At 36.3% G+C, this 144,179-nt stretch overlaps 5 protein-coding genes and 1 long non-coding RNA gene across 7 annotated transcripts; 5 read left to right on the top strand and 1 right to left on the bottom strand.

Annotated features, from left to right (window-relative positions):
- Window positions 1–11,888: 11,888 nt before the first annotated feature.
- On the top strand, window positions 11,889–28,425 carry LOC129272368 (myosin regulatory light chain 12A-like). The gene is made up of 6 exons (XM_064107999.1): window positions 11,889–12,358; window positions 21,028–21,132; window positions 22,126–22,201; window positions 23,999–24,100; window positions 25,252–25,330; window positions 25,829–28,425. The coding sequence occupies exons 1-6, from the start codon at window positions 12,356–12,358 to the stop codon at window positions 26,004–26,006; spliced, it is 543 nt and encodes a 180-aa protein (XP_063964069.1). The 5' UTR covers window positions 11,889–12,355; the 3' UTR covers window positions 26,007–28,425.
- Window positions 28,426–33,544: 5,119 nt separating this feature from the next.
- On the top strand, window positions 33,545–41,706 carry LOC135156229 (uncharacterized). Its single transcript, XR_010295368.1, has 3 exons — window positions 33,545–34,586; window positions 37,768–37,856; window positions 40,430–41,706. It is a non-coding gene; the product is annotated as an uncharacterized LOC135156229 (long non-coding RNA).
- Window positions 41,707–67,126: 25,420 nt separating this feature from the next.
- On the top strand, window positions 67,127–91,822 carry LOC129272369 (vesicular integral-membrane protein VIP36-like). 2 transcript variants are annotated; one of them, XR_010295282.1, is made up of 9 exons: window positions 67,369–67,601; window positions 71,876–71,991; window positions 74,925–75,039; window positions 75,596–75,678; window positions 77,527–77,688; window positions 81,224–81,338; window positions 85,424–85,537; window positions 86,420–86,821; window positions 87,139–91,822. XR_010295282.1 is itself a non-coding variant. In XM_064107591.1 (8 exons), the coding sequence occupies exons 1-8, from the start codon at window positions 67,382–67,384 to the stop codon at window positions 86,581–86,583; spliced, it is 1,089 nt and encodes a 362-aa protein (XP_063963661.1). In that variant the 5' UTR covers window positions 67,127–67,381; the 3' UTR covers window positions 86,584–91,822. The 2 variants fall into 2 exon arrangements, 1 of the variants encoding a protein (XP_063963661.1); XM_064107591.1 differs by having other exon boundaries at window positions 67,127–67,601; window positions 86,420–91,822.
- A 388-nt stretch (window positions 91,823–92,210) lies between these two features.
- Window positions 92,211–97,256, bottom strand: LOC129272373 (BLOC-1-related complex subunit 7-like). The gene is made up of 5 exons (XM_064107593.1): window positions 96,976–97,256; window positions 96,527–96,589; window positions 96,099–96,142; window positions 94,003–94,023; window positions 92,211–93,248 (listed from the first exon to the last, which is right to left on the bottom strand). Exons 1-5 carry the CDS (start codon window positions 97,087–97,089, stop codon window positions 93,197–93,199), a joined length of 294 nt encoding a protein of 97 aa, XP_063963663.1. The 5' UTR covers window positions 97,090–97,256; the 3' UTR covers window positions 92,211–93,196.
- Window positions 97,257–100,563: 3,307 nt separating this feature from the next.
- Window positions 100,564–117,343, top strand: LOC129272374 (coiled-coil domain-containing protein 149-like). Its single transcript, XM_064107447.1, has 9 exons — window positions 100,564–100,721; window positions 102,977–103,141; window positions 103,922–103,975; window positions 107,720–107,824; window positions 109,143–109,259; window positions 110,739–110,911; window positions 114,847–114,919; window positions 115,504–115,582; window positions 116,485–117,343. The coding sequence occupies exons 1-9, from the start codon at window positions 100,623–100,625 to the stop codon at window positions 116,631–116,633; spliced, it is 1,014 nt and encodes a 337-aa protein (XP_063963517.1). The 5' UTR covers window positions 100,564–100,622; the 3' UTR covers window positions 116,634–117,343.
- A 10,754-nt stretch (window positions 117,344–128,097) lies between these two features.
- LOC135156090 (uncharacterized) lies at window positions 128,098–139,335 on the top strand. The gene is made up of 4 exons (XM_064107223.1): window positions 128,098–128,126; window positions 129,343–129,437; window positions 131,034–136,295; window positions 138,562–139,335. The coding sequence occupies exons 1-3, from the start codon at window positions 128,098–128,100 to the stop codon at window positions 132,083–132,085; spliced, it is 1,176 nt and encodes a 391-aa protein (XP_063963293.1). The 3' UTR covers window positions 132,086–136,295; window positions 138,562–139,335.
- Window positions 139,336–144,179: the final 4,844 nt, after the last annotated feature.

Consider the following 144,179-nt stretch of genomic DNA (forward strand, 5'->3'; position numbering starts at 1 on the left):
TCGGTCTTCTTGTAGTGTACGCTGGTGGTAATGCCAGTGCCCTCAATACGAAGGTTGATATCCAAGAAAGGGACAGTCTGATCTCATATATTATGCGTGAATCGAAGGGATGGATGGTAGTTATTGAAATACTCAATGAAGGAAGTCAAATCTTCCATAGAGCATGTTGCAACACCAACGAAGTCATCAATGTATCTCTTCAGCAGGAGTGGCTTAGGACCTTGGTAGTTGTTGAGAAGTTCCTCTTCTACGAAGCCCACAAAGAGACATGCATAAGAAGGACCCATTTTTGTGCCCATAGCCACACCTTACATATATATATACCAAAAAAAATAATAAAAAATTAAAAATAAAAATATATATATAAATATATATATATATATATATATATATACAGTATATATGCCCAGATGTAACATACATTGGAGAAACCAGTTCTAAATTTAGGACAAGATTCAATAATCACAGGTCTACTATCCGACAACACCGCGATGGTTTCCCGGTAGCTGAGCACTTCAAAGGGGAATCCAACCCAAATAAAAACTTGTTTTTATAAGGAAAAGAAAAATCAGACAAGTTGATAGGTGAAAGTTTGAACAATATTGGACAAACAACAAGAAAGTTATGAATTTTTAAAAGTTGTAAATATAATATTGGTAATCACTATACCCATGGATACTTCAAATTGGCCGCATATGGGATGTCATAGTGATCAGTGGCGTACCTAGGATTTTCCACAGGGGGGGCAAAACCGTCCGCCCAAAAATTTGACAAGCAAAAAAAAAAAAAAAAAAAAGGTCTTCGATCACAAATAAAGGATTTCGTACCAGAAAAAAATTGACAAGCAAAAAAAAAAAAAAAAAAAAAAAAGGTCTTCGATCACAAATAAAGGATTTCGTACCAGAAAAAAATTGACAAGCAAAAAAAAAAAAAAAAAAAAAAAAGGTCTTCGATCACAAATAAAGGATTTCGTACCAGAAAAAAATTGACAAGCAAAAAAAAAAAAAAAAAGGTCTTCAAGCTCGTCAGGGGGGCATTGAAGGTCTTAAAGCTCGTCAGGGGGGGCAAAAAAGGTTTTTCAAGTCCGTCAGGGGGGGCAAAGATACGTTTTTGCATGGGTTGTGACTCGTCAGGGGGGGGCAGAGTGCCCCCCCTGCCCCCCCGTAGGTACGCTAGTGATAGTGATGTAAGGCAAGGACTACTCTTCCATGTACTCCAATACATATTATGGCTAAAATGTCATTTTCCCCCACAGTTTTATTTTAAATTATATTTTTCTTTCATGAGGACATACAACAATATACTACCTCGGTTATATTTAGATTACTGCCCTAGGGGAATGGGTACTTAAGAGAAAACCACAAATCCCTGATAATAAAGTACATGGCCTATGGGAAAGTTGTCCTTGCCCCTTGTCATAATTTACTAACCCAGTTGCCAATTTGAAATCTACATAGTATTAGTGATCTCAATTTTAAAGCAGCTATAACTTTCTTGTTGATTGTCCAATTTCTTTCAAACTTTCACCATTCTGTTTATTTTGTTTTTCTTCTTCCCAACACAACATTTTATGGCCAAGGCTGGATTCCCCTTTCAACAGAGAAAATCACTCTATCAGTGATCTCAAAATAGTTCTCTTCGGAGGACGTTATAAATCCGCGGAAGAGAGGAAACTCGCTGAACTTCGAGCCATTATTCATAGCCGAAGATTTCAGTATGGCCAAAACAAGGATCTGTCTTGGCTGGACAAATACAATTTTTATAAATAATTTCAGGAATTTCTCATAGGTTTATTATCATTATTATTGCTCTACTCTCCTCCATACATTACATTAACAGTTGATTTCAAGATAGAGTGATTTGGGAAGCCATTGTCACCTCCTTTTATCGTAATTTATTTTCTTGATATACTGTATAAGCCTTTATCCTTTCTATTCTTGCATTTTCATGATTGTGGTGGCGTCATAATAAGTGATTGTTACGTAACAATGATATCCTCACGCGATAACTGTTACAGCCTGCGCCTCCAAAATGCTTTTTTTTAATTATTATTATGATGGTGATGCTGTTTTGTGCGCGGTTCCATGACTACCACAATCATGAATGTTATTATTTCAGTTCTTGTCTCTGTGAGCTTTATTGTATCCCTGAGGAAGACGTTTGTTTAACGTCGAAAATTTGGAATTCAAAATAAACTGATGGAACTAAGTACAATGCATTACCACTTTGCCTCATTAATATATATAGATATATATATATATATATATATATATATATATATATATATACATGTATATATTATATACATGTATATATGTATAACTCGTATTTGCGTTTTATATATATGCTATTCGTGTTTCTATGGAATCATGATTGACGATATTTTGTTTTCGTCTATTTTCTTAATAATATCAATCTCTTCAATCTCCTTCGCCATTCTCCCCCCCCCCTCTCTCCCTCTCCCCCTTCTCTCTCTCTCTCTCTCTCTCTCTCTCCCCCTCTCTCTCTCTCTCTCTCTCAGTGTCCTTCATTTGCACACTCTCTTTTTATCTCCGTCTCTTTCTCCCCTGCATGCTCATCCCTCTTTTTCTAATATTTATACCATAAGATATTTACTGAAAGTAGACTTAATTTTTGATGAAATACTGTCATTATGTTTGTTATATTGCTAACGTTCCACACACAAATTGTATATTTGTTTTTGTACCACTTTGTATTTCTGTTCGAGCAAGAATATTGGCAGATGCCAATGATGTTCTGATAAATTCATTCATTCATAATAGATTTGACAAGGCTACAAAGCGTGCCAGACTCCAGAAGTGTTCCATTTTTGTTAACCTTTATTTCTTGATTGAGAGCAGAATTCCTGATTTATTCTTATATCCGATTCAAATACCCGACTAAATATCAAACAGTTTACAGTAAGGTTATCAACTTAAAATTTAGGGGGGCTCGTCCCCCCACCTCAAATTTAGGGGGGCTCGTCCCCCCACCTCAAATTTAGGGGGGACAGGAAGGCTCAGGAAGTTCTGTATGTGCTAGTCTTTGCGTGGAGACGCACTTGCTGATGAAGTTTCAATGAGGGTCTGTGCCTGCAGACTAGGTGCAGACGGCCAATCATATTGGTCTCGGCTTAAAATGTAGGTGTCATAATCTCGCTACCTCTCCCAAACCATTATCTCTCTCCCCGCTCTCTCTCTCACACACTCACACACAAAATGTATCCCCTCTCTCTCTTTATACCTCCCCTCTTTTGTTTCTTTCATATCTTCCCTTCTCTGTGCAACCCCTGCAACCTTCTAAAAAAAAAATGTATTAATAGAAAATGCAATTTTTTTCAATGTTTTGCTTGTCAGTTTTACGTATATTATTATTGTATTTTCTTTGTTAATGTGTTTATGAAAAAGTGTTGCAGAAACCAATAAATGAATGAAAAAATAATTTATCCATTAACACGATTGTCGCTTGTATAATCGAAATCTATTGTGTCCGATTTTTTTTTTCCCAAACCGTAACTGAAATTAAATCAAATTAAATTTAGGTAGAGTTTGTGATTCCAATCATTCACATATTTAAACGAGATTAGAGAGGCAAAGTTTGATAAGAACTAAATCATTGAAGTAATATCTTTAACTCGCTTAACTTTCTTTTTTTTCTTTCTTTTATTGCCATTTCCCACTTTACCTTTTTTTACATCACTCTAACATAAAACGGACTATCAACGGGGACTTGCTTTAATCTGGAAAAAATGGAAAATGCCCTTTAAAAAAATGAAATATGCCCTTTTTCAATCTAAAATGTCTTTTTTGAAGTAAAACATAATACATTTTAGGCATGAAGCTATTAATAGCTCCATGATGATTTTAGGTTAGAAAATCACAAAATTTTGGCTCGCGCTCTGCGCTCGCATTAATATTTGTTTAGTAAGGTGCTCATCCTGTTCATAGTGACAAAAATATCTAAAATGTCTACTTTTTAGGTTGTAATATTCAAATTTTCTTTTCACGCTTCGCGCTCGCATTATTCGATTGGTGAGATTCGCACCCAATGCATGAGTTGTTATATTTATGCAGTCCTTAACAGGTTCCTTTTCTGGTCATTATATTAAACATTTCAGCTCGCGCTTCGCGCTCGCATTAATCCTTTAGATCGATACACATCTGATTCATGATTATAAAAACTGCTCGGAAAGTTAATTTTTATTTCTACATGAAATGTACAAAATTTTGAGCTTGCGATTCGCGCTCGCAACATCTCGCAGGGATGTCCTTTTAACAGTGATCAGCGCCATAATTGACCAAAAATCGAGTTTACAACTTCATATTTGATTTTTTTTTCGAAACCACTCGCTACGTTCCCTCGCGGAAAAAGGCGTAAATATGTATCTTATCGATCAGAAATCACTTCAAAAAGGCATTGCTCAACTCGATTACTACAAAAACACTCAACTACTTCAAGCAGATTATAATCTCATGGTGAAAATATCCGTTTTGCACCAATATGCCCAGTTTGACAAAGTGCCCCTTTTTGCTTTGCCCCCCCCCCCCCCAAAAAAAAAAAAAAAAAACGAATATACATTCCGCCGCCCCTGAATAAAAACAAATATCTCATTCAAAATATCTTTACTTCAAAAACTATACATATACAAAAGCACAAAATAACTGTAAGACGAAAGTTATGTAGTTGATTTTAGATTACATGTAGTTTATTGAGAAGGTCCTTTAAGGAAAAGCTTAATCTTGGTATGTTTCTAAGTTAGAAACATACCAAGATTAAGTTTTCACTAATTTGTTTCTTAGCACCTTCTCTGTTCTATAAGCAAAAATTCCCCAAACCTTCAATATATGTAAATGTAATATGAGAAAATATTTTGCTCGATATGGTGAACTGAAGGTATTTTGTTATATAAAAGTGAAATTCAGATACACATAATTATCATATAAAATAATTTATGTCAGAGATTTAGGTTTCAAAGATTATATCTTAGATATTATATCTTGAGTTGCCATCTTCCATCAAAATATCTTCAAATAAACTGAATGATACATTTAGAGATCAACAGTATTTTCGTGTGTGTACACATCACGCGTAACATGTACTGCACAGTGGCGTACCTAGGATTTTTCACAGGGGGGGGGCAAAACCGTCCGCCAAAAAATTTGACAAGCAAAAAAAAAAAAAAAAGGTCTTCAATCACAAATGAAGGATTTCGTACCAGAAAAAAAATTGACAAGCAAAAAAAAAAAAAAAAGATCTTCAAGATCGTCAGGGGGGCAATAAAGGTCTTCAAGCTCGTCAGGGGGGGGGAAAGGTATTTCAAGCTCGTCAGGGGGGGGGGGCAGGGATACGTCCTTTGCATGGGTTGTGGCTCGTCAGGGGGGCAGACTGCCCCCTCTGCCCCCCCCCCCCCCCCCCGTAGATACGCTAGTGGTACTACATAGGCATTTGGCTACTAGTAATTTTATTAGTACTCCGTGATCCGATTTGGCTGATGTTTAAAAATATTGTGTGAAATTTCGAAGTATGGAAACTGCGTGCATTAGCGCCAATACAACCCGGTCTCGTGCAGGACTCGTCGCCGAGTCAGTGGCGTAACTACCGGGGGGCTCAGGAGGCACCCCCGAAGAAGATAATTAATATATATTTTATTATATTATATTACATAAGAAATATTTTTTTCATTACTTTATGAAACATAATTTGCTTACGGCCGCTAGTGGTTTAAGTGTAATAAGCTTTCACTCAATATAGATAAAACAAACTTTATATATTTCAAGTATACACACTCACATGGTAACGAATTTCCTTTCAATATAAACATAGATAATATTCCTCTCAAAAGGAAAAGAGAAACAAAGTTTTTAGGTGTCACAATAGATGAAAATTTAAATTGGAATGAACATGTACGTTGTATAACTACTAGTATTTCTAGAAACGTAGGTATACTTTACAAAATTAAAAACATAATTCCACATACAACTCTTATCATACTATACAATTCATTAATATTACCTTACATATCGTATTGCAACATAGTCTGGGCAACATGTGCAAAAACTAAAATTAATACAATATACTTATTACAGAAAAAGCAATTCGAATCTGTACTGATTCCCAATATTTATCACACACAAATCCATTATTCCATAAACTAAAGACTCTGACAGTATTTGACATAAATTCACTTCAAAGTTTACTACTTATGTTTAAGTACGTAAATAACATGCTCCCGCCTTCATTCCACAATTTTTATACTCTGAATAAATCTATTCATTCATACCCTACCCGTAACTCTTCAAATTTCCATTTAATCAACCCCATATTGCTTATTGCGCAGAGATCCATAAGACACCATGGTCCAGATTTGTGGAACTCTCTACCAGAGTCTATAAAACAATCTTCGTCTCTTCACTCATTTAAGGCAAATGTTATTATCAGAATATTTAAAGTAAAATTTCCGTGTCGTTGTATAATTTTTATCGTGAATTCATTCCTCCTTCGATTTAGTCATTACCAATATCTCCATCATGACCACCATCATCTCCATGGCCTTCATCATCATCATCATCATCATATCACCGTCACCCTCACCTTTATCATCTTCATCTTCATACTAAAAATATTGCATGAATTGATGTTTCGTATTTAAAAATATATGCCCATTCTGCTTTATAAATGTATTAATCAATTTAATTAGTTTTAGTTTGGGATTGTCATTTTTCTTCAAGCAATCTGCTTATGATGACAATCCTTCTCCTGCAAATTGTGAATATCATATAATTTGATTTGATTTGATTTGATTTATTTATTTCCACATTCCAAAAAAAGCATATACAAGTGTAATCATTTTTTTTCTTAGCATAACATAATAAGCAAATGATATAATTAATAACATATGCATAATATACAATCTAATTGAAATATACTTATACCTGATAATTTCTTCTTTTTTTATTGTTAAAAAAAAAAAACAGAAAAAATATATATATACATATATCGACAATACATTTTGAAATGTGGGAGACCTTCATCTTAAGCTTAGAGCTTGAAATTGATAAAGGCCTCAAAAGGAAAGGGGAAGGAAAATCAGACAAATAGTGCAAAAATAATTTGGTAGTTAATCATTTTTGTCTGGAATTATTTTTTTTTAGTACACTTTATTTATGATTCATGCCAAAAATGCTAACATATAATGTTTATTATGTTATGGAAAATGTATTATACGAATGTTCCATTGATGCAGAAGAAAACAATAAATCAAATCAAACTAGCATACCTAAGGGGGGGCAGACTGCCCCCCCCCCCCGACGAGTCACAACTCATGCAGGGGACGTATCCCTGTCCCCCCCCCCCTGACGAGTCACAATTGATACAAGGGAATGCAATAAAAACAGGTTTTGAACCTGAAGACTTTTTTTTTTTTTTTTTTTGCTTGTCAATTTTTTTTATGGTAAGAAATCCTTTTTTGGTTGAAGACCTTTTTTTTGCCCCCCTTCTGGATATTCCTAGGTACGCTACTGCTTACGGCCTATATGCGCTCATCACTCCTGGTGCTCGCATTGTCTGTTTAATGAGACAGATAATCCCTATCTAAAAAGGTACTGCAACGTCCTATTTTCAAATCAATATACACCAAATATATTTCCTCGCTCTTCGAGCTTTTGTTATTCATAGTGACATATGCTTCCTTTTTAAGACTACTTACAATGGTTGTCCCCTTTTCAGGTCTGAATGTGAAATATTTCCAGTCCGTGCTTACGTTCGCATTAGTGGATTGGTGAGATATGTGTAGGCCTACTCTTTATGAATTCAGGGACCTGGGAAGCGGGGGTGCTGGGGGTGCTGCGTGTATTATTTTCCATAGGCAGCACCCCCACGACATTCCCCCCTGTATTTTTTTAAATATGTTATAATGTACATATCACATCCGACAATCGCAAATCATTTACATAGTCTTTCATATATTCCGATAACATCCCTCCTGTAACGCGACTCAATCAAGCTCCAGCACTCCGATACAGACGTGGTCGCGCGCGATACGTGATAACCATAGTTTACACACTACTCGATAGCAGGGAGGGACATATGGGATATGGGTGTGGTTGGACTTATATTAAAACTTCCAGGTTTAATATGTCGAATCAAGTGTTGGCGCGCCCGACCGCCCGTGTTTTGTATAAACAATTATAAGTCAGACAATAGAAATCAGATTTCAGTCTTTTTTGCCCTGCCCCATGGCCCTGGGAAGCGGGGGAGCTGGGGGTGAAGCACCCCCAAAATTTGGGGGTGCTGCATGTGTTATTTTCCATAGACAGCACCTCCTGGAAAGCTAGTGGTAGGTATGATAAATGACAGAAATGTAATAAAAATGAACGACGTTTTGTAGAACCCCCCCCCCCCGCCCTTCAGAATTTTCCGACACAGTACTTAACATAAAATAGTGTTTAAATTCATCATTTTCAGATCGGAATATCAAATATTTTTTGCTCGCGCAACGCGCTCGCATTATTGATTTTTATAACAAAAAATGTATTGAGAATGCCCCGATACTAGGTCTAACTCTAAACATGCGCACGCATGTTTATTCAGATATGCAGCTTGTTTTGGGGGGTACTCCGGGCTGAAAATATTTATATCAAATACATTTTATCAAAATAAATAAATTTTATGAAAATCTGATAACAAATAGTTAAGTTATTTAATTCTAAAGTTTATCAATATTTTATGAAAATGATGATATGCATGTCGTCATGAATATTTAATAGGTGGATTGACATGGGCAAAAATCTGTCCCCAAAGGTAGGGGGACCAGGGCCTGAAAAATTTTACAAGCAAAAAAAAAGAAGGTTTTCACCCTAAATAAAAGGTCATTTTTAACCCTAACAAAATTTGACAAGCCCCCCCCCCCCCCCATAAAAAAGGGTTTTCACCCAAAATGTAAGGTCATTTAGTCGAAAATACATGTATTATTTCGATTGTGAAGTAATGTATTGTTCTCCATCATGAATGACCAAAATAGTAAGGGGGACATTTGATATTGTGTCCCCCTACTATTTTTGGTAGGGGTGACAGGTCCCCCTGTCCCCTCTGGGATTTCCGCCCATTTGGGTTGAAGATGTCACATTCCCACTATCCTGTTTCTTGTGTTATTACATGGAATCAAAATTGTTTCATTTTGTTCATACCAGTGTGAATGATATGTCTCCCTTATAATGAAATAAGATGCAGCAAAGAATATGATAATGGACTAAATCAGTTGTCAATTCAACTGTTTTTGGTTCTTGAAGGGAAGATTATGAATAAACCTAATTCTATATAATAAAATACCAAAGAACAAGTGGGGATATGACATCATCAGTTTGCTCATTGAATATTAATGAAGACATGCTTAAAACTGTTTCACCGGAGTAATGCTAATCTTTAAAATACAATAACTTTGATATTCCTTGTCGGATTTTTATCAAATCTTTATTCTTGCGGAGTTTCAGATAAGATTATCAAAAAAATTCTGCTCGTGCTTCGCGCTCACATTATTAATGTCAGAATATATCCAATTACCCATCATTTTCTTGATTTTCAAAGCATTAATAGAATGTCCCGTTTATCGGTCTGAAATCTCAATTTTGTTTCCGCTCAATTGCATAGTTATATACCTATCCTATTCATGATTAGAAAAGTGCTTAAGATGTCCTGTTTTTAGGACTGAAATCTCATTTTTATTATACCTATCCTCTTCATAATTAGAAAAGTGCTTAGAATGTCTCGTTTTTTGGTCTGAAATGTCAATTTTTTTTCCGCTCGCGCTTCGCGCTCGCATCAATTGTCTATTTATATACCTATCCTGTTCATGATTACAAAAAGTGCTTAGAATATCCAGTATTTAGGTCGGAATGTCAAAATTTTCAGCTCGCGCTTCGCGCTCGCATTATTTGATTGTTGATATATGTATCGTCATAATGGGTAACTGCAAACAGTCCTTATAACACGTCCCTTTCGATCAGGCCACAGCGTATATAAAAAATATCCGCTTGCGCTGATCACGTTCGCAGTTATTATTTGTTACATACGCATCTTGTTCACGACCACAAACATTGCTCAAAAAAATTTCAGGACAAAATACATGAAATTCCCCCCCCAAAAAAAAAAAAATAGCTCGCGCTTCGCGCTCGAGATATCTAATTATATATCTATGTTCTTTTATAAGAAGAAAGCTAAGAAGTGACTGTCATATATATGTGTATATATGTGTGGGTGTGTGTGTGTGTGAGGGAGGGTGTGTTAGGGTGGGTGTGTGGTGCCCCATTGTGTGTGTGTGTGTGTGTGTAATTATGGAAAACTCAACTGTGTCCAGCCCCGACCATTGAGGAGAGATTTCAGCACCCCCACTGAAAAAATCGTTCCCAGGTCCCTGTATGAATTCCTAAAAACAGTCCGAAATGCCCCCTTTTCTGGTCTGAATCTAAAGATTTTAGGCTCTCGCTTCGCGCTCGCATCATTTGGTTTGTGAAATACGTATGGTCTTGATGAATTTCTACAAACAAGCCTTAGAATGCCCCTCTTCTGGTCTGAATTTCAAAAAATTTCAGCTCGCGCGAGATCGGAGATCGGACTCGAGTCACACATCACTGGTAGAGCACCCGTTTTGATTAAAAAGAAGATAATAAACAATAGAGATTTCAATAAGTTGAAAAATATCGTGTCACAGAATCAATCGGGAGAGCTTTGTTATTCTTATGATGACAATGATGGTCATGATGATGATGAAAATAATGAAGAAGAGGACGATAATGATGACCAAATTAATGGTGACGCTGATAGTTATGATGATGATGATGAAGACGGCGATGGCCGCGATGCTATAACTGCTGATGATGAATCTGATGGTGACGATGATGGTGATGATGATGAAGCCGACGGGGATGATGATGGAGATGATTTTAATGATGACGATGGTGATGATTTTGATGAAAAAGAAGAAGATGATGATGGTGATGACGGGGATGATGGTGGTGATGATATTGATGATGATGATAATGGTGATAATGATGATGATGATGATGATATGATGATGATGATGATGATTTACAGCGTTGTGATAGGGTCACGGGTACAGGGGGCGATACTACAAGATTTATGGGCAACCGCCAAAATTATTTTCAGGTTGGTATTTCTGTAAAAATTAACTGTAAAGAAAGGAGGGAAAGAAGACAGAAGGACAGTATGAATCACCCTTTCCCCCTCCCACTCCCACCCCCCCCCCCTCCCCCTGCAACCCCATCAGAATATCCTGTGTAGGTAAAGGTTGTAGCCTGTGAAAGGGAATCGTTCTTGCGCCAAAAATCAAGCATCCCTCGTCAATTCGTGAGGGTATATAAAGAAGCTTTAAAAAGAAAATGTTTTAAATATTGGCAGGCATTGGACGGGGCTGTTGCCAATGCCAATATGCGCTTTAGGTGCAAATAATAATATTCTCAATTTCCATGACTTCTACTCGAAAGAAAATGTGGTAGAATAAGGTCACATATGGGATTTATAAACATCATCCTGGCTTGGTGTAAAAATGGCAGAGGTAAAAATGGCAGAGGTAAAAATGGCAGAGGTAATAATGGCAGAGGTAATAATGGCAGAGGTAAGAATGGCAGAGGTAAAAATTATTACCTCTGCCATTTTTACCTGGCACCCATCATCCTATTATCTGTCCGGAGTGGCATTCCTGAGCAATGTTAGTGCATTGCGGTTTTCTTCAAACAACAAGCCAAAGTCAACACACGTCAAGCCTGCTTGCACATCAGCCGTTATAATGCGGCAATGGGTTATCCAGTTACAATAATTATCCCCCTCATTATCAACATCTTCCTTTATCTTGTCCATTCACTGATCGAATGGTCATGTATAATAATGATATTGGCTAGCGAGGAGAGGGCATCCCGCAGTTCGCTAGACTCTCTTCTCTGTACGGTCTTGACTCGATTTCCCTTATAAGGTCGAACAGATGACAATGCTTCTTTGGACTCTACCACTTTTCTTTAGGAACCTTTGAGTAACTTTATTGCCAATTTAAAAAAAAATCCCCACTTTAAAAACCTCTCATTGTTTGCTAACGGATATATTTATACTATTAATTTTTTAATAAACGTTGTCATAGAAATATTGATATAGCTAAAAGATCATTTTGCTTCTGAGAAGTTTTGTGATGCTCAAACCACCCCTCGTAATTGTTTGGACGAGTCTTAGTGATAACGGTTCCAATAACAGTGGAGCGGGAGCGTATCTATCTCACTCTATCACGGCTCTCCGCTCAGTAAGGCGCCCCTCTTTCGATTGAGTCTCGCTAGGAAATAAGAAAGAAAACAAAATGGTAAGTTTTTCAAAATCTTTTTTATTATTACCCTTTTATCATTTGATTGTTCTTATAATATTTTATGCATGTCTTTCAATTCGTTGCAAATTTTGTTGATGTACTTAACCAGTTTCTGAATGTGAGCTATGTGTAACTTGTCTATATCATTAATTTTCATAGATATATGGGAATAACGTCAAATCTTTTACAAATACTTCATTTAAAAAGATATTTTCATTCGTTTAAGTTCAGATTTCGTTGCAAAGTTAGATTATATTGTTTAAAGGCATGATGTTTTATGTGGACCTATGTTTTAAGTGTATAGTCCTACCTCTTTATCATCGGACCATTATGATGGGACCTAAAAGGAAAAAATGTGAAGAAGCACAAAATACTTAATTGTGTATAGCCAAACTTATGCTTTGTACTGTTTCTCGCAATTTTATTTGAAAGAATTGCCAAGTTCTGTTGAAATGATGATTAAACATATTCGTGTCTCTGGGTAATCTTTATTCGCTAAAATAATTTCTTGCTCTGGAGATGAAATTTTGTTAAATAAATTTCATAACGAATTTATGCGATTTTTTTTTTACAGTAAGCTACTTAGTAAATTTAACAATCATTGTTACATGTATGAATTGTGAACACTTTATCATAGTAAAAGTTGAGCGCCATGTTGAAATATAACACGATGATTTGCTAATGATGAAGACGGGATCATGGCATGAAAATTAACCCTTCGATAACATTATGACGTCATGTTAGCCTTGGCTCAAAGCGCCACGGGTCTGTGTGATGTCATGTTAGACTGAGCCGTGAGAAGCTTGGCATTTCAGAAATGCAGTTGGCCATGTCATCAACTCAGGCCCAGGCCAGTACAGTATCCGAACAGTCAATTGCCCTTTTAATCAACGTTTCACTGAAAATGCCGCGTTAATTGATCTCTTGCCCCACAAATTAACTCTTATTAATTATAACTTTTGAAAAGTTTGAATTTTTACTTCGAATTTTAAATCAACACCATTACAAATTAGTTGATCCAAGAATAGGAACTTTCGAAGATAGAATGTATCATTGTTACAAAAAAATGTATTATTTTCAAACTACCCCCCCCCCCCCTCCTGAGAAAAAGATTCAATTGATAATTTTTCCCCAAAATAGCAAAATAGTAGTTTGCTTGTAAATTTTCTTTGCAATTTTATCTAAATTCTCCGCAGACAAATTCTTGAACTACGTCTTATAATTCTGCTAAACAATTCGACGAATGTGTCTTTCTTTTATCTAATCAACATATTTTCTCTTTCGTGGTCAGAATTCCATAATTTATATTTTCTTGAATCAAGATATTCACTCTACCTGGAGCAAAGGCTATATGCCGTGCGTGCGTTAGTAGTTATGACATTCCATATTTCCTTATTCAGGCACATACCAGAATGGAATGTCTGGTATGCCAGTAGCCCGCCATACACACACACACACACACACTGAGCACGGTGCTTTAGCTAGAAGTCGCCCCACTCATGTCTGTTAAGACCAGTAGTGTGAATAAATTAATGAGACTTGAATATAGTCTAATTCATTTCCCTTTAATATGATCATGCAAAAAATAAACAAACAAAACAAAAACACAACCATGTTTATGGGCCATTCAAAGTAAACATGGACATTTTCCAGAATCTTATATTGGCTCTTTTTCAAATCTAGATTAAAATTTTGGATTAAAACTCATTATGGAAGTAAAAGTATGCAAAATGGGTCAAAATCCGCCTGAAAAATTATATTACACATCTCCTAATAGAAGAGTCCGAATCATACAAAAATTATAAATGTATGATGGGACTATATTATGATTTTTTATAACTTTTTTTTATTTAACAGAAAACTATTGTTTGGTAAAAACTTTCAGTTGGATAATCTGAAGGGCATAATTTTTACATCATATTAATTATTAAATCATATATATATATGGTCCTGGACACAGTATAATGCGACTGACCAGATTTTTTTTTCTCTGCACAAAAGAAACTTGATTATTTCTTACCAAATTCAATACGCAAGTCAGTGCAGGTAGTACAAATTGGTAAACATGTTCGGGATCTTAAAGAACTATCAAAGTAATCAATCACTTTTTTCATGTCCTTTCTCCTTTTTTGTAATGCGACTCATCGATTTTTAGGGTGTGATGGCGTTAATAACATACAGCCTGTTTTAGCCTTCCGTATATTTTAAAGCCTTAGTTGTATCCGTGACGGAAAAACTCGCCCATGATATAACTGATAGCACCACACTAGAAAGACGTGTAAAGTGTAATGCGACTGACCATGGAAACGAACTTTTATACATTTTATTAGTAAATCTAAGATATATTCTATATCATTACATTTCTTATTTCTATTTTTATAGTATAGTACATGATTACCTGATATACCTATAATAATTTAATTGACAAGACATTGTTCTGTTCTATTGATATTTATATTCCGGTTATATCGTTCGATTTCATGAAAATTGCAATCAATATGCCATATCCTCCCCTTCCAGTCCTTTGAAAGAATAAATCTTTTTCTACGAGGTCTTTAAAAAAATCCCTTAATACGACTGAAATACTGTTTTAATCAATAGTTGTTGAACGTGCATGTGGGGGCGTCGTGGTCGCGGTCTAGTGGTTACCACTCACGTTTTTCAATCAGAGGGACGTGGGTTCGAATCCCAGCCATGGCGCATTTTCCTTCAGCAAGAATTTTATCCACATTGTGCTGCACTTGACCCAGGTGAGGTGAATGTGTACCCGGCAGGATTACTCCTCGAATGCACCAAGCGCCTTTAGCAGCTGCAGCTACATGTAAAGCGGGGGTAATATATAGTGCGCCATTGAATAGGCAACTAGATAATCGGCGCCTCATAAATGCAATATATTATTATTAGCACGTTCAAATTGATGCAAAGGCGGCCTGAGGTGACATGTAAAAGGGGGGGGGGGGTCATGACGACCTATTTAAATGCGACACATGTTAAAAAAAAGAATTCCAAGGACATAAATATAGTAACATGGCTTATCTTTCCATTTTTTTGAATTTTCTTATTTTTTCCTCTTTTTTCTCTCTCTTTTCCTTTTTTCCCCCTTTTACTTCATCTTTTTTTAAAGATTTTCTTTTGTCATTACTTGGAAAATCATACTGGGTTTGTCCGCCCCCTACTACTCACAGCGCTGCTTCTGGATGGTGGGGATGCAAAATTAATCATGTATATTTGTCTGTATTTATGTAGCAGGGTTTGGTAGTGTATCTCGGCACTCTAATCTTTCCTAAACTGCCTAATAATTTACACGTTTACTTTAATGTAATCAAATTGCGTGTGGATTAAATTTTTTTTTTTAAGATTTAACACTTCCCCTTTTTTGTCTTCAATATAACAACTGTCCGAATCTCCAACACGTTATGTTTCACCTCTGTCAGTCGTTTGTGTAACCAGACTAAAGACGTTAATCAAATATTGATAGAAACTGCCACGCTCATCATGTTGTGGTGTACAAATTATATAAAGAATACATCACACCCATCAAGCTTGTATATTTGTTATTTTGATTATCGAACTGGCCTTTGTTTGTTTGGATCTAGTACTAACACCATGACGATTTGTGACACGAAACTTTGTCAGATAAAGATGGAATATACAATTCTGAATCCTTCATATTTAAAAGTCCTTTTAAAAAACAATTTCGATAAACGACGACAAGCTATGTCCGGTGATGTCCGCATTCGATTAATGATCTTTGTTCCTCTGAATTTCGCTCAGAGAAACGAGAAAAGAGTGAAAGAATGAAAGAAAAACAAAAAAAAAGAAACGCAAAAAAAAAGCAAAGAGAAAAACAAAATTTGAAAGAGAAAGGAAGATATGTGTTTATGGTAATTTACAGGGTTTTTAATATGTAATTGATTTATTTGCTTCATAACATTTTTTTATTTAAAAAGAAATCTATATAATTCCTCCTTTGCTTGCAGTTGGTTTTCTTTTTAATATTGTTCTTCCAAAACAAAAACAAAATGATATATTATTAATAAAATATTACTCATAACGCTGTTAACGACTTATAGTAAGCGGCTATACAAACTCCACTTAGCAACAGGCATGCTCATATTCAGCACCCTCAAATAAAGGAAAACGAAAGAAAAATCACATTTTACATATTTTTTCGAAATTGGAGGCAAAATAAGTCGTTACGACAAAGGTCCATTTGCAACCAAGGTCTTTGCAACATTTATCATTAGCTTCTAGCGTTACCATGGGTACCAGGTAATCATCAGATTTTTATCATTCTCATTAACTATAAGCATGCATGCTCTTCCTAGTGTGTTCACAATTAAATCATTGGATCACACCTGGTACGCCGCATGTATATAAGGTCAAAATGATCGTATTTTCTTGCCGTGGGAATGGCTTAAGATGATATTTAGGCCTTTACATTTAGCAGTAAGCACTTTTAGTTAAAAGGGTACTCCAGACTGAAGTTGGTATGATTAGAACAGATAGAGAAAATTCAGACAAACAGAATACTGAAAAATTGATCAAAATCTGACAAGGAATAACGAAGTTATGACATTTTAAAATTTTGCATTTTCCGGTGAAACATTTCTAGGCATGTCTTTAAGAATATTCCATGAGAAAATTGTTGATGTCATATCCTCATTTCTTCTTTTGTATTTTATTATATGAAATTTTGTTAATTCAAAAATTTTCTTCCAAGAACTAAAAAAAATGGATTGACAACTGATTGAGTGCATTAGATATTCATTGCTGCAACTTATTTCATAATAAATTATATAAATAAATAATTATAAATTATTACATAACAATTATGATTTCATTGTAATAACATAAGACAACGGAAATATGGGATGTGACATCATCAGCCCACCAAATGAATATTCATGACGACGTGCATAAAACTGTCTTCACAAAATATTGCTAAACCTTAAAATTCAATAACTTCGTTTTTTTTAATCAGATTGTGATGAAATTTTGGCACTTTGCTTTGTGAATTTTACTCTATTTATTCAGTTTTCAACTTGAAGCACCTATTTTAAAGCACCTTAAAATTAGGGGAAATTATGATAATAACTGGATTTATTTTGCGCCTTTTCCAAAGGATACAAAGCGCTGTTAATGGCATAAGAAAAGTTAAGATTTATAGTTATACAGGTGTGTTGTAAGGTGTTTTTGAAGAGGTCGAGAGAAGAGATGTTTCGTATAGAGATGGTGGGAGTTTGTTCCAAAGAGCAAGATATTAGAAAGAAATGAAGCCGGCATGTTTTCTGGATTTAGGAATGACACAGGAAGGAGCATAATGTAGAACGAAGTATGTCACGAAATAGCGAAGAAACGTTATAAGAAGGAAGTGTAGATGACAGAGATTTACTAGTTTGAACAAGAACTCGATAATGTATCAGAAACAGGTAGCCAATGACGTTCATTTAGAAGAGGATAGCATGACACCGTTTTGGTTTTTGACAGATTAAGCGAGCACATTTATTCTGAAGGGGAAATTAAAGAGAAATCAGATGTTGCATTTTTTTAATCAAAATTTGTAGATTTCTGCATGGGGGAAATAAGTTAAATATTTGTTGATTTCATCTGCATTTAGTGGGAAGCTTGTAATTGATCAATTGGATCATTTTATATCATGTTTATTTATCATTTACAGGGGAATATATGTTATTCTTGAAAATGAATCCGTTGCTATGGCAACGACAAAAGACGGCATCTATAAATTTGGCAACAAGCAGATTCGTGTTTAGCCCCCTCAAAATAGGGGAACTATATAGCAACAACCAAAAATCAGGTTCTACGAAAATTTGGGTTAATCTTCGATAATTTTTGACAGGGAGTTATCTGTTATTATGATTATATCTTGAATATAAATATATATATACAGAAGTCTTTAGGATGTTAGTCAAGTTTGTCTTCCAGTGAAAACGACTTCGGGGTCAGGGTTGGGCTCAATTACAAAGCAAAGTAGTTTATCAATTACGTAATTACATCTTTTAAAGTGATTGTCATTGTAATTGACTTAAATAACTGTCAATCACTTTTAATTACATTATTTTATTAATTCATGTATTATTCAATTTACTCTGGATTGCTTATTTTTCTTCTCCCTTAGCTATATAGTGCTCTCTTGCATAACATTGTATCCTTTCCTATGATAGGGAGGAAAGATGAGACACTATTGCTATAAAGAAGTGCACAAATGGTGGCGCTACATACAAAATATAAATTGATCTGATTTATGACTTTTTAGAAGAAAAAAAATTGAATTGTAATTGTACTTGACAAAAGTAGTTGGTAAATGTAATTGAAAAAAAAGTTATTTAATTGAAAAGTAATTGTAATTGAACATTTCTTCAGTTACGCAATTGTAATTGTAATTGAAGAAAGTAATTGAGCCCAACCCTGTTCGGGGTTTATATCCATTCTTGTCTGTTACCTATTTTTTGTTTTTTTTCTTTTGAAAATGTCATTTACGCGAAGCAAAATATTTCATCCTCAGTTGCTATTCGATGAGTCATTAGACTACATTGTACATTAAACGATTTGGGGCTCGTTGCAAAGAGTGTTGAGTTTAAACGCAACTTAAAGGGGTACTCCGGGCTGAAAATATTCATATGCAAATAAATAGAGTAAAATTCACCGAGCAAAATGTTGAAAATTTAATCAAAATCTGATAACAAAAGAAGCTATTGAATTTTAAAGTTAAGCAATATTTTGTGAAAACAGAAATGATGTCATATCCCCACTTTCTTTTTTTATTTTTTGAATATAAAATCGTAATTATTTCATTTATTCATACAAGTGTGAATGATATACCTCGCTTATGAAAAAATAAATTACCGCAATAAATATCTAATGCATAATTCAGTTGTCAATTCAAATTTTTTAGGTCCGGGGTTGGGATGATTTTGAATAAACATATAATTTCATATTGCGTCTGCGAAGTGATAATACCCAATCTTCAACCGATTGATAATAAAAATGCAGGGAATGTTTTCTAGAACATGTTGAAATAATACCCCAAACAATACACTCTTCAACGATTTATCAAAATAAACGGTATTTTGGTAATTACGACTGTGTCCGACTAAAAAAGTCTACAAAATTTAACCAAATTGCTTGCTAGAATCTACCAATATATTTGTTGATTTCGACAATCAATTTTGGTCAGACTCATGTTTACCAACAAAATATTTATTTTGACCAATCAGCTATTAGACCGCACGCCTTTATTGCATTGGTTCGAGTCTGATCTCATCGACTTTGTTTATCTGTTTATATAAGGGAAACATAACTCCAATACGGTAAATTGCCAACTCGTCCACTTATCACATGGTCTACCTTCATTTGGTCTAATGCCATTCCGTCCATCAACAGTTCTCCTAACGACCATTTGGTCCAATAATCACTTCGACTAATCGCCAATTCGTCTCATAACCAGTTGGTCTATACCCATTTTCGTTTCAATAATTCCGCCCAATTAACACTTAGTCCAACTAGACCGAAATGGTATATGGACTAAATGGCTATTGCACCAATTAGTTATTATACGAAATGGTGAGTGGGACGAAATGGCAACCTGTGGAGAGTGGACGAACTGATGGTAGACCATCTGATATTAGACGAGTTTGTAATCGGACGAATTTGCATTGGACGAATTGAAAATAAACCGTTCAATACAACAAACATCTATTAAACCGACCGGTTATAATATAGATAATGACGTGGCCGACGAATTCGTCATTGCTCAAACAAAGAAAAGTCTTTACAAAAGACATTTACAGTCCAAACTTAAAACAACCACAGTCACCTGAGCAGTTTCTGCCTTTCAAACGCTCTTAACATCATCAATTGGCTATACAAATCATTGTTTGATTCAGATCAACTTTTTCTCTTGTTGTTTGCATAGTCATGACATAAAAGAACTTTTTACAAAATAATATAATTTCTAAAGTTTATCGAATTGGTCAGATCACTCATGATTTCCGTCACACAACGTGACACGCTCAACAGCCATTGGTTTATCTACCTTTTTATTCTTTTATTTATTTAGCACATAAAACAAGTGCAAAGTAAAATAATGAAAACAAAGTTACTGAATAAATGAATTTATTTCCAGGAATTAATATGCAAATCCGAACTTCTGTTGCAATCTTGACCGTAATTGCCTGTAGTTTGCCACCATTCTTTTCGAGCTCATTTGGCTCTCTTCAAATCAAAATTAAAAAGATATCTCTTTAGTTAAGAAAATATGCTGTGTAGACATAAGTAAAAGAGTTCTGAACAAGCGCAGCTGAATATATCCCTATAAAAGCTGCGCTATACAAATTAATATTTATTATTATTAATATTATCATTAAAATATTTAATGTTCATAATCATGTTTGTTGTAAACATATGTATATATCTATAAATATTTCGGGGGTAAAATATGCTTTAAAAATGACCTTTGTAGTCTTCACCCCCCCCCCCCCCCCCCCCCGCATACACACACACATACTCGTGATTTCTGTTTTGTGACTTTTAAAACTTTGACAAATTGACAATTGATTACTATGAATTCTTTCAACATGATCTAATTTCGATTTTTGTTTACTCTTTCTCTTTTCCACCCCCCCCCCCTTCCATTCTCCGTGCAGGCCAGCAAGAAGAAGACTGGATCCAAGACAAAGAAGCGCGCACAGCGTGCGACTTCTAACGTCTTCGCTATGTTCGACCAGTCACAAATCCAAGAATTCAAGGAGGTAAAGTTTACACATCTATCATAATTGATAGGACACATTTTTCCTCATTAAATTCCTGGTTAGGAACAGTACAAAGCTGTAGGCGACGCAGGATATCTTTCATCGGTGGATAGGCAAAACAATATTCAAGAATTATTTTGCAAGCGAGGCGACCAAGCGGACTACGAGTATTTCAATTAATTTTGCAATTAGATTTAAAGATTCTTGTGCTTTTTTTTGGAGGGGGTTGTTAAGCTTGTAAAAATAAAGTACATCTTGGTTCATTAAATGTCCAATGGTCCATTATATAATGTCTGTATACTCTCACTTTAACCATGTTAACTCAGAGTCATACGAACCACTTTCGGTCCAGAGGTGGAATACTTCCATACCATTCCGCTTTACATTTAAAAAATATTTCAAATAGTTCAAGATTGAAGAAAGCCATGTATGTATTGCTCTTTACTCGAAATAATACAACACTGACTACGTAATGATTTACTAAAAGTAGTGCACTTTTCAAGTTGGACATGCATGATCCAACACAATCGTAAGCATGATTAGACAATGTGCTATTTATCTCGCACTGTTTTTTCTTATATTCATTTTCTTTATTTCTTGGTGGTTTATATGTTATTAGCTCATATCCCAGCAGAACATTAATTTTATTACTTTTTCGTGATAGAGCTATAAGCAGTATTATGAAAGACGATATGAGAAGTTATTTCTGAAAGAAAATGAATGAATGGATGGATAATTGTATTCAGTAATACAAAATATCACAAATGAGTTCAATAATCATTCAATTGTGCTATGACGCCATTATGCTGGAGGATGTACCCATTTTCATTATAACCATTGTTTGATTTGTATACCATGTATTTGCATTTCTGTTCATCATCAGTATAAGCATAGAATTCCCTTATAGGGGACGATTGCGAAAATGATGGGGAAACAAAAATATGATGAAGTTTAGCTTTTTTAATTTTGTTTGTATTTTGTTCCTTTTGACAGGCATTCACACTGATCGACCAGAACCGTGATGGTTTCATCGATAAGGAAGATCTTCACGATATGTTGGCTTCCATGGGTAAGAATAAATTCAATGTTCATTGCCAGTAAGAATGCAGTGTCCCACAGTATGTTCCACAGTGTCTCACAGTATGTTCCACAGTGTTTTCACAGTGTGAAAACAGTGTGTTCATCGTGTGTTTCACAGTTTGTCACAAGGTGTGTTTACAATTTGAAGCACAGTGTGTTCATCGTGTGTTCCACAGTTTGTCACAAGGTGTGTTTACAATTTGAAACACAGTGTGTTCATCGTGTGTTCCACAGTTTGTCACAAGGTGTGTTTACAATTTGAAACAGTGTGTTCATCGTGTGTTCCACAGTTCGTTCATCGTGTGTTCCACAGTGTATCTCACAGTGTGAAAACAGTGTGTTCTTCGTGTGTTTAACAGTGTGTTCATCGTGTGTACCAGATTGTATCTCAGTGTTTTCACAGTGTGAAAAACATTGTTTTGATAGTGTGTTTCACAGTGTTTTTCACAGTGTGTTCACGGTGTGAAGTACAGTGTGTTCATCGTATGATCCACAGTGTGTTACACAGTGTGATCACAGTTTGAAACACAGTGTGTTAATAGTGTGAAACACAATGTATTCTCAGTGTGCTCACAGTGTTAAGTACAGTGTGTTCCTAGTGTTAAACAGGGCGTCCCATCATGTGTTCACAGTGCATCATCTCACCGTGTGTTCACATTGTGTCCCATAGTGTCTATCCGTGTGTTCACAGTGTGAAACACGGAGTGAAATCATCGCCATACCATTAACTTTGAGCATTTGAACAGTGTGAATCAGCGTCACATAGTTTAACTATATCATGTATGTGAACACACTGTTAACACTTACAATGTGACCAGGCCACGGTGTAGAATTGTCTTTCACTGACTTAAGCGTTTTAACAATGTAAATCATATTTTTACGCAGTCCACTATGTCATGTGTGACGTATAACACACTATGGACATTCACACTGTGGAATTATCTTCACATTGTTAATTCAAACATTTTAAACAGTGCAAATCACATATTCGCATAGCTCATTATGTAAACACAGTGTGAAAACCCACACTGTGACGAGACCACATTGTGGAAATGTATTCAAACTGTTTAAATGATCATTTTTACAGTGTGAACACACAGTGAATACACTGTGAACATGCTTTGTGTACACACTGTGAACATACTGTGATACAATGTGATCTTTCTTGCAGGGTTCAATCAGGTGCGTATCAAGGATTAATGAGGGGGGCAAATTAATGCGTCGATTCCTTACAAATTCTTCTCGCGAAAAGAACACAGTGCCTTAAAAATCACAGAAGAAAAGTAAATTAATGATTACGTAATGCAGGAATCACCCAAAAGGGGGAATCATTCTCGTAAAAGGGAGAGGGCGCTTGCCCCATATCGACCATCCCTTTGATCATCGCCATTATGCAACTTTTGTTATAAAATATTTTTTTAACAAAGATATTCGGGGCTCCTTATATCCTGCGCCTGTAATCCTCTCTTCAGTTCGATCGAAATGAGTCAGATTCTGAGCAATTTATGGTCAAGTTTTGAATGCTAATAGTAATGATAACCATCATGACTCTACGGACGTGGTGGCTCAGTACAGTGGCTTAGGGATCGATCCCGGCTGTATTTAATCTTCTAACTATTAGATTGGTCACTTGTCAAAATTGAGTGTATCCTTTCAGACTAGGCCCAACGGACGGGGGGGGGGGGAGATTCATGGGTTGCCTAATGACGTATTAAAACCAAGGATGTAAAACATCAAATTCGATCCCTTCTAATGCTGTTATTGTTGTTGTATTCTTTATCAACAGGTAAGAACCCATCCGATAAGGAGTTGGATGAAATGATGGGTGATGCACCAGGTCCAATCAACTTCACTATGTTCCTCACGTTATTCGGTGAAAGGTTAAATGGTAGGTCTTCATTGTTGATATGCCGCAGTCACATCAATGAAACCGATACCAGCCCGATCGGTTCCATTGCACTATGTTCAACGATATACTATCGGTCGGTTTGGTCTCGGTTTTGTTGATGTGACTGCGAGATTGGGAGCTTTCAAGACAGCGAGTTTTCACAATTGCAACGGGGACGGACTCTACAATATAGTAAATCTATTGAGATTGCCTGTCAAATCGCAATGAACAGCGGAGAGGTCTTTGTCGGAAAATGATGAACCGGGAAAGCTGATCGTCGTTGAATTCTGAGCCGACGAAAAATTGCAAATATGTCGTTTGTTCAGAGTCACGGACGACACTGCTGTTTTGATTCACTGATTTTTTACAAAGACTGCTTTGTCATGAAGGGCTTTTTGACAATAGATCCTATACGTTCCAGAATGCGTCTGCGTAGTAGTTGCGACTTTCTAAAACTCCCTCTTACCGAGGCAAGGGGGACGGAGGATCCATTTGAAGTTCATTCAGCGCTTGCCCAGTCCTTCACTTAGACTGAGCATGCGCAGATAGATTTTAATCTAGATATTTTCCTCAGCTTCTATACGATTCTTCTTTTATTACATTTGAAACGTTTCTTGCTATGTCATCATGGTCATTGTGTGAATAGTTTAAAACTGTGCTGTTGAGCAAAAAATAATAATAATTCATAAGATTCATAAATTGTTATACGAGCGTGAATCATCTTTCAAAGAGGGTAGACAAAGATAGGGGTTACTTTTGGGGCACGTCCAAATGGTGAAAAGGGTTACCACATTCAGAAATGAAAACTAGTATACCGCTAGAATCTCATAAATAAAACATACAAAAATCTTAACTAAAGATGGTGGTAAAAATGAAATTTATGCATTTCGCAAAATGATTTTAAACTGATAATTCTTCAATCTCTGTGCTTAAAATTGAAATCCTCGAATTTGGATGATAGCACCACACCTATACTACGACAACACCAATAGAGAAAGGGGGGAATGTTTTCTTTTTCATATACCTAAAAATAACAATAGCATAAATAGCATACAACAATAATGCATGATAAAAGGTTTGCATGTAGGCTTATATTTCATGTAAGTTTGATGATTAAAAGTAATATAATTGATGTATTCCCCTCATCACAGGTACGGATCCGGAGGAAACTATATCGAACGCGTTCAAATTATTCGACGAAGAAAACACGGGCAAGATTCATGAAGATTAGTAAGTATCAATATTTGGAAATGAAATCGACGGTATTAATAACACCAGTATACATGTTTCCACGTATAGGGCAATGCTCTATCCCCAAAAGAAAAAGAAACCCTAGATAAATGAACAAATTAATAAATGTCTACACAAATATACCGAATGATTAATAGAGAGATTAAAAAATCCATATAAATCGATATGAAAAGCTAAATGAATAAGATGATATGATATTAATAGTTTCTTTTTTTTTCCTTTTTGTTTGAACCTATCCTCTACCCAAATGCCCCCTTTCTCTCTCTTTCTTTTCTCATCTCTCCCTCTCTCTCTTTCTCTCCGTCTTTTCGTTCTTTCCTCATTTCTCCTTACTCCAACAATACTACGCTCTCATCTGGACTTTCTTTGGCCATCCTTGTAATGGTCCCTGCCATCGTCCTCCCTGTCATCGTCGACCTCGTCATCATCCATCCCGCCATCGTCCATACCATTATCGTCTTCATCCACGCCGTCCAGTCTCAAAGATATCCTGATGACCATGGGTGACCATTTCACCGTCGACGAGGTCGAACAATGCTACAAGGGAGCCCCCATCGACGACGAAGGCAACCTCGACTACAACGCTTTCGTCCGCCTAATCAAACACGGGTCCAAGGACGAAGAACTCGTCAAGGACGATTTGTTGGGAGAGTAGTTTCCAGATTATGTTCAAACAATCCGCCATTTTGGGAGCATTATGATGTGTGCCCTCATTTTCTATATTTGTCTATCGACGTCTCTCTCTCCAAGTCTATCTCTTTCTTTCCTACTCTCTCCCTCTCTCTGACTTATTGGTTCTGTGATACAACTTAAAAACTTGGTCATTTGTTTTCTTTCTTGTCAACCAAAAAGCGAAAAAAATGCTGCTGTCAGAAAAGAAGAACAAAAATATGTCTTCGTTCTCTGTTTAGTAAACAGCTAACAACTTGAAAAGTAAAAGATACTTAAACCGATCTTCAGACAAGTAAGACGCGTATAGGCCTAGATATGTCGATGTCAGACGAAATCCGAATTACTGCGCCGACTGAAATTTAGTTGTATCAATTTAGGCCTACTTTAGCAGAGTCGTGGAGAGAGAGAGTCTTTCGCGTTTTGCACGCAAGACATCCTGCCATTCATTCAGCTATGTCTTCATAAGCATATAATTAAGACCATTGTGTATATGCTTTTGTTACCATATAACAGTGTAAATGCAACCATTGAATTTCAGAATTCATCTTCCACCATTTTCGCACTTATTTCAGTTATTTATTCCATTAAAAGTACTTCATCATTGAAGATATGCCAGAAAGGACAGTGGATGGTTATCTCAATCAGAATTCGGAAATAATTTTTTTATTTCTTTAAAGTCGAATATTCATGAAAAGTAAATTATTTGTCGCATATGCTTCAAAATACATGAATTATTTTGTCTATATCCTTCTTATCTATTCTTTTGCTGAATGTTAACTTCTCAGTCAATTTTCAATGATTGGAACTTGTTTGATCATCGTCTAAAAAGAATCACGATTTCCGAATGTTTTGTTATTTTTTTAAACGGTGGCCTGGGTGTCACGTGACTGCAGGCTGGTGTGACGTCACCGTGTGTTTAATTATTGTCACGTGTGTGTAATTCTTGAGTGTTTTTGGATAGTTAAGGTGCGCGCGTGGGGTGCAAGAATATGTATGTCTTCTATATTTATTATACTTATTAATTTATTTCATTCTTATTTATTATCTCATATAGATGAAAGCATATTTGTAAATGTGATCTTGAGTACTAATAATGTATAGCTGTTAATGAAAGTTACTGTACATTTTATGCTTCAACGAAAGTACAAACGTTAGATCCGTCTCATATGATACATCTATTTAAATCGTATATCACAAAATGTATCACGACAAAACTAAGCCTGTCTGTCTTTGATATGGATTCAATATCAATTCAAACGTAGTTCATATCAATCAATTTCATAAAGATGACACTTGAGTTAGATGCAATGATTAATAAATACGTTGGTAGAAGTTTTTTTCATACCAATGTATATACATCGTGAACTCTTGTTCATTCTATTGCCTCATTACCCGTCTTCAAAACTGTTGTGGGATGTGTATAAGTATAACAACATTGTGGTTGTGTCACTGTGTCGTTCTTGAATTCATTCTCTATCATGTATGCTAGTGATAGTGATGGTGGTCGTTGATGTCCGATCGTCGTCGACATGGAAGCTGACATGTTATCCATCTTGGACGATTTGGGCTATGCATAAATTAAAAACCACGCTTGTTTTACATTGAACAATTATTGCTTACGAATTATGGCAATGGTTGTTTTAATACCATATTATATTCCTTTAGTCTGCTATATTCGTTCATGTTGTCATTACTTCTTCAATAGTTAAAAACATGGGCCCTATACCGAACATTGAATTGTGAGATAGTGTATCGAGAGTTATGATGTTTTGTTTGTTTGTTTTTTGCAAAAAAAAATTATTGACTGACCATTTTTTTTTCACAAAATAATATGGCGTTTAGATTTCATGTGTTATATTGAGTTTTTTCTCTCTCAACTCCTAACTTCTTTCTTGAAGTTCCTGACCAGTGCTATATCTCTTTTCTCTTTTAGAATATTGTGCAATCGGTAATAAGATACTTGTCTTTTACCCAAACTCAACAAAAAGACTGTAGAGCGGGATAATGATAGCGATAGCCCTTTCAACCTGGTTTGTTTTTTTATTCAAATTAGGTGGATGGAATGATCATTTTGAAGGGCTATCATTAGTATTATCCCGTTTTGTAGGTCTATAAAAGCATCGCGCTCAGGCCGGTAATGCAATGTGAATTTCAAAGCGTTTAGTAGATTTAGTTGATCATTAACATATTATATTATGTGTGAGTTTTAGATTTGGATTGCTGTCTCACTCATTCTCTCGTTCTCTCTCTCTCTCTCTTTCTCGTTATGTTTTATTGCCTTATATGAACAGTTATTTGGTCTTGTCATTTCACATGTGAATGAATCAACATGTGAAAAGGGAAATATTTTGGAAAAATGTACTAAAAGATAATAAAAGTGTAAAACAAATATTGAAGTGGAATTGACGTGCCCCAACGTTTATTGTGTCCAGGTTTTGATTGATTTATTGATTGTTAAAACTACCAAATTCTTTAGAATAATAACATATCAGACTTATCTGCACCTATTTTGGGGAAATCGAGATTTCGGTAAAAACAAACGGACTCTTTCCTTCCACTTGAGTATTCTATATAACTGATTGGTCAGTTGTTGCTAACGTGATAACAGATAATTTTCACAATATATTCCGGTGCAGAATTACGCATGCTCTATGAAATACTGAGCATGCGCTGTTCTGCCCCGATAAAAGAAAATTATCGGAAACTATTCAGAGCTCTCGCCGAGTATCGGGCCCATCGAACAGAGGATTGTTACTAGCGGGTAACCCTCGCGATGTAGCGGCACAGACACTGATCAGAGTGCGTTGAGCACGGTGGCTGAACGGATTTGGCCACAACGGGGATGCAAAACAATATTCAGAAGGGGTATAAAAACAAATATTTCAGGCATTTCTTTCGAACGTATTAGTGGGAATTATTCATCCTCGGTTGAACTTGGAATACTACTTTTTTCCGAGGTCATTATCCCTCGGAAAAAAGCATTCGGCTCGCGGGCCGGCTTGCTTGTCGAATCTCGGATGAATAATTCACATTACATTGAAATAGTTCAGAGGCAAAACGCTATAATAGTGGTGGTGGTGGTGGTGGTGATGATGATGATGAACTGATGATGAAGATGATGGTGGTGGTGATGATGGCGATGATGTTGGTGATGATGAATCAAAATCTATTTTCTGTGCTCATCACAAAAATCTGTCCAAGAGCTTGAGAAGATAATAAATTGAAAGAGAAAGGAGTTTCGATTAAATATGAATTTAGGCTTATACATACAAAGTTTACAGTTGAGATGAGACAGCTGCATAATTCGCAAAGACAAATGACTATTGAGAGAACAAGTGGGTTTTTAACATGGATTTAAATTTGTCTGCATGTTGAGTCTGCAGGTTTTATGAATTGAGGTAGATTGTTCCAATTTTGAAGGGGTGCTGAATAAAAAAAAATCGGAAAACGTAAGACTTGGTATTAGTGGTATAGGCCTATAGGAGCTAAGAGTGGTCTGTTGCCTGAGCGCAAATTGTGGGAGGGCGAGCTATAGTATTCCAATAGTTAGCTATAGGCATATATTTTCTGGAAGGATCAGGTATAATTTTGTCTCCATACATGCATGTTGTATTTGCCGCGATACATCAAAATATGTATGGTTTTTGCTCCCTATCGCACGACGGATCCGATAACACAGTAAGTTGAAAATGCTCGTCAAATTGCAATGAGCAGCGGGGGGAGGGGGACGTTGTCGAAAAAATTGATGTACTGGAACAGCAGTTTCGTCCTAAAGTTTCGGAGCCGACGAAAAATAGAAAATATGTCGCTTGTCCAGATCGAGTCCAGGACGAAACTACTGTTTTGATCCACCAATTTTCGACAAAGACTTCGATTTGGTTGTCCATTGTCATGAAGAGCATTTGACAATAGATTTTCTATGTTCTTGGATCCGTCGTGCATCGTGGAGTGATAACTCCATATTAACACAATTTTGGAACATAATCTTCCAAGAAATAAATTAACCTCGGGTGAAACTACGAGACACACTGTTAAAAATAAAACTGTAAAAAAAAAAAAAAAAGCAATTATTACTGGCAGCTGGGACTCACAAACAGTATGAACTGTAAAATTACGATGGGCTGTAAAAATGCAAAAAAATACTAGATAACTGTCAACTAAAAACCCCACCATTTTAACATTCACATGAAAATCGCCGTTAATTTACAAATACGAACACTATCTATACGATATATGCACTGCAATCAACACGATATTCGTTGGTACTTTTACAATGATTATTATATTTTACTTTGTTTTACATTTAACTTTTATTCTACGTTACATATCACTGCATAAATACATTTGGTTTTTTAAATCATTGTGTCAACTGTCATTAAAAGGTAAACATCCTGAAATTTTCGATTTTTCTTTTTATAATTTATAGTATTTTTAACAGTGCACCTTGATCATGTCCCAATCATCAACACGAAAACGATGTCGTGTGACACTATGGTACACTATACTGTCAATTAAAAGATAACCAAAATCTTCACGCATCATTTCCCACATTTCAACTTGTAATAAATGTAGGAGTTAAATAGTACTTCATTTGATCTCACATACGAAACAAACAAAATAACAAAGTGTTACATAAGTACACTACCTTCGATGTGCGACACTGGTGTACAGTTGTACAGTGTGGCAAAGTGATAACACATACTGAAAAGCTAAGTATCTTACAGTGTGTTCACAGTGTGGACACTTCCACCATGTCTACAGCGAGCGCGTGTTCACAGTGTGTTGACATAGTGGACTATGTGAACACCTTTTTAACGCTGTTAGCATTCTTTGACACCGTGGACACCACTATATGTGAGTTTTCAATGTGTGTGAATTCGCACAGTGGATTATGTTGACGTGATTCACAGTGTTGCAATGCGCAAATTCAACACTGTGATGATAGTAGTGTAGCTGCAGAATCAAACCCCAGAATCGACAAAGTTCAAACGCACATCAGCAACGACACCCGACGACAAAGAATAAATCCAAGCAACGCCTTGTACAGTTGAATGAACGTTTATTCTCAATATATACATGCACCTTGTGTGCGATGTATCATAAGCGGGTGTATGGGTGTGGTCAATCGTGTGAGCGTGAGAACATGTGTGTGTGTGTACGTGCGTGTTTGTGTCACAATGCGTGCATGTTTCACAATACGTGGTTTACTTTGGCTCTCTGGGATTTTGACAACTTTCCTCAGGACATAACTTGAAAATGTTTCTTAAATGTTGAGATCTTAATGGCAAGCACACCAGTACAGCATGTGTGTCTATGATCTTGACTTCTATTCAATTGAGGCTTTGTTTTACATACCCCACTCCACGCCCAAGCTTATCCCCCAAGGTGAATGGTCAAAAACAAGAAACAAAGGACTCTCTATTGACCAAAGTGATTTTCATGGACTTAGTGCGCTTGGGTTGGTCAAGCAGGTATACCACTGCACATACTAACCATAAACATTATATTACATTACAGTAATGTATACGTGGACAGGAAGTATACAGAGAGAAAGAAAGACAGAGAGAGAGATAGGGCGAGGGGTGCATTACTAATGCAAGATATATACTTAAACATATTCAAATTATACATACAAACATTGACTTCAACAGAAGTTATAACTGGTTACATGAAGTATTAACCAACAAACTAAATTTTATCATAAATTCGATAACTTTATTAAATCTGCCGCAACAAGTAGGTCAAAGGTTCCACACTGTGAACACACTGTGTGACGAACTGAGGGATGCCGTGTCATTTCCATTACGGGATACAGTGTGAAAACACTGTGGAAAGGTGTACATAGTTAAACACTGTAAAGCAGTATCGTGTTGTACAGCGTAAAATTTACATCAAGGACTACCACATTGTGTAATACTGTAATGAAACATAATAGTACTAGTAACTAAAGTTTAGAAAATTTGAACAAGCAATAAAAACAGTTTTGAGCATTTGAAAAGTTGAAATTAATAATGCCATTGAGATCCTCTCATTGGCAATTATACCCATGAATAATGCATCCCTTTCATAAACATCTTCCCCGTTTGTACGTATCTCAATAAAAATGTCCTTTTTAAAAAATCTAATGGTAAATCGTGCTCTTATTATGACATGTATATCAAGTTTCATAAAGTATATCATGGACAAATAGTATATTATGATATCAGTGGAATTAGCAAAAAGGACAGTTTTGTCGTATATTTTCAGTGTCCAAATGATAGAGTTGTTTGAAGGGGTGTCGTAACGTCCCTCTTGCTGGAAAGAATACGGTGTCACAGTGTGTGATCACAGCTGAAACAGCCGTGACAGTGTGTTCACATAGTGGACAACGGGAAGCAATTATTCACACTGTTAGACTGCTCAAATTCAACAGTGTGAAGATGTGTTCACACTGTGGTGGTGACTGTTCACCGCGTGTTCACAGAGCCGACTATGTGAATATGTGATTCACACCGTTAAATTTGAGTATTTCAACAGTGTGGAGATATTTTCACACTGTGGAGGTGACTGTCATTCACATGCGTGTTCACAGAGCCGACTATTTGAATATATGGTTCACATTGTTAAATTTGAGTATTTCAACTGTGATTTCGCATTGTGTTCCTCAATGTGAACACAGTGTGGCACACACCTTGGGACACTGGCCCGTATTCTAGCTGAAGTCGGGTTTAAAGGTAAATTCCAGTTGTGGGAACGATCTCAAAATGACCTTTTACAGAATTTGATATAATGATCACCAAAGTGTCTGTTTGTATGAATAAAAAATATGTGCCAAAGGATTCTGGAAGAAATTGTGTAATTGCTGAGAAATAAGCAAAATAAGCGCGGATTCGGTCACTATTCCGTCGGGTCTTTACTCCAGCAATAATAATACACTGTCCCACGTGTGCCTATCTGTGTTGGCGATCTTCCGTGTGATCGTTTTTTAGCTAGATATTATGATTTCACAAAGTTCAGTTTATGTAACTGTACCAGATCTAGATCCACGATGATATATCAATACTTTACCTTGGTTTTATTGACTTTCTCACGAAATCAGTGTTTTACTGCAACTACATTCATTAGCTAAAAAACTCGATCCGATCCGATCTGATCTTTTGGATAGCAAATACTTGCATAAATCCCTAACCGTAGAGATTCAGTGTTTGCAGCTCATTAGTCTTATAAACTGTTGCATGAATAAGATAAGCTAGATATAGTTGTCTTCACCATCGAAGACTTAGGAAATGCACTGTAAACATAGTAGGGCCTATATATGTCAATAGTATTACTAATGTTAAAAAAATATATATTAACATATTATTTTAGCTTCCCATAATGAAACATAGTATCACATGCAATGTAAATAAAGTATTGACATATTTTGGTTTCCCGTAATTTTAGCACGGAGTTAGACCATGGTCTAATTAAGTTAAACATATACCCTTCAAAATACGGGCAACTTTTCCAGTAGCCCCCCTCCCCCCACCCCCTCCATCAATTACCCATGGTGCCGCCGTTGATATGATAAACGCCCATTGTTACGATGGTTCTTATTATTCCATGCAATCAAATGAACTTTTGAGAAAGATGAATGTAAGGTTTTCGGAGCTAATCTCGAGCAATCACAGAAGGTTTCTATAGAATAGCGGGAGTCAACAGAGTGGGATTATCGGTTATGACGTCACGTGTAATAGTAACACTATTTACTGGGAATTCCAGTAGAGTGAATAGTGGTAAACTGTGCCAGCTGCATTTGGTTCAAGGTTCGTACAGGTTCAAATCGACAATCCCCACAGACATTCCATACTTTGCAGTGCTGTTCTTGGGCATGTGGATATGAAATTTCCGCAGCCACCACGGAGATTGTGGCCTGGGTAGTATCGGTGACTACTCTTATTTTGTCTTCAATAGAATCATCAACAAATTGAAAACACTTTTCCTCTTCAGCGAGCTGCGGTGATCGAGATTCCCTTGCCTACGATTATAGGATCCGAATGGACGAGCTAACCGAGACTAGCTGTGGCGTACACTGTCTTTATAGCTGTGTTCTTTTGCCTGAAAATAGGAAGCGTTCTTGCCTGAAAACTTCCCTTCTCTCAATCAGCTTCCTGTCGGAAATATCGCGCATGTGAATGGACCGATCAGTTAGAATGTGATTCAACTTCCAGTTGGTTTCATATATTATACCGCAAGCATAAAGTACTGATCAACCAGTGTTTTTAATAATTGAAATAAAAAACACTGTTTTGGTGTCCAAGATTACGACTTTATAAAAGTTCATCATCTTCATGACATCAGGTATCGCTGAAAATCGGATCCTCTGAAAGAGAAGTCCCATTTCGTCGTTGGGTTGCCAACATAATTAGATCGTAATCCCTTATCGTAATTGGAGTGAATTCTCATACAATAAACTTTGTGATAATGGAGTTTAACGTCAATACAGCAATGTATCGAATCTCGAAACTCTGTATCATCATAATGATTGTCGTGTTTATTGTCTTCTGTACTTCATCTGGAGGAGAGAGGATCGTTCAACAACGAGGTACGTAAGCTGTACGAGAAAGTATATAGGATTGATTTCTCTCTTCTTTTTTTATTAAAAGAAAACTGACCTTGTGACATTGATTGCCATATCGCCCTTCCCAAATCTGTTTTGAGTGTATCTGAATGTCATCCATCTTCGTCTCTTATCTATTATTCACTCATTCCTATTTATTTACCCGATCGACCGGTGATCGCAACGGAACAATAAATATTTTACAAGAAAGCCATGTTTACCGAATCTTCCTCTAAACTCATATCGTTCCTTAATTTTGCTGGGGAGCTTAATCTTGTGAAAAATAAGAGTGGTTACGAAGGCCCGTACGAAGGTAAATCGCCAATTCGTCTACTGTTAACTCGTCCACTCACCACATGGTCTACTTTCATTTAGTTTAATACCATTCCGTCCATCAACATTTCGTCCAGGGCCGTAGCCAGAAGCATTTTGTTGGGGGGGTGTACCAGCTAAATTTGCCAACTAAATTTGGCGTGACAGCGCCAATGTGAGCACAGGGGGAGTCTGATGGGGGATGTGCCCCCCTACAATAATCACATGCTAAAAGATTTTGAATTTTTAGAATTGAATTAGTGGCATTTTGTGAATATTTTAAGGTAAATTATACAAAGATATACAAAGATATTGCACTGTAAAAATAAACATTTTGGATCAAAATAGAAAGGCTAGTGTGCCGTATAGTTGCTAACTTGCAGTATAATGATATACCCTATATGCATTAATAATATCAAAATCAAAGATTTGTTAATTTTTAATTGACCTGTGCAAGATGTCTTAAATAAAATTTCAAGAGTGCTACTGCTAACAGTGGCGTACCGTGGGTCACGGCATTGGGGAGGGGGGGGGGGGCACCAGCAAAAATGTTGAGTCATTAAGTGGGCTCGCGAAGCGCGCTCAATTGCCAGGTATACTGACCTAATAGAGACATTTTAAGGACTGTGCCATTAAACGGATATGTATCTTAGTGATCAAATAATGCGAGCGCGAAGCGCGAGCTGAAAATGTTTGATATTCAGTCCTAAAAAGGGACATTATAAGCAAAGTTTTGTAATCATGATACGTACCTGTCTCACAAAACAAACAATGCGAGCGCGAAGCGCGAGCTGAAATTTTTGTATAACTTAACCCTAAAAATAAACATTTTAAGGACTATCTTTTGGAATTCATGAAGTGCGTACGTTTCTCATCATAGTCATCTAATGCGAGCGCCAATTTTTGTTAGAATTACACTGGTACATGAAGCACTTTTTGTGGTCATTGTAATCATGAACATGATACGTATTTCACTAATGAAATATTGTGGGCGAGAAGCGCGAGCTGACAATTTTTGAAATTCAGACCTGAAGATGGGCATTCTATGGCTTGTTTGTAGGAATTTACTATTTCACTAATTAAGTGATGCGAGCGCGAAGCGTGAGCTGAAAATTTGTTATAATTAGATCAGAAAAAGGGACATTTTAAGGACTGTCTTTAGGAATTCGTGCACTGCAAAAACGCCGTTGTTGATTTAACACCAGCCCGGTATCTATATCGGTCCACACCAATGCGAACGTAAGCACAGACTGGAAATGTTTTATTAAGGCCTTAAAAGGGGGCAATCACTTTAAGTATATAGTCATGAAAAAAGCATATGTCACTACATAAAACAATAATAGCTTGAAGTGCGAGGAGATAATTTGGTGCAAAATCTTTATGGACTTAGAATACAACGAGACTATATATCTCATTAGTCAGACAATGCGAGCACCAGGAATGATGCAACCCCAACCTGCCCCCACTCCCACCCATTCCCACCCCAAGCACATTCTGACACCATAAATTTAAAAAAAAATCTTCGGCGACAGAATTTAGTAAAAATATCTTAGAACATTTGTGTGTTTTGCCAACTGCAAACTTGTAGACAAGTCTACAAGTTGTAGACTTGTCTTGATGAATTTGCCAACTGCAGAGTTACCATTTTTTTAAAGTCTTGTGTTCTGTTCTTTTCAGATCTGAAACGGGGCAGTACTTCACTTTGCTGACTGGTAGAGCGTATAGTGTTCTGTCACTTTAATAGGCCCACTTTATAATTTGCCAACTATACTTTGGCTTTGATTATTCAACTTAAACCTTGGAAATTCATCCCACCCCATATTTATTTACCTAGTCTTGCCTATAATTTTACAAAACTAATGTGTTTGTTAAATCGTCAATAATTGTGGTATAATTTGTATTTTGCTGACTAGTAGGGCTCTAAGCCTGCATGGCTACATGGACTTGGATTTGCCAACTGGTTGTCTTTACTCTAAAAGTCGTAACCTTCTTCGAAGTTAGTACCCCTATTTTTCTTTCCTTTTTTTTTTCTTTACTTCTTTCTTTCTTTCTTTCTTTCTGTCTTTCTCTCTCTCCCCCCTTTTTTCTTTCTCTTTCTTTCTTTCTTTTTCTTTCTCTCCCCCTCTCTCCTTTCTTTCCCTCTTTCTTTTTCTCCCCTTTCCTCCATTTTGCCAACTGGTACATGATTTTGCCGACTGCCATGAATGTTGGGGGGGTGTCACACCCCCCCATACCCCCCCTCTAGCTACGGCCCTGATTTCGTCTAACAACCATTTGGTCCATATCCATTTAGTCCAGTCATCATTTTGTCTAATCACGATCGTCTCATTTTTGGTCTAGTCCATTTCAATTCCATTTCAATTTCATTCATTTTGCACAATTAGTCCAATTAGACTAGGGTCTCCCCTCACGTACCTGTGATCAGACCAAATGAAAATAATGGCTATTGGACCAACTGGTTATAAGACGAAATGGTGAGTGGACGAATTGGCAGTTAGACCACGTGGATATAGTAGACGAACTGGTGGTAGGCCAAAATTATATAGACGAGTTGGCAATAGGACGAATTGGCATTAGACGAATTGGAAATAAACCGTTTAAGAATAGGTAGGCCTCACCGTCAGTGGTATCACAAGGATGGAATGCCAAAATGGTGAACCACAATCCAAGATCAAGATAGGTCATCAGTAAATTCTGAAATGATGTGCCCCCCCCCCCCCCCCCCCGGTGCCACTCCACCGCCCCCATGCACAATTCTTTGGCTTCATATCCCCTCACTAGCGTGATTTTATTATAGGCCTATATATATATATAGTTCATTCGAATAATGTATCCTATCTCTTTCCGATCACAGCCGGTGAATGCGTGACGTGTAATGAGAACGAAGTCTGGATGGAAAAGATCAAATCAATGGAAAGAAGAGCAAACTTTCTTGAAAGAAGGGTAAGTCCTATCCGAGGGTCAGTTTTGTTATGTTGAAACAATATGATTTTAAGAAGAAACAGATTTTTATTTTAGCATTGCGCCTGTAATCCAAGCTAACATTGGGGCAAGAAGTTTCTATGACTGGAGTTTCAACAGGTAACAATTTTATTTTCAAGCAGCTGTTCATTTCTAAGGAAGCAAAAACAAAAAAAGGACGGCAAAGTAGGCCACCTTTTTGATGTCCGCCATTCGAAGCCGCTAGTTTCATGGGGAAATCCGACTAGGGAATTTTTACAAATATTCAATAATAATAATAATAATAATAATAATAATAATAATAGCCAATTTTTATAAAGCGCTTTTCCCAGAATGGCCCAAAGCGCGTTACAGCATATTATTACCCCGGTCATTGGATTCATTTCAATCCCGCACGAAAAGTGCACAATTTCCACTCCCTGGGGAGCATTCCTTGCATTCATCGCAGCCTCATTATGGCGCTGGCAAATTCAAACATACAATATCTTTCGCATCCTACCGGGTACCCATTTAGCACCTGGGTCGAGAGTGGCAAAGTGTGGATTAACGCCTTGCCAAAGGACGCTAGACCGCGGTGGGATTCGAACACACGACCCTCTGTTTACAAGGCGAGAGTCAAAACCACTACACCACGGCTCTTCCATTCAATATTCCATCCTTTCTATAAAAAATAAACAAACTGGAATTTGAACGCATCGCATAAAACATCAACACCTAAGCAATATAACGCCAAGAAATTTCGCCAGATTTTTTACCTTAAATTAGTGAGAAATAAGTAAAATTTGACCTTTACTGAAACCAGATTTTGACACTTTTCTCATCGTTTGCGGCGAATGAAAATTTAAAATGCGGTCGTTAGAATATTGTTGTTCATTATTGTGTTATAAATCAGATGAGTGCCCGTACATTTCAGGACATTTTGCATAATTTCTTTGCGTAATTTCTTTTCGCATGCCTCCGAATTATATTTTTTTCAATGAAATTTAATTTGATTGAAGCTGAGTAAGCCAATTGTCTCCTGAAAGATATATATATATCCAAAGTAACACAAACAACAAAGATGGATTTGAATCATATAAAAGTATATAATTCATCAAATTAGGCTGTGTTGCGAAAAATAGACGCCAAAAGAAGAAAACTTACGGCAAAGTAATTATTGAAATCTAGCAACTCGTTATTGCTTTATTTTAGTGTAAGTTGTAGGAAATCACTAAGAAACTTAAAAGGTCTGTCTTAAACTTAGCCAAATTACAATGAAATGAATCATATATTGAACTATTATTCCAATATAATTGAGTTACTCTTCATTGACTTAATGAAAATTTGCATTATTGATCAGATTTATCGCAATTTTCGTTATTATTTATTTTATAAATAAAACCTCCACGGATACTATATCGTACAATTTCCATCCCACTCTATGCTTGGGGATTTTCATACAAGAAATACGCATACAATATTTGTTGATGTTCTTGTTGCATTTTGTTTTCAAACTTTCTTTTCTATTCAGAAATAAGAAAATCGCATACATGTTTCTCGAATAACGTTTCTTTTAATTCATTTTTTTCTTTAAAATACCTTATTCAAATCTTGATTTGTTTTCGTTCTCAAAGTTGATAAAGAAATAAACATATCATTTTATTGCTTTTTACTATATGTACTATGCAAAAATTGTTGCTCCATAAATTTGTCGGGAAGGAATAATGGTTTTCATGTAGCTTCCTTCCACTGGCCGCTATAGAATTCCCTCAAGCAGTTTGCTTATGATAGCTGGTCACTGTATTTTTATTATTTTTATTGCTTATATCTATGTAGATGAGTCTACTATCTATTACTATTATAAAGTTGTCACAATTCGCTATTCTATCATTTATATTTTTTGTATATATATATATATATATATATGAAGAGTTTGGTTGCAGAAGGGGTTAGGTCCACTCCAAGATAATCATTTTTTTTATTCTCCCATATTGCAATATTCTTATGCGAAACTAAATTTTCATGATACCCTACCATGTGAACATAAATTTGGGTATAAAAGAAATCTACTTGTCTTCATATTTTTTTAAAATATTCTTTAAAAAAAAAATATTTGTGGATCTAACCCCTTTTGCAACCAAACTGAAATGGACCTAACCCCTTTAAAAAAAAGGTGATTTTTCCTTGCCATTTTTGTTCACTTTTTAATGGGAATTTCAACTTATCTTTGGTATCATCTTATAGAGCTACTAAAAATATATACATTGAGACAAAAAAAATCAAATTTGATGAAAAACGGACTTAACCCCTTTTGCAGCTGAGCTCTTCATATATTGAAATAATCAATAAATGCAGAAACACCTGCATTGATAAAAAAAATCATTTTCCGTCAACTGAAAAAAGACGTGCGTAGCTGTCGGTCACGTTTTATTCTGACAAACAAAAAAAGATCATGTCCGCGGGGCACTCTGGCACCCCACCACCGCCAAGTACGCCTGCCAGTGATGTAAATATATATAATTACCAATCTAGATGTGTGTGATTATTTCATATCGATTGTTATCTTTATTTTACAGTACACCCGAATGGACGAATCGCTGAACAGGCTTGAGGGATGTCTTAATTGCGAGAGATGATGATTATCTTTTTATCGTGACGTCATCATTTACGTATACAAACAGTATTCATGATGGTATTTGTCACCTGAGGTTTCTCGGAACTGCAGCCCGACTCTGAAAATTGTTTCTGGAAACTATACTATCATCATAATAATCATGAATTATTGTCTTCTATGTTCAGAAGAGAAAAGGGTTTTATATACAATCCAAAACCTAAATTTTACCTTTCCATTTAAAAGAACCGGCGAGGGACATTTTCCAAATGTTATATTGACAGTTTTACCGTGGTAAAAATCAGCATTAATTATTTTGCTGAAGCACTCAGTCTTGATGAATCCATCAAAGGTGCTGATGTAACTTTATCTAAAATTTCACATTTCCCTTCGTCTTTTTACATGGTGATTAAAATTCAAGCTTATAGAGTTATAACATATGTTTTGTTTTTAAGATTTTCAGAGTTATGAACAGGTCTATTTCGGTGAATTATATAAACTTGATATATTACATTAATTTGAGAAATAAAAACAGAACAAGATTTTATCATTCTATAAGGTATATTTCAATCAGGGGCGGATCCAGGATTTTCCAAAAGGGGGCACATTTTACCGAGGAAAAATTTAAGAAGCGCAAAAAAAACACAGATTTTTAACCCAAAATTAAGGAAATTTCGTCCCAGAAAAAATTTAACAAGCAAAAAAAAAGTCATCACGTTCAAAAGGGGGGGGGGGCACACTTCTGTTTCAACGGCATTTTTACATTACAAATTTTAATTTTGCTTCTCAAAGATCCGCCAGTGATTTCAATAATAAAAATATATATTTCATTTCGATTTCGAGCAATGAATTTTGAATTTTCTATTAATATGAGACTGAAATATTGAGACTAAAAATATGTGGTGTTTTCCATTTTCTAGAGTTGTCCTGGAATTAAAAAAAAATGCAGTATATTGGAAATTCCAATTCAATCAAACCTGTAATGTTTCTCTTTTCTCTTTTTAAAAGTACGCTTTTTAGGGACGTTATTACTGTAATTCATGATTAACTTGAGAATCCCCATGCATAGAAAGTACAACAAGACTTTTTAAACGTCCATAACTTGCTTATTTCATAACCGATTTTGATGAAACTTGTGTTAGATTGTTTCCTCTCATTTTACTCTTTCTAATAAGAGTGCTCTTCTTGGGTTTTCGTTTCCTCTAAGGATGCTTCGGGCTGAAAATATTTATATCTAAATAAGTAGAGTAAAATTCACAGTGCAAAATGCTTAAAATTTCATGAAAATCTGATAACAATTAGCGAAGTTATTGAATCTTACAGTTTAGCAATATATTGAGAAAACAGATATATGCACTTCGTCATGAGTATTCATTAGATAGGCTGATGATGTCACAATCCCACTTTCCTTTTTCTTATGTTATATATGAAAGCATTATTGTTTCATTTTTTTCATACATGTGTGAATGATATGTCTTTCTTATAATGAAATAAGTTACAGCAATGAATATCTAGTACACTTAACCAGTTGTTATTCCAATATTTTTTTTATTCTTGAAGGATAACATTTTATTTTGAATAAACCTTATTCAATACAAAAGAACAAGTGGGGATATGACATCATCAGTTTGCTCATTAAATATTCATGAAGACATGCCTAGTTAACTGTTTCACCGGAACAATGCAAATCTTTAAAATGCCATAACTTTGTTATTCCTTGTCCGATTTTGATCAAATTTTCAGTGTTTTGTTTGAGTATTCTTAATCTGTTCACAATCGTATTTTTTTTAGCCTAGAGTACCCCTTTAAGCTTACGGTATTAGTCCAGGATAGGCCCCATCAGTGGCGTACCTAGGATTTTCCACAGGGGGGGGGGCAAAACCGTCCGCCAAAAAAATTGACAAGCAAAAAAAAAAAAAAAAAAAAAAAAAGGGTCTTCGATCACAAATAAAGGATTCCGTACCAGAAAAAAAAAAAAAAGTCTTCAAGCTCGTCAGGGGGCAATACAGGTCTTCAAGCTCGTCAGGGGGGGCAAAAAAGGTTTTTCAAGCCCGTCAGGTGGGGCAAAGATACGTCTTTTGCATTGGTTATGACTCGTCAGGGAGGGCAGAGTGCCCCCCCCCCCCCGTAGGTACGCTAGTGGGCCCCATAGAAAACCGACCAAACCTTGCTTTTTCATATATACAATATTTTTTTATGGTTTCTTGTCAATTCGAGGGTGCTGATTACGAATCTGAATGATGCCACCCGTGTAACCTTGAGCATTTTCCGCAAATTGGCAAAATCCAATATGGCCGCCAAAATATGCAAATTACCTGTGAAAATCATAAAATTGCCCGCACATTGGTTATAAATGTATGTATTTGTGTTGCAGGAGTGATATACTCTCTGAAAAAACAATTTTTACAAAAAATTATTTTCTAGATATTCAAAATGGCCGCCATAGACCCCTGTATTCTATATTATGTACAATATGAATGGGGAAAACTAAATTTTACAAAAGTGAGCACTAAATGCAAGTAATTGTGATTTGTTGTGATATAATGGATGAAAACATGATTGCTAACGAAATGTATCATTTGTTATGTCATGTATGTAATAAATAAAGCATTTTAATATTCAAAAAGCCACCAAATACCCTGACAGTATTATGTACAATATTAATGGGGACAAAAGAAAATCAAAAGAGTACTAAAATGCATATTACTAGTATTAAGATAAGCGAGTAGAATACTGGCTAAAAACATAATTTTATCAAAATATGAATGCAATTTATGTGATAAATGCTGTATTTTGACATTCAAAATGGCCACCATATGCCCATTATACAATATGTACAATGCGAGTGGAGAAATTAATTTTCACAAGAGTAAGAACTATTAAATGCTTGTAATTTTGATCACCGAGTAAAATAATGTCTGAAAACATGTTTTCTAGCGAAACATATCATTTCTTTTGTCATGCATGAGATAAATGCTGTATTGTGAAATTCAAAATGGCCCCTATAGGCCCTAACAGTATTATCTACAATGTAAATGGGGACATGTAATTTTGTAAGAATTTAGATTTACTTGACTATGAAATCCATAAAGTCATGTTGTATGATAAAACATTATTTGAAAACATGATTTTTATGAAATATAGTATTTCTTCTGCCATGTAAGTGATAAATACTGTATTTTGACATTCAAAATAACTGAAACAAGCCCTAACTAAATTATGTTACATGCGTATAGGGAATATACTTTTTACAAGAGTGAGAATCATAAAGTGCATGTAACTGTGATGTATGAGTAAAAATATTGTCTTAAACATGATTTCTAAATGAATACATCACATATTGGTCATGGAGGTAATAAATACTGTACTTTGAAATTCAAAATGGCTGCCATAGGTCCTAAAAGTATTATGTACATTGTAATTTGGGACATATAATTTTGACAGAATTTGGCTTTGCTTGATTATAAGTATTGCATATAATTGTGATGTAAGAGTGAAATATTGCCAAAAACCATGGTTCCTAACGAGGTATATCATATCTGGTGCATTTCAGGTGATAAATGCTGCATTCTGAAATGGAAAATGGCCGCCATGGGCCCTTATTGTATCATGTACAATTTGAATGAGGACAGATAATTTTCACAAAAGGGCATATGGCGGCCATTTTGAATTTTGAAATATAACATTTATCACCTAAATTTTAGATGATATGATATATTTCGTTAGTAATCATGTTTTCAGACAATATTTCACTCATACAACACCATTTAGTCAAGCAAAGCCAAAATCTGTTAAAATCATTTGTCCCCATTCACATTGTGCATAATACTGTTGGGGCCTGTAGCGGCCATTTTGACTTTCAAAATACAGTATTTATCACCTACCTGGCAGAAGAACTGATAAATCTTGTTAGAAATTATGCTTTCAGACAATATTTTACTCATAGATCACAATTACGTGCATTTATGGTGCTCACTCGTGTGAAAATATATTTCCTAGTTCGCATTGTACATAATACAATTAATGTCTATGGCGGCCATTTTGAAAGTCAAAATACAGTATCAAACACAAACTTTAAACCCGAATGATAAATTTCGTTAAAAATTATGGCTTTTTAGACAGTATCCCATTTATTCATCCCAAATAAATGCATTTCAGTGCTCACTCTTGTGATTTCTTTGGTCCTCTTTCTCATTGTACATAATAATGTAAGGGCCTTTGGCGGTCATTTTGAATATCAAAATACAGCATTTATCACATTCATGGCATATTAAATAATATATTTCGTTAGCAATTGTGTTTTTAGTCGGTATTCCACTCGTTTCTCTTAATAATATGCATTTTAGTGCTCACTCATGCGATTTTTGTTGGCCCCTTTGCCATAGAAAATAATACTATTTGGGCCAGTGGCAGCTACTTTGAATTTTAAATACAACGATTTTCCCATACATGACATAATAAATGATATATCATGTTAGCATTGATGATTTTCATATATTACTTCGTCCATAGATCACAATTACTTGCAGTTTAGCGATCATTTTTGTGAAAAATTAATTTTCCCTATTCATATTGTACATGATAGGGTATACAGAGGTCTGTGGCGGCCATTTTGAATATCAAAAAATAAATATATTGTCAAAAAATGTTTTTTTTTCAGAGAGTATATCACTCCTGCAAAACAATTACATACATTTTATAGCCAGTTTGCTGGCAATTTTATGATTTTCATGGGTAATTTGCATATTTTGGCGGCCATATTGGATTTTGCCAATTTGCAGAAAAGCTCAGGGTTACACGAGTGGCATCATTCAGATTCGTAATCAGCACCATCGAATTGACAAGAAACCATCAAAAAATAGTGTATATATGAAAAAACAAGGTTATGCCTCTTCTATCCTGGACTATATTGTCACACCAAAGAAATCGACTTGACACCGATCGAAGCTAATATGTTGATCGGCACATGCACCGTTGGTCTCTCGATGTTGTCGATGTGACGGCGGCATTTTAATATCACTTGTATTTTGGGGGTATGTTGTAAAGTGTAAACTATTATGTGTATACATACTATACGAAAACATAAAGACAATTTTTTAAGGTCAAGTCCACCTCAGAAAAATGTTGATTTGAATCAAGAGAGAAAAATCAGACAAGCATCATGCTGAAAATTTCATCAAAATCGGATTTAAAATAAGTAAGTTATGACATCTTAAAGTTTCGCTTATTTTTCACAAAATAGTTATATGCCCAAGTTAGTCACATGCAAATGAAAGAATCGATGATGTCCCTCACTCATTTTCTTTTATGTTTTTTTTTTTTTTTTTTTATTTCTTTTTTTTTTTTTCTTTTTTTTATGTTTTACTGTTTGAATAACAATTTTTCAATTTTTACAGATTTGACAATAAGGAACAACTTGACTGTCAAACCATAAAATGTTTAGCAATGGTAATTCCACATGTTCAGGGAGGAATGAAACTTTGTTTCACAGGACAATGAGGAGAAAATTAGAATATTTCATATAATAAATACAAAAGAAATAGTGAGTGAGTGAAGTCATCAATTCCCTCATTTGCATACCGACCGGGATGTGCATAATAACTATTCTGTGAAATTGAGAGAAAATTAAAAATGTCATAAATTTCTTATTTTACATCCAATTTCGATGAAATTTTCAGTGTTGTGCTTGTTGGATTTTTCTCTCTTTATTCAAATCAACTTTGTTGGGGTGAACTTGACCTTTAAAGTTGAATTAAGAAGACGATTCCAAATATTGAGATATTTACATTAATAGCAACCTTACAACCCCCCAAACACTAATAGGTGATTCGACCCCCCATTTTCTTTTTTCAAAATAGTGAATTTGAACGATTTATCCCTACCCATTTTCCCTGAGTTCGCTCCTGCAATGCCTACCGAGACGGGTGTTCTTTGAGTGTGACGTCACCGGGGGGTATTCGGTCCCGGTGTAGTAAACAAAGCAGTGCCGTTTTGTGTACTATGCACGTACTCCTTCATATGGAATAACTGCAGTTGAAGTTGTATCTGCGAGCCATAGAACTTGCAAAGAGGAAATGATTAAAATATTTGTGGCCGTACTATTATTCCAAATATGTGAATTCCCTCAGAATGATACCATAGACCCTAAAGGAATAATTTTAAGGTGAATAATATGAAATTTGATCGAGATCTTCTCACCAGTCGATAACGTAGCAGACGTGTTATTATGACATATTTATCCGCGTGTGACGCGGCTCTTGCAAAAAAACACAGTTGGTTGCGGAATTGCTTTGTGCCGACCGGCCGCCCGCTCCGGCGCAGCTAGCTGTCGAGCGACCGTACCGTTCTTGTTGTCTTCAACCATAGAGATGTATACTAATTACTATATATATCTTTCTGTCTTCAACTCACTTGCGAATTGCGTTTGTATGTGTGACGGTGACCCCTAGCGTTATTTAATATAGAAAACAACTCAGAAGGCCGAGAAAGAATACTATACGTTTGGTTCAAGATTGTTCTGTGGAATGAGCTATGAGTGGAAATGATCCAGAGGATATAAAAGTGGAGTCAAAGACAAAAGAAAAGAAGAAAAACGCCAGGGGATCGCTGCACGGCCATGAACTAAGTCGACATACCAGACCATAACGGTACACTCAATGCCTAGCTGGGTGTTGTGTGTACTAGTATTATGCGTTCAGCGCGCGCTGAGCTCGCCGCCGGAATTACTTTCCAGCTACTCACTTGATTGAACATCGTGATAAAATAAATGAGAAATAATGAAAATATCATTCAATAACTCACTGTTTGCTATCTTACATCATGATTGAAGAGTTCATGGTGGTTATTCATACTGTGTTTTATACAGGGAAAGTAAAGATTTGTACATATCAGTCATATTTGTTTGATTTGAGTTGCTTTGAAAAAAAATTGTAAAATATCTTTCTCTCTCTGCATAGCATTTCTGTATGACATTCAGGCACCTCTTATACTAAATTCCCCCCGGTGACGTCACACTCCGAGTGACTTTTCTGTACACTCGTCTCTCGGGCTCTGACAGGTGGCTAATTTCATAGACTTTCAAAGCAAAATATCGAGAAGGCAGAGGATTTTTGTGACATGCTATCTGTTTGAACAACTTATATATACTATATATTGTATGTAGAACCTATATTTATGGAAACTCACCCCCTTCTTAATTCAACTTTAAGTTCCGAAGGAAAATGTATATGATGTCGCCCTCTATTTTTGAAGATCTTATAGTCGTGTACATGTTTTTAATTTTATCATTGTACACGGTATGTTCTGTTGTAGGATTTTCCATTTTAGTTATTTTTAACATTTTTATTTTCATTTAATCGAGTCAAGATATCATTGCTTCCCATATCGTTATTTACATGCACGTGTGTATATTATTATTGCAATGTTTGATTCAAAACATTTTTAACACTATATTGCCTCATCTTCATCTTCATACTATAATATTGCATGAATTTATGTTTCGTATTTGAAAATGTATGCCCATTCTGCTTTAAAAATGTATTAATTAATTCAATAATTATAAGTTTGGGATTGTCATTTTTTCAAGCAATCTGCTTATGATGACAATCCTTCTCCTGCAAATTGTAAATATCATATAGTTAATCATTTTTGTCTGAAATTATCTTTTTAATACTCTTTATTTATGATTCATGCCAAAAATGCTAGCATATTATGTTTATTATGTTATGAAAAATGTATTATACGAATGTTATGGATGCAGAAGAAAACAATAAATCAAATCAAAATCAATAATATAACTACACTGCAAAGACCCCGGTGTTGATTTAACACCAGCCCGGAATCTATATATGTCCACACCAGAGAAGTGTTAAGCAACGCCAGTTTGGTTTTGGTCTAACACCAGATTTGTGTTTATACAACACCAATTAGTATTAAAACAGCATCAGTTTGATTCCAAACTGGTGTTATTTTGATACTTCTCTGGTGTGGACATATATAGATTCCGGGCTGGTGTTAAATCAACACCAGAGTTTTTGCAGTGTATGCTTATTGCTGCATGTGACTAAGCTTATCATTTGAAATCACAATATCTTGTTTTATATACATGTGAAGCGGGGGCTGGTTTATAAGTTGAAATGGTAATAAGCCAATCTCCACTTACCGACTTTATGCGTGTAGAGATCCGACAGACAATCCTCCAATATAACAAAGTGTTCCAATTATTGCACAATCCCAATGACACAAAATCACACAAGATTATATCGCAAAAAATAACTTGGCTAGCACAAGCGGTATTTGGATTTTCTCTTAGTGAAAATGACGGAGAAAAAAGGGTAGTACGCAAATTTGAAATGATATGCTGTGGAAGATGCCATGGATGAATTTGCTCCAAGTGAGATGATGGAATCCACAAATGTATTAAGTAATTTGACGACGTTCTCAAAACACGTGTTTACTGAAGAAGAAAACTTTGAGAAGTGTGTTCAGAAAAGAAAGTAGTAGTTTTCATCCCAAATGTGATGTAGGATGTAAACAAAGAGAGAGGGGAGAGAGAGGTACCAATTCAGAGAATTTATAGTGAGTCACAGGTGAGTGTGCTGTGTGAGGGTCATTATTGACCACTTGTTGGCATGTTTATTGCTAAGGAGTGGAAGTAACTGGTATCCAAGGGTAATGTCCTCTCGAAGATGATGAGTAATAGAAGGCAAAGTTGAGAAATGAAAAAGGATGAAATTTGGAAAATACTACATCAGCCCCCTCCTAGATCGTTGAATACAATGAAACGGTCGATAACAAAGAAAATAGTAATAGTCCAAATGAAGAAAATAATTTCTCAATTAAAATGAAGGACTTGAACAAAGCGCTTTGGAAAATGCACTTTTCGACCTGAACGAGTTTGTCTGATTTCAGGCTCGGTAGATGATGAAGAAGGAGTGATGGAGGGAGGCGGAGGCTTAGTGGTTGGTGTAGTAGTCACTTGAGAAGGTTTAGGGTTTTCAGGAGTAGATAAGCTAGGTTGAACAGTGGTTGGAACGGTTGGTGAAATGGGTGGTTCCAAATATGCTGGTTTCAGACGGTCGAGACTGATAGTTTCATGCTTTCCTTTGAGTAGGATGGTGAAAAACTTATCAGCTCGCTTGATAATTTGATATGGGCCATTGTAGGGTGGTTGAAGGGGTTTCTTGACTGCATCATGACGCACAAAGACATGGGTGCATGATGTGAGATCTGGGTGGACTTGTGGTTTGCGATTCTGGACACGAGTAGGCTGAGGTTTGAGGTTCTCCATTTGTTTTCTCAGTCGATGTATGTAGTTGCTAGGGTCCAAATCACAATCATTCTGATTAGGTGCTACAAACTGACCTGGCAATCTTAAAGTTGTTCCATAAACCAGTTCAGCAGCGCAACATCCCAAATCAGATTTGACTGCAGTTCGAATTCCAAGCATGACGAGAGGGAGAGTTTCAGTCCATCGTGGAGAAGAGGTAGTTTTGAGTGACGCTTTAAGTTGCCGATGAAAGCGCTCAACCAGTCCGTTGGATGCAGGATGATAAGATGTAGTTCGAATTCTAGAGCTACCAAGAAGATGAGTTAGAGCTTGAAAGAGGGAAGATTCGAATTGTCGACCTCTATCGGTAGTGATGGTTGAGGGAGCACCGAAGCGAGATACCCAGTGTGAAATGAATGCTCGGGCAACAGTCTCAGCTGATATGTCGGGAATTGGTATTGCCTCAGGCCATCGGGTGAAACGGTCAACACATGTGAGAAAATATGTATTGCCATTTGAAGGAGGAAGTGGTCCCACGAGATCGATATGAATGTGATCGAATCTAGCATCAGGTGTTGAAAAAGTACCTATCGGTGTCTTGGTGTGACGGTGTACTTTACAACGTTGACACTGTAAGCAAGTTTTGGTCCAATTTCGAACATCTTTGTTAATTCCCGGCCAAACAAATCTGTCTGTGATGAGTTTTTGGGTAGCATTGATGCCAGGGTGAGATAGGTTGTGAAGAGCATCAAATACAACTCGTCTGAATTTAGATGGGATGTAAGGGCGAGGATTGGTAGTCGAAGTGTCGCACAGGATAGTAGAGTCAGAAGTAGGAAGAGGTAGAGGTTTAAGTTCGAGCGAGGTTGAAGTGAGTTGCTTGAGTTCCTCGTCATCCTCCTGGGCAGCGGCAATGGCATTGAAATCAATGGTAGGAGTTGAAGTGAGGGAGTTGATTTCCATGCGAGATAGAGTGTCTGCCACTACATTGTGTTTTCCACTAATATGCCTTATATCTGTGCTGAATTGAGATATGTAGTCTAGGTGTCTGACTTCACGTGGTGAATACCTGTCAGGTCTAGCATTAAAGGCATGAGTGAGAGGTTTGTGATCAGTATAGATGAAGAATTGTCGTCCTTCGAGTGCGTGTCTGAAGTGACGAATAGTGAGATACACAGAGAGAAGTTCACGGCCGAATGTGCTATATCTTGTCTCAGCTGGCTGCAGGCGTTTTGAGAAGAAGGCGATGGGTTGCCAGTCATCGTCAATGTGTTGCTGCAACACACCTCCAACAGCAAAATCTGATGCATCAACCATAATGCAGAGTGGGGCATTAGGTTTTGGGTGTGAAAGGAGAGTAGCTTGAGCGAGAGCTGTTTTCACTGAGTTGAATGCATTGAGGGCTGCATCATCGAGATGGATTGCTTTGTTTTTCTGCTTGCATGCCAATAGATCGGTGAGTGGTTGAGTGATAGTTGCACAATCAGGAATGAAGCGACGGTAGAAATTGACTAGTCCTAGAAATTCTCTGAGTTTGCGAAGAGAATCAGGAACAGGGAAATTGTTGATGACTTTGACTTTCTCGGGAAGAGGGCGGATGCCGTTCTCATCAACAATGTGTCCGAGAAAGGTGAGAGAAGATGCGCCGAATTCACACTTGGCTGGGTTGATGACGACGCCATATTTCGAGAGTCGAGCGAAAAGTAGCTGGAGATGTTGCTTGTGCTCCTCTTCATTTTCGCTAGCGATGAGCAGATCGTCGATGTAAGCGTACACAAATGGAAGACCACGGGTTACTTCATCAATGAATCGTTGAAAAGTTTGTGCAGCATTACGTAGCCCAAAAGGCATGCGTACAAACTCAAATAACCCAAAGGGTGTGGTGATGGCTGTTTTGTGTACATCTGCTTGATCGACAGGAATCTGGTGGTATGCTCGTACAAGATCGAGTTTTGAGAAAACTCGCTTGCCTGCTAGGGCAGATGTAAAGTCTTGGAGATGGGGAATGGGATATTTGTCGGGCACTGTATTCCTATTTAGTGCACGATAGTCTCCACATGGTCTCCAGTCTCCGGGTGTTTTCTTGGGCACCATATGAAGTGGGGATGCCCAGTTGCTGCTAGACGGTTGAATGATGCCTAGTTCCAGCATGTGGTCGAATTCCGCCTTCGCGATATTGTATCTATCGGTTGCTAGGCGACGAGGACGGGATGATACAGGAGGGCCTTTCGTCACAATGTGATGGGTGACGGAGTGCTTGATCTCAGCCTCCTTATACACAGGGCGTGTGATGTCAGGAAATTTTTCGAGGATAGATTTGTAGGCAGCTTGATTTTCTGGCTTCAGAAACATAGGGCTAATAGAAGGAGATGAAGAAAGGATGCCAGTAATAGATAGATTGGTAGAAGAGTCGATGAGCTTGAGATTGCGCACATCAACAAGAAAACCAAAGTGATGAAGGAAGTCTGCCCCGATGATAGGAATGGGAATATCAGCAATGATGAAAATCCATCTGCAAGCTCGACGCAGGCCGACGTCGAGAGTAAGGCTTCGCTCTCCATAAGTCGTAATGCTTGAGCGATTAACTGCTTGTAGATAGAATTTTGATGAAGGATGATGTTTTTCAGCTTTTGATGGAGGAAGAACGCTAACTTCAGCTCCTGTGTCGACCAAAAAACGAATTCCAGTTTTCCTATCAGTGATGTAGAAAAGGCGACTTTTTGATTTTGAGGAAGATTGGTTAGTTGTTGCTAGCTTTGGTTTGTTGGTGTCCTGTTTGTTTGAAGCCTTTTTGAATTTGCAAGGTGGTACACATTTGTGAGATTTTGTACCAAAGCGCCAATGATAATAACAATAATCTCCGGCATGTTGATGTGAAGGAGAATGATTATTGTGACGAGCTTGACGTTGACGATAAGCGTCGATAGCAATTGTGAGTTTTGATAGTTCTGCTCTTAAATCTTGAATAGAAGTACCAGTACTAGTAGTTGGTTGCGAGAAAGGGTGATTTTGATTGCAAGTCGACATATTGAAGAATGTAAGTGAGTCGACAATGAAATGAGAAGAAGGGAGATAATAATTAGAACATTATATGACGAAGGATGACTGTTCTCATCACGTTGGTCGGGTTTTAATCACGTCGGGGTCACCAGTGAAGCGGGGGCTGGTTTATAAGTTGAAATGGTAATAAGCCAATCTCCACTTACCGACTTTATGCGTGTAGAGATCCGACAGACAATCCTCCAATATAACAAAGTGTTCCAATTATTGCACAATCCCAATGACACAAAATCACACAAGATTATATCGCAAAAAATAACTTGGCTAGCACAAGCGGTAATTGGATTTTCTCTTAGTGAAAATGACGGAGAAAAAAGGGTAGTACGCAAATTTGAAATGATATGCTGTGGAAGATGCCATGGATGAATTTGCTCCAAGTGAGATGATGGAATCCACAAATGTATTAAGTAATTTGACGACGTTCTCAAAACACGTGTTTACTGAAGAAGAAAACTTTGAGAAGTGTGTTCAGAAAAGAAAGTAGTAGTTTTCATCCCAAATGTGATGTAGGATGTAAACAAAGAGAGAGGGGAGAGAGAGGTACCAATTCAGAGAATTTATAGTGAGTCACAGGTGAGTGTGCTGTGTGAGGGTCATTATTGACCACTTGTTGGCATGTTTATTGCTAAGGAGTGGAAGTAACTGGTATCCAAGGGTAATGTCCTCTCGAAGATGATGAGTAATAGAAGGCAAAGTTGAGAAATGAAAAAGGATGAAATTTGGAAAATACTACACATGTATGTTTTTTTTATATTTTAAAATGAAGTAAAGTCTATGTATTCTAGAACCATGCTGTTTTTCGTGTCGATTTGTACAGTCTTGCATTTAAATTCAGGAGATGGGAAAATACTAACGAGTCTGGGATAGGCCCTGGATGGAGGTGAAAGTGATCAGAATAAAAGAGGAAGAGAAGAGAAAAGAGAAGAGAAGAGAAATGAAATGAAAGAGTAAGAAGAAGAAAAAATAGATAAAGAATTTTTTTAAGGAGAAAGATAGAAAACATAAATAATTTGTCCGATTTTACATTTTCTGTCAAATTACGAACTTTTCAAACTAGCCTATCCTTACAATTAACACTTTACGGCGGCAATCATCATTTCATTTTCTCTCTATATTTTCGGATTTTGGATGAATTAGGGTTGTAGAAACCGCTCAAACTGACTAATAGTCGCTTAAGTCTTTTTTAAAGGGGAATCCAGCCTTGGCCATAAAATGTTGTGTTGGGAAGGAGAAAAATAAATCAAACAGAATTGTGAAAGTTTGAAAGAAATCGGACAAGCAATAAGAAAGTTATAGCTGCTTTAAAATTGAGATCACTAATAGTATGTAGATTTCAAATTGGCAACTAGGTAAGTAAATTATGACAAGGGGCAAGGACAACTTTCCCATAGGCCATGTACTTTATCAGGGATTTGTGGTTTTCTCCTAAGTACCCATTCCCCTGGGGCAGTAATCTAAACATAACCCAGGTAGTATATTGTTGTAAGTCCTCATGAAAGAAAAATATAATTTGAAATAAAACTTTTGGGAAAAATGACATTTTAGCCATAATATGTATTGGAGTACATGGAAGAGTAGTCCTTGCCTTACATCACTATGACATCCCATATGCGGCCAATTTGAAGTCTCCATTAGTATGGTGATTACCAATATTTACAACTTTTAAAAATTCATAACTTTCTTTTTGTTTGTCCAATATTGTTCAAACTTTCACCTATCAACTTGTCTGATTTTTCTTTAGATTATAAAAACAATTTTTAATTTGGGTTGGATTCCCCTTTAACTTCAATTTTTATGTACATTTCAACCTGCCTTGAACCAGTATAGGTTCATGGACCTGGTTTTGCTTGTTACTTTTTCATTGTTTCACTTTATTCATTTGTATACTACTTTTCTTTGAAATAATAAAAAAATGATTACAATCACACAAAGTCAACATTGTTGTCTCATACACCGTGTTTCAACCCTCAATAATGGTTGGCTATTAACTCCTCTTCTTTCACGGAGCCTGTCATCAACCCTGGCAATTAATTGTCTATTATCGGTGCACGTGCACCCTCCGGCTGAAGCAAAGGAGTTCCAACACTGGCAAGTAAAACGAAATTTGTACCCCTGAATTCTTCTGCTTTCAACAGCTGATTTTCCAAACCCACCTCTCCAAGATGTGCACCTCCCATACCACTTTACAGGGGCCGCGGAAGCGGGGGGGGGGGGGGCTTTTTTTTTCCAAAACCGTGTACAAAAACGTAAAAATTACCATATGATTGTGATTTTTTGCATGGTCAGCCCCCCACTTTTGGCTCAGCCCCCCCCCCCACTTTGAAAACCGTTCCGCAGCCCCTGCTTTAGTTCTACCTCCCCAGGATGTGCAACTCCCCATGCTCAATCCAGCCTACGCCCTTGGGAAATATTATGATTTAAAAACCTAAATTGAAATCAGAAAACACACTGAAAATTTGATCAAAATTGGAATAATGTAGTGATATGAATAACAGGTGCAGGCATAACTCTTGGGTATACATGTAGAGCCTGAAGTGAATTGTATTGTATGCCTGTATTGTATGCCAGCACCAGGCAAGGTGCTTATGAATAGAAACATTCTTGGTTTGGTTTATATGAGGCGTGTCCTGAACAGGACCATTGATACATGTATGTATTGAGAGAGTAGACAACATGTACCATGCTAAGTAACCTGGCAGTTGACTCTTCATGCTCTTGTACATGTAGTTGTATGTGAACTCGGTTCTTGTAAAGTCTGAAGACTATATTGGAGTTAAAAGCTGAATAAAGTGAATATCAAAATAACTTTCTGATCTGTATCGTTATTTTGTTCCCCGTCTATTTCAACTGGTAGTACGGATGGGGTACTAGAAACTGGATAAAAACTCCTTGTTTTCAGACAATGTTTCTTCAGTACAATGGCATTGGTGTTCTGTCTCCATGATTGCAACAAATATGGGAATATACAAGAAACTGCTACTGTGTCCATACAACTCGGATAACTAGTGAGGATAGAATGCTTTTATGGAAGGCATATAGTGACTATTTATCGCTCCTGCATGCACTGCGTTACTAAAGAGTCATGACAACATGTCAGATGGTGCTGTAGCTGAAGTGGAGAAGCCTCCAGGCTAGTCAAGTGGTACAGTCACATCTATCCTCTGTGTCTGCAATATCAACTATCTAAGGTGGAACTGGAAGTTGCAGTTACGGAATACCGGTGATGTTTACTACTTCTTTTTGAGACTGAGAGTAAATTCTTCGTTCTGTGAAAAGCATTTGCTGACTGAGGAGCCCAGCAGAATTTGTTTGAGCTGTCCTAGCTGTTTCGTCATCTAGAGAGTAGCGTGGATATTTAGGGAAGATAAAAATGGTATTTGACCCCATTGAACGAGGTTCAACACTGCGTGCGTGAGTAAATCTAGACCTAGAAGTACTGTTTTGAGTTTGCAATTTTGTGTTACATTGAAGCTTTAATCATCTTTCTGATGCAGAATAAATGGAGGAGACTCTACTATAGAATGGCATGATTGATTTTTTTTACAAGTCACATCAATTTGGAAGTGAGTGTACATGAATCTGAAGAACAAGAAGATTATTTTGAGAAATGACAACCGCATCATTACCAGAAGACTTTGAAACAATATGCAATATGACATTTTGAGTGGTGACTAGTCTGTTCAAAAATTTTAGTTTTGAATACTTTAATCCAGTGATCAAGATGGCTGAAAGTTCTGATGAGTTAGTTGACAAATTGATAACAGGTATTACTAATGCCTTAAATGTGCAAGGAGGTAGAGTGACACATCTGCGTGCCCCCAAATTACCACGATTTTCAGGTAAAACTTCTGTGGGAGATTTAACATTATCGCAATGGTTGGAAGAAGTGGATATTTTTTGTGATCAATGTGAGATTCCCATAACACAGAAAGCCCAAGTTATTTTGAATCATTTAGATGGGGCTGCACGCCAGGAAATCAGATGTCACTCTGTCTCTTCAGATGATCTAGATACTTTGCTTTCTTTGTTAACCCGTCATTTTGGATCTAAAGATACTACTCAAACCCTCAAGAAGAGATTTCATGAAAGAGTTCAGAAGGAGGGGGAGTCTTTGGATGAGTTTTCAAGGGCTTTAATGTGCATGTATGATGCTATCATAGATGTAGCACCAGATAGGGAAAAAGAGGCACACAAAGGCCTTAGGGATTCTGCCCTTATTGACAAGTTTGTAGCTGGTGCACGTAGCAATAGCATACGCCTAGAGTTACGGCGTATCCGATTGGCTAATCCTGATAAAACATTTTTAGAGATCAGAGATTATGCCTCAGATTTGTTGGAAAGCTTTGACACAAAGGTAGAGGGTATGTCCAATAAACGTGGATTGGTATATGAGGTGTCAGTTGATGATTGTCCTGAAGGGATAGCTAGTACTAGTAACATGCACACGGATAGTAGTTTGATTCATCATTTGGTACAACAACAAGCTGCATTAGAAAAATGTGTATTGCAGCAGCAAACTATTATGGAGCGTCAGCAAGAACAATTATCAGAGTTATTGGCTAGGAAGACCCAAGCAGCTCCAAAGTATACAAGACAGAAACGTAATCGAAGTTGTTTCTACTGTGGTAGACCTGGTCATATCCAGGCACAGTGTTGGGAGTTACAAAAACAATCACAGAATAGGAATTATGAGTATCAGAATTCAGGTGATTTAAACGCCAAACCCCCTCTCTAGCACGGGACCGAAATGTTGAGGGGGAAACTCAGTCGGTCCCTGTAGGTGATGTCCATGTTCCTAGCACTCAACTGACACCTGATGAGATATTAGATAAGTTAGTTAAACAGAGCCCCAAAGCAGTTGTTGATTTGGCTGGTGTTTCAGTTCAGTGTACATTAGATACTGGGGCAGAAACTTCTCTGATTAGTTCATCATTTTATCATGAGCATTTGGCTGACAAATTAAGTAATACAAAACTAGGGAAAGTATGTGTACAAGTTGTAGGTGCAAATCACCTACAAATCCCAATTGAAGGATATGTGGAAATTCCTCTTTCTGTAAATGACCATACATTAGGTGCCCACTTCTTAATTGTTGATGACTCTGCGCATGGGAAGGCTATTATTGACAGTAAACAAAGTCATGTGTTACTAGGATGTAATGTATTGTATGATTTGAAAGACCATGTAAATGATTTTAATGGGTCAGATGCTGAGGCTTGGAATATTGTAATGAAGTGGTTAGATCTTACTAAGCCTGTTGATTCAAATGACAAGAGACAAAGAGAATGTAAACCAAGTCGTGTTGTAAATGGTAGAACTGGTAGAAAACCTGTAGTCATACATTCTAGACAAGTGCAGACTGTAGTGTGTCAATTGAGAACCCCGCCAAATGCTTTGAAGGATAAAATGGTTGTAGTAGAAGGAAACCATGATATTGGTGAGACTTGTGTAATTTATGATACTTGTGAGAAGAGTAATGGCAAGTCGGTTACAGTTTTAATAGGGAATCTTGGCTCCCAACCCTTAGTTATTCCCCCATTTAGCAAATTGGTGAACGTGACTGAAGTCTTAGATTCCAATGAAATTATTGTAGAACCTCAAGATCAATATCTCAGTGTTTCCATCTTAAATGTGCTAGTAGAGTCACCCAGTGAGGCTCCTAATAGATTGCAGGATGTGCAGGAAAAGGAAAGTAATCCAAAGGATGTGTATACTTTCAGTGATGGTAGTCAATATACTTTGCCGCCAGGATTGAATCTGGAATCTTGTAAGGTTTCTAGGGATGAAAAGGAAAGAGTGGTACGTCTCATTCAAAAACATGATGCTGTTTTTTCTAAGGGAGATTTCGATGTTGGTTTTTGTTCGGAAGTACCACATGAAATAAAGACAACTGATGATATACCGGTTAATCAACCATATCGTAGAATTCCCCCACATTATGTCAAAGAAGTGAAGGACACTTTACGGCAATTGTTAGATCAAGGGATAATAGAGCCAAGTAATAGTCCTTATGCAAGCCCTGTAGTTCTTGTCAAGAAAAAAGATGGTAGTTTGCGCATATGTGTTGATTATCGTCAACTTAATAAGAAAACGTTGAAAGATGCTTTTCCGTTGCCACGTATAGAAGAATCTCTAGAGGCCCTTAATGGTGCAGTTTATTTTTCATCTCTTGATTTAGCTCACGGCTATCACCAAGTTGTAATGGATGCTGACTCTAGAAAGAAGTCAGCTTTTCGCGTTCCATTTGGTTTATTTCAATATAATAGAATGCCCTTTGGTTTGACCAATGCTCCGAGTACGTTTCAAAGAGTGATGGAGCGATGTTTAGGTGACATGAACTTGACAGAGTTGCTAATTTATTTAGATGACATTCTTTTATTTTCTCCTTCAATTGATGTCCACTTAGATGCTTTAGATAAAGTTCTTACAAGACTAGGTGAGTTTGGTTTAAAGGTCAAAGGAAAAAAATGTAGTTTGTTTCAAAGGGAAGCTACATATTTAGGCCATGTGGTGAATGCTGAAGGCATTTCTCTAGATAAAGATAAAGTTCAAAAGGTGTTGGACTGGCCAGTTCCAAGAAATTCTGATGAGTTGAGGTCATTTTTAGGCCTTGCAAGTTATTATAGGCGTTTCGTGAAAGATTTTTCATCCATAGCAGCACCACTTCATGACATATTACCTCCAACTGTGAAGGGAAAGTCTAGCAAACCTAAACAATCCTTCTGTTGGACCAAAGAGGCTCAAAGAGCATTTGATGAGTTGAAAGTAAGACTGGCAAATGTTCCAGTGTTGAAATACCCAGATTTTTCAAGGCCATTTATTTTAGAGATTGATGCCTCTTTGAAGGGACTAGGTGCATGTTTGTTACAAGAAGATAATCAAGGTGTCCCACATCCCATAGCTTATGCAAGTCGAGGATTGAGAGGGGCAGAGAAGAATTATCCCGATTACAGTTCCTTTAAACTTGAACTCCTCGCGTTAAAATGGGCAGTTGTCGATAAGTTTCGCGACTATTTGATCGGAGGTTTGTTCACAGTTCTGACAGATAATAACCCGCTTGCCCATATTCACACTGCTAAGTTAGATGCTTGCGCAATGAGATGGGTTGCCCAGTTAGCAGCTTTTAATTTTGATATTAAATTTCGTTCTGGTAAGAGTAACAAATGTGCGGATGCCTTGAGCCGGTATCCTGAACATTTCTGCGCAGTAGAAGTAGAGCAGGTAATGTGTGCAGTACTTGGTACTACAGGAACAGGCATCAATAAAACTGAACCTTGTGTCGCAGCTGTGAATCAAGGAACTTGTAACTTTCCTCCAGATAGATCCTCCCCTGGGATTTTCCCATCTTTGTCTCCAAGTCAGGTGACAGCTTTGCAAAGGTCAGACCCCATCCTTAAGTATGTTTGGAAACGTTGGGATAAAGGCTTAGAGCCTACAGATGTAGTTAGCGGTATCAGAGAGCCACCAGAAGTTAGGCGATGGTTGTGGCAGTGGTCAAGGATTGTTGAGAAGGATGGCGTTCTCTGTAGGCATGTAAATGATCCTATACATGGTGAAATCTTTCAGTACTTGCTACCAGAATGTCTTCGTGTAAGGGTTTTAGAAGGAGCCCATGATGGTTGGGGTCATCAAGGGGTCACTAGGACCTTTTCTGTTCTTAGAAGGCGTGTTTATTGGCCAAGGATGGCAGCATCAGTGCATAAGCATGTTAGTAATTGTACACAGTGTGTAATAGCTAAGGCCTCCCAACCACGCATTAGAACGCCAATGAGACATCTAATAGCTTTTCGACCATTAGAGGTAGTGGCAATTGACTTTGTGAAAATTGATAAAGGACTAGGCGGTGTAGAAGATGTGTTGGTAATCACTGACGTGTATACCAAATTTACCCAAGCAGTGGCTTGTAGGGACCAACATGCTGTAACAGTTGCAAAGGTACTAAGAGATCATTGGTTTACAAAGTTTGGTATTCCTAACAGAATACACAGTGACCAAGGCAGAAATTTTGAGGGGGAGGTGGCTAAGGAGCTTTGCAAATTGTATGGAATAACAAAGACTCACACATCCCCATATCATCCGGAGGGAAATGGACAAGCAGAAAGATTCAATCGTACATTATTTGGATTGATTAAATCCTTAGATCCGAAGGCAAGACATAGGTGGCCAGATTTGTTGTCTCATTTGGTGTTTGTGTACAACACAACCCCTCATTGCACGACTGGAATAGCTCCATATACTCTTATGTTCGGTCGAGAACCACTCATACCACTTGATCAGATTTTGGGCCGTACAGATTGTGATTGGAATCAAGATTTTGTTAGTCAACAATCTGAGCTCCTGGAGCGGACTAATCAGATAGTGCAAGAAAGAGTTAAGCAATCTGCTGCACATAATAAAGGGCTGCATGATGCCAAGGCCCCAGTATTTGGTAAGGGCATTCCTATTGGTACCCAAGTACTTTTGAAAAAATGTGCTTTCCCTGGTAGACACAAAATCAAAGATGTGTATGAGAGGGATCAGTATGTTGTCTTATGGCATAATAGAGAAGAAGATGTTTATGCTATCAGGCCTGCCAGAGGAGGAAATGAAAAGGTGGTACACCGACGACTGCTGAGAATATCCCCAGCAATGCAATATGATGATAAACATGATATGGTGATGTTGGTTCTGAGGAGGTAATGATGTCAGATGGACATAATTCTAATTTTGTTGACAAACAAAAAGTAGGGGAGACCCATTGTCACCAACACTTTGATCAATCAGATGATTCAGAGTCAGACACGGATGAAGTGTTGATTAGGGGGTGTAAACAAGGGATTGAAGAGCCAAGTGTTTACAATGTAGGGGAGATTCCTTTCACTACTCCCATGTCTGTAATTCAGTCGCCTGTCGCCCCTGTGCTCCGTAGAAGTACACGAGTCACACGGGGTAAACATCAGAATCCATTTCGACTTCCAAAGTCTAGCATTTGAAATTTGCTAAAGACATACAAAACTTTACGTGCATTTCAATTGTTTTGAGATAGGTAATTTATTTGATTGTTTTTCGTAAATGTTTGATTGGAAATATATGAAGAATGTGAAAATGGTGACTTAATTCCCATGCAACCATGTACCAGTATACATTAAAAAAAAAAAATGCAAATCAATTTGTAATTGTCAAAAAAAAACAATCCTGACATTTATTGATCAACTTTATTTGTTTGCATGTTGGACTTCACCATTATTCCATTTTGAAGTTATAGGATAAGAAGCAGTGTCTATGTATTTGAAGTTGAAGTTTTGTGAAGTTAAAAAAAAAAAATAGTAAGAAAAAAAAAAAATGTCACTCAGTTAACTTGTTTTTCACTGGCAACGGCTTGTCATATATGTATGTTAATCACTATTCCAAACTTTTATAGATGAATAGATTACTTCTCAAATTTTACAAAAAAGAGAGGTCATGATACCTGTAAAAATAATCAAAACCATGCTACAATATTGAAAGCACATGTGTTAAATATTGTAGATTATTATGAATCATATTTGTTGTAATCTCCAGGAGGAGATTATTATAAAGTAGGGGAGAATTGTAGTGATATGAATAACAGGTGCAGGCATAACTCTTGGGTATACATGTAGAGCCTGAAGTGAATTGTATTGTATGCCTGTATTGTATGCCAGCACCAGGCAAGGTGCTTATGAATAGAAACATTCTTGGTTTGGTTTATATGAGGCGTGTCCTGAACAGGACCATTGATACATGTATGTATTGAGAGAGTAGACAACATGTACCATGCTAAGTACACGTACGTTCATCCCTCCAACTCAGTGTAAAAAGTGGGCGGAGCTTAATCGGATTTTCGGGCCTAGCAACCCTGTTAGCAACGCCTGTTAGCATCGTTTGGCTCAATCTCCATAATGTCTGCGATATTAAAATCCTACAAACTGATGGAATTATTCAAATTTAGTAAGGCTATGAATGTTTATCATTTACACTGACTATCGGTGTACAAACTCATACCGAATTTAAAGGCAATTGCCGGTTATATTACGAATTATCAGTCATTTTGATGAGTGATGCAAAGTGCCAAAATTTATGAAAATATAGCGTAAATTTTATATAGCATTTCAAAATCCTTATTTTCAATATCCCCATAATTTTTTGTTGTTTTAAAAAATATCTTATTACATTTACCAGAATTTTCCCGACCTGATAACGTTAATAGATTACTGTTTCTCGGCTTTATGAGGAAATACCAGACCTTCAAAATCAGGTTAATTTTTGTTATATTTCTAACAGAAAATTGTTAGATTCGAACTACTATACCAACTTTACGCCCGAAGGAGGGTTATCATCTCGTATTGTTGTGTAAATGATACATAGCAATTCATTTTAGGAGTGTATTAATCCATGTTAGATAATCTTTTTCACGATGAGTTTTGTAATGAAGATAAAAAATCAAGTTCATTCTTGGCACGCGAGCCGCAGAATGATAAATTTTAGCGTGCGCAGACGGGGCTGATCCCTAGTGTGTCGGACGGGATTATCTAGTCCCATACTGGCCATGCTGGTTTCGGGTGGTATATTCTACGTACATTTTCCCCTTGCGATGACCACTGTCCAGTGTTATAGTGCTTAATGTTGATACTTAATCTGTGAAATGAATAGTTTACCGATATCTAAAAATGCTCTAATATACCTGACACATGATTGATCTCATTTTCGACTTTTATTATTTCTTTCGACGTGCATGAATTACAAAAAGTCAATCTTAGAATGTGTACATTGACTGTATATACTCTAGTTAAAAATGAAAGAATTGTCAAGGCTTGGGAAATATCGTGTTAAGTTTGCCCAATGTCATGAGTATCTCACTGTATGTTAAACAGATCACAGAATAACTGTAAACTTTGTAAATTCCACGGCTGCCTCCACGAACTGGGACATGAAGACGACATGGCGGCTCCTGATTTGTTAAAATAAAAATGATGGCAATATTTACAACAATTTTGAATCATACAACTGCGATAAACCAGGCTCTCGTGATTCGGCGGATAGTCCCTATAACCATTGCAAGAAAGCAAAACATAATTTCGTAATGACCTGGGCTGATTGGCACTTTGCGAGAAATGTCTCGTTTTTATACTTTCGGCCATGCAATCTAAAGCACTTTTTAAAAAATCTTTCTAACAGTAGTTTATTAATTTTAAGAATTAAAAAAATGTAGTTTCTGTGTTGAAAACGGAGGGAAGATTAGAGAAGCCTTTCGGCTCTCAATCCAGCTCCTCTTCCTCCTCCTTTTGTATATACCATCCCTTTATCTTTCTTATTTCTAATAGTAATTCCTGTTTTTATCGTGTAAATATTAAGTTTTTACCTTTTATCATAATGGGATCCTACTATAAGCTTTCCAGCTGTCCGAGATTACTGATTTTAATGCTACTGTATTTTATTTTGGTGACTGTATTCAATACAGTCAATAAATTGATTTTATTAGCCAATCTGGCTAAACAAATTCAATTCATCGATCAATCAGTCAATTTTCTGCTGGTCCCATTAGCCCCCTTTCTCTGCTACTGACTATAGGTGATAGAGGGAGGGGGGGGGGGAATAATCATCATCTCACCGTGCTCACTGCCGCCCCAGACAAGTGTGTTTGATATATTTTAATTGCAAGGGCTTCTCCTCCTCCTTCTATATCTCCCTGTTCTCTCTTTCTTTGTTTTTGCTTTTATATATCTCAAAGATCAGCTCTCCCTATTTAAATTTCCACTGTCTTCTATTATTCATTCCCTCCTGTTATGGTCAAGCTTCCTCAAATAAAGCTTGCCCTAATAATATTTGCCCCTCTGTCATTCTACCGGCCTGCAATCTCCTTTTGGCCCCTTAATTCTTTTTTTCTCTCGGCCTCGACCCCTCCCCAATCTATTTCATCCAACCCTTTTCACTCCCCCAACTCACCATGATTATAATTTATAATCACAAGAGCCTGGTAAAATAGGCATATTGAAGGTCTTACTTTCATTTTAACAAATAATTTGAGTGCCCCCCCCCCCCGGCGGTCATGCAGGTCGGCTTCATATGTTCCATAATGGTGAAGGCGGTCGTGGAATTTACAAAACATATAGTTGTTTTATATTTTCTGTTTAACATATACCGAGATGCTGATGACATTGGACAAACTTAACACGATATTTCCCAAACCTATATTTTAACTATACAGTCAATGTTCTTGACATCAAGTTGACTTATTGTAATTAAGGAAAGAAATAATAATCACCGAAAATGAAATAATTTATGTGTCAGGTATATTCCAAGCATTTTTAGACATCGGTAAAGTATGAATTTCATAGACTGAGTATCAAAATAAAACACTTAAACTGCACAGTGGTCATCGCGAGGGGAAAAGGTACGTAAAATATACCACCTGACTCCAGTATCGGACTGGATAATCTGAACGGACAGCCAGGGCGATCAGCCTCGTCTGCACACGCTAAAATTTAGCATTATGCGGCTCGCGTGCTAAGAATGAACTTGATTTGTCTGTTCATTACGTAACTCATCGTGAAAAATGTTATCCAACATTTATTGCTACACTCGTAATATTTAATGTTATGTACGATATACACAAAATTATGAGATGATAACCCTTCTTCGGGAGAACAATGGTATAGTAGTTCGAATCTAACTATTTTCTTTTAGAAATATAACAAAAAACAACCTGATTTTGAAGGCCTAAAATTTTCTTATGAATGATGGAGAAAATAAGCTACCAACGTTATCAGGTCGGGAAAATTCTATTTAATGTATTAAGATATTTTTTAAAACAACAAAAAATTATGGGGATATTGAAACTAAGGATTTTGAAATGCTATATAAAATTTACGCTATATTTTCATAAATTTTGGCATATTGTATCACTCATCAAAATGACTGGTAATTCGCTTTCTTACACACACTTGCTTATAATTTTGATATAGGTTGATACACCGATAGTCAATATAAATGATAAACATTCATAGTCTTACTAAATTTAAACGATTTCATTAGTTTTTAGGATTTTAATATCGCAGACAATTTGGAGAGTGAGCAAGAAGATGCTCGTAAGCGTCGCTAACAAGACTGTTAGGCGACCTACCGCGAGAGGGCTTTTATAATGGCGGGCTCCACTGAGTTGATACATAGCCTATAGGCGGTTCACGTACGTGAGTAACCTGGCAGTTGACTCTTCATGCTCTTGTACATGTAGTTGTATGTGAACTCGGTTCTTGTAAAGTCTGAAGACTATATTGGAGTTAAAAGCTGAATAAAGTGAATATCAAAATAACTTTCTGATCTGTATCGTTATTTTGTTCCCCGTCTATTTCAATAACTAAGTTCATTATTTTTTCTTTGTTTCTGTGATTTGGCACTCTAATCGTGCAATAGTTACTTGAAAGTATTGTAATTTTCATGTTATTTTTCAATTAAAACAAAATTATAAAAAAGCTATGACATTTGAGACATTTACGTTATTTCGGTGAAACAGGACCATATATGTCTTTACGGATATTTAATGAGCAGACTGCTGATGTCACATCCCCTTTTGTTCTATATATTATTGCATGACATTGTGCTTATTAATTATGCCCGGCTCCACGAACAAACAAAATGGGATTGACAACTTATTCATTGTTGAAAATTATTTTATTTAAAAAAAATCATACACACATCTTTGAAACTATGATATGGAATAATTATGATTGCATGTATATCATAACAAATAGAAAAGAAGGGATATGACATCGATCATCGGACATTCTAATGAATATTCACGACGTATAATTTTTTTTTCAAGAATTATTGAACTTTAGAATTCAATAACTTTGTTATTTGTTATCAGACTTTTGCTAATTTAGATACTTATTTTCAGCACAGAATAACGAGGGCCAGGGAACTAGCAGGGGATTGCTTCCCGATTTTTTCCCCAAAACTGCATGTTAAAAAACGTAAAAATTACCATCTGATTGTGATTTTGGCATCCCCCCCCCCCCACACACACACACAAGATTTAAAACCGTTCATGGCCACTAAGTAAAGTTTTATTTTGCATGTGTTACATTTTGAAATGATAATCAGAAAACATTATCATATTTCACCCTTTTCCTTTTCTTTCTCATTTTTTTCATTATCGTGAAATATAGGGGCACATTGGTGTGGGGGGCTGTCCGTATCCTCAAGCCCCCCCCCCCCCACCCCCATCTGTACACCAGCGAAATATAGTCAAAGTGGTCCTATAAGGCCAAGGGTGGATCCAGGAGTTGCAGCGTGGGTATGTATATAAAAATTATTATAGAAAACAAGGGGAAGGGGAAATTAAAATGGGGACGAGAGTGGCACCCCCGCCCCCCCCCCCCCCCCCAGTGTTTACTTGCCCATTGTAATATATAGGTCCATGATTAAAGCAATGTAACGTATGTTCAATGGTACAACTATACTACCAGGGGGTACCCGTACCAGCTCTTTTTACAAAAATTATATCATGTCAATTGTTATGTTGATTCTGCCATTCTGGTTATGAATAATAATTAGCAATTAAGTGCCTCCAGTACTCCGATCGTGCACATTATGAACCGAACATTATACAGCACGTACTCGTACATCGTACGCTATTTTCAATGCGTGGGACTAGACTACATGAGGAATATCCTGACTGATGCAATGGCGTTCACACGCATTTTATTCGTCCTTGCCGTGCAATTTATGACGTTTCTCCAGGTTTTGGGGGATGAGATGAATCCGAATGAATTCCTAAAGCGAGAACATTCTCTCATGCGTCCTTACACTGGTAAGTATCGTCTATATCTTTACTATTTTCCATATTTTGGTGGCATATTTTTAGTAGCAATTGACGGGATTGCTTGCCAGCGTGGCGTAAATTCCGGCCGCCATCTCTCCACTGGAGGTTGTCCAGTGCACCGGTATGCACTTTCAGGAGTAGGAATGACCACTCTAGGCGACACCCCAATACTTACCCGTGCTAATATAAACTGGGACTCCACTCACGCGCATTTGGGCCGCCCTAGCTTAGAACTAAGCAATATTATCTAGAAATTGTTACATTGTAGTCATTAAAGGACAAGTCCACCCCAACAAAAAGTTCATTTGAAAAAAAGGAGAAAAATCCAACAAGCAAAACACTGAAAATTTCATCAAAATCGGATGTAAAATAAGAAAGTTATGACATTTTAAAGTTTCGCTTAATTACACAAAACAGTCATATGCACATCCTGGTCGGTATGCAAATTGGCAGACTGATGACGTCACCCACTCACTATTTCTTTTGTATTTTATTATATGAAATATGAAATATTCTAATTTTCTCCTCCTTGTCAAGTGAAACAAAGTTTTATTTCTCCCTGAACATGTGGAATTACCATTATTTTAACAGTTTGTGGTTAAGTTAAGTTGATTCTTATTGTCAAATCTGTAAAAATTGAAATATTGTATTATTCAAACAATAAAGAACAAAATAAATAGTGAGTGATGGACATCATTGACACTCTCATTTGCATATCGCTGAGTTGTGCATTTAACTGTTTTGTGAAAAATAAGCGAAACTTAAAAATATCCTAACTTTCTTATTTTACATCCGATTTCGATGAAATTTGCAGCGTTATGTTTGTTTGATTTTTCTCTATCGATTCAAATCAACAATTTTCTGGGGTGGACTTGACCTTTAAATATGTTCTATTAAATAAATTGATAATGTTTAATCGGTAGGATGGGGGATCGGGTGTCCGGACACTTTATATTTTTGAAGCCTTCTTTTTTGTCATTGATTGGATTACACTACAAATACGAAATCAATAGTTGTAATCATCTTCTATTTTGTTCTCTGTAATATTTCCTGACATTTTGTACTAAAAATTGATAAAACTTTCCTTGTAAATTTTTCCAAATGACTTTCTAAAATTGATCGTCCGGACACACAACCTGTCCGGACACACAACAACTGGGTATACTCACCGGTTCTTTTGTTGCATTTTCAGACCATTTCTCACAATTCTTCGTAAATATTTGCGGCAAATTTTGTCGCCATAGACAGCTTAGCATCCATCTTTATTGATAAATGGAGCGCCTTTTACGATAGTTGTTAATGCCGCGGAGAAATCGTTAGGCATTTTGGCCTGTGTTCAAGGCGTTCTTTCTGTTTTATTTTTTATATTGAAGATTGTGCATGTTGAATAGCGCCGTCTACGTCAGGTATGAGATCGAGTGTATAAATACACTCTTCCAAAATAATTATGATTCCGACCTGGCGCTGTTTAACTTCAATCTCTTTCACCTAAATTAGCGATGAATGCTAGCATTATAAAATATATATTATTAACGTCTGACGAAAAGAATAACCAACCGATCAGCTGACGAGAACGCGAATCACGTGATCTTCATATCAGCTTCGATCGCGAGTCAGAAGAGAAGAGCAGCTGCCCAGAAAATCAGGAAAAAGCCGTGAAAATGTAAGTTCCCCTTCATTTCTTTCATTTTTTTTTGTTGCTAACGATGCATTTACACTATAAAATTATAATTTAAATAAGAGAAAGGAATATAGCTTGTACTTGTGATATAATATATAAATATCCTGTTCTCAGAGATTTCTAACCAAAAATACTACTGATGTCGCCTATGAGGTCCATACATGTAATGTTGGACCTCATTGGTACTAGGAGTGGGAATGACATAGGCCCTAATTGTTTTTAAAAAGAGGTACTTTGCACTTGGTGTGCAAACCATTATAATCTTGACTTCAAGGCCTGTTCTTGTCACCCACAATACATCAGAATTACAAATAAAATCATGAAATGATTTCTTATTTAAATAGTTAAAATGAATTAGGAATGTGGTTTAGACTTTAGTTTACCTTGACAATTGACTTTACCTATGCCTGGCTTTGGAAAATTCGGAAAGACAGATGGGGGGGGGGTTGTCTGAAAGATTGAAGTCTTCATGTACTTTATCTTGTACTCTGGCATGTGCAGATATTAACATGCAACTTCACTGTCTTTGGTAGAATGTATTTTACAGAAATTGAGCAGTCTAAGTACAAATTTACAGAACTTATATTTATTTTAATTTTTTTTTAAATTAATTACGGTCCCTCAAAATGACTTTTTTGATCTCTTGACTTGAGTTGATTTTTTTGTGTATAAGGTATATATTTTGTCAAAGTTTCCTAAAATTTGCTGCTGAGACTTGAGTTGCAAGCAACAAAATACTGTAATCATTAATGCAATGGTGCCCTATGGCATGGCATTGGTTGGTCAATAGCAAATTGTCACAGAATTGTTGCATGGCATATTTTTTGAGTAAAACTCTGTTTTAATGTGGCCCTGGCCTGGAAGCTCATCTTCTGGCAAAACAGTTCTTGAATTTGTGGTTTAAAAAATTGAAATATGGACTGTAAGTTAAGTCGCTAATTTCACAATACATGCACCACGTGTACATGTACCAGCATTCGTTATTATGAGGAGCCTACATGTATTTCTCCTTGTGGTTCAACAAATTTTCCATCGTGTAGATCTATGTGGAACTCGCATAGAGTGAGAATTGATAAGCTTAAAGAAATACTTATACTTCAATGATGAATACCAAATATGATGGGGAGACCTAAAGCATGTAAAGCTACGCACTTTGTTTTCAAACGATAAAAACTATGCCAATTTTAATATGTGAACAAATTATCTTTCACTAATTTGTAATGAATATTATAAAGATCCTTTAATACCCAAGAAGAAAATATCACACAACTCACTAATACGAAAATTTGCCCTGTTTTCCGAGCACCTCTTGATTTTGCCGCCCGATGTAAAAGGGGTCCTAAAGCTACGCATTCGATTTAGCATGCAAAGAAATAGTATTTTCTGTGCATCAGTTTCAAAAAAATGTCTGTACCATTATCAGAAAATATGAAATCAGAGTGAATATAAGTCCAAAATTCCAAACATTTGCTGGTTTTCTCTGCATTCAAGGATTTATTGCAGCCTCTGTAGAAAAAAATGAATAGGGATCGTTCGTCACTCTGCAGTCACAGCTTCACACACAGAGCTAGAGGGCACATTTATTTTGCCATTGAAATTGTGTGCGCAATGGAGTGGTGCATAGCTTTAGGACCCCCTACCTAGGGAAGAAGAATAAAGATTAATCAGTAGCACTACCACTGTGATATCCCAGTAAAACGGAGTGGTTTTTATGATTTTATCGGTTTTTATTTGCCTTTCTTCCTAATCATTTGTGTTTTATATATTTTGTTCTTATATTAAATCATTCAATCCTTTAAATAACATTAAAGGTCAAGTCCACCCCAGCAAAATGTTGAATTGAATAAATAGAGAAAAATCAAACCAGCATAACACTGAAAATTTCATCAAAATTGGATGTAAAATAAGAAAGTTATGGCATTTTAAAGTTTCGTTTATTTTTCACAAAACAGTGATATGCACAACTCAATGACAAGCAAATGAGTCAGTCGATGATGTCCATCACTCACTATTTCTTTTGTTTGTTATTGTTTGAATCAAACAAAATTTCATTTTTTACAGATTTGACCATAGGGACCGACTTGACTGAATCATATAGTATTAATCAATGCTAATTCCACATGTTCAGGGAGGAATTAATCACTGTTTTACTTGACAATAAGGAGAAAATTAGTATATTTCATATGATAAAATACGAAAGAAATAGTGAGTGGATGACGTCACCAGTCTCCTCATTTGCATACCAACCAGGATGTGCATATAACTGTTTTGTGAAATTAAGCGAAACTTTAAAATGTCATAACTTTCTTATTTTACATCCGATTTTGATGAAATTTTCAGTGTTATGCTTGTTGGATTTTTCTCTTTTTATTCAAATCAATTTTTTGTTGGGGTGGACTTGTCCTTTAATAAACTTGACAAAAAAATCATTTGTAATCTCTTTAAAAGAGAAACATGATGATTAGTGCATTGCATGGTACCAGTTAACAGTACCCTGCTGTAAACCAATTTCTCAGTGTTTATGCATAAATTTGCATAAATTTGCATAAATGAATATCGCTCTTCTATCGTCAATTTACAGGAGCTGGAGCTAGTCTCCCCATGTGGGATATCATGGGGAACACAATGGTAACCAATAGTTACATTAGACTAACACCAGACCATCAAAGCATGAGGGGAGCTGTGTGGAACCAAGTGGTAAGCAATTTAAAGGGGACCAAACGGCAGAGCTCGACATTATTAGCAGTGGCCCGGGGCAATCTAAATTGAGAGTCGGGCCACCATAATTTCTGTAAAAGCCCACACTTGGTGGCCTGAATGGGCTACCAAAGTTTTGATAAATTGTAATGTTTTTGTAATGCTTTGCGGGCCACGAAAAGTGTGATTTTGGTGGATCGATCAGGCCACCTAGCAAAAAGGTTTAGTGTGGAGCCTTGCCAAATGGTTTATTTCAGATTCGTCTAATGCCAATTAGTCCGATTGCCAATTCGTCTACTATCATTCGGTCTACCATCAGTTCGTCCACTACATGGTATAATTGCCAATTCGTCCACTCACCATTTCGTCTTATAATAATCAGTTTGTCCAATAGGCATTTAGTCTATGTACCATGTGGTCTAATTGGACCAAGTGTTGAATTGTGCAAAGTGAATGAAAATGAAATGGATATTAGACCAACTGGTTATGAAACGAAATGGTCATAGATGAAATGGTGATGAGATGAAGGGATGATTGGACCAAATGGTTATCAGATCAAGTGGTTGTGAGAAGAAATGTTGATGGACAGAATGGCATTAGACCAAATGAAATGAAAGTAGACCATGTGGTGAGTGGACGAGTTGGCAAACGATGAATTGGCAATTTACCGACAGAACTGACTAACATTTTCAATGTGTGGTCTCTCATTGACTTAGTACTTGGTATGATGTTCCTCCGAAATACTCCTAGAAGAGTTTTAACTAGAGTTGTAACTGGAGGTGTGTTGTAACTAGCTAGTCGTAAAATATACCTTTTTGAGATTTGATAATACAGAGAATAATTAGCCTGTCATTTTATTTGTATAGTGAAACTAGCATATATTTATAGGTAAAGTTCTTGTTGAGCTGCTTGGTTACAGTATTGATTAGTGAATTAATTAAAAACAGAATGTTGAGAGAAACATATTATTAAAGGACAAGTCCACACCAACAAAAACTTGACTCAAATAAAAAGAGAAAAATTCAACAAGCATAACACTGAAAATTTCATCAAAATCGGATGTAAAATAAGAAAGTTATGACATTTTGAAGTTTCGCTTCATTTCACAAAAGAGTTATATGCACATCCGGTCGGTATGCAAATGAGGGAACTGATGACATCACTCACTCACTATTTCTTTTGTATTTTATTATATGAATTATGAAATATTTTGATTTTCTCGTCATTGTCATGTGAAATGAAGTTTCATTCCTCCCTGAATACGTGAAATTCCATTATTTTAACATTTTGTGGTTCAGGCAAGGCGGTCCTAATCATCAAATTCGTAAGGATTGAAATATTGTATAATTCAAACAATAAAAAACAAAAGAAATAGTGAGTGAGTGACATCATCGACTCTCTAAGTTGGATGTAACTGGCTCGTTCATTTAACTATTTTGTTAAAAATAAGCGAAACTTTTAAATGTCATAACTTTCTTATTTTACATCCGATTTTGATGAAATTTTCAGCATTGTGCTTGTCTGATTTTTCTCTATTGATTCAAATCAACATTTTGTCGGGGTGGACTTGACCTTTAAAGGCTTGTATTGCAAAATCCATCAATGGAGAAACAGTGTTTTATGAACTTGAGTTTTGATTTGTGCTCATGCTTGTGGATTGGCCACTACTACAGCAACTCTCTTAAATAATTCTGTGTGAATTGACTAATTTCAAAGTCTTTGGCACCTTATTCATCTTATCAGTGATTCAGTATAGTTTCTCAGCATGTGACCAATGTAAGTAATGGTCAACTCGAGCCAAGTTTCAGTTTGATGTGTAGTCCTATGGTATTTCTCTGAAAATACCGATTTCCTCACCAAAATACTGATTTTCAGCTTTAAAAAAATACTGAAAACCTTCTTGTTTTGGTTGGCAGCTCTGGGCCCACTTGCACAGCATACTTATGAAACTTGGAAAGAGTTCACTTGGAAAGTGAGCATTGATTAAACCTTGATAAAATATGGCATATTGACCTACATACATGTATGTACAAAATCCAAAACCAGATAAGCTTCCATACTGAAACTTGGAAAGTACATGTATTTAGAATGTAAGATGTTTTTAGTTTATAAGTACTTTGGGGTCAACCAGCTTTACCAGGGCTTGCTTAGCGATAAAGGCCATTGCCTTGGGTCCTAGACCTCAACTGCCTTGCTACCCCCCCCCCCCCAAAAAAAAAAATCCCAATTAACAGTGGTCTAAGTCTATAAAAAACTGCCTTGCCCTCATATTGCAGGGGCTAACCTCTTTCAACACAAACTGTATCTTGAACAGGCAAACAAAAAAATTGTCTTTAGAATATTTATTGAATTTCTTCCTACATTTTCAAGTAGAAGAAAAGAAAAACTGATTTAATGAAGAATTGGTAATAGACCAGATAATGATATGACCCTGAACCTGTGTTGTGGAGCATTGTGGCCCAGTGGATCAGTCTCTGGACTTTGAAACAGAGGATCGTGGGTTTGAATCCCATGTAGCGTAACATCCTTTGAAGAAAATGATCCACAATACGCTGCTCTGAACCCAGGTGAAGTAAATGGGTACCGACATCTCCAGGAAGTAATTTCTAAAATAGCTGTGAGCTCCGGAATAGGTGAGACTATCTTAACTGGTGTAATACATTGTACATAGGAGCACCTTCAGTACCTAACAATTCTGATATGTGCGCTGTACAAATACCGTATATTGTTATTATTGTATGTAAGTCTGATCTCTCTAAACCACAGAAAGGTGGTCTTTATGTGGTCAATATGGACACATCAAAGTTGTGTTTGTTGCTACTCCTACTCCTATACTAGACCCACTTGTTGATTTACAGTATAAAGTTTCAATCAGGGTCTGCGCCTGCAGACCAACATTAACCCATGTATGTTTCTTCCCTTTCCTTCTACAGTCAAACAAGTCACCAAATTGGGAGTTACATCTTCATTTTAGTGTTCATGGATCGGGAAAGACATTATTTGGGGACGGCTTTGCTATTTGGTACACTAAGGAGCGTATGAAAGATGGTAAACAGATGGGTTTTTTTTTGTTACCTAGGCATGCCTTTTATGGTCTTATGTGGTAGATAAATCTTACAAAGATAATATTTTTCATAAATTGTTGAATAGTAACAGAGGTCCAAATTATCGAGCTGCTCTAACTCAACTGATTATGAAAGATGGTAAACAGCTGGGTTTTTTTTTGTTACCTAGGCATGCCTTTTATGGTCTTATGTGGTAGAAAAATCTGACAAAGATAATATTTTTCATAAATTGTTGAATAGTAACAGAGGTCCAAATTATTGAGCTGCTCTAACTCAGCTGATTATGTAAATTGGCTTTTCTGTCAAGCAATTATGATAATGGTAGGGAGAATGATAGTGATAGTGAAAATTGATACTGGGCATCCATTGTAAGAGAAACTTGTCTACTTAGAGTGAAAAGTCACACTTTTAGTAACACCAGCCTCTCTCAAATCCCTTCAATGCATGTACTTTTTGTTGTCAACCTCTTTTGTGTGATTAAATGTTTTACATTCATTGGAAGGATAATTTAGTGGTGTTTTGTAATTTTCTCTCCACAGGTCCTGTATTTGGAAACATGGATTATTTCACTGGGCTAGGTCTTTTCTTTGATACATACAGCAACCACAATGGCCCACACAATGTAAGTCTCAAAGCTCTTCTTGTTTCTGCAGATACGATGAGCTTTATCAAGTATATTTTCAGATGATGATAAACTGCAAGTTAGAAGAAAAATCTTTCTTTAAAGGACAAGTCCATCCCAACAAAAAATTAATATGAATAAAAAGAGAAAAATCCAACAAGCATAACACTGAAAATTTCATCAAAATCGGATGTAAAATAAGAAAGTTATGACATTTTAAAGTTTGCTTAATTTCACAAAACAGTTATATGCACATCCTGGTTGGTATGCAAATGAGGAGACTGATGACGTCATCCACTCACTATTTCTTTCGTATTTTATTATATGAAATATACTAATTTTCTCCTCATTGTCTAGTGAAACAGTGATTAATTCCTCCCTGAACATGTGGAATTAGCATTGATTAATACTATATGATTCAGTCAAGTCGGTCCCTATGGTCAAATCTGTAAAAAATGAAATATTGTTTGATTCAAACAATAAAAAACAAAAATAGTGAGTGATGGACATCATCGACTGACTCATTTGCTTGTCATTGAGTTGTGCATATCACTGTTTTGTGAAAAATAAACGAAACTTTAAAATGCCATAACTTTCTTATTTTACATCCAATTTTGATGAAATTTCAGTGTTATGCTGGTTTGATTTTTCTCTATTTATTCAATTCAACATTTTGCTGGGGTGGACTTTAAGTCCCTTAAATGACAGTTTCCATGTTTGCCTGTTAATGAGGGCTCACTTTTTTCTCAAGATGTTGTGTTGTTGTTTTCCTTGTGGTGGTCACACTCATAGTCAAGCATCTCAGTTCCTATAATGGCTCATTTATAAGGTGTACATTTATTTGGTCTACTCAGATAGTCAATTACCACTTGGTCCAATAACTGTTTGGTGTACACTACACTTGGTGTGAATGTGATTTAGTCTAGCCCAACTTTGGCAAAAAAAAGCAAGTGACACATCAGTCAACTTTGAGTTATTGTTGTTTCTGAAACACCCTTTGTATGTTGCATGTTCAGATAAAATTGGGGAAGAAATGGTCGTTCTATGGAAAGATATTGAAGAAAATATGCTGTTAAATTGCATTGACGCCTATGTAAATGACGAACACATATTGCTCATTTACAACAAATTATACTTTTGTAACTTGCTTCCTTTTGCCAAAGTACGGCAGTAATGCCAAGATGGTTCAATTTTAATTTCAACTTTGTCTGTTTATTGTTTTTCACCTTTTAGATGAAAATTTGACCTGTAAACAGCTCATCTAATCATGTACAGAAAGTGGTATTAGACCAAGTGGATTTTAAATGAAATGGGGATATATGATAAATAATAATACATGTATATAAATTTGTAGAGCGCAGAAACTATTCACTGAAGTATATATTCTACTGCGCTTTTTATGACTCCTGAATGCTTGTTATCGATTAAATAGATGTGTTTTGAGTTTTGATTTAAATTTGGTTACAGAGGGTGCTTTCCAAACTTCCAGGGGTAGGCTTTTCCAGAACTTGTATTTTGGAATTATGAGTGAACATGACACTTTCACTATAAACTGGCCCAGGAATTAAGGAAATACTTCTATCATAAGTTTCATAACAATCGTGTCAAATTGCGGAAGATATTTTACAGTGAATTGGATAAACATTATTGATGCAATTGTATTTGCATGCTTTCATGACATGATTCGAAATTAGAGTTCGAAGGTCACTCAATGATCAGAAAAGCATGAAATATAAGGAACCTCTGTTGAGATGTGCTTAAATGAAAGTGGTATTTTAGACATTTTCAAGTGAATTTGTTTTTGTTTTTCTAATTGATTTCTAATAATATTTTTTGTTTTCTTTGCAGCATGCACATCCGTACATTTCAGCACAGATAAACAATGGCACTCTACACTACGACCACGACAGGGACGGGACACACACAGAGCTGGATGGGTGCCACGCCCCTTTCAGGAACAAAGACCATAACACACATGTCGCTATCAGATACTTCCAGAATAGACTAACAGTGAGTTGTAAAGAAGGCAAAGATAGTGATTGGGAGTTTGGGGGAAAAGGAATGGAGAGTGGAAGTGAACGGATGGATGGATGGATGGATGGATGGATGGATGGATGGATGGATGGATGGATGGATGGATGGATGGATGGATGGATGGATGGATGGATGGATGGATGGATGGATGGATGGATGGATGGATGGATGGATGGATGGATGGATGGATGGATGGATGGATGGATGGATGGATGGATGGATGGATGGATGGATGGATGGATGGATGGATGGATGGATGGATGGATGGATGGATGGATGGATGGATGGATGGATGGATGGATGGATGGATGGATGGATGGATGGATGGATGGATGGATGGATGGAAGGATGGAAGGATGGATGGATGGATGGATGGATGGATGGATGGATGGATGGATGGATGGATGGATGGATGGATGGATCGATGGATGGATCGATGGATGGATCGATGGATGGATCGATGGATGGATGGATCGATGGATGGATCGATGGATGGATCGATGGATGGATCGATGGATGGATCGATGGATGGATCGATGGATGGATCGATGGATGGATCGATGGATGGATCGATGGATGGATCGATGGATGGATCGATGGATGGATGGATGGATCGATCGATGGATCGATCGATGGATCGATCGATGGATCGATCAATGGATAGATCGATGGATCGATCGATGGATCGATCCATGGTCATGGATCGATGGATGGATCGATGGATGGATGGATGGATCAATCGATCGATCAATCAATCATCACAACATGCAGTTGACCCAGAGTAGACATATAAGGCAACTTGTCAAAAGTCTGCAGTGTCTTTTAAAGGGGAAGTTCACCCTGACGAAAACTGTATAGTAAAAATAGCAGGAAAAATGACAAATATTTGTGAAGGTTTGAGGAAAATCCAATAAAGATTAAGGAAAGTTATCAGAATTTCAAGTTTTTGTCTCACCTGCATAGCAGAGTGAGACTATAGGCGACGGCGGCGGCGGCGTCAACACCAAATCTTAACCGAAGGTTAAGTTTTTGAAATGACAGCATAACTTAGAAAGTATATGGACCTAGTTCATGAAACTTGGCCATAAGGTTAATCAAGTATTACTGAACATCCTGCCTGAGTTTCATGTCACATGACCAAGGTCAAAGGTCATTTAGGGTCAATGAACTTAGACCATGTTGGGGGAATCAACATCAAAATCTTAACCTAAGGTTAAGTTTTTGAAATGTCATCATAACTTAGAAAATATATGGACCTAGTTCATTAAACTTGGACATAAGGTTAATCAAGTATCACTGAACATCCTGTATGAGTTTCACATCACATGACCAAGGTCAAAGGTCATTTAGGGTCAATGAACTTTGGCCGAATTGGGGGTATCTGTTGAATTACCATCATAACTTTGAAAGTTTATGGATCTGATTCATGAAACTTGGACATAATAGTAATCAAGTATTACTGAACATCCTGTGCAAGTTTCAGGTCACATGGTCAAGGTCAAAGGTCATTTAGGGTCAATGAACTTTGGCCAAATTGGGGGTATTTGTTGAATTACCATCATAACTTTGAAAGTTTATGGATCTGATTCATGAAACTTGGACATAATAGTAATCAAGTATTACTGAACATCCTGTGCGCATTTTAGGTCACATGACCAAGGTCAAAGGTCAATGAACTTTGGCCATAATGGGGGTATATGTTGAATTACCATCATTACTTTGAAAGTTTATGGATCAGACTCGTGAAACTTGGACATAAGAGTAATCAAGTATCACTGAACATCCTGTGCGAGTTTCAGGTCACATGATCAAGGTCAAAGGTCATGTAAGGTCAATGAACTTTGTTCACCTTGGGGGTATTTGTTGAATTACCATTATATCTCTGTAAGTGTATTGGTCTAGTTCATAAAACGTGGACATAAGAGTAACCAAGTATCACTGAACATCTTGTGCGAGTTATAGTAGTTTTCAAAGTCAGCACTGCTGCTATATTGAATCGCGTGATGTAGGTGAGACCGCCAGAGGCATTCCACTTGTTGATTTGTGGCGCCATAAATGAGCAGGTACCCCATACGTTATGTAATTTAAAAAGCATAAATTTCATTTTTTTTTTTTGGTCCATGATGACTTATTTTTTATTTTCTTTTTAGGAGCGGTGTGAAATCATGTGTGTACTGATATACTAAAGGTACAATAAAAACCATTTTCAATTTTCTGCAAAAATGACATTTCATTGATTGTTTTAAAACCATACAATATGTAGGAAAGCTGCTCGCATATGACGTTACTAATAAAATAATTAAAATTCTGATAACTTTTTTGTTCTTGATGGATTTTCCTAAAACCCTTCGCCAATATTTCTTATTATTTTTTTGCTATTTTTGCATAAACTTTTTGTTGGGGTGAACTTCCCCTTTAACAGGAATCCCACAATAAAGATTTTATCCGTCTTTTCATAGCGGCTAAGTTGCATTCCCCTTTACTTTGTCTGTGATCAAATGTGAGGATTGGTAAGGCAAAGCGGTTCGCGGGTTTCTTGCGGGAAAGGCGTAACTCTGACTTTCACTTTGCATTTTTTGTTTGTTTGATGGTTGGGGGTGATCTCTTTACCCCCAATCATGAAAACTACTGGCATCACTAGGAAAAATACAAAGTAAATATGGGCAGGGGTTGCCAATGGCCTATGAAAAGGATTATTGATTATATTATTTGTATTAATGTGTTAATTATAATAAGATATGAGATTTATCATCAGCTTGAATTTAGATAATGGGTTTGAGTGAGGTTTTGCTTGAAATTTGTCAATAATGGATTTGGAGGGAAAACAGTTTGGTTGGTACCTTAATTAATCTATTCAGTTCTCAGGCAGCCTCTCCATTTTTCATCTACATGTAGGTGTTATCGTTTGATAATGTACATTGCTATATGATCTTCTCGATTTTTTTTTGTTTTTAATATACAAGTACTTATCGGGGGCTGTGGAACCTTGGAGGCATCTGCCCCCACTTTTTTCAATAATTGTGTACAAAAATGTAAAAATGATCATCTGATCATGTTTATTTGCACGGTCAGCCCCCCCCCCCCCCCACCCCCCACTTCTAAACCATTCTATGACCCCTGCCTCGTTAGTCCATTTGTTCTGTAAGGCCAAGTGATAATGATAATAATGGAAAATTGCATTATTTATTCCCACTCTTTCCAATAAACTTGGACATAAACATAAAAATTGACCATCTGAATTTGTATAATCTTCATGGTCACTTCTAAACTGTTTTGTGACCCCTGCCTTGTTGGCCCCTTTGTTCTGTAATGCGAAGTTATAATGATAGTAACTAAAAATAGCATTATTTATTCCCTCTCTTTCCAATACGAAAAACCTAAATGTGTTTATTTGCATGGTCACCCCCCCCCCCTTCTAAACCATTCTGTGACCCCTGCCTCGTTAGCCCCTTTGTTGTGTAATGCCAAATGATGATAATGGTAATAACTGAAAATTGGCTCATTTTCACAGGTAATGATGGATATATCCGGTGAGGGTAAATGGCAGCATTGTGTTGACCAGGAAAGGATTATCTTACCAACAGGATATTACTTCGGAGCATCGGCTGCTACCGGGCAATTAGCAGGTAAATTTTTTTAGTGTGTCTATCATTGAATCCAAGAAAAATATCACTGTTTTTCGGGCCGGATGAGCTTATGCCGTGGCATGGCGTCCGTCCACAATTTCAAAATGCTTCTTCCTCGCCATTTCAAGTCCGATTTCAATTCTGTTTGCTTTAATATATGATAGCACGAGGTGGGGGATTCAAAACTTCTACACATAATTTTGAAACTCATTAAATATGCTAATTTTTGCACATTTTTCTAAATTCACAAAAAATGCTTTTTCTTTATTTGTTGACCGATTTTGAATTTTTTGCTTCCATCTGGTAGAGCTTCATGAGGTTCACCAAACTTCTACACAGAATTTTGAAATTTAGACTAGAACAATTTTTATGCTAATTTATGCAAAATTAATTTATGCATATTTTTATAAATTTACATAAAATGCTTCTTAATTTGTTGACCGATTTTGATTTTTTTCTTCCATCTGGTAGAGCTTCATGAGGTTCAGAAATTTGGAGTAGAAAATTATTTATTCTAATTAATGCGAAATTCATTCATAAATCACAGAAAATGCCTCTTCTTTATTTGTTTACCGATTTTGATTATTTCTTCTTCCATCTGGTAGAGCTGCATGAGGTTCACCAAACTTGTACACAAAATTTTGAAATTTTGTCTAGAAAATTATTTATGCTAATTTATGCAAAATTTATTCATAAATCACACAAAAAAATTCTTCATTTGTTGATCAATTTCAATTTTGTTTACTTTATACAATAGCTCAAGGTGGTGATTCAAAATTTCAACGCAGAATTTTGAAACTCATTAAATATGATAATTTATTCATATATTTTCAAAACTCACAAAAATACTTATTTGTTGATTGATTTTGATTATTTTTGTTCCATCTGAGAGCTACATGAGGTTCACCAAGGTTCTACACAGAGTTTAGAAATTTTAACTAGAAAATTATTTATGCTTGATTTATATGAAATTTATTCATAGATCACAAAAAATGCTTCTATGTCATTTCTTCATCAATTTCAATTCTATATATCCTCATTTTATGTCACCAATATAATTCACTACCGTGTCAACTGGGCTGAAATTAAAATTGTGTTAAATTTCGTTGCGAGATGCCGGATGAGCTCCACATCATTGTTGTGCTAGTTAAAGATGTTTAGTTGAGGGCAGTACAATATTGCGTATTTGGGGACTGGATTATCAAAAGCTGTAGGACAACGATCTTAGTGGTGATTTATCATTGCCCCCCCCCCCCCACGAATTGTCATTTGTCAGGCAATGTTCACTTACCATTTTATTCAGTTAAGGCTAAAAAAATAAATCAGATATGGAATGGGGGGATATTGGTTATGGCAGAATCTAACCAGTGGAGCAGTCACTGCGACGTCTCCATTTTTTTGTTGCAAGCAAGTCTCCAAGACATCTCTGCTGAAAAAAGAAACTGATTTGTGAGATAACCAAGGCACAACTTCCATATTTATGAGCCTATCTGTGACTTAAATGAGCTGTATTAGGGTAATAGGGGTAATGTCTGCGTTTCATGACCTTAAGTGAATGACTTAAAGCATTTCAATGAAGTTTTCTTGTCGAAAAGTGTTTATTCTAATCTCTCTTGTTATTCAGCTACTTGGACAATCATACTCCAAGGCAGAGCGTTCAAGAAAAATGTTTTCATTGCATTGGATGACTCAGAATCGAGTACCAGAAATGTTCCCCGAGTTAGGACCAAAATTGCACAAATCATATAGGAGTGCAATGTAAGCCATAATGAGTGGAACATTTAAATTATATTGGATGGCTCGGAATGGAATACCAGAAATATTCTGAGAGTTTGGGTAAATATTCCAAGAATCATAGATGAGTGGAATATTGGCCCTAATGAATAAGATATTTCTGGTATTCCATGAAATAAAGCCATCCAATATAACTATTATCATCTCCCCCACCCCCCTCCAAAAAAATAAGAGGGATAAATTTGATTGAACAAGTCATGTCCCTACATTATCATCTGGTAAGATTGAATTTGTTCGTTGACATGCAACTAGGCCTACATGCAACCTACATGTAGTTCTTTATGGCATGATTCAGTGTCATTGTGCTCTATGCTGCGCATCACATTGCTTTCATTGTTGTACAAGTTGTAGATTTCACGCATGCGCACTAGACTGTTGAATATGGTCTCGTATTCAACAGCAAGTTTTGTACAGGAGCCTATATGGATTTCGGTCCTTTTAGGGACATCCTCTGGTATTGAACAGCCTATTGATGCAGACCAAAGTACTTGTTTTTAATGTATATTGCTAAAACACTCTATGTAGATGATAATTCTTGTTAACCCACCCAATGATCATTATTCATTAGACCATGCAATATGGCACCATATTGCACAGTAAGTTTTGTATGTAAGCCTATAGGGAATAGATCAGATTTGGGCGAATCGTGCAATAAGCTTTATTATCACCCGTATCAGACATATGAGCTGGTCATTTACAAAACCGTATTTCCCTGTATTTTATTATTATCAGGAAGGGATAGGTATATTGTTTGTATTTTCCTCGGTCTCAATGCGCGTATTGACTTTGCATGCAGAGACGACGCAAAATATACCTTTGTATTTTGCCTGGTCTCACATCCGGGCCTTTGAGGATGCGCAGAAAGAGATAAGCGTCATAGTGATTCGTGCAGAAACAATATACTGTACGTCATAATAAAGACAACGCTGGATCTGGGCGCTTGCAAGTACGTCATAATGGTAAAGGGCAGAGCCTAGACACTGATATTATCATGACACAACAGAACTCTATTCTTAAAAGATATCACTGTTATCATGATTTTTGCTCTAGATATCTGATTTGGATGATAATAAAAATATTGACTGCCCTTCTTTCGGGGAACATCAAATATATTGCCCTTAAGGACGTTCCACAGTTATGTTTGTGCGCATTATGATCTGCGCATAGTTTACACTCTGCGCGCTGACGTCACAATGGATGAACAGGTGATTAATTAGCTGCGGGTATGAGCTGATTTTTCTCATCTTCTGCACTTTAACTGCAGATCCGATGTGTTATTTCATGAAGCTAAAAAGTGGAATTATTCCATGGACGATTAAAAAAAATTCTCTACAATTTCAAAATACTTTACTCTGCAGTGCTGCCAAGAATCACGAATATTACCCCGAGTTTGAATAAATGGTAGAGTGGTTTTGATTTTTTCTTCACATAGATACAAAGTATTCGGCGCATTTTTTGTGTTTTTAAAAGCACATTTGCTCTAATAAAAATGCTGATAGTTTAAAAACAAGCACATGAACCCCTATTTTTTAATGTTTGTACCTCTTAGGTATACCTTCCTTTACAACTCTGCAAATTTTGGTGAAAATGACATGGATTTTGAATAAAGTGCAGCATTTATTGTACGTTTGTAGTTTGTTACTGAAATTTTACATTTTTTAGATTGGGATTTTGTTATCTTTTACGCCATTTTTAAGAACTGACAGTGCTGTTAAACTTAAAATTGCAAACAAATAGCACTATTAATAGATTCTCCGTTCTAACGATACAATTATTAACTCTCTTGCGAAATTTGATGACTTTTTCATGTATTTTGAATGAGTAATGGAGGTTTAAACTCATTGTAGTAATCTTGGGCGGTCTAAAAATGCCAAATTCTTTTGAATGCGCAATTCTTAAGAACATCAATTTGGGTAAACTTTGAAGCTCTATAGCAAAAAATCAAGCACATGGACCTATGTTAATTTTTGCATATTTCGAATATTAAGGTTCTAAAGTATCTATGTGCAAAGTTTGGTAAAAATGACATGGATTTCACTTTAACTGTGGAACGTCCTTAAAAGACCCATATTGCCCTCGTCTAAAGACTTGGGCCAATATGATTCTTTTGCTGGCAATATGTTTGATGTTCCCCTTAAGACCAGTCAATATTATATAAATATTGCCTATTCAAATCATGCAAACAAAAACACATGGTCTCAGCACACTGTTAAATGCCTAGATAATATTTCTATGTGTGTAGTGAGTTACTGATACAAGGATCAATTGCCTCTCTTCTCATTTCTTTGCAGATAATCATGACATCCATTCTGTAAAAGTTTACGAGCTTGAAAGTGTTGATTTAGATAAAAACACAGATTACAGCAAGCTGACACCATCAGCACAGTACTTTGCTCCACCTAGAGGTAAGCTCAAGAGGGTACTTATATTCTTATTCCTCTTTAAATTTAATAGTGGCCTGCATTCTAAAGTCGGGTTTAACTTCGGCCATGGTCTATGTGTTAAAGCTATGGGAAGCCAAGTATTTCCAGACTGTATTTATGTTTCCCATCTTTACTTGGCTCTCACATCATGTTTTACTGATGAATAGAACTATTTCGGTTATTAGACCCAGTCAGTTTTGAATGATTTGAGTATCAAATGAACTGACAAATTGAACTTGTCCTGTTAGAGATACTTGTCACTATTGGCTATCAACCGCAACTTGAGACCTGGGGGGTGTTTCACAAAGATTTAAGTATGACTTAGAGTCGCACTTAAATACCGAATTGCGTACAGTATGAAAGGCTTGATCGCATTGGTCAGATCGTGTCATGAGGACGCGCACTAATGCGTATCTATCAATAAAATCGCGCATTGCACATCATGTTCGCGTCGGTATTTAAGTGCGACTTAAGTCATACTTAAATCTTTGTGAAACACCCCCCAGATATTAAGCCCAAGTTCAGAATACGGCCATCAAGTGACAGCAATCTTCAGGCAAAAATATGGAAAGCATGTATTCTTTAACCTTCTCAGCCAGATTTTGCCAAAATTCAATTAGATTTATGCGATCCCACAAGGAGGCTGGAAATAGACTGGAATTTTGATTTCATTATTCATACCGCTATTCTGAACTGTGATTGTTGAGGGTTAATAGGTTGGAACGTTCATCTGAAATGATATTTTTTCTTTGAAAATTGGATCACAACAGATCATGTGTGCCGGGCATTGGTCAATCAGTGCTCTGAACTGAATACCGGTCCGGGAATTACATTTTTACCTTTTTTCTGTGTTTCTTTGAACAGATCACATTGATGATCCTCAAGGAGCGTTTAAGAATTCCACGCTAAGCTGGAAAAGAATGTTTCTCATTTTATTTTGTATCATCTTGGGCATCGCAGTCTGTATCATCGTCGGTGTAGTTGTGTTCCAGAAGAAACAGGATTACCAGAGGAAACGCTTTTATTAGATGAAAAATTTTTTTTTATAGCCATGGACTTTTTCAAGAGTTGCATATGTGTGTGTTTGGCATTCCATGTTTAGGATGTTGGGCATGATTTGGAATTTTTTTTTCTTGACGAACCTCGGCAGTATATGGGAGTTTCAGGTGTACATCAATATTGACTTGCTGGGGGTATGACATCATAAACATGCTTTCTGTGTTCATTACGGCACACACACAGTAATAATTATACCTTCACTACAAGGTGGGCACTGGGCTTATCCATGGACTTTCAAAAAAGGACCCTAAACGAGTAATCTTGCTTCGATCTCAGAGCCCTCCGAACAACTACATGTAGTTTGTCTTGTTTTCTCACCCTAAATAATGTTTTACATCTCTATTTTCATATGGAGAAAAATATTTCCACATGCCATGCACACAGGACTGTTGTAAAGAAAATGCATATTCAATGATTTTGACAATTCGATCCCCTTTTTACTGTACGTGTGTATGTTGCCCGATAGTGATAAACAATCCTTACGTGTTTTTGTAAACAGCGTGGTGTCCACCTTGTAATTGAAGTGGTAATAGAAGGGTTTCCATGGTAGTAACCATATTGACAAAGTTAAAATAATCACAAGTTCTTTGTGAAACCAACCCATGGGTATACTCAGTGTCTCAAGGTGCCTAGTTTCACAGATTATTATAAGAATGGTAACAGAATTCAGCCAATGGCGTGTTAACATTTACCTTGATGACATCTCCCTTTTATATTAACGGTTTTTCGCTTTTCTTGTGAGAAATAGAGGGAACATGCTGCAAATCTTGTTTTCATTGATGTTGTTATACTATTTAAGGTGGCAACCATACTTTTTTTTTTTATACGTTATTAATAAATCAGGATTCTGGTGCAGGCGTTAGCTGAAGTATTATTAGCCTTTATCTTCCTAACCCCTGACATATAGTAATAAATCATTTTATACTCAGTCAACATATGCTCAAAATTTTGACAATATTTAAGATTAGAACTTTGAAAATTAGAATTTCAGTTAAAAGGATTTGGAGAAGATAAGGATTATGGTACCAGTATTGGTTGAAGATTCCATGGGGTTCCAGTAAGGTGGTAAGTGGGGTTAATTGGAATATTTGGTCTATATTGGGCATTTCTCTGTTTATTTCTGATACTAAAACAGCGATATAATGTATGTATAACATTACAATAATAATAATAGTAGGCATTTATATTGCACCATCTATGTAGAAATATTCTATTCCGAGGCACACAAGAAAAATAGAAAGAATTAAAAAGCTAGGTCTGTATCTTTCTGTAAGAAATAATATTCTTGTTCATTTAGCCAAGATATGTTTACATGTACCAATCCCTTGTTAGTAGTGGGAAGATAAAGTAAATATTTGATCAGTATTATTTTACATAAAAATCATCAGTTTTCCATCAGATACCTATGTTTCATACAATGCTTTTAATGTCAGGCTACTGATAGAGATAATCATTATTGGCAACTATTATCATATATATTCTCAAAAAACTTGTACTCTAAATTCAAATAAATTATTTCTCCATTCTCATCAGTTACTCTAAAAATTGTCAAGGTATTGTAAATAAAATGCAAATGACAAATTTTCATGCAATTTTCCAAGATTTTATATTTGATGCGTACCAAATTAACATCTACTCAACTCAGTTTGCCTCTTTGAATTAGATATTCTTTCACCTCCTCCTCTCAAACTCGTTTATTCATTTTGTATACTGAAATGTGGTTCCTTTTAGCTCTAACATATCGGATAACTTCTCACAAGTGTGAGAAATCATTTAAAATGAGAGAGGTAAAACTTAATTCTTTACTTTCCTTCTTTGATTAGGGATACACTTTACAATAATACCTGATTTAAAGCTCTCAGATAGTTGTGACTCATTTTGGGTTTGGGGGCTCGAATTTGACGTTTACCGTCTGTAGAAAAGTTGAAGTTGGGGTAAAAGACAAACCAGATAGAAGTACTGCATAAGTTGGTTCACTAAACCCACGTTCCTAGCACTGCTACACATCTACATGGCACCTCGCACTGATACACTGAATGCTTTCATCCCGGGATAGCTTTGGAGCTGCTGAACCGATTATCCCTCAAGGTTCACCTATGTGAAAACAGATCCTTTATCATTGGTGATTAATATGAATCTTTGATATGAAAATGGTATAGTTATGGTATATGAATTTTAAAAGAATGTTGATATGTGAAGTGTTTTATCAATGTATTTTTAACAGTCACTCAATGCTCTTGTGTTATCATCAACCCTTGGAAAGTTGATTCATTGGTGGTCAAAACTTTGTGCAAGTCAATGATAGAGTCCCGTAAATCAAATTTGTTTAACTTTTTTAACCCGTCTGTGTCACAAATCTTTATATTCTACAAAATAAGGTTGACTCTACTGTTGTATCTTCAACTCATATTTGATGTGCTACTAAATTGATTCATTTAAATGGATCACAAAATTAACCTGTCCTGTTATTTGTCAAAGTTAAGAAATGGTTCAGATTTTATTGAGCATAAAACTAGGACAAATCAATTGGTTGTTTTTCACTGTTTTGTTTAAAGTGCGATGTAAGTCTTAATTTATATGGCGGTGGTGGGTTTCTTTGTTTCTATTCTGTGCATGCTTGTTATTCTTTTAGGGAAAAAAGGTTTTGTATTTCGGGCATTGTAGGGTTTATAAAAAATGTCTGAACCTTATGTTATATTCCATTTATCAATGTATGGGGATTGTTTTCTTGCTCTTTTTCAATATGCCTTGTAATACTTGCCTTGATGTGACTTTTATGGATACCAAGTTGATTAAAACCTCTAATTTGATTTTTCCTCAAACAAAAGGTTTTTTTTTCAACAGTTGAACAGGATCCCATCTTACAGAGTTACAATTGATCTGATCAATCGCAATTCTATGGAAATCCATCATTGTCATGATATTTTCTACAAGAAACTTAATGTCATTTGTAAACAAAGAGAAGCACACTGAAATTTCAAGAAAACAAAGAATGCATGAATATACATCATAGTTAGAAAATATTTTGAACAAACATGCATTTAAGATGTTGACGTTGCTTCCTTTCCGTAGTTGTGGTTGATTGGATCAATGGCAATCCTTTGTAAGATAGGACCTATTAGTTGTTTTCCCTACTGAAATCCACACCTATAAAGTCCAACAATGTGATAGAGCATTCGACCTCCTGTGATTTTGGACTCTTTAAAGTAATTCACTTTTAGTTGCTTAGCAAGGTCTAGTGCATTGTAAACAACACCTGTAGGATAATGGTCTGCCTCAGTCGACCTGCTCTACATGTATGTCAAATAGTTGGAGCAACTTTTCTGACCAGGGGCCCGTTGCAGAAAGAGTTGCGATCAAACGCAACTCAAAATATCTTGCGCAACTTGATTTTCAACCAATGAAGCACCCGTATTCGGGACTTTCGCTTGATATTTTGACTTGCGTTTAAACGCAACTCTTTCTGCAACAGACCCCAGTTGGGTGTTTCACAAAGAGTTAAGTATGACTTCAATGCACACATGATTTGGAACACACATTCTTATTGATTAATATGCAGTAGTGCACGTCCTCTCAGCATGATTTGACCAATGCGATGATGCCTTTTATACCACACGCAACTGGGAATTTGATTGCCACTCTGATTCACGCTCTTGTGAAACACCCTCAAGAACATGTGAAGCATTCATTAAGTTGAAACGGATTGATGTTCCAAGACATTCGACTTAGGCAGACTCGCCTGTACAGGTGCCATCTTTTGTGTAGAACTGGTCATAGTAATCATATAAGGGATAAATGCATACCGAGGGTGTGGTATACCATACATTTTTGTAGAATTTTGGATTTGATGGCAGATTCTATTTGGGGCAATGTAGTCATAACAAAATAATGTGTTGAAAATCAATGCCACAAAGATTTTGGCTTATATACTGTATCTACATACTTCTGGGGCCCATTGCATAAAAGTTACTATTACAGTAACTTTGCCATCCAATGGTTATTACCATGTTAACAGTGCTCAACAGCCAATCAAAGTCAAGTATTTCATGTAAGTTACTACTAAATAGCAAAATTATGATAGTGCTTATAGTAACTTTTTTTAATGGGGGCCCAGGTAATAGTAGTAATACCTTGTCTCATTATTGGAAGCTGAAAAATTATTCTTGACTTCACTCCAATATTTTTAACCACCACTAAGCATATACCGCACTCATTGCACTCAAGTATTTGAATAGTGAAATGAATTTAATAACTTTTACAGTAAATGATTTATTGTATCAAAATTTGTACATAAGAGCAATATTTTGGCATATAAATTCTTCCCTGGAACACTTAAGTATTTACATATTGCACATTTGAACTGTAATATTTGACCGAGCATAAATATTAAACATGTTTGCGGCTAAAGCCCCCGTTCCACTAGGTCGATTTTGCTACAATTTGACAAACCTTCAGATCAGGTAGGATCGGGGGAAAATGAGTCACTTTCCCAGCAATATAAGTTGTCCAAAGGAACGGGGGATTCATTACGTCCACGTGCCGCTGTTAGTATGCCAGTAAAGACCCGAATATGCTCATCCCATGACTGCGCGCCGTGTTGCTTACGCTTTTTCCCGCTTCCCCCACGATTCAAAATGTGTGTTTTCTGATCGGGAAGATCTGATCGGGAAGATCGGCATGAAATTTTGAACATGTTTTAAAAAAATTAGCCTATCTCGCCGATCTGAATATTGTGCCTGCTGTTACCCGTCCTCACAATGTTGTTATTACGCTGTTCCCGAATTTAACTGATTCCTATCCCGCTCTCCGCCGATCTAATGATCGGGACGGATCAGGGTTTCAGATCGTGATAGTGGAAGGGGGCTTAAGACTTGTACATGGTCATTCATTACATCATATTTATGAACACATATTTTTATTCACTTTGCTCTGTTTAGATACATGTATAATACACCCTTTCAGTGGTTAGCTCTTGAATTACATTTTAAAGCATCAAATTAACGAAAAGTTATGTCAACTAGGAAATTATTCAGGAATTGGTAGCAAAAATAAGAATATTGTGGAGAATGGAAATAACCTCAGGAATAAATGTTGAATAGGGTCAAGAAAAGTGGTATATATACACGTGCATGTAATATTGACATGACAAAATAACAATGCTAGAGTATACCATGTAGGGTGAAAACCATATTTCTATCATAAAAAGACTGGTAATCTGTATGGAGATGTATCAAATGCTATCAATAAAAAGAACAAGATTAAGTCTTTGGAGTCTGCATTATTTGATGTTACAGACATAACTAGTATGTTCATTTTTCAACCAAAGAGGATAAAATTGGAAAATAAGATAAGATGATTTGTGTTTTCATTATGTAAAATGCATGGGGTTAATCAATGTATGTAATTGGTGCCATATTAATGCTATTTGTAACATTGAAAGCAGCATCTACATAGCTATAACTTTTGACTAAAGGTTTGTTTGCGGTTTGTCATAACCTGACTGAAATTCGTGTGCCACAAAGAATGTGTCGCCCGACTCCAGTTCATCATTTTTTCTACATGAGCAGCTCTAGGGCAAACTTTTTTCTTTTTGGGGGGGAGGTGCATATCATAACTAAATCATATAAATGTACTGTTGCCAGAGGTTGTTTTTTTAATGAAAGTCTTTTTGTCACCATTACGCATACACAAATGTTGAAGAAATATGTTTTATACTTAAATAACATGTAAATCTTTTTTTTTTTATGATTGTTCAGGATATTGATGGAAAGTATTGACACTTGATAAGAAATAAATAAATGCATTTTGATCATTTAAACTTTTGCATTGTGATGTTCATCTGCATGGGATGTATGGTTATAATGTACATAAACCATCACCTTCATGTAACATGATACCATCAATCAACATTATTCATCTACAAAGACTAATGATCCTATATGAATTCAAGATCATCTGATTTAAAAAAAATCTACCGACAATCTTTTGCCATATCATCTGTGAGGGAAAATATTTCCTTCCACAAAGTTTGTTGAATAAACTTTTAAAAGAGGAATTGGATGCAGCACTGATTCTCTGCGTTTGGTGCCTTTATACTGGAGTACCAGTGCAACAAACGTTCTTGACGTCGATTGATCATGTTCCTTTTTTTTTAATGAAAGATCATTTTAGTTCATATCTTCTCACAAGCAAAACTGAAAGCCATCTGATTCTCAAACACCCCACAAAGTACCAAGTTACACAGTTAAAACGAGACTTCAAATTACAAGCTCATTTTGGTTGGACATGAAAACCAACTTGAACTTCACAACTCTGTTCTTCAGTAAAAATATGAAACACAGTAGCGGTAAGCAAGTTACACAGTTCAAACCAGACTTCAAGTAAAAAGCTCCTTTTGGACATGAAAACCAACTTGAGCTTCACAATAGCCGCAAATGGATGTAGAAACCTAAACGACATTAGACTCCATGAGCATTCAGAGAGTTCCTATGCAGCTGTTTCCATGATACGACAATCTCAAGTAACTTGCGGAGGTGACGTCCCAGATGACTGGGTCTCTGGAGAATCCTGATTGGTTGATTGTCACCTTTGGAGTGTGCTCAATTGATCTTGAAGATTATCCATCACTTCAACACTGAAAAGGGAGGATAAATAGAAGAATTTTTTTGCAAATTTGTTGAATACAAATGCTTAAAGTCATTTTGATTTCAGGAATGCACATTTCTTTTGAAAAGGTAATATATTTAGCATCATGCTCCAGTGTTCAACATGTCCCCCAGTGAAAGTGAGAAATTTTATTCATGTTGCTAAAGAAACTAGATACACGTATAAAATTAAATTAAATTCTGTACCCAAGGGAAAAGATACTTATGGAGAAAAACATTCCTGATAATTAAGTACATCAAGGCAATTGGGAGTGATATCCCTTCCACTTGTTGAAATTAACCAAAATGCTTATTAAAATTGACACGGTCTTTAATAGTGTTCTAATTGTTGGAAATTTACCAAAATGCCAATTAAAACTGATATGGTCTTAATGATCTAATTTGTTTAACAAATCTCATTTTCTTGTCCACTTTCAAAGTTTCAACACTATATTCTTATTTTAACCTTTTATAAAACATGATTTACTACCAAGGTTGGATTCCCCCTTTAAGTGTACTGATTTTTTTTTAAGAATATACAATGTAAAACAATCCAAAAAGGACAGTTGTTAGATTTTTGAAGGGTCTTTATCTATGAAAGAACTTATAGATACATTGCTGTGCAACATCAATTTAACTTTAAAACATCTTTTGAAAATTCATATTTATAGAAACACAAATACAATATTTCTATCATCCATTTCCTACTTTTAATGCAAATAAGGTAAGCACTCTTATACTCACTTTCTTTCAATCGCCTCTGCCCTGGAAATAATAAATTAAAAAATATAAATTAGATTATTAGAGCGTTACTTTAATTTCAAACACAGGGACAAAAATAATTTGTTTTCTTATTTTATGAATTAAAACTACATTTACTTGCTGACTTTTTTTTCTATTCTGATCATCTTTTTGTTTACCGGTATTGCTTCATACTAGCAATCATTTTGAAAGCTTTCACATGCAACTTTCTTTTCTTTTCACTAGAAATAGGGTAAATATACCTACAATATTAATTTTTAAGTGCTAATCTTTAAGACTAAATTTAAACCATAAGAGTTAGGCAAGGGTCATAATACTTGCCTTTCTATTTTGTGCTTGTTTTACTTGAACTTGAAGAGGGTAAATTAGAATTACCATGGATAGGCTTATATTTTGTTGTATTTTGACAAACCTGCCTACATCATTCAAATAAAATCAACTCATAATAGCTTTAATCATAGAGACTGACTTTTGTTTCAAAAAATTGTCTTTTCTGTTTCTGAAAATCTGTAATTCCGTTTCAACTTGATCTAAAAATGGAAATTCCGTTTTGTCACGGAAAATGTACACAGCAAAAACCTGAATTCCGTTTTGGCACAGGTGAATTCCATAAATTTTTACATGAAACGTATAAGAACCAAACAGAATTTCCGTTTTATTTACCGGTAAAATGGAAAATGACTGCCCCTACTTTAACTTAGAACCAATTGACTGATGAGTAATAGACCTAACAGAATGTAAGGTGATAGTTTGGCCTAGACAGATTTGTTTGTAGTTATTGTCAGCCTCAAGAGATTCTAAGGCCCAATTTTGAAAATGTGTTTAATTTGTGATTCGAAAACTGTGGTTTACGCAGATTTAACGCACAATTAGACTAATTATGCTTAATTCAGCACATATATTGATTGAATAAATGTATAGAAATACTAGTTCATAACCTTGGTAACAAAGCAGTCATTAAAGGAGAATGAAACCCTTGAAACCAGCTGAATCCATATCAAAGAGAAAAATCAAAGAAACGTATTGTTGAAAGTTTGAGGAAGATTGAATGCATAATAAGAAAGTTATGAGCATTTGAATATTGAGATCTCTAATGCCATGTAGATCCTTCTATTGGCAATGCGACCAAGATCTGTGATGTCACACACGTACAACTCCCTCATTACTTTAGTACTTATTTCACTTATATTCTCACTTTTATAGAGTCTATCACAAGGTGAGATGTTCTCTTTATGAGAGGACAAGTACAGAGGTTTCACAACATCATATCATTGATGAATCGTTTGTCATATGATTAGAATGAGCAAAAATACATGTTTTGGGGTATATTTTCAGTGTCCAAAAGGGGAGAGTTGTTCATCTGTGATATCATAGATCTTGGTTGCGTTGCCAATATGAGGATCTCCATAGCGTTAGTGATCTCGACATTAAAATGCTCATAACTCTTCTATTGCTAGTCCTATTTTACTCAAACTTTTGTTGATCTTATTCTTTGATTTTTCTGCTTTCACAAAAGCTAACTTGCTCCAAGAGTTTCATTCTCCTTTAAGCATCATAGCATGCTGAGACAAAACTGAATTCATTACAGGACGTCTCAATATCCATGCTAGAGCAATATCAATCTGGCGCTGCACAGTGGCTGAGCACTAGGCTCACAATACAGGGCAAAATAAATTTTTGGAGTATTCTATTTCAGATTTCTATTTCAAACAATAACTTATGGATTTTTTAAAGTGGATAGCCAGGGCTCGACGTTAGCAGTGGCCCGGGGCAACCAAAAATGAGAGACAGGCCACCAAAATTCTTTAAAAGCCTGCAATTGGTGGCCCAGTCGGGCTACCAAAGTTTTGATAAATTGTAATGTTTTCTATTGTTTTAGCGCCACCAAATTTGCTTTTCGGGCCATCAAGAATATGAAATTGATGATTTTGGTGGACCGATCAGGCCACCAAGAAAAAAAGTTAGCGTGGAGCCTTGGGATAGCCCTAACAGGCTAATAACTGAATAAACCACTGTTTCAGACCACAGATTCAAACAACCTTGCATATTTGGGGCATGGAGAATGGGTCGATACTTACTGAAACCTCAAATGGGATGCTAATATATCCATTTTCTTGAGTGTCTGTGAAAAGTGAAACATTAAAAATGAAAATTCATAATACATAAATGCATACCACTACCTTTGTTGTTTCAAGTGAAATATATTCATCCTATGCTTTTAAAGGCTCATAATTTTTTTTCAATAAATGTTCATTTGAAACAGTTATTATTGGACTAATTTGAACTGTACGAACTGATTAAAAAATATATCAATATTTCAGAAAGGTCAAAATTTCTTTACTTTAAATAACTGATTGGAAAATTTCCAAAAGGTAACAAGCAAGCAAGACTTTTCCTTTTAAAACACATGTGCAATAGACTCGATATTCTTTCACATTCAATGCAATGTAGGCCTAGGGCCTACACATACGATGTACCAATATTATGCAACACTTTTTTCACAAACCTGTAATGAGCTCTCCACTGTTCCTTCCTGCGAAGCAAAATTCTTGGCCGCATGAAGCAACATCTTTAAATTGAAGAGAAGAAAGAGCAGAAATAAATTAGAATTTTTAGAAGTCGACTCAAACTGAATTCCTTCCCCCTCCAAAATAAATCTTAAAACTAAAAGACTTTGTTAAATTGCTTACTTTATTTTATTTCTAGACGGATTACATGGATTACCTCAGCAGCATTGGCAATGGCATCACCATCCCCTTCATAACTAGCGTTAGATTGGGCTTGGTCTTTGAAGTTCTTGAATGTACAGTAAGCATATGTACTGTAGGCCTACTCATTACTGAACACCAAGGACATCCCTACTATTGGACGAGTGCGACAATGTAAGGGTGCGCATTAATACATAGGACGAATGGTAATCACGGTACATTCGTGTACACGCAGATCTATACTCACTTCACTGGATTTTGAGCTTCTCAACACTTGTCGGGCAAGAGATCCTAAATCCGTTACATTTTCTTGAATTTTCAAAGGAAGCCTCGGATCCATATTGTGTGGTTGCATTGTCATGATATTTGCGAAACAGCTGAAACGATAAATTTCAATATCGTTTTCACCGAAAAACGTCTTTCTTACACTGTTTTTTCCAGCGCTCTGCCTCTGGTCTTAACAATAGCGCTGCACCGACGATCGACACACCTACCGTACCAGTCGGCAGTCGCGTCGTCGGTGGATCTGGACTGTACCGGGACTGTACTTAAAATATCATATCAGAAGAAGAAGCTGGGACACAATTATTTTTGTTAATATCTGAAAATGTGAGCTAAACGGGGGGCTCGTTTTTTTTTTGAGGGGGCAAGAAATTCATATTTTCAGACATGGGTATATATGATATGGCTATACCTTGTATAACAGTGGCGTACAGATTGGGGCTTTGAGGGCTCCCCCCCAAAAAAAAATTTTGAAAGAGAGATGGGTGAAATATCACTGGAAATGTAGCCTAATTTTCTAAACATTTTGTAAAAATCTATCACAAAATTGGATTTTTGTAATAAAGTTGCAAAAAAGTTTTGCTCAATCACTCGCCAATTTTACACGATACGCCATATCTATATATAGCCCCCTCAAAATATTTGGCTCATTAAGCCACTGCCTTGTAACAAAATAAATTGCAGCTGTGGGGGCTTAGTCAATCCATTTTTTTTTCATTCGATCCTAATTGAAGGACAAAATTTGAATAATATAATTTCATACAATAAAATACAAAAAAAAAAAGAAATATGACATCATCAGCTGCTCATTAATGTTCCCAAATGCCTATATATAGGCCTTACCCTATTAACGAACGTGTTTAACTTTGTCATTATGCATGCTTAATTTTTTTTCTCTGTTTTTACCTTTTCTTCTAATAATATGCAATTTGCTCTACCACCAGGTGGTGATCATTTTGGGCAGGGGAAACAGTTTCCCCCACTTTTGAAGAATTAAAAAGTGCCTCCTTTTACCTGAAAAAAATCCCCCTTACATACGTGTCGCGATGCCCCTTTTATCTTAGAAGGAATTTTTTTGTGTTAACAGGTGCGGGCCCCTCTGCCCGTTGGCAGATCCGGGGGGCACATCGCGATCCAGCCCATGCCCCCCCCCCTTTGAGAGCCGTAATAAAAATGTATAATGTAAATATGCCGTTTGTACCCATAGTACCCAAGTGTGCCCCCCCCCCCTTTAAAAGTGAGGACCTTTTTGCTTGTCAAATTTTCATCAGAAAAATGTGCCCCCCCCCCTTGAAAAATCCTGGATCCGCCCCTGCCTTTTTAAAAGTGCCCATTCACATCAGATTATATTTTTTTGACTGCTCTACTCATGCCCGATCAGTGCCCGCATAATGCATTCCGTATAGCGTTTAGTTCCCTTCTGCAACTATACATCTTTTAAAATGAATAATCCCTTCTAAAATATGCACTGATTGCCTCATTTAGCTCATTTTGTTTTCATGGTGAATTTCTCCAGGGAATTTTTATACTTCAGTGTGCCACTTTTATCCTCTCATCAAGTGCCCGAGCCCAATATGAATATGCGCTTATTTACTTCTGATAGATTCCTCTATTCTTTTCTTGTTTGTTCAAAAATTTTAATAGAAAATTTATATTTATTTTTATAGAAAATTTTGATTTGTACCATTTCACCTCTGCAGGGGCAGCGGTTCTAACCAAATGGGACAAGGGGCACTTGCCCCCCATAACTTCCCATAGGAAAAAAAATATTCTTTTTCAAAATGGAATTAGTCCTATGCGGGATAACACTTTTGTTTTTCAACTGCACATTTTCGCTTCTGAAGTTGATCTCATATGAAATATTTCACTCCATTTTAGTAATTTTCTTTTTTTTTCGCCCCTGTTCTGGCACGTATATACAGTACAGAAAAGACATAATTGGGTGAATTCTATTTTACAAACATGTGATACCTATATGGAGAGGGCATTTGGTCTCTCACCTTACAGTGCCCCCCCGGAAGGCCAAAAAATGGTCCCTTACCCATTCCCTTGATATGTGTTGCTCTCTCCTAGTGATAAAATTATTTTTTCTTGGGGGACTTTTTTTCCCAACCATAATTTTCTCTTTAATTAGGTCATTTCATGAGAAATAATATTCTAGACCATTTTAAAAAATACAATAAAAAACAGATTTGTAATTAGCTCCAGAATCATAGTCAACAATGCATTTCGTCCAAACCGCAAGCGAGCGTGTATAGCTGCCAAAAGAGAAAGTGATCTCTTTCTCTGTGCGCCTCGATCGAAAGTAAAGATAAAGCTGTACCTACTTGTTTAGGAGGTCATTCAGGAAATACTTGTCAAGGGTATACTAATTGTTACCAATTCTTGTAAAGGGTAGGTTTTCACACGACAATATACTTGTTTAGGGATGCATTTTCAGAACATGGAAAGGCTTTTAGGGTGCTTTTCGGAACCCCATGGTCACGCATGGTATCCACTCCATCAATCGATCGTGCCCCCCCCCCCCCCCAGCCCCCGGGCAAATACTGCATATGGTTATAACTTATGCAGTATCCCCTTTCCCCTTGGAAATAAGGTTGACAAGCAAAAAGAATGATAATAATAGATAAACTATATTAATGGAAATGTAATTAAAATGATTGAATATCCGATTTGATATGTCGATCAGGCGCGTATCCAGGGGATACACCCAAAAATGAGTGATGATCGGCCTTTTTTTTTCTTCTCAATAATTTCAGGAGTCGAAATGTCCCTCATTCGTGAGTGATGACCCCCGTGATGACCTATATAGCTTCTTCTTGCTTGTCACTTTTTTCTGACAACGTCACTCGATCCGTAAAAGTTTTAAGTCTGACTTTGGATTCACACATGAATCAAGCGTACTATACTTTTCAAATTTTTGTAAATGGAAATTTTATGGAATAGAGATTGAACCAGCACCCATTGGCGGCGGAAGCCAAGAAATTTAGGGGGGTCCACCTGACATTTTGGGATGGACACAGGAAACAAAATTGACAAGCCAAAAAAAAAAAAAAAAAGGGTTATCAACAAAAAATTTAGGGGGACCGCCCCACCCATTTCAAATATAGGGGGACAGGACCCCCCCCCGCTTCCGCCGCCTATGCCAGCACCAATTGATTGGTTGTGGGTACTGTTAAGCAACCGCGGCCGCCCCCCCCCCCCCCCCCACTGGCCCCCTATTTTTCTTGCTTGTCAGATTTTAGGATATTCCAATTGGATCCAGTTGGAAACCAATTGGTTTCAACTGGTTCCAGTTGAAACCAGTTGCCTCCAATTGGTTTCAACTGGAACCAATTGAAACCAGTTGCCTCCAATTGGATTCAATTGGTTTAATAGGGAAATTGGAACAACTGGAACCAATTGAAACCAATTGCCAACTGGTTCCAGTCCCGGTTCCAGTTGCCCAAACTTGTCGGATGAAAATATTGACGAAACGCTCCCCAGGATGCGCGTCCAGCCTAGCCGGCCAGACGAAATTAGCGCTGCACTGCACTGCACTCAGTCAAAGTTCAGTGCACGAATTGTATGTTGTGATTGGGAAAGTAAAGGTCTAACGTCAAGTCGCGAGAAATGGCAGGATTTCGTGATGCACATAGTGGAAGACGGCGCAAAAATGGACCAGAAACATCCACAAGAAGTCATCAAGAATGGCAACAATTATGTGGGGAGGTGAGATCTATTAACTTTTCCATGATAGTATTTTAAACGAGGTGAATTTCTAATGACGTGTTAAAAACAGCTGTGCAAGATTTCTTCAGTCCCACGTGAGACAGAATTTGTTGTCAATATTAGTTATTACGACTGTTGCGGGATCGGGATTCGCCCGAGACGTACGCGAGAGACGTTAGATTTTCTGCATTATTTATTTTGGGAGTAACTTTAGTTAGATTCCATCCTCCTTGATTATGAGAATAACCAACCTAACACAAGCTAACTGCAGTAGTTTAGAACGAGGCAACACTAACCCAGAGAGCTCCCGCCCGCGCAGCGGGCGGGAGCCCAGAAGCTTACCGTGTATTTTACCATTGTCACCGGACTAGGGTGATTTATGGTCTAAATATTTCTCCAAATGAATTGTGAAAACGGAAAGTATACAATTACCACGATTATATGGATGAAGGTCTAACGAGTGGCAGATTCCTGACATCTGGGCACAGTCTGGAACCTCTAAAAAACGAAAAGTTCTCTCCTTCTACCCCGTCTCGATCGGCCATTTTTGTTAAAAATCGTAACAAAATGGCCGATCGAGACTGGGTAGAAGGAGAGAACTTTTCGTTTTTTTGAGGTTCCAGACTGTGCCCAGATGTCAGGAATCTGCCACTCGTTAGACCTTCATCCATATAATCGTGGTAATTGTATACTTTCCGTTTTCACAATTCATTTGGAGAAATATTTAGACCATAAATCACCCTAGTCCGGTGACAATGGTAAAATACACGGTAAGCTTCTGGGCTCCCGCCCGCTATGCGGGCGGGAGCTCTCTGGGTTAAGGCAACACATGACATGTATCAGTCACATCTGTCGATTCTGTGTAATCTATTCGCACTAACTCCTGTAAGTGTAACGTCGTTTGGTAAGCCTTATTTTTTCTTAGTGAAACGTTCCTTCCACGAAATATATTTTGAATTGGCCTCGCTCATGTTTGTTAAATATATTTGTTTTTTTGGCCTAATTTGTTGTTAATGCTCACTCAGATCACGAGGTCAATGTATATCATGAAATTGAATTTTCGCTTAAAAGTTTACCATGCTTACAGTGTTACACATTTTCATTATTACCTTATTTATTACCTTATTACCGGATGTACTGGAAAAATGCAGAAAGCTGCAGCCAAGTTTCCAGGTCTAGCTTTCGTCCAAGCTCGATCTTCTTCCACAAGTATAATATATGTGTGACAGTGTCAGTTTCCAGTTTAATGAATAGACCTAATTCGATTTTGTAGTACTATGCTATGTTTTGCAAGGTTAGTATTTACTTGCATTTTATTCTTTTCATTTCTTTTTGTTGTTTATCTTTTGATTGTACTCATCTTTCTTTCATCTCTTATTATTTCTTACTTAATACTTTTTAATTTCTTTCTTCATTTAAATTGCACTTTCCTTTGTTTTGTTTTTCCTTATTTTAAATTTGATTCTATTTTCTTACATTCTTTAGAACTGTTTCTTTTGATTATTTCTTTATTTATTTTTCATTGCCTCTCTATTGATTTTTTTTCTTTTCTATTTTTTACTAGTATTCTATTTTCTATCTCTATTCATTATTTTCTTTTATTGTTCTTGTCTTTTATGAATTCTTTTTCATTTATTATTTTTACATTCTTTCTTTTTTAAAGCTCTTAAATTTTTGTTCTTCATCTTCCTTTTTTTCTTTGATGTTATATCTTTCTTTGATAATTTGTGCTATTTCATGATTTTCCTTGCTTCTTTCCTTCCTTCTACTTTTGTCTTCTTCCTTAATTTATCCTACTTTCTTCTCAGAATTCTTGTCCAAATTCATGCCATTCCTATGACATAAATGTTTTTTTGTTCTTTCACATTCTGAAAAAAAAGGTTAATCAGACAAACTTTGTTTAAAAGTTACTCTCATTCCTAATTCTGTTTAATTGAATTGTGATTTTATCACCTCTTTCTTGCGTCTTTAGCATTCCCCATGACGATACCTCCAATAGTCTGCAGGAACAGACCCAGATTGAAACTTTGACTAACAAGTGGGTATTCGCACAAGACTAGCACAATTTTATACAACTTCTAAAAGTGGGACCTTCTGTGCTGTGCATAAGCCACAGCCATGGATTTAGACTGCATATATTCAGACCACTTTGCTTGAATGAAGGGTTTACACAGCAAATTAGATGTTTGCTTCATGTCATCATTTTCATACGTGTACACTCATGACTCATATATTGGTCTTTGTCTCTTTTGCAGTTCAACATTTGTAAGAGAAAGCTCCAAGCCAAATCAGATGCCCTTCTTGTTCTTGCCAAGGAACTTGACAACGTGAGACAAGAGAAAGATGCTTATAAACTCATGGCGGAACAACTTAGAGAAAAATTCCATGAACAGAGGAAAAAATATGAGGAGAGAGAAAGGGTAAGGAGTTTTTTTTTTAAACTCATAAAGATGGGAGGGGCGGGGGGTTCATATAGAGCTAAATTTGACCAACAGTCAGTGATGCTTACAATGTACATGTAAGTACCAAGTGCAAGTGATAATTAACACATAATCTAATTTTTATAATGATTATGCTTTCCATGAGCATGATATGATCAATTTTCTTGAAATGCCCCCTGATTTAAAGTGTTAAATGTATTCCGTTAGAGAGTTTGAAAAAATGAAAAGTATTTGATCATTATGCAGTTTGTTACACTTTCTCCATAATATGTAGGCCTATGTCATACTGAAGAAAGTTAAGTTGCCTACCGACAATCATTCATGAACTATGTCCCCCCCCCCCCCCTCTTAAGTGTCTATTTTTCAAGACCATGGATAGAAAATAAGAAAATTGTCCACTGTTTTAAAATGGGGAAAAATACATGTATAGACTTTTCTCTGGATTCCGTTTTAATGTTCATGTTTTCATAGAACAAACCAGGGTCCAATAACACAGGTTAGCAATGATCGTAGAACATTTTTCTACGATTGATTCCATTGACTGCAATGTACAATCAATTGTTAAATCAAGCTTACGATTAATCGCTAACCTTTGTGTTACGGGACCCAGAACTAGTTCAATTCATGCTTGAAATTTTATCAAATATTAATAGATTTTGTTTACTTTAAATTTTACAATTCTGGTGTATCTTTATTTTAATTATCATTCATTTGATGACTACTGGTGATATTTCTGATGTTCATAATTCATCATTTTAGGCACTTGGGTTATCTCTACATGATGGCGACCCACTAGCCGAGCGGAGAAACCATGTAAGTACCAATGGATGATAGAGTTGATTGAGATGTTATTTTTTTTCCTATTTTCCACCCGGGTGGGAAATATATGGGAAAAAAAATGTTAATGCTTCAGATGTACAGAGAGGGACAGGGAAATGCTAGAATATTCTTGAAAGTTGAGAAACACAAGGGCAATACCTGAAAGTATTCAGGAAGTATATTTTGTAGTATTTCCCTGCATTTCTATGATCACTATTTCCCATTTTCCTCAAAAATTATCCAGCTGTAATTACCCGTATTTACCACTGGTATTTCCCACATCAGCCAACCCTGTTTGAAGTTAAAATATTGCAGAGCTATACGTGCCAGGAAATGTATTGAAAAGACTGATCACATAGATTCAGTGTATTGTAAAGTTTGGTACATATTTAGGTAAATTGCCAATTCGTCTACTGCCAACTTGTACACTCACCACATGGTCTACTTTCATTTAGTCTAATGTCATTCTGTCCATCGACGTTTCATCTAACAACCATTTGGTCTAATAATCATTTGGTCCAATCATCACTTCGTGTAATCACCATTTCATCTATAATCCTTTCATCTCATAACCAGTTTTTCTAATATCCAGTTCATTTTCATTTAATTTGCACAATTAACACTTAGTCCAAACAGAGTATATGGACTAAATGACTATTGGACCAACTGGTTATTACACGAAATGGTGAGTGGACGAATTGGCAATTATACCATGTGGATAGTGGACGAACCGATGGTATACCAAATGATAGTTGACAAGTTAGCAATTGGACGAATTGGCATTAGACAAATTGGAAATAAACCCATATTAAAGCCTGATTTTATTGTGCTTTCATACACTCCCAAGTTGTTAATTACCTGTAGCCTGTGATAGTTTGTATGACAGGTTGTCATCTTCCTTAAACAGTGACTAATCGGCAACTGATAATTTTAGCGCCAATTAGTTATCACCCAGGTTTGAAGCCCAAGTGATAACGATGGTGCTCTCTCCAGGGCTTCAAATCTGGGTGGTTACTAATTAGCTCCAAAATATTACATCACTGATTAATCACCATTTAAAGAAGATAACTTCCTGTCAACAAAACTGTCACAAGTAATTGATAATTTGGATTTGTACCTAACGAACTTTAGAATCATTCAATATCACTATTCTGATAAACATATTTTGTGATTAACAAAGGCTTTTTAAAGTTTGTTAATTCCCCAAACATATCGCTATTACAATACATTAATAGATTATATTATGAATATGTATGCCCTAAAACAATGATATAGATAGAGGATACCAAATAAAATGTGCTTTTATGAACATTTATTTTGAGTGTGTGCCAATTCAAAATAAAATATCTGCCTTTTTTTCTAGTTGGTACGTAATACAATGTTAAGCCCTGATTAATATTAAGAGTAAAGTTGTTAAGTATGTAAACAGGGCCAGTCCCTGCTGTCTGTAGAAATGACCTTTCATTGCAGTTATATAAAACATTATAAAAAGGTCAACTTAACCAAAACATGTAAGAAAACAACTTTTTGAAATGTTGATATATGGAAATGAAAACATTACAGCCCGAGTGGATTGGCGCTGATTAGAGACTGAGAGACATGTGCCCTCTATGTTAGCTTTGGGAAAGGGCACTTCCAAACAACAAGGTCCAATCTGGACTACCCTTATAGCAGTGCATAATATGTAGGCCTACTATTATAATCTTCTACAGTACATATGTTCATGTAGACATTAAAAAATGTGACCTTTACCATGTAAGTGGTTTATTTGTTTTTTCTAAGCTTGGCATTTGATATTGCTGCTAACAGCTGCATGCCATATCAATAACATGTGGTAATTTAAAGGGTAAATTGCCAATTTGTCCACTGCCAACTTGTCCACTCACCACATGGTCTACCTTCATTTCATCTACAGTAACAACCAGTTGGTCCAATAACCATTTGGTCCAATCATCACTTCCTCTAATCACCATTTTGTCTATTACCATTTCGTCTAATAACCAGTTGGTCTCCTACCCATTTTCTTTTCATCCATTTGCACAATTAACACTTTAGTTTAATTAGACCATATGATATATGGACTAAATGGCTATTGGACCAACTGGTTATTAGATGGAATGGCATAGACTAAATGAAAGTAGACCATGTGGTGAGTAGATGAACTGATGATAGACCAAATGATAGTAGACGAGTTGGCAATTGGACGAATTGGCATTAGACGAATTGGAAATAAACCATTTAAAGTACTTGTGATTCAATAAGCAGTAAGCACAGTCCTTTCATTGTCATGAAAGGATTATACATGAATTACCTGGACACAGGTAGTTTGTAATAGTGAAGAAGCAAATATTTAAAATTTAAATGTACAATTATGTAATTTACCATCTTTTTCTAGTATAGTTTTATACTTTATAGAAAAATGAATGTAATTATCTTTGATTTAATTTGGAAAATCTATACACTATAATTCTGGTATGTCTAAACCTTGGAGTTAAAAAAAAATATAACCAACTTTCCCATTCACAGGTAGAAAAAATATATAACCCAAAGTGAAAAAGTTGGAATATGTATCTCTCTCTCAGTAACCAGATTTATGAATTTAGCAGTGCAACAAGTTACAACCATAATTTTGATAATCGTGATAAATGTATGTAAATATTTATTGTCTGTGTAAAAAGAATGCACTAAAATTTAATGCGCATTGGTGAACTTATGAAATTTTGATATACTCTAAAATCGTCTTCATGAAAATTGGTAGTATTACATATATATATATATATATATATATACAGTGCGTCCCAGAAAAAACGAAACAGAGATTTATCGATGATTTATCATAACTTAATCACAAATACAATAGACAAATGACCTACCACTGTAAAGCTTAGAATCTCCTCTTTCATCTGAAATTCTTTAGATTATTTCTCATTCACGCATGAGTGAGCAAAAACAGTTTGAAGAGGGGATACCAAAAAGTCATTTGGCGGGCTGTATCTGGGTTTCAAAAAGAAAACCACATTTTAAAAAAGTTCAATATTTGCTTTTTAATTTGATACCTCAGTTACAAAAAATGGTCAAGAAATGACAAAGTTCTGGTTATTTGAAATAAGGCTTGAATTTCAATAATTTCATAAAATTAAGAGGTTGTACAGGCTAGCGTTCAAACTCACTTGACACTCCTTTTTTTTTTACGATCAGCCATGCATTAAGTCTTTTGTTAACCATGCGATAGCTTCTGTGGGAAACCGGTGAAAACAGGTTTATTTTATGAAATTATGGAATTACAAGCACTGTTTCGAGGGAACATAACTTTTTTACTTCTTGACCACTTTTTGTGATTAAGGTATCAAATAAAAGAGCAGATATTGAACTTTTTAGGCATGTGATTTTCTGTTTGAAATTCAGATACCCCCCGCCAAATGAGTTTTTGGTATCCTTTCTTCAAATTGTTTTTGCTCACTCATGCGTGAATGGGGAATAATCTAAGTAATATCAGATGAAAGAGGAGATTCTAAGCTTTACATTGGTAGGTCATTTGTCTATTGTATTTGTGATTTAGTTATGATAAATCATCGCTTAATCTCAGTTTCGTTTTTTCTGGGACGCACTGTATGTATATATACATATTATATTACATATATATGTATTTTGTCTCATTTAATTCATTGTTTTTCTCTGTGGTTTTTTTTCCTGACTAAACCCTGTGATTAATCTTTGCTGTTTTAATTTTCTTTCCAGACCCTTGTGCAGATTCTGTGTGAATCCCGAGCAAAGAATCGCAAAGCTGAGTTAGAGTTGGCAGATCTACGCCAGAAGCTATCGGAAGCAGAGGGAGATATCAAGGTAACGTTTTGTTCTCGGGAAGGTTAAATATACCTCCCATCCCCCCACCCCTCCTCTCCTCTTACCTTGAGGATCTAACAGTGGCACAAATTTTGCTCCAGTGACAATTGCTCCCCTTTCCCAGAGGATCAAACATTACCCCCCCCCCTCTCTCTAGTGGATCAAGCATGCATGAGTTTGTTCAGGCTAGGTATCCCTCGCAGTCAGGGAAGCTTACTTTGTAACTTGCATTTTATGGCTTCCTAAATGAAGGAAAAGAACCAGATGACTGAAAAATTAAATGAGGATAAATACATGTTAATTTCACAGTGTCGACATTATCACTCCCTAAAAGATTGTAAAATGAATTTAACATTTAGGAATTTATTTTAAACTCATTATTTCAATGAATTGGAAGTCTAGCTTTGTATATATATTATACCTTATTTTTCAAACCTACTTTATTTCTACATTTCTTTCTTCAGTTATGCACAAGACGGGCTATGTTCCTATGTGAAATGCACTAGCTGAATATTCTTATCTGACCCAAATGAATAAAAGATGATAAATTATATCAATAGTTGAAGAGGAATTTCATCCAATGGAGATAAATGTTCAAAACATTGAATTGAAAGTTGATGAAAGTTTTCTGTATCATTGAATAGCCCATTTCTAATATATTGGGAATTTATTGAAACAACCACCAGTGCATTTGCAGTAGTTTCAGTTTTGTTGATTTATGTTTTGTATTATTCTTACAGAACTGATATTGAAGGTTAAATACTTGCATGTATACTTAGATCAACTAGTGGCGTATTCATATTTTTGTTTTTCCTTCCATTCTTGTATAGCTGATATTTGGGGCCCGTCACATAAAGTCAAGACGTGCAACTATGATAACTTTGCCATTATTTTTACTACCATGGAAACCTAAGATGTGATAGGCTTCTGAGCCCTGTTACCACAGTAGTTGACATAATGGCAAAGTTACCATATTTTCAATTCTTTATGAGACAAGTCCCGTTGACACGACATTTGCTCCCGCGACAATTTCTCCGATTTTAATATCTCAGAGGCCTGGCATAGGATTAGAGTTAGGATTGCAAGAGAGTGTTTGGTTCAGAATAATGTAAAAGATTAGGATTGGGGTTTATTTAGTTTTGGGTTAGGTTTTATGTTTCGCTTAATGTGCAGATTTTCCATCGGAGGAATGGTCGCTGGAGCAATTGTTGCCGGAGCAAATGTCATGGAACCCAAGTCCCTGTACTTGGAACAGTGAGTGACGTTTTCATTCATTTGATATTTTCATTTTTTATTTCTCGCCTATACTATACCATAGCTTCTGAGAGAGAGCATAGCTAGACAGCGTATCGGTGATGAAGGGATTGGCACCAGGCACTTCCCTGCTCACGAGAGGGAAGAATTGATTAGACAGCTGGAGAAGTCAAGAGAACAGGTTTGTACACCCGGGCCCCCGACAAAGAGTTACTATTGATCCGATCAATCTCAACTCTATGGAAATCCATCTATCCCTACCATAATTTTATCTACAGGAAATTTGCACAATCTCCTTAGTAATCAAAGAGAATCACACTGAGTTTTCAAGAGAATGATGAATTTATGCATATACATCGTATCTAGAAAATATTTTGAACAAATCTGTATTTTAAATGTTGATGTTGCTGGCCGTCCATAGTTGTGATCTATCAGATCAATTGCAACTCTTTGTAAGAGGGGGCCCTGTGGATGTTTCATAAAGCTGTTACGAGCGATTTCTTGAACGACTGGTGACCTTTCCTTGAGGTAAATATGTGCGCCAAATTTTCATTGGTGCTGATTAAGCTTGTAAGAAAAGATCGCCAGTAGTTCGTTAAGTCGCTTGTTACTTCCGAACAGCTTTATGAAACACTTGTAAAAGCTGGGAAGTATGTACTTAAGATGTCAGGGAGGTCCATAGAAATGCCAAAATATGCTTAAGAAACACCTGGGGAGCGTTTCATGAAACGACTTGTCAGACTTTTTATCTGACAAGTCCCATTTATCCGACAGTTGCCATAGGAACTGTGCTTCTCAGCCAATCAAAATCAAGGAAAGATGTCAGATCTGACAACTTGTCGGATGGAAATGTTGATGAAACGCTCCCCTGGGCAGTGTTACCTCAACGTTTTCTTCCGACAAGTTGTCAGTTCTGACAACTTTCCTTGATTCTGATTGTCTGAGAGGCACTGATACTATTGTAACTGTCAGATAAAACGTCAGAAAAGTTATTTCATGAAACGCTCCCCTGTGCAATACCTGAAAATATTAAATGAGGATATTTTGGTTTATTTCCCTGCATATCCACCTTTTTCCCATTTTCATCAAAAATGATCAAACGGGTATTCACAAGTATTTATTAGCAGTATTTCCTTGTCCGGCTTATCCTGCCCTTTGGTTGATTTGTGTTTTATGTCAATATACATTATTATTATTCTTCACCAAGAAGAAGTGTACATTATTTCTATTCTGCGCCAAAAAAAACCACTGTAGTTTATTCTTTTTATTTCTGGTCAAAGTAAGATAAACTTTGCAAAAGCAATATCTTCAATATAATATCTATTCACAATGGATTGAAAACTTAGAGTGAGACATGGTGGCTAAGACTGATGTTCAACAAGAGACTACTACTGAGTACTGACCCCCAAAATGAAGAAAGAAAACTCTTTAATTTGTTATTTCTATTCAAATTCAAATCTAGTTGAGGTAGCCGTCATATAAACAATATCTTAAATCTTGCATCTTTCTTTACTATAGATTGAAAGCTTTGAGCGAGATATGGTGGCTAAGATCGACGACCAACAAGAGACTACTACTGACCCCCCCCCAAAAAAAAAAAATGAAGAAAAAAAATTATTTCCATTCAAAATCAAGTTGAAATTGCATCTTTTTATGATAGATTGAAAGCCTGGAGCGAGATATGGTGGCGAAGATCGATGACCAGCAAGAGTTTGTAACGGAGAGGGATTATTACCGAACCAAGACAGAAAGGCTCAATCAAGAACTCAACTACGTCTTAGGAGGAGATGACAGGAGGATCATTGACGTTGATGCCCTCGTCATGGAAAATAAGTAAGTCATTTTTTAGTTGGAAAGTTGAGGATGGATTCCTGTTCTGGTTAATAAGCTTAGCTTGTTTTAGTGGCCTAAACATAGTTCAGACCTGCCAACCAGTACGTTTTTGGCGTAATAAGTACGTTTTTGCAACCAAAATACTGCAGTACGTTTTCTCTTTAATTTTTTTTTTATTTTTTTTTTTTTTACAAAATCGTAATTTTTTGAGAAAAATCATCTCTATATGTCTCTATTTCATAAAATTTACACAAATATGGTTATAAGATCAATGTAATTTCAGGTAACTTGTTTTTTTTTATAATCATTTTGTTAAAACCAGGGTGAGATATACACATGTTTAAAAGTTTTTTTTTTTCATCTGCAAGAGCAGTGCGCCTTTTAGCTTGCATGCAGCTTGAGCGACGCGATGAGCGAGTGCGCCACGCATTTTATTATGAAATACACTTTTTTGGGGGAAAATACACTCTTTTTTATCACGGAATACACTTTTTCATTGCCAGAGGTTGGCAGGTCTGATAGTTTAGTGTGTGTGTGCAGCGCTTTGTAACCAAATGGAAAAGGTGCTACATCAAATGTCTATTGGATTGGATGGGCACCCCACCACTGTCTGACCTACCTACCTACCTATCCTCCAGATGCCTAGTGGCACATAGGGCCTCCACCGAACGTCTCCACCTTTGCCTATCAGAGGCCACAGCTCTGGCTTCTGTCCATGTCCTCCATCCAGCCAGGGTCCTTTCTTTTTCCTCTGTTCGTCGCCAAGTTGTTTTGGGCCTGCCCCTTTTCCTTTTCCCTTCTGGTGCCCAGGTCAATGCTGTGTTACAGATGCTTGCAGGTTCCCCCCTTAGTGTGTGCCCAATAAATTTCCATCTTCTCATTATTGTAGTGCTCAGTTTCTCCATTTTGGTCTTGTCTAAAGAGCTCTTCATTGCTTACGTGTTCTTGCCATTTTATCTTCATTATTCTTCTTAAACACTTCGTCTGGAAAGTATCGAGTTTCTTTTTGTCCCCTTTTGTCATTTTCCATGTTTCAGATCCATACCACTGTCTGACCTTGAATATTATTTGTTTATGTTTGTTTATTTTGAATAGAATGAGAATAGAATGCAGTTTTTACTTCATATGATAGCACATGTATTCTTAAAAGTAACATTGAAACATCAGGGTTGTATATACTGTTTTCTGTTAAATAGTGAAAGGACCCCCTCTACTGTCTCCCCTTAACTATGTTATAGTACTTTTATTCATTCCCTCATCAAGGACTTTGTGAAACATGTTTTATGAACACTAATTGTCCAAGAAGTGTTTTCAGAAGTTACAGGGGTGTACACTGTACATATGGCTCTAACTCTGCCTCAAACTTTGCCACCTGATATTATGGACAAATTAGAGATGGACATTGTATTACAGATTATATTGGACCCTACTGTATGAACTTTTCAGGGGCTTTTTAAAAAATAGTTTTCTAGATGGGTGTTTCATAAAGCTATTTGTTAATTCTGAATGTTTTTACAAATGACTGGTGAATCTTTCATGTGCTGAATAATATATCCTATGTGCATACCTGATGTGGCACCCAACAATGACTTAATGAAAAACCCACCAGAGCTTTTCGGGGCAGGGGGGGGGGTGAATTAGCCCAGAGCCCCCCCCCCCCACCCATGTAAATTACCCCTGCTACACTAAACATAATAAATGTCACATTAGAACATGAAAGTTTATCCGACCCCACTTTTTTATTACATGTAGCTGTAATACAATCGGTTTATATGCACCATGTCTACCAGCAATTGCTGTTCTTCTCAGACACATGAGCTTAACTAATTTGTTGCACATAGACTATCGATTTGGTCTACACTATCATTCTAATGCCCAGTTCATCTAATTTCCACTCCATCTACTTTATGTGGGTACGTCGTGGTCTAGTGGTTCTGACTCTTGCCTTTCAAACAGAGGGTCGTGGGTTTGAATCCTAACCATGGTGTGTTTTCCTTCAGCAAGAAATTTATCCACACTGTGCTGCACTTGACCTAGGTGAGGTGAATGGGTACCCGGCAGGATTGATTCCTTGAATGTACGAGCGCTGAAAGGCAGCTCGAGCTAAAGCCAGGGTAATGATAATTATAATAATGCGCCTTGGAACAGATTATTTCTAGATAGATGGCGCTATACAAATGCCTATTATTATCATGTTGCTTGATGATATGGTGATAATTTAGACACTGTCTGTGCATTCAAGGATAGACCAGTTCATTTTATTTTTAGGGTTCAGTTAAACCTGTTGAATTACATTGATGGCAATTTGACTCTCTGGTTTCCATTTCTACTTTGTCATTATATGCACACCTCAATGATCTCATATAACCTACCATCAAAAGATTTTTTTTTTTTTTTTCCCCTCATAATCGAGGATTTATTGATGAAACAAAATAAAATTCAGCAATACAAAGTATACAAATCAAGACAGTATCTTCTAGGGATCATCATGGCTTATAGAATATTACATCAGATGAATTCAAATATAGTGAAATATTCTTCTTGGTAGCCTATTGTCTACTTTATGCATCATTTCATTTAATCAGATTTTTCCTGCTCTTTCTCTTTTAAACACATGAATAAGACCATTTTCTCTTCTATCATACTGAGTTAAATTTCTTTCCAGAATAAACTTATAAATACACCACAGAGCTATTACTAAAATGATGTATAAATCCTCATGTTCTAGAATGAATAAACAATTTATGTCGATTTGTATTTCTTTATGAAAAACATCTTTGATAACTCTTTGTAAATAAACAAAAAAGGGTTCATTTAACTCGCAAGTGAAGAATGCATGGGTAACATCTTCTTCGACTTTACAGTGTAGGCATTTGTTATCGTTAATAGCTACATTAAAATAATACCTGCAGTATATGTCATAAAATTTAATTCTTTAAATAACCTTTTTTGTCACAGTAAACATTAATGTATTTTTTATGGCTTCTTTAGTCTATATTTTGATAGGTCATGGGTAGACTTTTAATCTACCAGCATAATAAAGGTTTTACTTTCGGTATTAAATTGATATCATCATACATGCATGTGTATACCCATATAGTGGGCGCGTCGTGGTCTAGTGGTTCTGACTCTCGCCTTTCAAACAGAGGGTCGTGGGTTCGAATCCTAGCCATGGCATGTTTTCCTTCTGCAAGAAATTTATCCACACAGTGCTGCACTCGACCCAGGTGAGGTAAATGGGTACCCGGCAGGATTATTTCCTTAAATGCACTGAGCGCCGGTGATGGTAGCTCGAGCTAAAGCAGGGGTAATAATAGCAGCGCTTTGTATCCTCAGGCAAAAAGCTCTTTATAAATCCAGCTATTATTATTATTATGTGAGGGACACATTGTTTTATGGGCATCTGACTTGGTTACATAATTTGATATAAAATAATGTCTTATATTTAGGGAGAGTTATACAACTTTCACAAAAGACCACATTTATGCTCATATTTATACCCCAATTTTTTGCCAATATGTTTCTGTTATAAGTGGTTAGAATGGCTATTTTTTTTATATTTCAGATCAGATTTTGATAGCCAATATGTGGTTCAAATGAATTTTATATCTTAGAATTTTACATTTGTAATAAAATTGGAAAATATGTGATTTAACCGAACCGAACCTCACCTATAACTATCATTGCAATTGAGCGTCACAGAAAGTTTGTAAAATTGGTGCATTTATTATCTTGCATTGAATGAAAAATGTCTCTCCGTAGTTCTGGGCGAGAAGGGCCAGAAAACGCATTACAAATTATTGTATGATGTCATGTACTTGTAAAGTTATTATTCACTTTTAACAATTTCTGGAGTGCCATTAGGCCTCTGCCAATGTCAAGCCTTGATGTAAATGTATACCAATGTGTCAGCTCTTTTTTCCGTTTTGTGATAGATATTTGAAGGAGAGGATGAATCAGAGTCTGGAAGAAAAAGCCACACTGCAAGCAACGATCAACAAATATAAGGTACGGATTTAGGCATGATTAAAAGACCTTGGCAAAAGGAGCATTCTTTTTAAGCAAATGTTGTGTGAAGCATTCCTAAATCATGTCTTGTTGCTGTTGGTTTGCTAGTGGAATTGATTCTTTTGTTTGTATTGTCTCCAATAATCTCTATCTCTATATATATCATTATTTCAATGAATTATTTTCATTTCATATTATGGTTTGTGTTCAAAGCTACTTTTCATTTAAATCACCATATCTGATGTCGTCCCCATTGAAAAGCTAGAATATTCTACCTGGCATTTATACTCAGTCTGTTTTGATTTGTCATTTATTAAGTGAATACAGTATGTGACCACAAAATGACTGAAAATACAACTCTGATTCCGCATGATTACATTGCCACATTTGGCCCCACTAATGACAAATTGAAATTAGGCGGAAAAAAATGAAATGTCACGCAACAATAACAAAGACACTGATCATACAGATTTGTGTATGAATTGAAGAATTTTTGAATGGTTTTTATAGGAGTGTAAGTATTTTCTTTGATAATTATTGAATTTTTAATTCTATTTTGGATGATTATATTTTCATTTACATAGACTGCTCTTGAGAGGAGGAGAGGTAAAGGGATCACCAAACCAGGTGGGGGATCGGGTGCTGTTCTATCTACCAAAGATGGTATGTCCACAAGATGAAAGTATCATTGTCAGGCCCAGTATGCATCTCTACCCCGCCTCACATTATCGCTCCCACTGTTGTGCGATCCATTTTGAATGCCACGTTTGGCTTTTCATAGCTCAACATGAAAAAAAAATGAACCGTGCTAACCCGTGAATTTATTTTACCATCACCATGACTGTTCCAATATGATCTGATCAATATCAGCATATTCGTTGGAGCAAAACATGCTCAGAAATTCACCAAAAATGTTCCAAAATGCTTGGAATCCAACAATAGAATTAATGTCACTCTCCCATGCATTTAAAATCCTTGTCATATGAATCATATTTCCTAGAATAGCAAAGAGAAGTATACTAAAAAAGAAGAAACCTTTAAAAAGGTGGCCCATACACTTGTTTCTGCTGATCACTTTTATAGCCATGGCGTAATTTCCTTCAGCAAGAAATTTATCCACATTGTGCTGCACTCGACCCAGGTGAGGTGAATGGGTACCCGGTAGGATTTATTCCTTGATCGCTTTAGCGCCTATTAATATGGCGGCTCAGCTACAGCCGGGGTAATAATATGATACCATGTATCAAAGCACAGTTGAGTATGTGCCCATAGTAACTGCGCTATATAAATGGACATACATGTATTATTATTATTGTTATATTCTAACATATGATGTTTGCAGTTAAGTACAGACCACAGAAATAACAGCTGTCTTACAGCTAATCAATCGGCTTTTATATCCTTGTAATGTCATTGTGCGTAAGGTTAGAAATATGCAGACAGTAACTGGGGAATGTCCTCAAGTAAAAAAAATGAGCAAAATGGGGATTGGGTGTACATGGTTGATTGTTTAATAGAATTGCCCAAAAGATGAACTAATTTCATGTACTTTTTTCAAATTTCAGTTGAGAATCTGCTTGCACAGGGAAAGTCCGGTGGAATCTCGGCATCACCGTCGTCTGTAGGTGACCTTCAGGCTCTCGCTACGTCTCTCTTGGAAACGGTTCATGATAAAAACATGGCTCTATCTCATCAAAAGAACACGAACAAGTAAGTGAATCTCTGATGTTGGAAAAAAAAAAAAACTTACTCATGGTGATTTGCTGGTCTCTCCTCCAATTAACTGATCTTTGGTACGTGTAGGTTGACCACTTTATCAAGGTTTTCCATACTCATTTACAAATAATGCAGTGGCATCGTTACATGCACAGATTTTGACTCTCATCAACATTGGGCCTCCATTTTACATCCTATCAGAGGGACTGGTGTTTTCCATTGTGACATAGTCTGTATCTTGTCTGCTAGTGAAGACTAGATGCCAAAGTCTCTCACTGTGTCAAATAGGCAGCCACAGTACATAGTAAATCTAGTCTCACTTCTTCAGACTCTGGATTATGCACCATGCAAATTTGCGTAAAAACCAGACTAGCCTGTATCTGTGAAACGAGGGAGGACCCGCACAGTAAGACACCACGCATGCTTCAGTTATCCACCCGGGTTTGACAGGTGGACGCTTTACCGACTGAGCCAACTTGCTCCTTTAAAGGTGGTGGGAAGAGCTAATATTGGAATTATTGCCAAGTCCTTACACATTCTATGGTATTACTCCTACAAGATCAAGCTGTGACCTTGCCCCACGCTAAACTGTCCATGTGGGACCGAACAATCCTTCATTCTACTATAAAGACGTGCATATCTATTGCACTCTTACAAATTAAATCCAGATGGATACTAATATGTATAATAATGGTTAAAGATGTTGCCAAGAGAAAATAAAATGAATAAGAAGCACATACGTGTATAAAGCAATTGCTTTAGGTCTAGTCAAATCTGTTTTTTAGTGTCCATATGTACTGTTAAGAAGGAGCACCTGTCTTTAAAGGCAACAAATTTGGTTTCCAGGGAATAGAATTCCCTATTGAAGCATCATTAAAGGGACCTGTTCAGAAAGGCCACTTTTCTTGTCACCTTTGGATTTGTTTTTGTTTTTTTGTATATAGGTTTCACTGTATTATGATCAAACAACACCAGACATACACCCTTATACCTTGGTCACATTTGCTCTACGGCAGCCGTACGGCGAGTCGAAAACAGCCATTTTAACAATTTTTTGTACCAGCTAAATATAGGTGGTTTGAATAAAAATGAATAAAACGGCCGCCGTAGGGCAAATGTGACCGATGTATTACATGTGAATACTAATGTTTAGCCTCCTTAAAGGAGAATGAAACTCTTGGAGCAAGTTAGCTTTTGTGTAAGCAGAAAAATCAAAGAATAAGATCAACAAAAGTTTGAGTAAAATAGGACTAGCAATAAAAGAGTTATGAGCATTTGAATGTCGAGATCACTAATGCTATGGAGATCCTCCCATTGGCAATGCGACCAAGATCTGTGATGTCACACACGTACAACTCTCCCATTTGGACACTGAAAATATACCCCAAAACATATCTTTTTGCTCATTTAAATCATATGACAAATGATTCATCAATGATATAATGTTGTAAAACCTCTGTACTTGTCATCTCATAAAGAAAATACCTCACCTTGTGATAGACTCTATAAAAGTGAGAATATAAGTGAAATAAGTACTAAAGTAATGAGGGAGTTGTACGTGTGTGACATCACAGATCTTGGTCGCATTGCCAATGGGAGGATCTACATGGCACTAGTGATCTCAATATTCAAATGCTCATAACTTTCTTATTATTCATTCAATCTTCCTCAAACTTTCACATTATGTTTCTTTGATTTTTCTCTTTGATATTGATTCAGCTGGTTTCAAGGGTTTCATTCTCCTTTAACTCTTTGTGTGCTGGGCCATGATTCCCTCTGTGCTGAATTATTTTCAGGGAGGGGATCAGGAACGGTAAACGAAATGGACTTGCTCAATTCAACTCACTCTAACTTTTCACTGCAATATTTTGAGGGGAAATTAGTGCTGCAAGTCAGGCGCCATGTTCGGGTTCGGTTCGGTTCGGCAAGGTTCGGCAGAAATTTGCCGAACATTGGTTCGGTTCGGGGTTCGGTAATGATAGACTGATAAAGCTATAGTTCATTCAGGTATACGTAGCGACGGTAGCGTACCGGTAGACAATTTGTACTTGATTGACTGTATGTGCTCGCGTGTACCTCTGTCACATCAAACCATTTTATCTCTATCTTGTTGACATGAAACTATGAAAGTTATAGCGCTCAACGAATCAACTGTTATCTCGAATTTGATTATCTGATGACAGATTTATTGGGTAACTCACAGTTCTAAAATGGCGACTCTTCCTAGTCGTCCATGTACCTGGACCACACTTTGGATACTTGCCAAATTAACTACGCTCGCACTCGACTCGTACTCGTACCAGCTAGGCCAGCGCATGCAGTCCCCTTGTAGCGGGACTCTGAGCTCATGAATATTTATATATACAGTCGAGGCGGCCAGCGCCAGTGCACTGAATGAACTGTAGGCATAGTAGGGCCAGGGGCGTGTCGAAGAAAGCGTGCTTATGTAATGCGCCTTTCGCTAATTGGCACGATGGGTGAACTAAACCACCAATCGCATGTCGCTGATTGTCGCATCGGTACATACAGCCACGTGCTTTGTCTGCTCGCGAAACTCAGCTCACTGATTGAAGAGCAATTCCCGAGATTTCTATGATTTCATTGGTCAGATTTCATTCGACCATGAACATACAGACCAAGTGGGATGCAAAGTTTTACGACTGTAATGGGACAGGGGGAGTAGAGTGATCATCGAATTGTTTATGGTTAATTTGAGAAGTTGATAAGAAAGGGGAAAAAAAGTAAAGATTGGGGGTCATTTTCCCCCAAGATATGAATGTTTCCGCATGGCTTTATCTTCATTCAACTTGTCAACGAGGGGAAGGGGATCTTGCTATATGCTATACCGTAATCATTCATGAGTGTTTGATTTTTATTTTCATCTGATTGTTAATAATAAAAAAGATAACTTCACCTCATCTCATTTCTATATTATTTGTTTTGCGTCTCTCCTTTCCATCTCTAACAGTCACTCACTTTATTTCCCACTTTCACTGGATCTCTCGTTTTCAAAATTCTTTACTTCTCTCTAAAATCATGAAAACTAGACAGTAGCGAGCCGACACCTCAATAATAATGTCAATCACCTCAATCAGATCTTTATTCTCCGCCGCAACAATACACGAGTTACGATCTTAATCACATCGTATCGTAATTCGTAATGTTAATGGTACTTCATCTTTCACTTTCAGTTTATTGAGCTCGTTCATTCAAAATACTTTGAAGATTTTCAAACAAGAATCTTGTTCGCCACCTAAAAACAACAATATTTAAGATAATTAGATTTAACCAATGAACACTCATACAGTTTTGGTTTTCTTTACCATGCTTCGGCGATTCGGCCACAGAGCGAGAGATGATGAAAGCCAGTAAAATGATTATAGCGCAAGCTCGCGCAACATCATTCATCGGATCTCCTTTCTTAATCAGGGCCGTAAAAACCACAATGTCAACATGAAAATGAAAACAAAATCTAGTAACCGCAAAATAAGCGCATACTTCCAACATACAATTGCAAAGAAGATTAAATAGAGAATGTGCAAATATAATGATTAGAAAGGGTGTAAACTTATAAATTCATTAGCTGAAAGCCGTTTTTTTTTTTTTTTGGCCGAACTTCCGAACCAAGTCTTAGTGTTCGGTTCGGTTCTGTTCGGTTCGGAAGTGCCATGTTCGGCGAACTACCGTTCGGTTCGGCGGTTCGGCTACAGCACTAGGGGAAATGCTTCCCGCAAAGTTGTAGAGAATCTCGCAAGCTTTCTGACTATATAATATTTTTGGGGGAAAATAATGATCAGAAATGTGGTAAATAATGCCAAATTTCACTCATATATGGTACTATTATGATAGAGATAGATACAATGGATTGTTCGTTAGAGCAGAAATGCAAAGTTCGTGTCTCATCTAGTGTGTATTCTATGCCATTTATGAGGTGTATAAAGATATATGTGGAAAGAGAAGAAATGAAATAGTGAAAGATAAACATTGCTAATCTATATTATAAAGGTCAAGAGGTATGTTCTTCAGAAGAATCTGATGATAATAGGGTCGTAGATAAGGAAGAGCTTTCAAGATCAAATACTCTTGAGTGTGACTGATTGCTTGTTTGTAATTCACTATCGGGGAAACGATTAGCCAATATGATTGATATCAATTACAAACCGAAAGTGATTAGCTAATATGAGCCTCCTCCTGGCATAACCTACTTTTATAAAGCATGCCACATAGCCCATTTGTTTGAAAAAAATGTGCTGTCTTTACATTAATGAAGATGAAAATTTGAATTCCTTTTCAACTAGGTTGACCACTGTTTCTCAGCATTGCATGCTATTATCACAGTTTTAGCATGGCTGCTATGATTTGGCAACTGAACATATGAGGAAATACTTCTTACCATGTACCCATTTACTACACAGGGATGGAGTGTGGCAAATGTAGGTAAAATGCCTTGCAAGAGGATGCTAGTGCTGCTGTGCTGTTTGAACCCAGGACCTTGTGGTTCAAAGTCCAGAAACTTATCCAATGACACACAACATGTGTATGGAGGTGTCATTCTAATTTACACCTCAGTATGAAATTTAAAATCTTATATTTTGGGTTTGAGTCTAAACATACATGTACACTTTGAAATTGCCACTGTCCATGCAGGTGAAAATCAATATCTGAAAATCAATAGAGGGTTTGTGGTCTAGTTTATGCCTAACTGGACATTGGACCTTTTGGCTGAAACCTTAAACCTGTCTGACAATGATGAACGTCCATTTGCAAGGCGTTAAATTTATATTTGCCACTCTCCACATATGTGTGCATGGGTTTTTATACGCCTACGGGACGTGTTATGGTATCACGCTCAGTGTCTGTCCTCTCCGTCCCTTAACTTTTCCTTGTAAACGCGATAACTTCAGTTTAACTTAACCTAAGCTCAATTAATTTGGTGTGTATGATACTAGCCTGAACGAAAATTTGTCATGGGGAAAACACATTCAAAATGTACAAAAGAAATGTAGTAGCAGTTTGTTTATGCTAAAATCGATACGAAGTATGGTTGACAAGGATACAATGATTCTAGTCTACAACGCCCTGATTTCATCTCATCTGTCATATTGTGATGTAGTATGGGGAAATCGCGGCAAATGTCTAAAAGATTCAAAATCGGGCAGCTCGCGATATCAATAATACCGCCTGGGTTCATCCGGAAACGATAATCTAAATGAACTAAATTGGGATACACTTGAAAAGAAAAGGAAAGAAAGTGTTGCACTAATGATGTTTAACATATTCAATAACTTAGCCCCTTCATACCTAATCAATAGATTTTCCCTTAAAGAAAGATCACATAACGCAAGAAGTGGGAATCTCAATTTGGAAATAATGCAAATAAAGACTGAATCTGCAAAGCGCATGTTTATGTACAGAGGCGCCAGTATGTGGAACTCATTGCCCACAAATATTCAAACGGCACAAACGAAACACAATATTAAGACAGGTCTTAAGAGATTATCTTTGTGATGTGGATCACAATGACTATTATTCTGTTTAACTGTTTTTATCAAACATCAACAGACAATTTCTATTTACTGTTCCCAGTACATGTATTATTGTCCAATCATTTCATATGTTTTGCTTTATATATGGCAAGCTTCAGTATTAACCAAGTTTTTAATGCTTTATAATTATGTTAAGTGTATGTTTAGTTATCATAAATTTTCCAGTCGTTATTATGTGTTTAGCTTTTAAAGGACAAGTCCACCCCCACAAAAAAATTGATTTAAATAAAAAGAGAAAAATCCAACAAGCATAACACTGAAAATTTCATCAAATCGGATGCAAAATAAGAAAGTTATGAGTATGACATTTTAAAGTTTTGTTTTATTTCACAAAACAGTTATATGCACATCCTGTTCGGTATGCAAATGAGGAGACTGATGACGTCATCCACTCACTATTTTTTTTTTTTTATTATATGAGATATGAAATATTCTAATTTTCTCCTAATTGTCAAGTGAAACAGTGATTAATTCCTCCCTGAACATTTGGAATTAGCATTGTTTAATACTATATGGTTCAGTCAAGTCGGTCCCTATGGTCAAATCTGAAAAAAATGAAATATTGTATAATTCAAACAATAAAAAAACAAAAGAAATAGTGAGTGATGGACATCATCAACTGACTCATTTGCATGTCACTGAGTTGTGCATATCACTGTTTTGTGAAAAATAAGTAAAACTTTAAAATGCCATAACTTTCTTATTTTACATCCGATTTTGATGAAATTTTCAGTGTTATGCTAGTTTGATTTTTCTCTACTTATTCAAATCAATATTTTGCTGGGGTGGACTTGACCTTTAACATTGATAAATCATGTATTCATTTTCTTGTGCTCGATTGTCCATTATAGAAACATGTATTTACTTTGACATTTTACTTTTTCATTTTCACATTTACTATTACCATGTTGTATGCACCGCTTTGTTCGAATTACCGATAGATATTTCATGTTGTATGTTATATTTGTTTTTGAGAACGGTATATAATTTCTTCGTCTTCTTCTTATTATCATTATTATACTTTTTTCTTCTTCTTTTCTTCTTCTGTTATCTTCTCCTTCTCACTTTTCCCTTCTTCTTCCTTTTTTCTTCTCCCCTCCTCTTCACCTTTCAATGATTCCTTTGTAATATTTCATTGATGCTTCTGTTTAGGTTAACATATTCTTTTAATATATATTGTTCGTTAAACGGTGGTTTTAAAATGTTGACAATGTCAATTGTATATTATGTTCCACATGGCCCCAATGGAAATCAGTCTGTGAACTGTTTGGGCTTTTTAACCGTGTATAAATAAAATCAATCTTATCTTATCCCAGGAAGCCTATTAATTTTGAGGTCAAAAGGTCAAAGGTCAACGTCACACTGAAATGTTTTCATCTTACCCTTCTGAAGTCTTTGTAAACACGATAACTTCAGTTTAACTTTACCTAGGCTCATATAATTTGTTGTGTATGATACGAGCATGGATCCCAGGAATTCTATTGGTTTTGAGGTCAGAAGGTCAAAGGTGAAGTCGCCACCTTCCACTTTTCTTGCTTGACCAATGACTCCATTTTCCGTGTTACAGGAGGGCGTATAATGGGCTCGCCTTAGCGACACTCTTGTTGTGCATATGATTGAATTCCTTTAATACTGCGAGCACTGATGTTTACTTAGCAGCGCCAAGTATGGTATTATTATGTTGATACTATAAGAACGTGATTAAAGCGTATGGGGTTACTACCTTGGGTAGATAGTGCTATTATTAGGACAATGTTTCATAATGTACAGTACAAAGATAAAAATATTCTAAAAAACAGTCCTGTTTACGTGTGGTGTGTCATGTTTTTATCAACATGCAAATGAACCTTGAGATTACATTATGTCATCTATTAATACATAGACATTGCTCTGTCAATACAATGAAATACATTCTTTACATATTTTACATTCACTGCCCTGTGGTTCCTTCCTGAAATACACACCAAAAGGAAAATCTTGTGTAAATAGATGGTAGTCAACACCTGCTTGTCCATGTAGCTGAAATATTGTTTAAAGGGAAAGCTTTAATACCCAAAGAGGTTTATTATTTGGGGGGTGTAAAGCATGTGCGCTTAGATGCAATTTCACGTCTTGCTGGAGCTGTGCTACAGTGGGGCAGAGGCAACCACCCCATCCCCCCCCCCCCCGATTATTCAAGTACTGTAAAAGGACGGGGAGGGAGAGTGGGGAAGAAAAAGAAGGCTATAAAAAGTTATTGATCATGTAGTTAATTAAACCCCTTAAATGATTGAATCATCTCTTGTATGCAAGATTTAGACATGCTTCTCAAGATTAATGCACAGTTTTTATACAACATCAGTATATTGGTGATCTTGTTTCCCTTTAAGAGCTTGCGTGACAGTCGTGCATTAGAAATGGTATTCCCACCGGAAAACTGATATCATTATCAGTTATTATGTCAATAGACTTAGAGTAGTATTCTGCATAGTATAAAGAGGGACATTTACACATGTTAGTTCTTAAATGTTGAAGCTCCAGTTGGACGCTTGACCAAAACAATCTGTATGTCATAATTTTACTCTGAAGTGGGGGGAGTTGACCTTTTAGTGAGAACATGAAATGTAGTGAATAAGAAACCCATGAAATGTGTGTTCATCAGAAGTTTAGCTGGAAGAAGAATGAGTAATACTTTCTTAAGAAAGTTGGAGTTGGTATACTTCCTGGAGAAGTATTGATATATTATTTAATATGTGAGATATGTGATTTTAGGCGTGATCATTGATCAAAATTTGACTTGGGATAGCCAAATTCTTGCCGTAACTAAAAGGACTTCAAAAAATATTGGTATCATCGGCAAACTACGTTTTCTCTTACCTAGGAATATTCTTATTTTGTTGTATAATACACTTGTCCTACCTTATTTAAGTTATGGAAACATTGTCTGGGGAAATACATATCCATCAAAGTTAGACAAACTTCTAAAACTACAAAAGAGAGTAGTTAGATACTGTACTTTATCTGATTTTCATGCCCACTCTAAACCTTTGTTTCTCAAATTGAATGTACTTGATATATATAAGCTTAATAAATTTCTAATAGGATTAATCCTCTTCAGACATGTAAACACATCTTTACCTGAAAATATTCAATTATTATTATCATTCAATAATGAGATCCATAATTACAATACTCGTCATAAAGAGAAATTTCATATATTCAGATGTACTAAAACATTTGTTTCATTTACTTTTAAACATACTGCACCCCTTATTTGGAACGCACTTCCTCAAGAGATACGTCAAACTCGTAATTTCAATGAATTGAATTGAATGTATTTATTGTCCTGTGTAGGAAATTCATTTCACATCGGGTTTACAAACTTACAAATACATATGCACATAGACAGAATGAAATAGACTTACAATACCGTGGGATTACATACACAAACAAAATGCCGTATACGTTATTTCAAATATAATAGAAAAAAGTACAATTGCATATGTATAAATTGATTAATTATTCAAATATTAATTGGTTTGTGATTCCATCTCCAGCCCGAATACGTAGGGGGGGGGTGGAACGAGTTTTGCGAGACAGTAAATTAAAGGTGAGTATTAAAAGGGGCGGGGTTCACAGTAAGCTAAGTGCAATTCCCCATTCTATCTGACAACTGTACTATTAAACACATGTTGAGAATTGGGGACGAATGACTGCCTAAAACGTACTCTGTTAGTACGGGAGACACAGAGGCGTACACCAGACCTATTGAAGTTATAATAGCAGTGTAGAGGGTGAGATGGATTTTTTAAGATAACCTCAACTTTAGCCAGTAATCTCTCGTTGTACAGAATTTCAATTGGGGGTAATTCAAGACCGATTATTTTCTGGGCAATTTTCCGTGGGCGTTTAAGCTTCTCTTTGTTCGATTTAGTAAGGTTGCTGTAGAAGCAAATTATATTGAACATTACAACTGACTGGATAATAGACTTGTAAAACAGGGACAAAATCGACCTATCCAAATGGAGCTTTTTGAGTTGGCGAATGAAAAAGAGTCTTTGATTTGCCTTCTTTTGAATTGAGATTGTGTTTTCAGTCCAGTCAAGAGTATTCGTGATTGTGGTACCAAGGTACTTGTATTTCTTGACCTGTTCAATGGGCTTTCCATGTATTTCGAGTGGCATGTGCTCAGTAACATTTCTTCAAAAGTCAATGATTATTTCTTTTGTTTTTCCTACATTCAAAAGCAAATGATGAGTGTCACACCATTTGACGAAATGTGATACTTCAGAGAAATAGCGGTTTGCATCCACGGAAAGGAACCCAGATATTACGGTATCATCAGCGTACTTAATAATCAAACATTCATTATTTGTGCTAACACAGTCGCTTGTATATATTGAGAACAGAACACATCCTTGGGGTACCCCGACATTAACTGAACTAACACCTGACTTAATCTGTCCAACTTTAACCATTTGTGGTCGGTTCATCAAAAAGTCAAGAAGTAGAAGTGATAATTGTGGATCAACATTATATTCATCTAGTTTCTGAATTAGCAGATGTGGAACCAAAGTGTTAAATGCACTTGAAAAATCGATAAATGTCGATCTCACATACGTTTTAGACTTATCTAAATGAGACAATGTTTTGTGTAAGTGCAGTAGAACTGCATCTTCTACTCCCCTGTTTGATCTATAAGCAAACTGTAATGGATCTAAGTGGGCCTCTGTTTGTTTCAACAGACATTTTAACATCAGTTTCTCGAAACATTTCATTATACTGCATGTTAACGCAATCGGTCGATAATCATTCATATCAACCGGGTTCTTGATTTTTGGAATAGGAACTATGGATGATGTTTTCCAAAGTTCCGGAATAACTCCACAGTCGAGGGCGATTTGAAACAGTTGTCTGAAAATACCAGCGAGCTGGTCTTTACATGTTTTCAAAACTTTATTCGGGATACAATCTGGACCGGGTGACTTGTTGACCTTTACGCGACCTAACAACACTCTTACGTCATGTTCCGTCAAAACAATTCTATTGCTGTCGTATTCATCCATCTTTTTTCCTTTTAATTTCCTTGCTAGTTCGTTGTTCTCAAACGAAAAATCTTCCCTATCGAATCTGCAATAGAATTCATTTAGATTATCTACAAAAGATTGACACACAGTTGATTGGGGTACCCCTTGTTTTGTTTTGTAGTTAGTTACATTTTGTAGGGTTTTCCATGCAGTTTTCGGGTCATTATCCTTGAAACTTCTTTCAATCTTTTCTTTATACAAACTTTTGCACGACTTGACCTTTTCTTTTATTAGTTTTTGGATATTCTTTACTTCAACCCGATTACCGGAGCATAATGCATCATTCTTAAAGTTCATTAAGTCTCTCAGTTCTTTTGATACCCAGGGTTTATTGTTTGGGTAGATTTTCGATGACTTGCAGGGAACGTTTGTGTCAACACAAAAGCGTATATAATCGGTGACGGCATCTACTGCTTCATGAAGCGTATCCGATGAGTCCAGTAGGGCGTTCCAATTCGTGCAGTCAAAACAAGCTTGGAGTTTCTCGGTCACGTGATCAGACCAGACATAGCGTTGCTTGGTTGCAACTGACGCTCTTTTCAGTTTCTGCTTATATACCGGTATAAGTTGGATGTTCGTATGATCGGAGCTGCCTTTCTGATGACATGCCTTGCTTGTATATGCGTTGCGGATATTACCATAACAAAGGTCTAAAGTGGCATCATTTCTCGTCGGAATGTTAATATACTGCTCAAAATTGGGAAGAACAATGTTCAATCGGCATTGATTGAAATCCCCATTAATCAGAATCGGCGCTTCGGGTGATTGTGTCTGGAGTTCGTGAACTTTTTCAGCTATGGTCTCACTAGCGATCGTGACGTCAGCTCGGGGGTGAATGTAGACGGTGATGATGAAGACCTGTGGGAATTCTCTTGGGAGGTAAAAGGGTCTTAGTCCAACTGCAAGAAGTTCAATATCTGGTGAACAAATCTGACTTTTCACTGTCCAATTATTACACCATCTCTGACTGATGTATAAACAAATCCCGCCTCCCCTCGTCTTTCCTGAATCAATTGTCCTATCGGCCCTAATCATAGCAAAGTTAGGTAGATCTAAAGCACTATCAGGGATATTGTCGTTAAGCCAAGTTTCTGTATAAGCCATCAAACATGATTCTCTATATTCATGCATGTATTTACATAAAGTACCAAGTTCATCCATTTTGTTCGTCAATGACCGAACATTACCAATAATCATAGTAGGTAATGGGGGTTTATTACCCCTTTTCCTTACTTTCTCTCGGACTCCTCCTCTCTTGCCTCTTTTACGTGGTTTGATATCCCTTGAGAAGCGTTCACATCCATCAGGCGGAGGCGCCGCCAGCGATTCCTGTATCTCAAGCAATTCATTCCGTGTGTACACAAGACTATTAGGGTATGTCCAAGTATTTGAGTCGATTCCAAATCCATAATCAATCGAGAGCACCAAAAATGCTAAGCAAAGTAGTATGAAACTTCTGCTGGATATCCAAGCCATCTTTCCAGAAGATAGAATGAGCAAATATCATACGGCAGAACAGAAAATATGACAAATTTAGACACAAAAACACAGACAAAAAAATCCCCGATGTTGGTCGCCACAATGGTTATAAAAGAAGATTAAAGTCATATCTGTTAAAGTTAACACATACCTAATCCCTATTTATATACTTTTTCATACGATAATAATTCAGCTTTTCACACCCTCTTCACTTCACTTTATGTTTATTTTGTAAAATTCCTTATTTTTGTATTGTTTTTTATAATTATTTACCTTAAACTATCCATTGCAACAATGTTTAATTCCAGTTTGGGACACAGCCTTGACAAGTTCAAGTCCCTTTTTGAACTTTTGCAGTGACCCATTTCCATTTGATTTTTTTCTGTATATGTGACATCAATACCATTTCTGTGTTTGTATAAATTGTATTGTATCCAAATGTAAATCTTGTAAATTTGTATGTAAATCTTGTAAATTTGTATGTATGAATTGTATCTTTTTATCGAATGGAATGAATAAATCTTGAATCTTGAAAAATATGTCTTATCACATAACACTATAATGCTTATCAATCAAATCAATCAATGTGTGAGCTGTTTTTTTGTTATATTTTTAGGATCCTCGGTAAGAGAGTAGCTGAGTTAGAGAAAAAACTCAAGACTTTGGAGGTAGCTGGTCTCTGGACGTTACCGGCTGGGTCAGGAGCTGGAGGTTAGTTCCTTAACTTTATACGTTCTGTCACACCTCCCCTGTCTGGGAAAAAATAACTGGTAGCACCCCTTTGTATGTCAAGTTCACCCAACTTATAGTTGACTGAAATACAGCTAACTCAATCAGGTATCAAGTAGGCCTGTGTCATGTCTGAATTTTTTTTGTTCCGGAATCCACCGGTGTTGCGCCGGTCGGAATCCGGTATCCCGATAAATGAATTCACGAACGGGGAAGTACAAAGAAGTCACAGATTATACAATATTGATTTCATTTTTAAACAAACATTCTAAAAAAAGAAAAGAAAATTATTATGAGAAGACTGGGAAAAAATTGTCGATGTTAACGTGGCCATGTTGTTATTTTTGTTAGTAGCTAAGCTACGAAATGCATATAGAGTCTGCCGCCCTCTATATGCGTCTCGTAGTTTAGCTATTAACAAAGATAACAAAATGGCCAAGTAAACATCAGCAAGTTTTTCCCCGTCATCATATTTTTCTCGGTGGTCACCTGAAATGTAACAAAGAAACCAAGGTTACGATTGGTCAGACTGAATAAAACATACTCGATAATTATGTTAAGATATTCAGAAGAATAAAATGTTAAACTATTTGTTATGTATTACATTGTTTTATCGGAATACCGGAATGGAAAAAACAAAACCGGAACCCGCACATATCAGACAGATTCTGGTATTCCCTCCGTTCAGACCCAGGCCAAGTATTCAGCTGAAAATTTCACCAAAATCGGTTGTAAATTAAGAAAGTTGTGACATAAATAGATTCCCTTATTTTAACAAAATGGTAATATGCTTAACAGGTGATATTCAAATTAGAGTTGATGATGTCACACTCTTGATTTTCCTTTGTAGTTTACTGTATGATATAGAAAGTTTAGTTTGTTGAAGTTTTGAAAATAAGGAAGGTTTTCATTGAACCACAATAGGGTGCATAAATCGTATTTCACGTGTAAAAGTCAATGGCATATCTGAACAAAGGTCATGTGTACAAATAATAATATTGCTACTCTTCAAACTCCAATTAACATCTGATAAGTGTGCAAACTAATGTTTTTTTCTGATAAGCCAGACATGTAGGTGCACATTAAACCCTTTGCTTACTACAGTTTAAACAGCTTATTTTTTTATTTGATGGAGAAGATTATTTGTTGTATTACAAACACAAGAATGAGAGGAGCAAGTCTTTTAAAGTAAGCGTAACTTTCTAATTAGAAATGCAAAACACAGGTAAATTTTCAATTTTGCATACATTGATTTCTATTGGGGCCATAAAAATCTGTACAACGAATAATAAATTCAACTTAAAAGAGGTACAGTATATATTATATTTTGTGCATAATCAAGTCTAAAATTTTTTATCGACTTGGGCGAATATGTGACTTATGGAAGTTTTCCTGTATATTAATTTTTTATTTGCATTATATTAGAAGAGATAATGACATTTTTTACATTGAGATAGTCATTCCTTTTCATTTGTGTCCTGATGAAAATCGAATCATTATGAAATATAATATTCACTTTTGTTTCTATCTTGTAATGAATGGGTGATGATCAGTTGAATTTTCTTCTTTATTTGACAGCTCGGAATGCAGCGTTTCTGGCCAAAGAGAAGCAGAACATGGCATCAGGGTTGAAGACCCTTCTTCCACACCAAGTTTCAAGCAGCAGCGATGACAGCCCTAGGAGTCTGGATGGCAATTTGAGTCAAGGATCCTCTACAAGGTCAACCCCTCACAGTACACCCTCTCATGGCATCAGCCATAAAGAACTGTTGAGAAAGGACACGGAAGACAGCCTGATCTTGCTGGAAGAGACAGATGGAACGGCTGAGGCAACAGAATCACGGTCTAGGTCACAGAGCTCCCCAACCAGACATGACCAGGTTGGGGTTGAGCTAACCAGGAGAGACACAGACAGGAATTTGGTTGCAGTAGAAGGTCAGAAGACGTTGGTGAAAGTCAGATCAATGTCACAAGACTCTCCATCCCACCGCTGCCACCAAACTGATTTGGTTAAGGCAGATACTGAGAATAGCCTCATCACCTTGGAAGACAACCATGAAAATTTTTTAGGAGAAGACTCATCAAGTGATCCTTGGCAGGTTCCTCCAGGAGAGAAAAGAACAAGTGAAGATGATGAGGGGTCAGGAAGATGTATCGATATCAACGAAAGGGATGCGTCGGGCGGAGGAGACGCCCATGGCAATGTCAACGCTTCAGCCGAGAGAGCGCTGCTCAAGAACATCTTTGAAATCGAGCGAGGACGCGCAGATGGAAGCGATGACCATCTGGACGATGTTACGTGCAATGGCAGCAACAAGGATGATGAGGAAACCCTGGATGATCTGGATGCAGCGATAGAACCTGAGGATCAGGAGACAGATCTTCAGGAGGAAGGTGACAAGCTCATGTCATCCTGGATGGAGGCGGATGGTGATCCATCTACCGGGGCGACCATCAGTACCAGTTCCCTTGAGAACCTCTTTGACAGTGTGGCTGACCGGCTCACGTTGAAGAACAAAGAGAAGATACAACTAGAGAGGACAGAATCCACTCAGCCGTCATCACCCCTGCTCAAAAGAGATAAACCTACACATCTTGTGGTTGTAGACAATACTCCTCAATGTGTCTAAAGTCACATTACTTCAATCTTCCATTAAGTGTTGCATTAATAAAATGAACATTGCTGAAATGTCATCGAGTTGTTGCTCAATTCTGATATCCTGTATTCATGCAGATGATATGCTATAATGTTCGAACAAAATATGTTGTAGGACAATCACTTTTTATTTGAGTATGTTTAGTTAGGGTTTGTAGATTATTTTCTTGAAAGGGATATTTATCAATTGAATTCATACAGAAACTTGACTAAAGAACAGGCTAAATGGAATTAGAAAATAATAGAAAGTTCACACAGCTGGGAGCTATCAAGCTATTCTTTTGATAAATTATTACAAATAGTCTTGTTTTAATTATATTTTATCTCTCTGATTTAGAATGGTTCTAAACTATCGTATACATTAGCTTGTATTTGGAAATGGTTCACACTAACATTGAACAGAAATGCTTGACCCATTTCAGGTGAGATAACATGAAAGCATCATAGAATTGATTGAACCTTGTTGAAAATTTATCCGATAATGATTAACATTTATCTGTAGTGAAGAATATTTTTGTTTGGTGAAAAATATTTCTAGTTCTGAGTAATGCTTTTCATATGAGCAATTACTTTCTTTTGCAGTGTATACCATGTTAAAATAGCTATAAGAAATATTACTTCAGAGGGTTTGCAATAATTTTGGAAACAGTCTCCACAGACAAGCACAAATTAATCAGTTTCGTATAAATTACTTTGCAAATCTCATATTCTAAGAAATAACAAACGTGCCATTTTCCAGTCAAATTGCAGCATGACATCAGCAAGTATAAATTGGCCATCGATGAAATGTTAGATGAATTAGGACAGGCAATAATAGCTCCTAATACATCGAAAACGTCTCTAAGCGCTTTAAAGCCACAGCACACCTTACGACCCGACTGGTCTACAACTGGTCTGCGACTGAGTGAGTGGAGATGAATCGCAAGGTAGTCATAAGCCTTGACACCGCACACCCTGCGATCCAACTACCATATGGTCTGCGACTCGCGCATGCACTTTTTGCTTTTTGCCATAGCAACTAAGAACATGGCGCTTACTTTTTCGTATGCGCGTTGTATATCATGTACGCGTCATGCAACTGTGCTGTCTGATTGGCTGAAAGTTGGATTGAGCTTGCGATCCAGTTGTAAGGATTCAACATGTCAAATCCTTCCGATTTTCCTTGCGATTTGTCTATGACCGGTCTGCGACTCTCAAGCTGACAAGAGCTGTGACATCACATTTCCCCTCACTCGGTCGCAAGCCAGTTGTAGACCAGTCGGGTCGTAAGGTGTGCGGTGGCCTTTACAGATGTATTATTACCCCGATCATCGGGTCCTGGCATGCCCGCATACAATGTATGCACCTTCTCCACTCCCTGAGGAGCATTCCAACAAGAGTTCCAAGACTCAATTGCTAGGCATACTAGATAGGTTTTCGCATCCTACCGGGTACCCATTTAATACCTGGGTGGAGAGTGGCAAATTGTGGATTGACGCCTTGCCAAAGGATGCTAGGCCATGGTGGGATTCGAACACATGACCCTCTGATTACAAGGCAAGAGTCAGAACCACTACACCACAACGCTTACACAGGGTTCACTTTGACTGTCTACAAATGCAATAAAGAATCAGACCAAAAGGCATCAATCCATATCAGGAATTTTTTTTGGGGGGGCTACTTTTCATAACTTACTGCCTAAATCTACTACATTGGATAAACTTTAACATTGCAGTGAATGGGGGGTTTTCTGGGGCTCTTTTGAACGTTTCGGGGGCAAATCACCTGAGCCCATGTGTAATTTTTTCCCCTGATCCATACCATTTGATCAGGGTCAACTAAACTGATCAAATTTCATTGATTTATAATCAAACTTTGCCACATTGATATCTGAGGGTTTTTTTTTTTCATTCCGACACCAATTTTTAAAAGATCCGCAAATTTAAGGGAATAATTCCTTGAATCAGTGGAGACATGGTACTTTTGCCCATAATACATGTACGTTGCCCAAAATCTACAAAAAATGAGAACATATATTGACAGCTGACGTGTTACTTGCAATGTATTGCTATTACCAAGCATTGTTTTTTAGCATTTGTATTCTTGTTAAATTCAGCACAGTGCCACTCTTTATTCTTATGATTATTTGCCAGCATTATTATTTCGTGCAATAGGATTTATTTCAAGTTCAACTGAAATGCTTTATTTGCATTCTATGGCCCGTAATCGAAAGTCGGATCTAGTTTAGACCGAGGTTTGATTAAACCCGATTTCAGAATACGGGCCTATGACTTCCAAGGTTTTCAGCATAATACAAAAAACGGTACATGTACATGCAATTTTGTTGATTACGTGTCTTTGTTTTATTGGCTGCGGTAGTAAAAAAGTAATTAGTAAGTTTATGCTCTTGTAATATGCCTCATATGAATATTGGTCATTGTTATGAAAGTTTGTATTGTTTATCTTTACAAAATATAAAGGAGTTTGTTATTAATGTTCCTGCATATATGATATGTAAATTTAGCTATGGAAGTTTGTTTAATGCATTTAGTTCCTTAGATTTAAAGGGAGGTCAGTTAATTTGCTCATTACAGATTGGTAATGATATTAAGTGAATCATTGTGTTATGTGTACAAGGGCAAAAATAATTGCTATGATATTTTTATTATATAGGTTCGTTATGGGAGCAGATTTCAATTTCAAACATGTACGTATGATGCTGCATAATGATTTTTAGCTGGGCTTATTTTTCTCCTTACAAAGTGATGATAACCTTGGGGCCTACATATTGCAGTGTTATGTAAAGATAGCTGTTGTTAGAAATTGTTAGTAAAGACATTCCACACAACATAAATGAATATCTGAAATACTGATGATTATATTGAAGATTGTTGTTTTCAGACAGTAAATGTATTCAATTTTTTGCCATTTGGGGTGGGGGTTCATGTATTAAATCTTTTATTTATGAAGAAATATTGATTTGTTCAAGTTTTGGTGTGATGAGGATCCTCATCTATGGCAAAGTCCATCCTTTCCCTTTGGACCATTCAGCATCCCAGGAGACAATGCTTTTGTACATGCATTTCATTGAGACAATATATTAAGTGATCTTATACGTATTATTCACTTTTCTTTCACAAAGAGTGAATATCATGGATGGTTTTACACAAGCAATATACAAGTGTTGTTAAGTTAAACTTGGTTTTTCTCAAAATATAATTTCTCAGTGGCTTATTTCTATTCAACATTTCAGATGACACAACAATAAAAACAGGAAAACAGTTCATTAGAGTGTATCATCCGTGTCTGACTACATGTATTGTAGAAATTTTCATTTATTTGTGCAATATTTTAATATAACTGCCTTTATTGTATTGGTGATTTTTTTTTAAAGTAATTTGTATTTGAGAAATGTATATTACATTAACTAGCAAGATTATGATTGTATTAATGACTGGCTTTATTATATGGTTGATTTTTTTTATTCAGTTGATATTTTTTCTTAAAAGTGTTGTATATTGCATTAGCTAGAGAGATTAAAATACCTATATTATTTTTTTTATTTCGAGTTATATAATTGAAAAAAATAGTATATACATGTACTTCATTATAATTCGCATTGATAGTATTGGCTAGGTTACTCATTTCTGAAATGGGAGCTTGATATATATCATTCCACTGGGCGTAATACAACATTAGAATAATTATTGATATTATATATATATATATATATATATATGTTTACATCATTTTAAAAGATATATTGTAATGTCTCCTATCATTAAGTTAGATATGATTTTTATGTAAATTCTTCTTAGAAATATGTTATAAAACTTTTTGAATTAAATTCCGACCATGATTCATAATATTTATTCTTGCTTTGCCATACAGTAAACATAGTCAAATATTCTCTTTTATGCTTTGTATATGTAATTGTTACAGCGGTAATATTGTATAATGAAAAATTGTAGGATAAGAAAGTTTATGAATGTGCCACCCCCCCCCCCTTTAAAAAAAAAGAGGGAACGTAAAGGGCAAAAGTCATCAAAATTTTGTTAGAAAAACAAACTTGCCGATTTTCAATAAGTTCATTATCCAGATATGTTGCTTTTTATTATTATTATATGTTATAAATAGGTAATAAAAATAAATCCCCTTTTTTCATATGTTGCTAATTAAAATTATTTTACAGACAATACATAATAGCAGGGCCGTAGCCAGAAGCATTTTGTTGGGGGGGGGGTGTACCAGCTAAATTTGCCAACTAAATTTGGAGTGACAGCGCCAACGTGAGCACAGGGGGAGTCTGGTGGGGATGTGCCCCCCTACAATAATCACATGCTAAAAGATTTTGAATTATTAGAATTGAATTTGTTATTTTTAATGGACCTTCTGTGCAAGATGTCTCAACTAAAATTTTAAGAGTGCTACTGCTAACAGTGGCGTACCGTGGGTCACGGCATGGGGGGGGGCACCAGCAAAAATTTTGAGTCATTAAGTGGGCGCGCGAAGCGCGCTCAATTGCCAGGTATACTGACCTAATAGAGACATTTTAAGGACTGTGCCATTAAACGGATATGTATCTTAGTGATCAAATAATGCGAGCGCGAAGCGCGAGCTGAAAATGTTTGATATTTAGTCGTAAGGGACATTATACGCAAAGTTTTGTAATCATGATACGTACCTGTCTCACAAAACAAACAATGCGAGCGCAAAGCGCGAGCTGAAATTTTTTGTATAACTTAACCATAAAAAGAGACATTTTAAGGACTATCTTTTGGAATTTATGAAGTGCGTACGTATCTCATCATAGTCATCTAATGCGAGCGCCAAGCGCTCGCTGATTTTGTTAGAATTACACTGGCACATGAAGCACTTTTTGTGGTCATTTTAATCATGAACATGATACGTATTTCACTAATGAAATATTGCGGGCGAGAAGCGCGAGCTGACAATTTTTGAAATTCAGACCTGAAGAGGGGCATTCTATGGCTTGTTTGTAGGAATTTATTATTTCACTAATTAAGTGATGCGAGCGCGAAGCGCAAGCTGAAAATTTGTTATAATTAGATCAGAAAAGGGGACCTTTTATGTCTTTAGGAATTCGTGCACTGCAAAAACGCCGGTGTTTAACACCAGCCTAACTGTATCTATATCGGTCCACACTAATGCGAACGTAAGCACAGACTGGAAATGTTTTATGAAGGCCTTAAAAGGGGGCAATCACCTTAAGTATATAGTCATGAAAAAAGCAAATGTCACTACATAAAACAATAATAACTTGAAGTGCGAGGAGATAATTTGGTGCATAATTTTTATGGACTTAAAATATAACAGGACTATATATCTCACTAGTCAGACAATGCGAGCACCAGGAATGATGCAACCCCAACCTGCCCCCACTCCCACCCATCCCCACCCCAAGCACATTCTGACACCATAAATTAAAAAAAAATCTTTGGCGACAGAATTTAGTAAAAATAACTAAAAACATTTTTGTGTTTTTTGCCAACTGCAAACTTGTAGACAAGTCTACAAGTTGTAGACTTGTCTTCATGAATTTGCCAACTGCAGAGTTACCAGTTTTTACAAGTCTTGTGTTCTGTTCTTTTCAGATCTGAAACGGGGCAGTACTTGTACATCACTTTGCTGACCGGTAGAGCGTATAGTGTATTGCCACTTTAAAAGGCCCACTTTATAATTTGCCAACTATCTTTGGCTTTGATTATTCAACTTAAACCTTGGAAATTCATCCCACCCCATATTAATTTACCTATCTAGTCTTACCTCTAATTTTACAAAACCAATGTGTTTGTTAAATCGTCAATAATCGTGGTATAATTTGCAAACTCACAAGCTTGATATTGGGGGAGGACCGGGGGCTTACTTAGTGTGTTATTATAGCTCCATCTGCTTTGTCCTTTGTATTTTGCTGACTAGTAGGGCTCTAAGCCTGGCTACATGGACTTGGATTTGCCAACTGGCATGTCTTTACTCTATAAGACGTAACCTTCTTCGAAGTTAGTACCCCTATTTTTCTTTCCTTTCTTTCTTTCTTTCTTTCTTTCTTTCTTTCTTTCTTTCTTTCTTTCTTTCTTTCTTTCTTTCTTTCTTTCTTTCTTTCTTTCTTTCTTTCTTTCTTTCTTTCTTTCTTTCTTTCTTTCTTTCTTTCTTTCTTTCTTTCTTTCTTTCTTTCTTTCTTTCTTTCTTTCTTTCTTTCTTTCTTTCTTTCTTTCTTTCTTTCTTTCTTTCTTTCTTTCTTTCTTTCTTTCTTTCTTTCTTTCTTTCTTTCTTTCTTTCTCCCTCTCTCTCTCTCTCTCCTTCTTTCTTTTTTCTCTTCCCTTCTTTCCCTCTTTTTCTCCCCTATCCGTCATTTTGCCAACTGGTACATGATTTTGCCGACTGCCATGAATGTTGGGGGGGTGTCACACCCCCCCATACCCCCCCTCTAGCTACGGCCCTGCATAATAGGTGTATTTAACTATATTACATTCAAAATATTTACCTGGATTTTCAAATTTATATGACAAATATGACCTGCATGAATTGATACACCATTTTTTTTGTGCTGGTCATAAAATATTTGACCTCAAGAATTTCTATGCATGACATTGTCCATAATTCATGCAATAGCTGCTAGATATTACTATTTCTTTCTTCTTAAATTGGAGGGGAAATGCGTATGTGTAGAGAGTATTTCTCAAAATTGCTGTCTATATTTCAGGGGCTACCAGGTTTTGTGTATTTAGTGGAAGTATTTGCGAATTCGACAACCTCTATTAATTGACTTATATGTAGAATAATTTACAAAGGTCAATGGTATTTCAAAAAAAGTGTAATTTTTTTATTTTAACCACACAATATCTTTTCGTAATAAAAGCATCAGGTGAATTCCATGTAGAATATTGCTGCCTTCATTGTTAACCACTTTATTACGGCTTTAAAACTATGGGAATTTCAACAAAGAAATTGGATTATTTCAGTTGTTGTTTGTTTTTGTTTCCTATTTTTTTCTTTTGTTCAAAAAGTAACCACCTTGAATATTATTTCCCCATCACTTGTAATTCTTTTGTGCAATAGTTTTAGTTTTGTCATCTGTCTTTCAGAATGAATTTTCACTTATATGTTAATTGCTACTCTGTGAATGTTTGTCTTTGAATAATAAGCTGTGTAACAATCACCATACTAGGTTCAAGGGGTATATGTTGTTGGAATAAAGTGATATAATATTTGCTGATAAATCTACTCCTGGTTATATATATATTTTTTTTTACTTTGGATCTTCTTCAATTGATATTGAACACATTGACTCTTTTGTCTGTCTTTCATCTTTTTGACATGTCTGTGTTTTCTGTAAAGCCTGTAAGTTTCTGATGGTGATGTAGGTATAGTCGGCATCAACAATGTTATTGTATACTGTAAAGACAATAGCGTTAAAATTACACCACTCGGTGTTCTGGGATGATAGCACCAAGCACTTTACTCCAGTGTCAAGTTCATGGTGTTATTTTGGTACATTCTGTTTGCTATATTAATGCTGTTAGGTGTTATATTCAAACTCCTTGGTGTATTTTTAACACCTGCTGGGTACAGTCCTCTCACAACACTTTGGCTGGTGTTATTTTTAGTACTGTGGTTTTATACAGCCCATTCACAGAGGTTTCCATATATTTTATGTAACATTACAATTTCATGCAAATCACAGGCACAGCTCTTAAAGGACAAGTCCTCCCCAACAAAAGTTGATTTAAATAAAAAGAGAAAAATCCAACAAGCAATAAACACTGAAAATTTCATCAAAATAAGAAAGTTATGACATTTCAAAGTTTCGCTTAATTTCACAAAACAGTTATATGCACATCCTGGTCAGTATGTAAAAGGAGACAGATGACGTCATCCACTCACTATTTCTTTTGTATTTTATTATATGAAATATGAATATTCTAATGTTCTCATTGTCAAGTGAAGCAGCAATTAATTCCTCCCTGAACATGTGGAATTAGCCTTGTTTAATACTATGGTTCAGTCAAGTTGGTCCTTATTGTCAAATCTGTAAAAAAAATATATATATATTGTATAATTCAAACAATAAAAAAAAAGAAATAGTGAGGGACATCATCGACTGTCTCATTTGCATGTCACTGAGCTGTCATGTGCATATACTAGTAGTTGTTTTGTGAAAAATAAGCTAAACTTTAAAATGTCACAACTTTCTTATTTTACATCCCATTTTGATGAAATTTTCAGCATTAGTCTATTTAGATTTTTCTCCATTTATTCAAATTAAAATTTTTCTGGGGTGGACTGAGTTCTTGAAGTATAAAATGAGAAGCAGTGTGAGAAAAACTTATTGACTGAGAGAGGGGGGAGGAAGGGAAGGAGGGAGGGGGAGAACAAGGGAGAGAGGGGGAGGGAGAAGGAAGGGAAAGAGAAGGGATGGAAGGAGAGGGCTGGACGGGGGAAGGAGGGAGGGGAGGAGAAAGGGAAGAGCAGGGATGGAAGGAGAGGGCTGGACGGGGGAAGGAGGGAGGGGAGAAGGAGGAGGAAGGGAAAGAGAAGGGATTGAAGGAGAGGGCTAGACGGGGGAAGGAGGGAGGGGAGAAGGAGGAGGAAGGGAAAGAGCAGGGATGGAAGGAGAGTGATGGACGGGGAAGGAGGGAGGGGAGAGAGAGGAAAAGGGAGGAGGAAGGGAAAGAGTAGGGATTGAAGGAGAGGCGTGGACGGTGAAGGAGGGAGGGGGAAAAAACAGGGAGTAAGGGGAAGAACAGGGGTGGGCGGGGGAAGGAGGGAGGGGAGGAAGGGAAAGAACAGGGATGGAAAGAGAGGGGTGAACAGAGAAGGTGGGAGGGGAGAAAGGAGAGAGAACATGAGAGGAGAAGAAAGGAGGGAGAGAGATCGGGTAGGAGAGATTGCATTTTCGTCATGATTCTATAAAATTCAAAGAAAATCTGACACTTGCCAAACATTATAAAATTTACTGTATCTTATGAAAATATGTGTGCTATTATGACGAATTTGATATCAAACAAAATGAGAATGTCATGCCCCTTCATCACATTGCTTTATCATCAGGAGCTGAAAAATACTTGGGTGTCATTTCTATTCCCCCAAATCTTCGTATTTTAGAAAAATCAATAAAAACTTGACAAAAACATTTCATATTTGTGCTAGTTAATTCTTATCACAAACATTAAGACTACACTTTTTTGTTCAGTGACATATCATGGTAGGAAATGTCATATAAATCATAGATTTGACATTTAAATATTCTATGAAAAGATGTTTGAAAATATAATAACAACAAATAGAATACATTTGGCACGAACATTTCTTTTTTTCTTTTAAGAAAATTCCACCTGAAATATACTTTAATCCCAATGGCATCCCATTCATGTGAAAACTTAATATGCTATTTCATTTGATACCAAATTCGTCATGGTAGTATTTAAATTTATGAAGATATAGTAAAATTTATGATATTTGGCAAGCGAATAAATTTCAATGAATTCAATAGATGTATGTAAACTTTTCGTGGCCTCAACTGTATATGGTGGAACTGTTCTATCGAAGGTCTAAAAACAAATAATTGTTCTGAACAATTAATTTACAACGGGCAAAAATGAACAAAAAATAAAATGGGGGTCACATATTTTTCATTGCATCATATGGATATTATTTATTATGATGCGAGTAAAATAATGTAGAATTGGCATTGATCATGCACGTTACTTTCCATTCTGATTTATACAGATGAAGCCTGAACTTGCATGCCTGGGCCCCATCTTATAAAGAGTTACAATTGATCCAATCAATCGCAACTCTACGGAAATCCATCAGTGTCTTAATTTTTTTCTACAGGAAATGTGCACAATGTCCTTTATAAACAAAGAGAAGCACAGTGATTTTTCAAGTCAACGATGAATGCATGAATATACATCATAGCCATAGAAAATATTTTGAATAAACATGCATAATAGATGTTGACATTGCTGGCCGTCCATAGTTGCGATTGATCAGATCAATCGCAACTCTTTGTTAGACGTTGGGCCCTGATGTAAATAAAATAATATATATACAGTAAGATGTTACAATCTTTTTATTATTAACCTGCCTTTATATGTGTTGTATGTTTTATGATTTTGTTTAAGATTGTAAATCTTTAGTAAATGTTGTGATTTTTGATGATTTATCTGAATAAATACTTAAATATAAAAAAAAAACATGTTACTATCAGTCACTTTTTCTGTCATAGTCAATATTTCATCGCAATTTCCTTGTTATTTCAATGACACATCATAATACTTAGCCTTTGTTTACTCACATGTATTGTATTAAAGACCAAAAAAAACAACATTTTCCTGCCAAGATAAATTAAGCCCCTGGATGAAAAAATATATATATAATCGTTTTCAGGCTAGATTTCAACGTCACTGCATGACGAAATTGTTTTTTGACTTGAAAAGTAAACATAGGTGAGCATTCACTTTATTGTTGTCTTGTCATAACACATTCTAAAAACAAAGTATTTTCTACTCTATAACGCAATTGATCCATGACGTCATTCAATTCAGTTTTACTTGCGTATAGGCCTGTATGAATTGGTAATTTCCTATTGTTGTGGTTTTTTACCTAACTGCTGGTAAAGCATGTTTGTTAGTAATCTAACAGAGGACCGACTTATGTTTAATTCGGGTAATTTGAATGGACGGTAGAAGTTGTACCAGAAATGATCTATAGAGGGCCAATCCCCTGTTGTCTGTTGCCTTTTTTAAACTTGTTTTGGGAACAAATATGCATACTTTAATAAATTAGAAAAAAACTAAGAGGATTCAAAACAGTGGTGTGATGTCTGATGAGAATATGACAGATTAGTGACACTTTTTTTTATATAGGATGCAAAAAACTGTATGATTTGAACTGAAAATTGATTTTTTTTTTTGCCAAACTTAACTTTATCATAATTTTGGTATTTATTACAGAAAGCTAAAATTTGCTCATGATTTTAAAAATATGATATACAGTTTTCTTTTAAATATAATATTTGAGAGATGTTTATACCCTCCCCTCTCTTTCTCTCTCTAACACTATCATGCAAATTGATCAATTTCTCTGTTGCATTTGTATCAATTTTGTGTCAATTTCTTTCTCAAAATGGATAACGAAAAAAAAATAAAAAAGAAACAAATAGTGACCCTCTCAGAATTTTTCCTTTTTACATAAAGAGTCAAAACTTGAAAGAAAGCTTTGCCCAAGGGGCGGTGCAAGGATGTTTTAAATGGTGGGGAGGGGCAAGACGGTCTAACTGTAACGTCATCCTTTTTCTCAGATGAATAATACAAAAACTCATATACCTATCATCTTTTTATTCTTCTTTGTCCATTTCTTCCCGTTTGTCTCCTTTTTATTTTCCTTTTTTTCACTGCTTGGAATATCAAGGGGTGGGCGCCCCTGCCCCCAACTTGTGGCACCCCGTAACTATGATAATATAAAGTACAACCTTATCTATTCTTATTTATTCCTTTATTTATTTATTCACTTAAGTTATCTATTCGATTGACTAGACGTAAACGTTAGATATGATGAAATTATTGCACCAAAAAGAAAAAACAATACTTCAAAAGAATTCAACTTAAGATAGATAAATAGAAGAATTATGTTGCAAATGTGCAGAAGAACGCCAAATGTTATAGGGGAATTCAACCTTGGTAATAAATACATTGTGTTGAAGGAGAAAAAGAATGGTGAAATACTTTTGAAAGAAATTGGACAAAGGATATAAAATGCTAATAAAATAATGTTTAGAAATGAGAGTCTATAGGGTAGGCATAATGGACATTTTAAACTCAGTCTTAAGTTTACGAAGTAGTAAGTACAGCTTTCCCAAAGTAAATTTAATAATCAAGAATTTGTGGTTTTCGCCAAAAATAAAACAAATAAAGCAAATACAAATATATCAGGCTTAGAGAAAGTATAGCGGGAATTATTTATCCGAGTCGTTGGACTGGCAATCACTATTTTCTCTGAGAGGCGAAGCCCCAAGGAAAAATAGTTATTATTGCCAGTCCAACCGAGGATTAATAATTCCCACT

The sequence above is a fragment of the Lytechinus pictus genome, chromosome 12 (assembly GCF_037042905.1).
Source record: "Lytechinus pictus isolate F3 Inbred chromosome 12, Lp3.0, whole genome shotgun sequence".
In the NCBI taxonomy this organism is placed as follows: Eukaryota; Metazoa; Echinodermata; class Echinoidea; order Temnopleuroida; family Toxopneustidae; genus Lytechinus; species Lytechinus pictus.

Coding starts and splice junctions, on each gene's coding strand:
- LOC135156090 (XM_064107223.1), top strand. CDS start 128,098: ATGAAGACCTGTGGGAATTCTCTTGGGAG. Junction 128,127..129,342: donor TGTGGGAATTCTCTTGGGAG/GTAAAAGGGTCT, acceptor TTATATTTTTAG/GATCCTCGGTAAGAGAGTAG. Junction 129,438..131,033: donor GGCTGGGTCAGGAGCTGGAG/GTTAGTTCCTTA, acceptor TTTATTTGACAG/CTCGGAATGCAGCGTTTCTG.
- LOC129272368 (XM_064107999.1), top strand. Junction 24,101..25,251: donor ATTCGGTGAAAGGTTAAATG/GTAGGTCTTCAT, acceptor CCCTCATCACAG/GTACGGATCCGGAGGAAACT. Junction 25,331..25,828: donor GGCAAGATTCATGAAGATTA/GTAAGTATCAAT, acceptor CACGCCGTCCAG/TCTCAAAGATATCCTGATGA.
- LOC129272374 (XM_064107447.1), top strand. CDS start 100,623: ATGGCAGGATTTCGTGATGCACATAGTGGAAGACGGCGCAAAAATGGA. Junction 100,722..102,976: donor GGCAACAATTATGTGGGGAG/GTGAGATCTATT, acceptor TCTCTTTTGCAG/TTCAACATTTGTAAGAGAAA. Junction 114,920..115,503: donor CAACGATCAACAAATATAAG/GTACGGATTTAG, acceptor TCATTTACATAG/ACTGCTCTTGAGAGGAGGAG.
- LOC129272369 (XM_064107591.1), top strand. CDS start 67,382: ATGAACCGAACATTATACAGCACGTACTCGTACATCGTACGCTATTTT. Junction 75,040..75,595: donor TAAGGAGCGTATGAAAGATG/GTAAACAGATGG, acceptor TTCTCTCCACAG/GTCCTGTATTTGGAAACATG. Junction 85,538..86,419: donor GTACTTTGCTCCACCTAGAG/GTAAGCTCAAGA, acceptor TTCTTTGAACAG/ATCACATTGATGATCCTCAA.
- LOC129272373 (XM_064107593.1), bottom strand. CDS start 97,089: ATGACAATGCAACCACACAATATGGATCCGAGGCTTCCTTTGAAAATT. Junction 96,590..96,975: donor GAAGCTCAAAATCCAGTGAA/GTGAGTATAGAT, acceptor TTCAATTTAAAG/ATGTTGCTTCATGCGGCCAA. Junction 94,024..96,098: donor GCATCCCATTTGAGGTTTCA/GTAAGTATCGAC, acceptor TATTATTTCCAG/GGCAGAGGCGATTGAAAGAA.